The sequence below is a fragment of the Ctenopharyngodon idella genome, chromosome 16 (assembly GCF_019924925.1).
Source record: "Ctenopharyngodon idella isolate HZGC_01 chromosome 16, HZGC01, whole genome shotgun sequence".
In the NCBI taxonomy this organism is placed as follows: domain Eukaryota; kingdom Metazoa; phylum Chordata; class Actinopteri; order Cypriniformes; family Xenocyprididae; genus Ctenopharyngodon; species Ctenopharyngodon idella.
In genome coordinates, this window is record NC_067235.1 from 6740802 (window position 1) to 6884980 (window position 144179).

General features: G+C 37.9%; 3 protein-coding genes and 2 long non-coding RNA genes across 8 annotated transcripts; 2 read left to right on the forward strand and 3 right to left on the reverse strand.

The window, feature by feature from the left end:
* The first annotated feature begins 23523 nt into the window (after positions 1-23523).
* LOC127497964 (doublecortin domain-containing protein 2-like) lies at positions 23524-48302 on the forward strand. Its single transcript, XM_051866819.1, has 9 exons — positions 23524-24340; positions 26458-26509; positions 30475-30551; positions 31392-31526; positions 32364-32513; positions 32588-32642; positions 32720-32894; positions 46285-46337; positions 47097-48302. Exons 1-9 carry the CDS (start codon positions 24054-24056, stop codon positions 47517-47519), a joined length of 1407 nt encoding a protein of 468 aa, XP_051722779.1. The 5' UTR covers positions 23524-24053; the 3' UTR covers positions 47520-48302.
* A 5140-nt stretch (positions 48303-53442) lies between these two features.
* LOC127497978 (uncharacterized) lies at positions 53443-74188 on the reverse strand. Its single transcript, XR_007925732.1, has 4 exons — positions 70615-74188; positions 59255-59326; positions 58755-58813; positions 53443-53668 (listed from the first exon to the last, which is right to left on the reverse strand). It is a non-coding gene; the product is annotated as an uncharacterized LOC127497978 (long non-coding RNA).
* Positions 74189-75133: 945 nt separating this feature from the next.
* LOC127497977 (uncharacterized) lies at positions 75134-80145 on the forward strand. 3 transcript variants are annotated; one of them, XR_007925730.1, is made up of 6 exons: positions 75434-75448; positions 76237-76308; positions 76673-76725; positions 76878-76942; positions 78485-78551; positions 79764-80145. It is a non-coding gene; the product is annotated as an uncharacterized LOC127497977 (long non-coding RNA). The 3 variants fall into 3 exon arrangements; XR_007925731.1 differs by lacking the exons at positions 75434-75448; positions 76673-76725 and adding an exon at positions 75134-75199 and having other exon boundaries at positions 79764-80137; XR_007925729.1 differs by lacking the exon at positions 76673-76725 and having other exon boundaries at positions 75431-75448; positions 79764-80137.
* A 1330-nt stretch (positions 80146-81475) lies between these two features.
* nrsn1 (neurensin 1) lies at positions 81476-89784 on the reverse strand. Its single transcript, XM_051866828.1, has 3 exons — positions 89647-89784; positions 87057-87263; positions 81476-83511 (listed from the first exon to the last, which is right to left on the reverse strand). Exons 2-3 carry the CDS (start codon positions 87252-87254, stop codon positions 83113-83115), a joined length of 597 nt encoding a protein of 198 aa, XP_051722788.1. The 5' UTR covers positions 87255-87263; positions 89647-89784; the 3' UTR covers positions 81476-83112.
* Positions 89785-106605: 16821 nt separating this feature from the next.
* Positions 106606-121959, reverse strand: LOC127497959 (uncharacterized). 2 transcript variants are annotated; one of them, XM_051866810.1, is made up of 10 exons: positions 117592-121959; positions 115907-116009; positions 115441-115560; positions 115275-115364; positions 113358-113462; positions 109395-111378; positions 108984-109088; positions 108407-108484; positions 108247-108303; positions 106606-107674 (listed from the first exon to the last, which is right to left on the reverse strand). In XM_051866810.1, the coding sequence occupies exons 1-10, from the start codon at positions 117603-117605 to the stop codon at positions 107442-107444; spliced, it is 2889 nt and encodes a 962-aa protein (XP_051722770.1). In that variant the 5' UTR covers positions 117606-121959; the 3' UTR covers positions 106606-107441. The 2 variants fall into 2 exon arrangements, with proteins under 2 accessions (XP_051722770.1, XP_051722771.1); XM_051866811.1 differs by lacking the exon at positions 113358-113462.
* Between the last annotated feature and the right edge of the window lie 22220 nt (positions 121960-144179).

The window sequence follows — 144179 nt, forward strand, 5'->3', positions numbered from 1 at the left end:
ACCCTTTTTTTCTTAGTGTGAAGAAAATTTTAGTAATCTAAAGAATCTTTTTCCAATATAAAGGCCTTTTGTGGAGTGTACTATGGTTTGAATGGATGTTGCCATTTTTTATCCATTTTTGTGGGAGTTTTGTTTCATTCTACAATGAAAAAATGACCATTTATTACAAGTGCAAAAGTGCAAAGATTTACAAAACATGTCCACTGCAACAAAGACTGCTATCAATTAAAACAATATAATTTAAATACTCTCAGTGTGGGACGGTTGAATTGAATTGCTGGTTGTTGTGATTAGATGCATGTTTTTGTGCTGAAATACCAAATGCAAAAGTGCTGCAACTGTTAAGATACTGCATAACAGGAAAGAACTCTTCTGCTGTAGGGAAACTTAAGCACATTAAAGTCAGCACGGAATGGAATGGAAGTTGTCTTTTCTTCCCTATTGTGCACTGTTGGAGCCAGAGGGGTGTTTATATGTATGTGTGCGTTAAAAGTACCATTCCGGTAGCAAGATGCTGAACTAAATGAAGATAAATGTCTTGGCGTCTGGCATGTTTTTTGAACCAGTCAGATAAGAGTAAATTGAGAGTCAAAGAGAACTTCGTTTGATTCGCTACAAGAAGAAGGTAGACCCGCCTTCCTCATGTTTGCAAAACTCAGTGAGTGGGAGAATCGTGCCAAAACTGTAAGCACAGCTAGAGAAAGACAAACCAGTACGTATCAGGTTATTTCAGGAACTTCTTGCCCTACGTACTCAAGTCATTTAGACATTTGCAACAGTTTCTTTTTTTACACATACAGATTGGTTCTACGCAGTCAAACCATTGTGCAGTTCTTTAAACCAGGGGTTTTCAACCTTTTACGGCACGCGCCCCCCTACGTTTATCTAATTTCACTGGAGCCCATTTGAAGTATGTCAGAATTAGAACAGTTTACTGTCGGGGGTTTTGTGTGTTGCATCGCGCCGCTTGCGTCCGACAGGGTAGTTATGCTGCCTTCACATGCTATCGCACTAACACTAGGCGCTCTAAACCATGCCCAAGCGTTTGACCCCCATAGCCAGGTTCGTTTGACTAGTGTGACCGCTCTGTACCATGCCCGGTTCGTTTAGCCGTCCCTGGACCGATTGGAAAAGGTGGGCCAGAGCACTGTTCAGTTGGGCTTGAGCGCGGTAAGCATGCAGTGTATGCACTGACCATGCTGGAGCACGGAACAGCTACTACTTTTGTGCGCTACTGTCATCATTACGACGGCAAACATCTTTACTTGGATAGTACACTTTTCAATTAATGTAATTAATTCAAGTGTATCTGGGTTTATAACGCATCTGGTTCTCACCTTATTGATGAACAGGAATTGTAGTTTGCAAGTAAAGCTGCAAATTCCTCTATTAACCCTCTGGGCCCTGAGGTTTTTTCTGGGCTTTGGAGGTGTTTTGACATGCCCTGACATTTGTTCTTATTTCTGTTACTTTTAACATTTTCATGACTAAAGGCTGATTACACTGTATTCAGCAAAACTCTGCTTCAATAATATGTGAGCAGCATGTATGTAAAAGTTTGTAGTTTTGAGAAAATGACATTTATGCGTGATTTGTGAAAAAAAATTAAGTCACTGAAATAAGGCCATTAAACCCATACTGAATATTTGTTCACAAGATTTTTGAAAAATGTATGATGTAGGCTAGAATTTTTGCTTCAAAATGACATGAAAATCATCCTTCCCACTCATTCACATAAAACAATATATTGATTTAAAATTTGTAAGACATGTCTTGTGTCAGAAGGCTGTATGTGGGGGGCGTGAATAATGATGTGTTTCACACCTGATGATGTGTTGTGTTTCACACCTTAATGATGTGTTTCACAAGACAAAGACCCTCCCCTAATGGCCCTGTCAGCTGAATGGGACTGTTAGGGAACTAGAACAAAGAATGTGAGGAGATTTAAAAGAATTTTTTTTAATTGATTTTACTTTATTTACAACACAACATAATCCATATATATATATATAACGAAGGCCAAAAAGGCACATTATTGAGCACACTGATCTAAAGACAGAGACTTGAACAGTCATACACCTTTGTGCCATTCCTGAAACAGTTCCTGTTCAATATACCTGTCATTTCCAAGGTGTTTGGTTTTACATTTTACCATGTTCCTGTACAAGCTTGCTGATGTTGGTACAGCTCTCTCAGAGAAAAACAGTTTCAGCATGACAGTGGCATCTGGTTCCTGTAAAAAAAACAAAACAACTGTGAACATGCTGATATCAGAAGCAACTAGGGCTGCATCTAATTGTGATTTTTCTGGTTAAAATTGTGATTTAAAATTCACAAAAAAATTAAAGGACACCTGTAACGACTCGTCACTCGAAGTGGGATCCATAAGAATGCTTTATTAGTAATCGTGGTCAAACGGGCAGTGGTCAGATACCGGCAGATAGAGCAACAGAGGGCAGACAGGCAGGAGATCAGGGCAGGTGGAGAACAATCACAGATCAAAACACAAAGCAAATAGTCCAGAGGGCAGGCAGCAGAGAATCATAAATGGGGAATCAACAGGGTCACAACAGGAAGGCAAAACAATAAAGAACGCTCAGAAATGCAAACCATAGTAATACAAGACCTCGCAAAGAGGACTGGTGCAGCGACAGTTTATATAGGCCAGTCAACGAGCTGCAGCTGGGCAGCGTAATCAGTACCAGGTACGGGGCTGATGGGAAATGTAGTGTATGAGAGTGAGTGTCAGTATTCGGGTGAAGGCGCCCTCTGATGGCTAGAGGAGGGAATCACGGAATTTGTCTCTGTGACAACACCAGGTTTGTTGTGCCTACTTGTAGGGCTGCATAAAATAATAATAATAATAATGATAATAATTTTACTTTTAATATAATAACATAATAATAATAATAATAAACTATTAATTTTTGGGGAAAAAAGCAGGTGGCCTATAACTATTAATCATTATAATTGTTATGCATGTTTAATTCATACTGGAAGCTTTTCTTTCTTTTTTCTTCCATACAAAAAGTTGCATCATATTTGACGTAAGCGTGCTCCGGCCCGGAACGTTAATTGTAATGTGAGTGCAGGCCAGTGGAGGAGTGGGGAGGGGGGACAATCGCGCTTGGGTTCGGTTCAAGGCAACCGTGCCTAGTATGAATACACCCTTAGGTGGCCATCCAGCCCAAGGGGTATGGGAGGGTCATCAGCTTGATTGGCACATCAACTGCCTTGAGTTGATGGCTGTATTTCTTGCCCAGAAATACTTCGTCCAGCAGCTGAGAGGCTGCCATGTCCTAGTGCAGGTGGACAACATGGCAGCAGTCTCCTACATAAATTACCAGGGCGGTCTGCATTCATGCTGCTTAAACGGGGTAGCACAGCAGATTTTTCTTTGGGCTTAGGACAAATTCCTGTCACTCAAAACAGTTTATATCCCTGGATATCTGAATATGGGAGCATATTTACCATCCAGACAGAGAAAACCGACGGGGGAGTGGAGACTCTGCCTCGGGATAGTGAAACAAATATGTGAAAGATTTTATGAAGCAGAGGTGGACCTCTTCACCTCCCAACAGACAGTGCAATGTCCCATCTACTTCTCTTTGAGTCACCCAGCCCCCCTAGGTCTGAACGCAATGGCGCACACATGACCCAGAATGTGCCTGTATGCGTTTCCCCTGGTTTCTCTGCTCCCAGGAGTTCTAGCCAGAGTTCATCAACAAGGGTCTTGCTTCTTACTGATAGCACCTTGATGGCTCGCTCTGGGTGATACCAGAGAGGAGGGACATTCTGTCTCAAGTGCAGGGGACAATATTTCATCCCCGGCCCGAGATGTGGAACCTTCATGCTTGGCCCCTGAAGGGTACCAACTGAAGGACACTGGACTTTCACCCATAGTAACAGAAACCATTCTCAGTGCTAGGGCTCCCTCCACTAGAAGAATTTTATGCCAGTAAATGGGGTGTCTTTGAAAGCTGGTGCACTGCACATCATGCAGATCCAGTTATCTGCCAGATTGTTTGAGTTCTGGACTTTCTGCTGGAGAAGTTATCAGCAGGCACATACTACACCCTTCTCAGGGTTTATTTGACCGCTATATCGGCTTGCCATACCTTTAGTGACGGGGTACCACTCGAGAAGCCTCCTCTGCTCGCTTGCTTCATTCGTGAGGCGACTGAGGCCTCCCATTAGAACCAAGGTTCCTTTATGGGACTTAGCTATAGTCCTTGAGGGGCTGGTAGAGACCCTCTTTGAACTTCTAGAGCCAGTGCCTGTCAAGCTTCTGACTGTAAAAAAGGTTTTTCATATGACTATCATCTCACTAAAAAGAATTGGGGGTTTGCAGGCTCTGTCTACCTTCTATCTTCAGGCTTCTGTCTATCTTCGGTTCCTTCTTTATGGCATCATTTTACCTTCAAATAGCCTATGGCGCCTCATCCATAGCACACACACAGAGCACGCACGGATACTCATATTGCGCTTAGACGGACACATTTAGTTATGTCTTAACCGAATGCCAACAGTTGAGAAAGAAATCGGATGTGTGCCAATATATTGGATGCAATTTATTGCATTTGGTCTTAAAGTGACAGCAGCCTAATATAGTCTACCTGTTGGCGTCTGTCATTAAAGTTAATCAAAGAACAAAAGAAAAAAATCACTCACTGATCTTGACTGAATAACTTTTGTAGCTTTAACAAGGATTAATCTATATTTAACTTATACAGTGAAGACAATCAATGTTATTTTACATTTGATTATTCAATTTCTATACCTGAATTAACTGTTAGACCTGACAAACTTCAAGCACTTAATTTTTAGCACTGCTCTTATTTTATTAATGAATGTTCATTTGTCTTCAATGTTTTAAATTTATATTAGTTAGGCTTGTAGTTTTTGCTGTGGTATATAAGTTGGATTTGAGAATTATGAAATTTCACTGGTATCTACAATTTTGGTAGCATATCACTTATTAGAATACAATGTTACATGGGTCAAAACAATGAAAACAAGTAAGTATTACACATGATAATCTTTTACTGTCTATGGACCCCTTTGGCCATCCCCTGGCCACCCCATGTATAAAAGTCTAGTTCTGCCACTGCTATTGTGACATATACGACTTCTGGAACAAGAACAAATGTAGGGCAGGATTTGATTTTGTCTGTGGGTAATTGGTTGGATGGGTTTTGGTTTGCTATTAGATTGCTATCTCATGTGAGTGACAGGTTGTTCCGCAAGTCATCAGAGAAGAGAAAAGATGTCATTGCAAAAGGGAATGGAAGTTATTTTGATTAAAGATTACGAGGCACATAAAAAAAAAAAAAAAAAAAAAAAATGTTGTGCACAATGTACTGCAAGATACATAAATACTGTATATTGATTTCATGGTGACTTTAAGTTTCTCTGATTGTTGATAAACAGCCAGTTTCCATTTTTCTGGCTGGCATTTTTTCTGAGGCATTTTGGCAGTCAATAAACCATCAGAAGGAAAGGTCAGAATATTACATAACAAATCATCTAGCACTTAATAAAGGTAAAAGCAGAGGCCCCAGTGACCTTATGGGTAAATAATTGTTTTGGCCTTTATCGAGATGACTTGCGTGTTCCTGAATCCTGCTTGTTGATTATGTGTGACGGCCTCAATCTGAGGAAGATTTCCAGGCTGAGGACGAGCGTTGGTGAGCCGGCCGGAGACGAACGCAGACACTCACACCTGAGGACAGATGGGAAAATCTGATCGCTTCAGAGGTGTCAAGCAGGCAAAGCTTCATATTAGGCAAATAAATGAGCTGATTTAGACGTGCAAATGACACACTAACCGTCATTGATTGAAGCTGATCAGCAGCTGCTGACACTTATGAGACAAATTGGCACAAATGTGACCATCTGGAGCACAGAGCTGGTTATGATATACGGTTACACGTACAACACCTGTTGAACTCTGCTACTTAAAAATGAATACAGTATGGCTGTGTTTCGTTTAAGGAAGCATTTTAGAAATGTTTCCCGCTCTTCAACTAAATACAAATTACTATAAGTTAAAACTGGAAAATGAAAAAGATGTTGATAAAAAAGATGAAGTCATTGCTCACAGAGGGAATGACAAGATGTTAACCTGAAGATCATTTTCATATTTTTAACCATCTTCTGAAATTTTGATATTATCAAACCTATTTGATCTTAATAGGATGAATCATTTATAGAGACAGAAACCATCTAACACTGCAAAACAACACAGACTTTATCTGATCTACTGGTAATACCCTCAGTACTTCACTAAATAAAATGAGCTGATTTCACTCAAATATTAATAAAGTTTCATTGCACTTAATAGAAAAAGGTATATGAATGAACACAATATTTTCTCAGGTGGTAAAATTATTTAAATATCTTCAGATGACGCAAATGACATCTGTCCACAACAACTTTTTACAACAACCTGATCAATATTATTTATGAAACATTCTTGATGAGTCAGTTTCTTACTGAATGAATCTTAAAAGTCACTATAGTATGGCCCTTCCCATACAACAAACCTAAACCTACCCGTCACAGGAACCTATCCCTAAACCTACCCTTCACAGGAACCTAATGTAATTCCAGCATTCTTATATATATATATATATATATATATATATATATATATATATATATATATATATATATATATATATAAGAATGTTATATACACCAATCAGGCATAACATTTTGACCACTGACAGGTGAAGTAAATAACACTGATCCAATAGATTAGCTAATGTAGCTCAAATTGCTCAAGAAGTTAATGCTGGTTCTGATAGAAAAGTGTCAGAATACACAGTGCATCGCAGTTTGTTGCGTATGGGGCTGCATAGCCGCACATCAGTCGGGTGCCCATGCTGACTCCTGTCCACTGCCGAAAGCACCAAGAGCAGGCATGCATGGGCGTAGAATACGCGGGGCACTTTTAATAAAACGTGAATTCATCCCCCACACTTTTTGCATGACCTGTTGTTTTGTTCTTAACTAAAATGAGGCGATCTAAACATTATGGAGCGCTCACTCTCGTGTAATATATGTTTCATTCATACTGGAAGCCGGAGGGCACTCTCTCGCAGAAAGTCCAAAACGGTTTCGTAGAAGTAATTCAGCTATTCGCTCTAGTAGCAGCTGAATAAAATGTAGAAACGTATTGACTGAAACGTGAAGACAAACACACGATTGCGACAAGATATGGTTTATGTGTGTTTTTCAAGCCATCTCAAGGTATTTATTGACAATAAAGTATATGAATAATGCAGTGCTAATTGACAACCTTTTTAATGTTTTTGAAAGAAGTCTCTAATGTTGCATTTATTTAATCAAAAAAATACTGTAAAATCAGTAAGAAATTGCGAAATGTTATTACAAATAGTTGTTTTCTATGTGAATATACTTTAAAATGTAATTTATTCCTGTGATTCAAAGCTGAATTTTCAGCATCATTACTCCAGAGTCTTCAGTGTCACATGATTCTTTAGAAATCATTCTATGTTGATTTGCTTGTGGAAACCATGATACTTTTTTTTTTTTTTAATGTATTCTTTGATGAATAGAAAGTTCAATGAACAGCATTTATTTGCATTTATTGTCACTGTCACTTTGATAAATTTAATGCATCCTTAATGCATAAAAAGTATTGAGATATATATATATATATATATATATATATATATATATATATATATATATATACATATGTTTGAATGGTATCATGGTTTCCACAAAAATATGAAGCAGCACAACTGTTTTCAACATTTATAATAATCATAAATATTTCTTGAGCAGCAAATCAGCATATTAAAAATTATTTCTGAAGGATCATATGACACTGAAGACTGGAGTAATGATGCTGAAAATTTAGCTTTGATCACAGGAATAAATTACAGTTTACTATATATTCACATAGAAAACAGCTATTTTAAATTGTAATACTATTTCACAAGATTACTGTTTTTACTGCATTTTTTATTTATTAAATAAATCCAGCCTCGGTAAGCAGAAGATTGTAATGTTTTCTAACTTCTGATAGGTACTGTATTTTCTGCTTTATTCTGTGATCTTTTTTTTTTTTTACATTGTATAAAATCCATGAGGACTTAATGCACAAGTGTTTACATAAAACAATCATAAAATTGTCATAAAATTGTCATAAAATATACGGAGAAATATTAGATATTGGTTATTGTTCAGCAGTGTATTTGATTTCTTGTTAAAAGCAAATTGATTTCAAATTAAAACCAAGAGATGAGATTAAAAAAAAAAAAAAAAAAAATCTATCAATTAGAGAAAGGTCCGATAAAAACTGGTATTACATCCAACATTTCTGTCCCTTTCACTTCTAAAATGATGGCTACGCCTCTGGGTTCAGGAATGGTTTGAGGAGCACAACAATGAGTTTGAGGTGTTGACATAGCCTTCAAATTCCCCAGATCTCAATCCAATCGAGCATCTGTGTGATGTGCTGAACAAACAAGTCCAATCCATGGAGGCCCCACCTCGAAACTTACAGGACTTAAAGGATCTGCTGCTAACATCTTGATGCCAGATACCACAGCACACCTTCAGGGGTCTAGTGGAGTCTTATATATAAGAATGTTCCTGTGATGGGCAGGTTTAGGGATAGGTTCCTGTGACGAGTAGGTTTAGTGTAGGGAAGGACAATAGTAAATTTAGTCAACATTTAGTCTCATAGTAAAGATTTTATCTTTGTGGGGTCCAAGTAAAGGACCCCACAAAGTCAAAGATTCCATATCTTTCATACTTTGTGTGGTCAACTGGACCCCATAAAGTAATAAATAGAAGTACACACATGCATACAATCAGGGACATTCCATAGACATAATGATTTTTATACCAATAAAATTCAAACTTCATATAAATCATTTAGAAATATCCCCACAAGGACAAGGTTTTCGGATATTGCAATCTTTGTGTGGATATTTGTCCCTATAACATAGGGTTTAACTGAGCCACATACACACACATACACACCTCTAAATTAATGGCCAAACTACACACACTGTTGCATAATGAAAAATTTATGAAAAGTTAAGCACCTGCTATAAATATTATAGCATAAAAAGCAGAAATTAATTTTAAAAATATGCAATTGCACTGTAAAACAATGAATATTATTATTCAGTGACATGATAAACTGATCTTTGTGTTGTTTTCTCACTTCAATATGATCAAAAAAGATGAAAAAAAGATTAAATCTCTGCGCTCTAAGGGTGTGTATGTGAAAATTGGATCTTTGCACTTTGAATCTGTTTTACACAGTTTTACAGTGTCATTGTTTTACAGTTTAATTTAATTTAATTTTAAATTAATTCCTGTTCTTTATGCTGCCGAATAAGTTTATAGCAGGTGTGAGAGCAGTGTTGTGAACAGTGATTGACAGTCAGTAATCTGAAGTGGGGATTCCCTGGGGTTTTGCTATAAACCAAAAAGCTCATTTGATGAGAAAGAATAACCACCCCACCTGGTTATTTTTAGTGGAATCAAATGAAACAAGTTCACAGTACTAACATCATTTTCGTAAAGAAAGTGTTTGGAAGAATTATCTATTAACCTATCAGTAGTTTGAGCCTGGATCCTCTTACTCATTTCTATTACTTTTGGAAGTGTGGAGAACTTTCTCTTCAGTAAACTCTCATCTGATTGAAAATAGTTTCAAGACTCCTGGTCATCATTGTGCATACTAGGCTGTTTTCCCCATAGAGGGCACATGAAAAACTTCTAAATTGATTCAAGACAGAGGGGAAGTTATTTTGATTACAGATTACGAGGGGACAGGAATTTAAAAAAAAAAGTCCTTGGGTACATGGCATGAAATTATTTAAAAATCACCTCCATGTTCAATAAATTGTGAAATTGTGAATTTATTTACATTTTAAATTGAGATTATAATTTTGTACTGTATGTTAAGATATGTATAACAGGAGGACAGGCATGACTCTTACACTGGTGAACATTTACAGCAGAACTATGACTGTTTTTCTTATCTCTTATCAGCCTACACTGCAATTATCTGAATTTCATTTTAATCAGTTGTCTTCTTCACTGGTAAATCAGTTGACTAAATTGTCCTAATATCCAAAAAAGGAATATTTACTGAACGTTTAAATTAGAGAGAGGAATCATAAGTTGTTTCTAAAGAGTAAACATGATTGTAGGTGTATTGTATGGAAAGCAGTGTGTGCTGACAGTGTCCGCTCAGATAGTGTCGTCTCAGCGCTCGTGTTGTCAAAGAGCTCCAATTATGAAGCACTTTGGGCTACACAAGGACACGGTGTAAACGCAGCCATTACTACAGCCAATAAACAACAGCAATTACCCATAATTTCCTGTCATGTTGCAGTGGTTGAATCTAAAAGCATATTTGCAAAGGACAAAAACAAGTGCAAAGCCCCCCACATCAGTCTCTGTTCCTCTCATGAACACACACATACAACAGCTTTACATTAGCATACATAACTTTTAATTGACAAACTGAGCACATAAGTTGTTGTTTTTCTTTTGTATTCTGATTTGATTGTGTTCTCTAATGGTCTTACATCAGTAAAGAATGGTGTTGGATTTACTTTGAAAATTTCCTCTCTGACATTGTTAGTACATGTCATAAATAATTACATAATAATTATGATATTTAATAATTAATAATTATATATATATATATATATATATATATATATATATATATTTTTTTTTTTTTTTTTTGAGATAAAAAATGTGTGAGATATCCCTCAAAATATTGTCATTATGTTCCACAGAAGAAAGTAACTCGTACAGGTTTGGAACGACATAATGGCGAGTAAATGATGACAGAATTATTTATCATTTCTGTGTGATAAATAGGCCTTATACAGGTATCATGTCAGGGCTTTAGCCTATATTAAGCCAGCTAAATCCTGGTCAAAGGCTTTAAGTCATCTGATGTTGAGCTCATGGACAGCTCATCACCAAATATCATGGTTGACTATTAATCAAATTAACATGTAGCTTATTCAAAATTGCTAAACTTGACCAAATCGACCGGCCTTATCATTAGACTGAGCTACTTCAGTCAGCCATTCCATCTCTGTAGTTTGATATAGTGCGCCATCTTGTGGTCAATAATAATAATAATGCAGTGCTTACAAAGCTTTAAATTACAGGATGATCTACAATCGACATCATGACAACATATAGATGAAGTTATAAATATCGTAAATGTGTCATTAAATATTTCTTGATAAATGCAGAAAATAAAACAATATGTGGAGATGTGAATATGAAACATTAATGAACGTACAGCAAATACAGTAGCAGCCTCAACGGAAGAGAGTAGAGCGTAGTGAGCACTAGAGAGATGTTACAGGAGTCTGATGTTCCTCCACAGACCTGTTAGCAAGAACACTCTGTACAGATTAGCTGTACAGATCATTAGGTCAATGGGTCACGTTTAGCTTTATGCTAATAGTAAATGATTTAAACATCATTTGAGTGTGTGGCATTCAGGAGCAAGAAGGTTTCTGACTAGAGGATGACTTCTGAGAAGCATGAACATAGTTCACAGTGATTGACTGATTGATATTTTGCTTTTGTGCATGCTGTTATTTTAAAAAACAAAGTCTTCCAGTTCTGCAAAAACATTAGGCTATTAACATATTTTGCAAACATCCTAAAATGCCTATATACAATGTGAAATAGAAATAAAATAAAGTTAGCCTACTTTATGCAGTAAGAATAATATCAATGTACAGCAGTAGTAGTATACTTGTAAGTGTACTACTTGGAACTAATTGGCCAGTTTTCAGTGTATAAAAGTATATATCTGTTTTCTTTATAAATCAATATTTTCAAACAATGTAAGTTTATGAGTATGTAAAACTATGTGAAAAAAAAGTATTTAATAGGCTACTCAATCAAAAGAGTACAAACCAAATACACTTAGAATACTGAATTATACTTAAGTATATCTTGATCAAAAGAGTACAAGTACAGGCCAAATATAGGTTTCTGTCTGTATAAGTCAAGTATACTTTAATGTAATTTTAAGTATATTTCTGAGAAGGATATAAAAAGTAGACTGAAAGTAATTTTTTTATTTTTAGTTTAAAAGTAGGCTATACTAATATCACACTTCAACTACTTTTTTTTTTTTTTTTTCTGTAAGGGTTGTTATTTATTCTGACAAAAAAGCACTACAGCAGGGTATAACATGTTAAATAACAATAAGGTTTGCTTGTGTTGTTTTTGGTGCAATTTAATAACGTCCTAATACTTTAAGCACAACTTCATTTAACTTAACTACTGCACTGTCATAAATCAATGGCTTTGCTTTGCCTGCTGAACTTGAGCATTAAAGCACAGATGATGGTGCACAAACCACCTCCATCAGAACAGGAGATAAGGGCCCTTAATAAACCTGTGGGCTGATGTTATATTTACCAACTCAGACACGCTGGAAAAGGTGCCTAGCGACATTTTTCAAGGTGGATTAGGTTACTTGATCTTTCACTTTCAAAGTGAAATGTCCAGTGAGTGGTGCTAAAAGCTCATTCAGTTTTATCTGGAAAAAAAAAAAAAAAAATGAAGGGAATCTGGCAACGTTTTATTACGGTGACCGGGAGGGGACATTTAGTTCGGTTCACTTAGTTTAAACATATAAACTCGTGGGAACGTGATAATAGGTGCGTTCCATTCGACCGTAAGTGGACTGCGAAGTGGACTTCACAGGGTATTTCGCCATCTTAAGTGAGATTCCAATCCGAAGGGAGCGAACATGTTCAGTTCGAAGGGCACTGCGAACGGCATAGGGAATGAGGGAACATCGAGAGAGGTAAAATCACCCAACTGTCATTGCGCACCGTGTTACCAGTCAGAACTACGATGGCAGAGCCGTTGAAAGAGTTTTTAAACGGCTCTGCGATTAAGGAATTTACGTAGGCCATGCGTTTTGAGTATTCATACATTTTGTTATTCTTATACGAACGAAAGTATGAATGGTTATGAGTGTTGCATATTTATTGTATGAATAGGCATGACATAGTAAAAGTGTTGAAAAGCAGCTGAGGCTCTGTCATTTTTTATTTTACTTTATTTACCTCAGGAGTGTTTACTATGCGGCTGCGCGTGGAAAAGAACCCAAACCATGGATTAAGAACACATTTATACAGTTAACCAAATGAGAATTTATTTTCATATGGCATGACAGTTACAGCTTCAAATCTGTTAAGAGTCAATTTTAAATTCGAAAGTAAATTATAATATCTATTTATTTATGTTATCTTAATCTGCGCGACACCGTCGTTGACTTTCTTTGATGACGTTTGCAGGGCGTTCCAAATGAGCGATTATTGTCAGCGAAGTCCACTTCAACTGATATAGCATACCGTGCTCAGGAAGTAAGGAGCAGTGAACACTGCGTAGGGACCCTGTCGAATGGAACGCAGCTAATATGTCGTGGCCACGAGATATTAATTCGTGGGAACGTGATAATAAGTCAAGAAATCATTTTGCGTGGTAACGAAATCCTTATGTGGCCACGCAGTGTAAAGTCGTGGCCTCGAGATCATAGGTGAGGGAACAATATATTTTTTTCTCGTGACCACGACTTCATTATGTTGAGGGAACGACATCTATTTTTTTCATGGCCACGAGTTAAATGTGTAAACAACCTGCACGACTATAGCAACCTGGAATTATCAGAAACTGATGACTATAATAATATTTATTTTTAATTAAGAAAAAGCGCAGAATTAAGAAATTATTATATTAACATGCTGCATTTTGTATTGCGCGATGTTGCCTAGACAGCATGTCTGTCTTGCGAAGTGGACGTTTTTGCTCAATTATGAACAAAGTGTAGTCTTTGATTATGAATAATGAAGATTTTGGACACGAATAATTCCAAGGATTATAACAATAAGGCCCCGTGTCCACCAAAGCGTTTTTAGACAGCTGAAAACACTAGGCGCTCTGCTGTAAACGCCTGTCAGTGCTTAAAAACGCTTCTGCAGCGCACAATTTTTTTCAGTTGAGACGATTTGTTGCTATGATAAAGAATATCCGCGGCACTGTTGTAACTGATTTCGCAGATAGGCTAATTTGTTTCAGACAAGCGTGCCACACGAGTCCTGAAAAGTGAAGCCAAAGCGTCTCGATCGCCCGCAGGTGGCTGGAAGCAGTATAGGTCATAAACCCCACCCTCTCCATGAAATGTATTGGGACGTGAGACAAACTAAACAATCAAATTACACTTTAAACATTTTTTTTTTTTTTTTTTTTCCAAAGACGGTTTCTGTCATTTTAGGCAGTTTTATCACGCTGGTGTTAGTTCAAGTGTTCATTCTTTAAATAAGTTTGGTTTTACTTAGCTATTTGATGCTATAAAAATGGGGGTGTAATGTCATGATTGACAGCTGAGATTGACAGCTTCTCTGAGTGAAGTAGTCACTGAGGCGCCGACCGATTTTTTTTTTTTTTTTTTTTTTTGATCTTTGCGAGAAGATTGGAGCTTTAACTTTAATTTCTACATTTCCATAACTGTATTTCACACCGACATAATGAGTTGTTCTGAGTTTGGACGGAACATTGATATCGCAGCTCCACTTTGTGCTCACTACTGCACAGACTCAGACGCCATATTGACACACAGACGGCTTCACTTACTACAGTGGAAGAGTGGAAGACTTTGAAGCTCTGTAGAGGGACAAGGAGAGACGGATTCAGACCGGTAAAGAAATCACAACTTTAATCAATGCAGAACATTTGGAACGCAATAGATACTACTTGTCATAGTCAATAATCAATGACGTCGAGTTCCTTGCAGTGAACCAGCTATCTTTTAGAGGTGACCATGATGCTTTTGATTGAATGGCTGAAGATGGATGCGGATTATTTTTGTCCTTATTTGAATATACTTTGAGGAAAGATGCTGTGTTGGCCAAGATAGCGCAGACTATCCCACACAATGCTAGGTATACTAGCCATAACATTCAGCCAAAACAGTTTGATAATAGTAAAAGAGGTTGGCGGGTCATTTTATATGATAAAAGTGGGTGGAAGTCGAGACCCAACAGGAAGAGGAAATATTTCGATAGTTGTGTGTTTTGTGAATGAACTGAATGAGCCAACTGAACGTCTTCAAACAATTGTCACAGCTGACCAGGGAGACGCAAAAACTCTGACTGACAAGATCATTGAAGAATTCACAAAAGGACTGACAAACAGGACTGAAGTCTGGGAAAATCATCAGTCAGGTGTATACAAAAACTGCACCGAGACATACCCTATGTCCACTGTTTCATCCACCAGTTACATTTGGTGGCCACCCATGCTTTGGCAGCAGAGCAGGTGGACTTTTTCACTATGTGTAACATGCTCTACAAATTCTGCAGAAAGCCTACCGTTGCCACAAGGGAGAGACATTGAAGCGCCTCCCAGACCAACGCTGGACTGGTAATTTTGGTACGGTTTCAGTTATTCTGAGATCATTTGATGACCTAGCCAGACTGCTCTGAGAAATCAACAGCAGCGCAGCCTATGGAGCAGATGTGCGAGTTGAAGCAGCAGGTTTACTATGGGCATGTCTGAACCCAGCTTTAGGTTCATTGCCGAGATGGTGCACAAAATCTTATCGTATCTTGACCCCCCTAATATGATGCTACAGGCAGAAGACATGGATCTGTTAACAGGTGTGCAACTTGTAAATTCAGCATGTACGTGTATTGAAAATCTCCGCTCTGAGACGGAATTTGTGACACTTGAAGTGTTGCAAGGATGCAACAATAGACCCTGTGCCAAATAAGAGACGACGCACAATAAACGCATCCTTCACTATGTATGCAGTTGAGGAAAGAATTATATGAAGATCTCAGTGACGAAACAGAGCTACGCAGGATGTATTTCAGTTGTATCGAAGCAGTTTGTGGGGAAATGAAGGAGCGCTTTGGGGAACGCAATTGTGTGCTGATGGATGCACTCAGATTTCTGGACCCAGAGGATTCTACTTTCTTGGATGTGTCCAAAGTGAAACCTTTACTGGACCTGACTAATACACCCATTGTGGAATCTGAATACACAGTGGCTCACCAAATCCTAAGCGTGCAAATGAAGGACTCATTTCCAGCTGACGGGGGTAAATGGACAATGAAAAATGTTCTACAACACTTTCAGAAACCTCTCAAAGCAGTGCCAAGCATGATGACGGCGCTCAAACATGCTTTGAACTTTGGTACAAGCACTGCACTCTGTGAGAACTCTTTTTCCACATTAAAGAACGTCCTTACAGAGCATCACCTTAGCATGCTTTATCGACACAATGCCAATTTAATTAAGTTGGCATTTGAAAAGGACCTAACCAAAAAGCTCCAGGAGGAGTGGAAGGACAGCGTTTTAAGAAGATTCCACTCTGTCGCACAACGTTGCCTACCGCTCTACTAATGGTGATGAGTAAGCTAAGCCTATTTTATTTTAAGCAGGTCCTTGACTAGACATTGTGAAAAATGAAATAAAACATATGATATGGTTATATACAACAGAAAATAGCACTTTGAGTAGACCTAGTTTTATATTATTTTTTGTTTAAACTTGTTGGAGTGGCGAGTTGCTTATATTTGATTATTTTATAAGTCCCTGCCTTTTAAAAACCAAAATGTAACAAAAGATATAGGCTGTAACAACGAATACATAAATAAATAAAATGTGTCAGGGCTTGACATGGTGACAATTGTGTTGTATATAATTGATTATGAAGGAATACTCTCATCAGAGTTCAGTCAGCTTTGACATATTTAAATCTGCATATTTGTGATATTTTTACCTTTATAAAGGGTATTTCGCCCTAATCTTATTAAATATATGCTTCATCTTTCATTTTAAATTCTTAATTTTGATCAATAAATTAAATTAGAATAAGACACTATAGGGCTGTTACCAATCAAATTAAATAATTTACACTAAATTTACATTAAATAATGTTATGAGATTGTTGTAAATATTTTTTGAATATACAAATAAGAAATGTTGGAATATACAAATAAGAAATGTTGGAAAGAATGAAACTTTTAAACATGAAACTAAACTGCCAGTAGGTGGCGGTAGGTGATAAGAGGTCTTATTAAGCGAGTAATTGAGTCATTCATTCAAACGATTTGTTCAAACGGCTGATCCATCAAGAATGAGGCAGTTGTTTATGAATGGGTCATTGAATCTTTGACTCAACCGATTCGTTCAAAACGCTTAATCATTCAGTGATGAAAACATGGTTGAATGTTGCTGTGAGACTGACATGCTATGGTTCTGCTGTGATCTTTGTTTGAACAAAAACAGTCAATATTGCGTCTAAAATGTAAGTGACTTAACATTAATTACTTGTTTATTGAACTGTCATATGAAATCAGTGTCATATTTTCAATCGTGATGGTATTCAGCACTCTTGGTCGTGTAATGTTGCTTAACTCTATCATATGTTATAAATATAAAAACTCCACATTTTGAATTTTTACTGCAGTATGTTAACTGAGTTTAACTCACTTTGTTAACACACTGTTAACTCACTTTGTGTCTGCTGCGCTCATTTGTTTCGATTTCTCCTCAAGAGAGGTAGCGCGAGTGCCTCAACAGCTCATCCTTGTTAGCGTCAGTACATTATACATTATTTATTATTATGCACTATCAATCGCCACTTAGACTAAACCCAGGTAGCCAGCAATCGGGCCAATTGCGGCTGAGTGTCGGCTCACTCGGCTGTGTTCTGGCAGCTTTGGCCCAGTAATGGTTGCCAGATTTGGCTAGGCTATGGATGTGCAGATTTGGCCGGATTTGCACTGAGACACGGCACATTTAGCCACATTTGGCCCAATTACAGACCATAAGTGCTGGTCTGGTTTTGGCTGAGATATGGCCACACAGACCCGGACCAGTTTAGGTTGAATGCTGGGGGTGGGTCTCTTTTTACAATGTGGTAAATTGTATGTATCAGTGACCCTTAAACTTAAACATAATATCCTTTCCCTGTCAACGTTTTTTATTAGTGTTTTTTTTTTTATTTTTTATTTTTTTATTCCTATTTATGTAATACTTTTTTTTCCTTTTTTCCCCACATACTCTTTTTACTTAACTAACTAAATTTGGAAATTGATTATATGATTCATATAATGAAACAAGCTTAAAGTGGTGAAAGGGAACTTTAACATTATTTCTGCTATATGAGTTTCAAGACATGCTCTAGCTTTGACAATGACGACACCTGGCAGGCTTTTTGTGCTGCTAATTGCCAGAAGACCAGATGAACTTGCTACTGTGGTGAGTACACCTTTGATAATCTAACATATAATATAATTTTAATAAACCGTTCTACACATATAATATCAAAGTAATGTTTATTTATAATGAAGCTTTGTATTGGATAGTTATGAAGTACCCTGAACCCTTTGAGAGCTTGCTGGACTTCATCACTCGTAATCCTTAACTGGATAAAACAATAGCTCGGGTTTTCATGCGACAGGCTGTGCTGGCTGGCTGAAGTATGTAAGATTTTTTATATATAACTCAACATAGAGCGAGAGTTTGGGGCGTGGCTACTGTAGCAGGCGGAGCCATGGGAAAAGAAATTCAGCTTTACAGTGAAAGCTTTATAGCTTCAAAGATTAAACTGGTTAAACACATCAAAGTGAACAGAACATTGTGATGCTATGTGCTAAGAAGCATGCTTCAATACCATACAGCATCATCATGTACCCGTTCAGAAAGACACATTTTTATAAAGACAAATGCAACACAGCTAAAAGTATTCCTAATATGTTGGACCTAAAACATGCCTTCACAATAACCAGTAAGAGCTGAGTTTGTGATGTTGATGTTGGGGAAGACGCGATGCACGATAGGGGCCTTTGCGATTTTTTTTTTTTTTTTGAAAATGTGCTTTATTTTGTAATTTCACTGTGTGCCACTAGTGTTGCATAAACTACATACTTCACTTTTAAAGTAAAGATAAGGAACATTCTACATTATATTAATCATGTTTCAGATGCTGTTTTCATAGATGCCAAGTCACATGGTCATGACTAACCAGTTCTCTCCTTATTAAAATTTGTACAGAATGCAGTGATCTGATTAACCAGTGCCTAGCCCAGGGCCCAGTATATGTTAGAGCAGATGTTATAACATAAATGGATTAGAAATTATCTAGATTGGAGAAGTTCAGGAGATTCACTCGATCAGCGATTTCAGGTGTGACTGTGAGGAAGTGTAACAGACAGAGTAGGATTATTATCATTTGTCTTCAATTCTGGATTATTTGTAGTGAGATTTTCAAATTTGTGTTCATTATAATGTTCTTGTTTTAATCAAGTCAAGCCACCTTCATTTATATAGCTCTTTATACAATAAAGATGGTTTCAAAGCGGCTTCACAGTAATAAACAGGAAAATAACAGAACAAGTGATGGAAACAGAATTCAGTTCTGTTGTAAATCAGCTCTAAAAAATATTGCTAATATAATCATATATGTTCATATAATCTTTGTATTGGATCGGAAATAACATACTTGCTGTCCCTGATGGAGGGCTTGAGCTCGAGACTTGACCCGAAGCCTGAAGTCCAACCCCAACCTGACAGGGAACTCAGAGCCTGTCCACGTCTGAGCAGGAACATGAGACTGCAAGACTGGAAAGAAGTCATCAAGTCATCACAGCCACATTTGCTTTGTTTTAAAAGTCTTTTTTGCTTTGTTTTTGAAAGTCAAGTCAAGACAAGTCATCTTTATTTATATAAGCAGTGTTTTGAAATCGCCCATCACTAGATGCACTTTTTGTGCACTAGTGCACAAAAAGTATTCTTGTTGCTTCATATCATTAAGGTTGAACCACTGTAGTCACATGAACTGTTTTAAATATGTCTTTAGTAGCTTTCTGGGCATCTGAAAGTGTTAATTATCTTGCTGGCAATGGAGGCCTCACTGATCCATGTTTGGAACCTGTTTGGAACAACATGAGGGTGAGTAATTAATGACAGAATTTTCATTTTTGGGTGAACTAACCCTTTAAAAGGTTCCACATAGCTGTCACACACAGAAGAGGACAGACGAGGTAAGTAGTTTGTAACAGGTTTTATTTGTAGAGGTTCGAGCAGAGCAGAAATGCAACACGGGTAAGTCAGGATGATGTAGATAGTTTGATGTAGACTTAGCTGGCTGGTAATACAGGTTTCTCTGTGCAGGTGAAGGACAGGTGCTGGTGGCTGGTGAACACTCAGACGGATGGTCAGGGCAGACGACGGAGAACAGATGCCAGCAGACAGACAACGGATGACAGAAGACGTGTCACGATACGAAGGAAAGCACTCAGGTGAGTATAGAGGTAAGGGGTCTGACAAGCTTGTCCTAGATGAGACCAGACCCAAGGGGCAGACGGTTGATATAGGGTTTGTTGATGAGGGTGTGCAGGTGCAGGGAATCAAAACTCAGGCGACTGTGAACGAGTGGGTAGAGTGTGGTGATCTGGTGCTGATGGGTAGAACGTTGGCGTTGTTGACTCCGTGACAATAGCATGACCAAACTCAGTGTATTTACAGTACTAGTTGCCATATCAACACTATATAGAGAAAAAATGTGACAGAATTGAAAAATCTTTGTAAGATATCACCCCATATTTAACCATGGCAAAAGTAAATTTCTTACTGAAGTTAATGTTTCATCACAGTTTTTAGTGTTTATTTAAAATGAGACAAATTTGTATCAGTATCAGTTCGACACTACAGCTATTAACTGATACAATTAAAATACAACCAATAAGCCATGAGTTTGATTCATCATTGATTGAGTTAAAACAATAGATTGTAGATGAAAAATTATGAAATTCTGTCATCATTTACTCACCCTCAAGGCATTCCAAACCTGTGGGACCTTTTTTTCCTGTGGAACACCACAATTATTGGCTAAAATTATTAAAAGACTTCTTGTAATTCACTCTGGATATCAACTGCTAAAAAGCTTAAATGCAATATGAATTTTAGCATGTGTATAATGAATATCACTTGTTCTTCATAGAAAAATGCTGTTCCCAAACCTGTGCGGAGAGATGCACTAATTAACCAAATTTCCAAGGCTGCTTTCCCTTGGCACTAATCTTGCAAGTGGTCAAGGCATTTAACACACAGTTGTTATGCAACACACCAAACAAACATGTTTTTTGTTCCAAGATATAACTAGGTAAGAGCAACAGAGGGTTGTACTTGCACATGAATTCCTTGGTGTCCAATTAGGCTGAATGGAGACCGTTTTACTCTATTGAATGTGGTATACATCCACATCCAAAAGTGGTCATACATTAACATCTAGATGTAAAGTCTGTTTTAGTAGTAAAGGGTTATATGTGATAGTACATACTGTAAATCTACATTTACTAAAATACACTCAATATGGCAAACCAATGCTAGAACTAACTGAGCTTGCACATACTATGGCCTAACTTTGACCGTAACTATTCATTAGGTACTTAGGTATTCTGCTAACAACAAACACATTTTTTGTTTTTTTTTGTATTTTTCAAATAATTTCATGATATATTAAAGTTTTCCTAGCAACAAATGAAAAGACATTAATAAAATAAATGTCTATTTTTAGGCACTAGTATGTATTCCATATGTTTTCTTAGTCACATTTTTATCTTAAAGGGATAGTTCACCCAAAAATGAAAATTTGATGTTTATCTGCTTACCCCCATGGCATCCAAGATGTAGGTGACTTTGTTTCTTCAGTAGAACACAAATGATGATTTTTAAGTCCGACCGTTGCAGTCTGTCAGTCGTATAATGTCAATGGGAACTCAATCTATAAGAGTTAAAAAAACATGCACAGACAAATCCAGATTAAACCATGCGGCTCGTGACGACACATTGATGTCCTAAGACACGAAACGATCGGTTTGTGCGAGAAACCGAACAGTATTTATATCATTTTTTACCTCTAATACACCACCGTCCAACTGCCTTGCGCACGGCATCCAGTGCGTGAGGTGTGTACGCGCTCTGGCGTAGTTTAAAGGATTAGTCCACTTTCAAATAAAATTTTCCTGATAATTTACTCACCCCCATGTCATCCAAGATGTTCATGTCTTTCTTTCTTCGGTCGAAAAGAAATGAAGGTTTTTGATGAAAACATTCCAGGATTATTCTCCTTATAGTGGACTTCAATGGTCTCTCCAAACGGTTGAAGGTCAAAATTACAGTTTCAGAGCAGCTTCAAAGGGCTTTAAACGATACCGGACGAGGAATAAGGGTCTTATCTAGCAAAACGATCAGTCATTTTCTAAAAAGAAAATACAAATACAAACACAAATGATCGCATTGCACGTGCTTCCGCTTTCCGTATTCTTCAAAAAGCTTACGCTGTATGTCCTACGCCTTCCCTATTCAACCTACGGAACGAACGCGGTGCCAGTTCCGTTTTTTCCGTAAGTAGAATAGGGAAGACGTAGGTCATACAGCGTAAGCTTTTTGAAGAATACGGAAGTGCTGTTTTGGCGGAACCACTTTGAAGGCGATCATTTGTTTATACAAAGTATATACATTTAAATTTTTTTTAGAAAATGACCGATCGTTTCTCTAGATAAGACCCTTATTCTTCGTCTGGTATCATTTTAAGCCCTTTGAAGCTGCTCTGAAACTGTAATTTTGACCTTCAACCGTTTGGAGAGACCATTGAAGTCCACTATAAGGAGAATAATCCTGGAATGTTTTCATCAAAAACCTTCATTTCTTTTCGACCGAAGAAAGAAAGACATGAACATCTTGGATGACATGGGGGTGAGTAAATTATCAGGAAAATTTTATTTGAAAGTGGACTAATCCTTTAAACTACGCCAGAGCGCATACACGCCTCACACACCGGATGCCGTGCGCAAGGCAGTTAGACATAGTGGTGTATTAGAGGTAAAAAAAAAAATGATATAAATACTGTTTGGTTTCTCGCACAAACCGATCGTTTCGTGTCTTAGGACATCAATGTGTCGTCGTGAGCCGCAGGGTTTAATTTGGATTTGTCTGTGCGTGTTTTTTTGACTCTTATAGATTGAGTTCCCATTGACATGCATTATAAGACTGACAGACTGCAACGGTTGGAGTTAAAAATCATCATTTGTGTTCTACTGAACAAACAAGGTCACCTACATCTTGAAAGCCCTGGGGGTAAGCAGATAAACATCAAAATTTTCATTTTTGGGTGAACTATCCCTTTAATAAGATTTGAAATTAAATTATAAAATGGTAGACTAAGATAATAAATTTTACTAATATTTACAAATGTTTATTAGTGGGATTAATACGAGTGTCTCATTCATGGGCAGTATCTAATAAGTCTAAAAAGTACTATTAAATGGGATACCTGTGACTATTGGGATGGTTTTTAAGAAACTCACTAACTTTATTAAGTAGTTATATTAGTCAGAAGTGGTCAGATCCCCATATAATTCAATGGCAAAAATGTGCAGTTTGTAAAATATGAAACTTGTCTCTGACTACCAATTGAATAAATACTAGTGTCAGATAGCAAATTGTTTTATGGTAGATTGCTAAATGTTAAAACGGCTTGCCATATATAATGTCGAGTCTCTTGAGTTAGTGCAGTGTGGTATCAGCGGGCTTTAAGATTGTAATGTCACTATAGAAACCGCTGGAAAGAACACAAGAGTTACCATGACCATTGCGGACAGGCGTTTAGTGCGTGAGATGCCTGTGTGTCCGCTTCACGTGCGCTGCAACGCAGCTATTCAGCATCTTTCTGTTTAGCCTGCGCTTTGCATCTTTATAGCATCATGATATGAACATCCCGTTTTAAAGTTTTATTTGCGGAAATTCCACGAGATTTTTTTCCCAATTTTGTTTGTTGGCTTACTGTTGCGTAACAGAATGTTGATTTGTTGATCAAACATGCATGTCGCTTCGACCATGAGGATTATATGCACTGCGGCACTACACTGGAGATATAACAGCATTGCGCTCTAACTTCTTTACTTTGATAACTTTCACCTTTTGTGGCCATGAGTGTGGAGAAGCCAAACTTTCTGTCTCAACCTGAAGTGAAAAATATATATTTCTATCGGAATGGGGATCCGTATTACGAGCCCAGGCGTTTGGTGATCAACGCGAAGAGGGTTTCGACCTTCGACACGCTGCTGCGGGAGGTGACTGGTGGAGTCCGGGCTCCGTTTGGAGCTGTGAGGAACATCTACACGCCCAAAGCGGGACATCGGATAGACTCACTGGAGCACCTGAGGAGCGGAGAACAGTATGTGGCTGCTGGACGAGAGAAGTTCAAAAAGATAGAGTAAGACACCTTAAACCTATCTATCTATCTATCTATCTATCTATCTATCTATCTATCTATCTATCTATGAATGTTCTCAGAGCGTTCAAGGTTCTCTCATAGTTATAAACAAACGTTCTTCCAGTAACGGTTGGGAACTGTCTTTAATAATGTTCTCGAAACGTTAGGACAAATCTGGATGTTTTCAACGTTCCGAGAACACTCAGAAATAGCGTTTTCATAACTTATTAATATTAACATTAGTAAAACGTCCTTACAACATATTTTTGTTAGCTGGGCAGGTGGCCATAATCGCGATCACGGAGAGATCTAACAGTTATCAAGCAACGTTCTCAGAACTTTGACAAACGTTTTAGCAATGTTCTCTCAACGTTATGAGTAGGGCCCTATATGATTTCCGCGATGCAGAAAACGCGGACGGAATCGCGGAATCCAATCATAAAAATAAAATTCATTATATAACGCGGAATGTCACGGAATTTGTCAAATTTTTTGATGAATGAATAAAAAGCAGGTCAGTACACTTAATTTAAATCGCGATATAGACTAGTGTCTGTGAATATTAAACCGCAAAAAGACTATTTACATATGTATTCTACATGTCTGTGTGTCTCTGAAATTAATGGCGCAGAAGCGCAGTTTCATTTACCACACACACACACACTGAAGCACGTGTGACGCTCGCGGTGTTTTCACCCTCTGTCGCCTCACTATATGAGGACATGAACGCACAAAATTCATCTCCAGAGCTGCTCTGAGTCACTTCATCAGCATTTTACCGCTTTGTTTGAGAAAATCTATGGTCATACCATAAACACACAGAAACTCAAAGCTCTTGGCAACGTCAAAATAAAAGTTCAATTTAACTTTACAGAAACATATTACTGTTGTACAGTAGAATTTAGATACATTTCAATGTAATAATAATACTAACACTAATAGACGTAATAAATTATTAAAACTATATTTTTAAGGAACAATCTGAGTTTTTCTTCCATTCCACAGTAAAGGTCTGTTGTGCAGCACTTTGTTTGATAAAAAAAGTTTAATTTCATGATTAAAAGATAAATTAAATTAATGTTATCCATTCATTTGATTGCCAGAAAAATTAAAATACACAACAGAATTTCTGAAAAAAACAAAACAAAAAATTCTTAAAAATACATTTTTTAATTAATAAATTTGATGTTTTTAAGAATTCAATTAATTAGACGTTCTTTTTGATTATTAAAATTTCATTTAACCATTAAAATCGAGTCCAAAAAATTAAAATGGAAAAAACGGAATCTAGAAAAATTAAAACGGAAAAAACGGAATTTGGGAAAAAATAAAAACAGATTTCATAGGGCCCTATATGAGCAAACATTCTTCCAGTAATGTTAGTCTTTCATAATGTTCTCAAATGTTAGCATAAAAACACGTTTAGGCCTATACATCGCTCATGAAACGTTTCTTTCTGAAATGTTTTAGTTGGACATTGTCTAATGTTTTTTTTTTTTTTTTCTCTCTCTCGGATAGAGGTGTTTAAATGAAGCCTTTTCAATCCAGTTGAGCTATCCGAATGTATTACTTGTGTGCATGTAAATGTATATCTTAACCTTGCCTGATCAAACCTAAATATGCCATGAGGACATTTACACTACCAGTCACACATTTACACATACATCAACTGATTCTCAATTTTCCATATTTTACAATGGCAGCAAAGTTACGAAAACTCTGTAATAGCACAATTGAAAGTCTGGGAATGATGCAGTGATCAAAACGGGGCACAAATGAAAACTGCAGAGTCAGAGTCAACATTAATCAACCAACTTCATGAAGTGCATCCTGGGATGCACTTTTAGAATGAAAGTTGTATGGTGGACAAATGATGATGCTTTGCCTTCACTTTCTGATCCAATTTTAAAAAAAAATAAAATTTTAGTTTCATAAAGTTGTAATAAAAATATAGATAACTAATTTCACGTATTTAAGCATGAACTTTTAGATCAAACACATTTTAACTTTCATTAATTAAATGTTTTATGGCAACTAATAGGAGCTTCGCAAAATCTGCAAATAATCTTTTACTTTGCAATGTGAAAGGGGGGAAAGTAATTTATCTTGCTTTCTAGTTATTTACAGATAGGAACCAGGAAGAAAAGAACGCTTCAGCCCAATGGAGTGGTAAGGACAAATATTTACACTTTATTTGTACAGCTGAAATCTGTGTATGTGTCTATATGATGAATACAAACTCAACTCCTATATAAAACACTGCTGATCCCTTTAATTAAGAACAGAGCACAAACATTCAGTGTATAGCAGTCAGTCACTACACTAGGTTGGTTGTTAATGGGTTCAGCTGGGTATATATGTTCATCCACGTGTCCCAGAGGACTACTGTAGCTATGTACCAGAACACTAAAGACCCCTTTAGATTTAGACATTGCAAACAAAGCAAATGATTTAAGAACATGTTTTTTCTAAACACATTCTTTTTTTCAAGGTATATGTTTAAAGGAAAAGTATAGCATGCAGGTCCCTTCACATGTATGTCTAGTCCATTAGTGTGCTAGTTCAGCATATCGCACCTGCTTTTAGCATTCAAGAAAAACTACCTAAGCGAGGTGTAATGTTTAGACACACACACCGTCTGCGTTGTCGTCTGGGAAGAATCACTTTGTTGTCGGCTCATTTGGCAATGAATTATTAACCTGTGAATTATTATCCACCTCCTTGGATGCATATTTAAGTCAATGGCTCTGACCCAATGTGCAAACAAAGCTCTCCGGAGACTGAATGACACTTCATATACTCCCGCTGTACTCAAGACTAGTCAAAGAAGAGAAGAATGAAAAGAAAGAAAGAAAACGAGCACAGGGACTTTACAACAGTCTTAAAATTTTATGAACTCTCTGAAGCAAAGAGAGTGAGTATCGTCACACCTGCTCAGAGCCCACTTTGTTATTGCGGTGAACTAAATGACTGTTGCCTTGGTAATTGGTGATACAATGTCCTAATCATCATTAGGCAAGATTGAACAGGCCAGTTCATTTACGATGAGGGCCACACTTTGTTCCTAGCTACTGGCTCCTGATTGTCTCAATTAGAGCGGCTGCTTTGGCCTGGCAGCGTCCCAAAGACTCACCGTCCCTCTGCTATTTACACAAGCGCCTGTGGGGTTACCAGGGGATACGGCAGGGGCCCGAGAGACACTGAAACACTAGATGAGAGCAGTTGTCTGTCTGTGTTTGGGTTGAACTGAGCAAGGCCCTCACTTAAACACACTGGTTAATCGAACTCGCATCTGACCCTGACAGCAAGTGAGCAGCTCTCACATTTCATGTCTTGAGGCCGTGTTTTCTACTGTCTGCTCAATGCAGTTTCCTATTTATTTTCTTAGATTCAATTGTAAAGTGTAAAAAAAAAAACAGATTCAACATTACCTATCAGTTACAAAAGCTGATAAACTAATACAGTTGTGTTTCTGCTGTAGGGTAGTGGACTTATCATTTTTATTTTAACCACCCTATCCTCCTGGGACCCAGGAATAGACTTTTGTCCTCTGTAGTGGACATTATATTTTAGTGAATTTCTCTGACAACATACATGTCACAGTTTTAAGTCTAGATGTCTTGTAAAGAGCACATTCAGGGCTTTTCAGAGATACCAAATGTTTGGAAGTTTCACAGCGTCAACTGCCTCTCCTTGGTCTTTAAATATGACTTGCATTAATGTAGCGATCAAATTTAACACTCTTATGGAAAATGATAATATTTTGTAATTATCATTTAAATTTGACTAATTTTCAAATTATGTGATATAAATCAACATCCCAGGAAAACGTTATGGGGTTTCAAATCAAAATATGACTTTCTGTTACGAAACAGGACATCGATTTCATACATGTCCACTGTAGAAGACACCAGGACTTAAAGCATGTTCATTAGGCATTTTGAGAGACGCAACAAGTGAATAGGGAAAGAAATTATATTTCAATATTCCTATGAAATATTAGATATTATTATGAAAATCTTGCCAATTATTACCCCCATTATTACACTTCTTTTTTCATTACATGTTGCCCCAAGAACATATTAATATGCAAATTAGATACAATGTATAGCAGGGTTTTTCCTGGCTCAAAATGAGGCGGAGGTGGTAAAATCCTGACCACGACAGAAGAAAACACTTTTTACAAGCATGTATTTTAGGTATTTTAATATGAAGATAATAAGATTTTTATTTTGAGAACACTGCCATACAGTGTTTCCCACAGGATTCTGTTTTCTGTGGTGGGTGTACCTCTGTCCCTATAGGATTTATAAAAATTTTGTACATTTTAAAGATAAATTCATTAATCTGGTGCACTTTGAGAGATCAAAGCTCCAACCCATCTTCAGTGTGCAAATTGAACAAAGAAAAAGTCTTGTACCTGAACTTTAAAGGGCTCTATAGGGCTTGTGTGCTAGAGATGTGCGGATCAGCTCTAACATCATCCAAATCCAAACCTAAGATTTTCTCTGATTTAGATATCTGCACCTGATCAAACAATTATTCAAATTCTCAGTGTTAAGCATGATGGTATAATAACATATCACACTTAAGTAGACTGCTTTTAAATGAATATTTAAAATAAAAGTTCACGCTCTCGCAGAATGTCCTGAGCGGCTCCGTTCGAGGCCAGCAAGTTGTAGGGCCAGAGTGAAAGTGGTCTTTCCGGCCTGGAACCCCATTTTCTGCAGTGGTGGATGGGCGGGACGCTTCGAGAATGGACAAAGGCCGGGAAGCCACAATGGAACCATGGTAAAGGGGTATCTGAGCATGTGACTGCCTGTCTGAGTTTTGTCGACACTCGACAGCCAGAGGCAGCACAGAATTTAATGGAGCTGGCCGTCTCGTAATTCTCTATGCAGGAAAAACCCTGTATAGATTGAATATAATAGGAAAACACACTTGTGGCTGTTTTACACACATATTGCATAAAGCAAAATGGTATATCAAATCATTCCGTTATATCTTTCATAACATAGTTGAGAATCATCTTTATACAAAGGTTTGTATAAAAAATCCTGAAATCTAAAAATTGATTGGTGATGTAAAAAAAAATCCTATTGTTTTTGCCTATTTGTCTATTCACGTCTTTTTTTTTTTTTTTTTTTAAATTAGCCCTGGTGTCCACTACAGAGGACATAATTCAATAATTTTCAAACATGTTATTTTTCTATTTTTTCTCATGCTCTAAGCAATGTAATGACATGAAAAAATACTAAATTCACAAAAGGTTTTTTTTTTTTTTTTTCTGGTTCTCAGGAGGATACGAAACTTGTTAGTAAGTGTGCTTGAAGAAATACAATTCAGCATACCTTTTAACTATTGTTTTTTTTTTTTTTTTCATCTTCCTTTAGTGCATAATGTTGCTGTTTGAACATGAAAAAGGTCTACAAAGTTACAAAGCACAAAGTCACTCCAAAGGGAGTTATTCTCTTTATCAGTGCACAATGTTTCTGAATTGCCTGAAATGCCTCAATTGTTGTCTTGAGTTTTCTTCTGGGAATGTACACATCACAATATTCCTCATTTAAAAATTCCCGCCCAAGGCACATGCGAGGCCTGGTTGAGTTGCGTTAGTAGTGTGTTGAAACTCACAGTTATGGTAATGGGCGAGATGTTTCCGAACACGCTCAAAGTGGTTGACCAATCACAAAACATTTGGTCCAGCCGACCAATCAGAGCACATTGTGCTTTTTGGAAGGAGGGGCTTCACAGAGACTGGAACTAAAGTGAAAAAAGTGAAAGTGACATGTGAAGGCCAAGTATGGTATCCCACACTCAGAATTTGTCCTCTGCATTTAACCCATCCAAGTTAGCGCACACACACATTTGGAGTAGTGAGTAGTGAACACACAAAGTAAACCATGGACACACACACCCGGAGCAGTGGGCAGCCATTTTTGCTGTGGCGCCCAGGAAGTGAGTGGGGGTTAGGTGCCTTGCTCAATGGAATTCATTTCCATATTTAATTTTTAAAACCTTTAACTTTTGATTAACTTTTTAAAGGGAAACCAAACATGAGATTCAGAGTACCATGAGTAGATTAATACTGTTATTGTGTGTTACATACATTTAAATCTTTTTCCTATGTGCAGTTGAAACCTGTTCCTCAGAGTCGTGTGATAGTGTCTGCCAGATTCCTCAAACCCATCAAAGAACCCTGTGCAATATTGTAAGTACTGTTTATTTCTTTATTTTATAGTCCTGAAATTTAGACACACTTCAATCCATAATTGTTTAGTCAGCATTACTGCAAACCTTTGAACCTTAGGCCTGGTTTCACAGACAGGTCTTAGATTAAGACAGGATTAGTCCTTAGTTCAATTAGTACATTTAAGTAACTTTTACTTAAATGTGCCTTAGAAAAAAACATTACTGGTGTGTATCTTGAGACAAAACTATGGCACTGACATATTTTAAGATAAGCCAGTGCAAGTTGCTTTCCGTTAAATCAGCTCAAACATGCATTTTAGTCTGGCACTAGGCTCAAGCCTTGTCTGTGAAACTGGGGATTAGTGTCTAAAAGCAGCATTTGTGTTGTGGGTTTTGTTTTTCTTTTCTTTTTTTCAGATTTAATCAAATATCTCTGTGGGGCACTTAAAAGCCTAAGCAGTTCACTCAAAAATGAAAATTCTGCCATTATTTATACTCCCTCCTGTTGTTCCAAACCCATTATGCTGTTTTTTAAGTATATTTTTGGAGGAATTTTGCAGCTCTTTGCACACAGTGATAGCTTATAGTAACAACAGCAGTCAAGTTTTGAAAGGGAAAAAACACCTAAATAAATAAATAATCAAACAGGAAGTTGGATGTTTGGGAAGAATTTTCATTTTGATGAACTATTCTTTTAAGCAACTAATGAACCAGCGCTCTATGTGTATGTATGAACTGTATGTGTTTTCTATTTATGAATGGATGTACTGTATTCATTCATTTTGTTTCTTTGTACATCTACAATGTTACAAATATACATTTGTAATATAAATGTAAATTTGTTTTTCTGTGTACTCAGTGTTGTGGCAAATGGAGATGTCCTGAATCCAGCGGTGAGGCTTCTGATTCCCAGCCGTGTGATTGGCCAGTTTGAGCGGATTCTGGAGATGATCACAGAGAAAATGGGCCTGCGAATTGTGGGGGGTGTGCGGAGGTACATAAAAGTTAATTTAGTTTATATTAGTCAGAATTCATGTTCATGAATTGGCTTCTAAAGGATTTTTTTTTTTTTTTTTTTTTTTCCCAGAAGGGAAAAAAAGTACTAGCTGTTTTTTACCTAATGCTGCTGGCAGTTGCTCATTAAAATCAGAGGTTGACTCTTGTGCACTTGAGTTATTTATTTATTTATTTATTTATTTTTAAGAGCAATTTAAAAAATGACATCATTTCAGATATTTCGGAATTTAGACCATAATTTACTTTCATTATTGTGCTTCTCCAGGACACTCCCAGCATTCTCAGAACTATGGCTAACGCTCTGGCAAGGTTCTCTCAAAGTTATGAACAAACATTTTTCCAGGAACGTTAATAGAATGATCATTTGAAGTTATCTGGTCTTTAATAATGTTTTCAAAAAGTTAGCATAAAAAACATTATTTATACATCGTTCATGGAAAGGTTTTTTTTTTTTTTTTTTCTATAAAAATTTCTATTTTGATTGTAATAATGTAATGTAATGTTTGCAAAATGATAAAATGGAAACATTCCCTAAACATTTGCATGACCAAGAAATGTTTTTAAAACATTTAAAAAACTGGACATTTTGAATCTTCAGACAACATTCAGAAATTGTTTTCATAACTTAATGGGAGGGAACGTTAGCAAAACGTTCTTAAAACATATTTTTGTTAGATGGACTGTACAAGCCTGAAAAGCTTCATGAAAAGTCCTTTAGATGATAAGTGCCCTTTCCTCATTTGGGAAAAGACAGTATTAATGTGTCATCTAAGCAATATTTACTTAATTTAGCCTTTAACATCTTCTGTTGCAGCCTCTACACATTTGAAGGGACTCTTGTTATGGATGGAAAGGAGTTAGAAAATGGACAGTTTTATGTTGCTGTTGGCCGAGACAAATTTAAAAAGCTTCCTTACAGTGACCTCCTGTTCAGTAAACCCATAGGCATAAAGCGAATGAACGGGTAAGAGAAAGACACAGTATTTTCAATGCAGTGAAGCCTGTTTTTAAACAGATTGTAATTGAATGTGATTCTAGGTCAAAAGCAGCATCACTACCACCTATATACAAATACAGACGACAAAATGGAGATGTGAGTACAAAAACAAAAAATAAAAGATTTTGCGTTGGGTATTCATATGTTAAATTGTTGAATATTTCTGTTGTCAGGTAGGGAACCATCATCTCAGTAAGTCTGAGTATGGACAGGAGAAGAGCATTCCTCCGGACCAGAGCTCCAAAGAACAGCTGTCGTCTATGGTCAGAGAGATCTCTCAGGCCAGACTCATGAGCATACGCAAGAAGAGGAGCGAACTCACAGCGTCTAATGAGGCTCAGGACAATGGTAAGAGACACACGTTTGACCATCAGTAGAAAATCTGAAATCAATGAAGAAATTCATATTTAGACATTTGTCTGTCCAAAACAGGAACACAGCATGTACAACTACATACACTAGTTTTCTAAAGTTTTGGGTCTGTAAAATTTTTAAAAATGTTTTTGAAAGAAGTCTCTTATGCTCACCAGGGCTTCATTTTTAATAAAAAATACAGTAAAAACAGTCATTTTGTATGATATTATTACAAATTTACAACTGTTTTGTACAATTTATTTAAAAAAAAAAAAAAAAAAAATTCCTGTTATTGTAAAGTTGAATTTTCAGCATCATTACTCCAGTCTTCAGAGTCACATGATCCTTCAGAAATCATTCTAATATGCTGATTTGCGGCTTAAGAAACATTTCTCATTATTATCAATGTTGAAAACCGTTGTTCTTCTTCATTGATAAATAGAAAGAACAGCATTTATTTGAAATATAAATATTTTATAACTTTATAAAGGTCTTTTGTCATTTTTGATCAATTTAATGCATCTTTGTTGAATAAAAGTAATAATTTCTATTAAAAAATCTTACTGACCCTAAACTTTTGAACAGTAGTTTATGTACATTGTAAGAACAAAATGTACCTTTAGCTTGTCACTGTCTCATGACAAATGTTACTAACTGAATCAATATAAATAGGTTTAACACTGATTGATTTAACTGTAAAGATGCATAATCTATCACTATTACTATCTAGTTTTTGTTGTCTTTGACAGCTTTCATCATGTCTTTCTTTGCATGTGTGTCTGTACCCAAGTGTCTCAGCAGCCACTATTGTCTGGATTACGATGATGTAATTCAGTGATGCTTATATAATGCGCTTCCCTGTGTGTCCAAGAGGTGGCACTGGTGTTCTGTGAGTGTGTTGCTCATGCTCTTGCTGTGGCATGAGAGGGATTACATCATCATCATCATCATCATCATCATCATGTGTCCTCAGATTGCAGCCGGCAGTGTGCGATCAGCGCCATGCTTGACTGCACGTGTCTCTTTCCAGAACATCTCACCGAATGATGACATTTCAGTGCAAAGAGAGCCCTTTCAGAGATCGCCCGCAAATGCTATTAGTCACGCTCCAGATTATGAACGAAATTTGATTCATACTTAAATTGATGTGGTGAAAATAAAGCTCAGGAATAAGAGGCTTGGTAGTGAGGAGGTGTCACATATTGAGCAGTGTCTGTAGTTAGTGTAGAAGCGTCTCTCCCTCATTAGCACTCGAGGTCCTGCTGGTACCCAGGTGTCTGAAACAAGCCTATTAAATCTCCATGGCAATGAAGTCAACAAAAGCACATCTCTTCTGTTCTTCACGCTTTCAGGGGGAGCTTTCGTTTCTTGGGTCGAGCAGGATGTATTTCTATGTAAAAACGGTTCTTTCGTAATCTGTTGTGATTTTACACAGACATTTGTTCTGATTATTTTATGAATGAGGACTTAAGCCAGGAACATATTCACCAAGGTCATTTTAGGTGGTGATTTCAGTGTGTATGACAGAATCAAGCCAATAAACAAGTGGTAATAGTGAGTCAGTTTGACCATATCAAATTGTAAATTAATGAAGTTTCCAGTGTCGCAGGATAAATGTCTCTATTTGATTCCTTCATGCAGGATATAGGATTACAGAACCAGGGAGTTTAGTTGCCTGATGTAATCTTCTGCACTGACTAGTCCAATGTTTTACTGGAGCTGGTTGTTATTATTTGTCATCAGGAAGTGAAAATACAGATCTGTGCTCAAATTTAACACTGAATCTAATATTAAAGGATTAGTTCACTTCAGAATTAAAATTTCCTGATAATTTACTTACCCCCGTGCCATCCAAGATGCGTATGTCTTTCTTTCTTCAGTCGAAAAGAAATGAAGGTTTTTGAGGAAAGCATTCCAGGATTTTTCTCCATATAGTGTACTTCACTGGGGTACAATGGGTCCAAATTGCAGTTTCAATCCAGCTTCAGAGGGCTCTACACGATCCCAGACAAGGAATAAGGGTCTTGTCTAGCAAAATGATCGGTCATTTTCTAAAAAAAAAAAAAAAATTATATCCTTTTTAACCACAAATGCACTTGCACTGCTCTGCAATGTGCCACTTATTACGTAATCACATTGGAAAGGTCATGCGTGACGTAAGCGAAAGTACCGATCCAGTGTCTAAAAAGTAGAGCCCTTTTGAAGCTGCACTGAAACTGCAATTTTGACCTTCAACCCGTCATACCCCTGTGAAGTCAACTATATGGAGAAAAATGCTGGAATGTTTTCCTCAAAAACCTTAATTTCTTTTTAACTGAAGAAAGAAAGACATAAACATCTTGGATGACATGGGGTGAGTAAATTATAAGGAAATTTTAATTGTGTTGAAGTGAGCAGTAAAAATCCATTAATGTTAGAATTGTCTTGACACGGGTTCAAGACAAAATAATTTTAAACATAACGTCAGCATTGTTACAAATCTGTATGTGAAGTGTGAAACAAGTTCATTTGAATTAAAAGCCAAGAGAACAGAAACATCACATGCTGAATTTGTTACAACGGGCGGTAGAAGTCATTTAAAATCAACATAAAAAAATCAAAATGGACCCTATTTAATATTTACTTTCTTAATACATGTTCTAAACAAAATGTTCAAATATATAGTTTTATAATTTAAAATTCAATTTAAAGGTGTATCGTCATTTTTCTCAGTTAATATGTCTTATACTGTCTTATACTCTATCTCAAATAGTAATAGGAATAGCAATGTCAAGGCATATATAAACTGTGTACTATACCTTCAATGCAACACAAGTCGCTTTGGATAAAAGTGCCTGCCAAAAATTTTAACAATGTAACATTCAAAGGTAACGCTTTATTTTAAAGTGTCACATGTAGTGTCACAATGTTACATGTAGTTACTATAGTAATAACTATAAATTATGCCTAATTACATGCAGCTAACCCTAAACCAAACCCTAATCCTAACCCTATAGTAAGTACATGTAGTTACTTAATATTACTCAGTACTTAAATGTATAATTACAGTGTAACAAAGACACCTTAAAATAAAGTGTTACCCATTTAAATTATTAATTTCATACAATGCACTGATTGTGTGCATACATGTTTCTATGTGCTTATGTTTAAAAAAAAATACCTGCATGTAATTAATTAATTTCTGTAATTACATCTATAATTACATTGTTTACCCTTACCCTTTAACCCACCCTTAAACCTACCCATACCACCTGTTCTGTCCTTAACCTTACCCGTATTGCACCTCAATAGCAGCACAACACAATAAGTACATATTTTTTATGTAAGTCCATAATAGTTAAAGACACCTATAAAGTGGGACTTTTTTTTTAAAATGTACTTCAAAAGTACTGTAAATTTCTTTAGGTATAAAACTTTTAAATGATGAACAAATTACAGAGTACTCCTTGATTAGTTTTAAATTATTATTGTTATTATTAAACTGACGCATTCATTTAAAATGCCAATGAATCGTAAAGGCTGTTTTGTTCAGAGTAAAGCACAGTCTTAAAGCGCAGCTCTCAATGCAGGCAAAACATTTTGTATCTCTTACACTGATGAATATCCCTCTTTGATAAATAAACCGTGCATTAGAAGGCAGGAAACTATGTGCTGGAATATAACGCTATGTGCATACATTTGAATATCAATGATTTGCAGAAGATCTGACACCATTAACGAGGGAGTCTAACAGATGGCACAAGTGTTAAACGAATGTAGGGCAAATTCTCCAATCACATGGCGTAATGAAGTCAGAGAGGGTTCTGGAGTAGAGTGAGGATGTGTGGTTGTGTTTGAGAGAGGGAAGGAGGAATCAAGGGGAAATTGCTGTGGCTCCGTCCCACTCCAGTAATGACAGGGAGGGATCAGAAGAGCGTGGAGATGTACAAGAGCCGCTGATAGCTTTCACAGTTCAGTATCTCAGGGCTCCTCGTGACAATCCATCCACAATACTGTAATAATGCTGAAATAGGCCATTAAGGTGCCTCTCTCTGTGCCTCACTTCACTGATCAGAACGTGTGTGTGTGTGTGTGTGTGTGTGTGTGTGTGTGTGTGTGTGTGTGTGCGTGTGTGTGTGTCTGTGTCTGAGGTCTTTCAGCACCTCCGAACAGACTGAGATGTGACAAGTGCTAAAGTCTTGCTCGCTTCTAATTAGATCATGGCCTGCAGTGATGGCAGTAATGCAATATCTGAACCAGAGGCGAGAGACAAGAGAATAAAAGAGGATTTGGAAGAGGGAGTCAGATCCTTCTTTAAATGTAGAAATGTCATTTTCTTGTCACACAGTCTTTTCCTTGTGTCCTTACCAGCGCAATCTCATTAGTATTAAATGTACCAGAACGTAAACTGTAGCAGAGTAGTACCTATTTTTTTTTTTTTTTTTATGTGAATAATATGATATTAATCATTATTAATATCATATATAGACCGCTTCTAAAACATAACAGTATGAATGTGCAGCTTCTGAGATGAACAATTAATGGTGAAGTCTGTGAGGTTTTTTTAATTGTAAAATACTTTATCCTATCCTACCTTAATATTCAGAGACATCTATAAGCAAGAAATTAAAACTCTGTTTGATTGAGCATCCCAACCAGCCTGACATGGCAAATTGTCTGACCATGTTGTTGACAAGGAAAGTGTTCAGGAAAACCTGTTTTTAGAAATTACAGACATACACCTTTTTTGTTGTAAAAAATAAAATTTAAATTCTGTCATACAAATAGTTCATGTTTAAAAATGTTTAAACAATCTAAGCACTTGTTTCATTCTTGAATGAATCAGAATTTTTGAATGCTTCGGTTGAGTGAATCATTCAATGACTGAATGAAGCTTCTTTGGGGAATTAAAAAGTATATATATTTGTTTTGTTTTTTTTTTCCACCACCATGGTAGGATTTCCGTTCAGAAAATGCTAGTAATTTTCACGAATGTTTACAAAGAACAGGCAAGTGAAACATTATTTTTTTAAGCAGAAAAACTGAAATTGTATTTTCATGTAAAACATACTCTAATAATCTTTTTATTTATAACATTGAAAAATAATTTTCTACAGCGTATATGAATACTGTGATTTCGGACATACTACTCTTTTCACATACTGCTTTTCACCTACAATATAGTAGGGAATTATGCATATTTTGTATGCGGCTGCAGTCTTGAACGAATCGGTTGAATGAATGATTCAATGACTCACTCATAAAGACTCAAAGTCATTTGTTGCCACCCACTTGTGTAACTATGTACCTGCAAAAATGATCACTATAAAATCACCACCACTAACACAGAGACTGACAGTCCGTCTGGAACAAACACAGACAAGGGGAGTGATGATACAAATAGTGTAAAGTCAGTTACTGGTGAAATCAGTATATCCCTTACAGCAGTGGGTGACGGACTCACTCCTCACTGTCTGCTGACTAAATCAAATCATATTTTTCTTTAAATGATGTATGAAATATTCATGTTTACAATTAAGCTTAGGGCTGAGTTATTGTGTGGTTTTGAATCAGGCCCCTGAATGTATGATGTTTTGGAGGAAGTTTTTCAGAAATGGCTGTTGAAATTCTTCTGAAAGAGGCTGCTGTACATGATTGGCCAAGATGGAGGCCCGTGTAATAGTTGCTGGGCGGAGCTTGGACAATTGCCTTGGTGGGTTTGCTGCTCGCTGGTAACAGCGCTCTTATAGGAGTCTCCTGTCTGCCTCTGACAAATCAACAGGAATGCAAGAAAACACTCCGGCGAATGAAAGTCAGGACTGATTAACCCGCCCCCGGTTTTTGTATGCACTTAGACAAGGAGGAGGTGATAATCAGTGTGATTTTATACAGTCCTCCCACTAAAAACATGGTGATTTATTTTTGTCAGAAGTGGCAAATTGCTTTCCACCAAAACTGTGCCTTAAAATATTCCCAATTAAGCCCCATTGCAGAGTGATTCATACTGATTATGCAGTGTTAAGGCCATGAAAGACTCAAAATCCAGGCAATGACTTCTATTGTGAGTTATACCAGCTTCATGTCACTATTATAGGTGAATAAATTGATTAAACAGCTCTGCTGTCATCCAGATGGGATGTATGTTAAGACTATGTGCTGATGTATGAGGTTAGGGGTCTATTCTGCATTTGTTCTCAATGTTGAGATATACACAATATAATAGAGATATTGGCAGTTTTACTTTGGTATTAAGCGACTATCACTCACATTTTTTTTCAGAACAATGCAAATAATCACAGTGTAGTACAAATCTGGAAATGTTCGCACAAGAGCCACAGATCATCATGGTTACTTTGCCCTTGTGCTTTATAGAGGTGTAACAAAACACCTTATGTTGAATAGGTCTCTTTCACCGTGCACATTCCTATTCTGTAATAAGCCTGCCAATAGACTGAAGGTTACATTTGTCTTTTTAATGGCACCTTAGAAGCTTTAGTGGAAGTATATTGTTTGGCTTTTTAACGATTAGACATGATGTTTTTGAGAATGATAATACTGTCATTATGGTCATTGTTGCATTTCAAGGCTTTCACCTATTAAGAAATCATGTCTCTGTTGGTTTTCTCAGTTTTGCCTTCTTTATTCATCCTGTTTGCACAATCTTTATATAGTTTAACCTTGTAAGAGCAATTTTGTTGCCATCAACATCATGCAGCACAATGAAAAGCCCTTTTAGCTGGTAAATTTCATCTCCGCAAGGTCAGTCGCAGCTGAAGGTGGCCGTTTGGTTGATCTCTCATCTTCATTTATTGTAGAGGACAGCGTTACAGCCATGTGTTTATGACACTGCTGCAGCCTATGATTACAAGCTCACTCATTAATCTGGCTATCAGCGTGTTAAAAGCTGCTTTTATAAGCAAACAACATGATTTAATATTTTCCCCCGGGCCGGCTTGGATAGAAAAAGGTGACACTGCCAAAGCGAATTAGCCAATCAGTACGTCTTCTTAATGCTTCCCAGCAGTCTTCACTTATGAGGGAAAAACAAATGCTGGAACTGCACGTCTGAGCAGACAGGTCTATCTGTAAGCGAGCGTGTCTGAGCGCTGTGCTGTTTTCATGTCACTTCCTCATGAATTGCCATAAAAACATTACATCCTTATCCTGCATGCCAACCAGGCTGGAAAAAAAAAAAATAATTTTTTTGATCCTTTGAAGGAGGCTTATTGGATTAAGAGAAAGAAATAATATTCAGTCGTTTTAGTCTGTAGACTAAATGTGGAGCATGTTGAGAAAAATATTTTAGCACATTTATAGAGTTGCACTTGACCTGAGAGATTAATGGCTTTGAGGGACTGATGCGTCCAATATCATTATTTTTCAGTTTTTATTTCTGCTACTGTTCCTGCATTATAAACTCCATTAATGCCATTAGAACAAAAGTAGATCAAACTAGATTTGAACGTTTTTCTGAAGACAATGCTGTTGTGTTGTGGGTGATGCTGTGCTGTTGCTAAGGTGCTATGGGTGGATTCTAGGGTAATGCTAGGTGTTTTCTTCCAGTCTGGTGTAAAAAGGGTCTCTCTGATTGTTTGGTCTGTAGATATGGCTCAGATCTCTGCTTGAATGAAGGAACACACTTTACATTATCTGCAGTAGAATTCATTACGATTTAAATTCAAATGACTATTAAAATCAACATCACAGAAAAGCATCTAACTGTAATGTCACCAATGCTCGCGTTGCTAATATACCAATACTATTACTAATATACTAATAGTTGTTTTATAAGCACTGTAGCTCAGTGTAGCTCAGAAAACCAAAGAAAACTACTCAGGACAAACAGAGGCTCATGAACACTATCACAAAACATCACACATACCACGTTTCATCAGGTAATGACACAGAGTATTAAGAATTAAAGGTATGTAAACTTTTGAACAGGTTTTCTTTAATAAATTCAGCTATTGTTTTGTCTGTAAACATCTGTTATGTGAAACAGCTTTTTCAGGGCAAGACTAAATCAAAAAACAACATGCAATTTTTACCAAGTGCATAGCAACCTCAAATTGTAAAAGTGAAATTTTATCATCTGTGATTAAACTGTTTCTGTCATACATATTTCATACACTATCAGCTTTGATGAGGTTATGAATGTGATTGGTTGCCTCTGGAGCAGCACATGTTTTTGTCCTCGTTTGCATAAGAGCAAAATCATTCAACACATTTGATGCCAGGTGCATGCATACCAATCGCATTTGCACATTTTATTACCATGTTCTCATGTTTGGCTCAATCACTTCTGCTGTAATTGATTTGCATTGCATACATTATGCATCACGTGGTCTAAGAACGAAAGTAAAGCTTGTCATAAACAGTGATGTAAAGCAGAATTCATGACGGCGGAGTGGTTCTGATGCTCTGTCTCGTTGGTTGTGTAGTTTGCTTGGTAACATTATGTGGATGAGAGAAAGCTATAGCGAGCCTTAGGAGGTCTTTATTAAAATAATCCATAAATACCTCATCTATAGTGTGTAAACAGCAGGACTTGTTCTTCTCCGGCCCGCGGGAGTTAAAAAGATTGGCCGAGTGCCTAGCAACCAATGACTGCCTTAACAGCTTCACATGTGTGAGTTCTTCACATCACCGCTGGAGCTCTCGGTCTTTTGTGTAAAATCGGCCGAGAAGTGCTGAACACCTGACACGAGTCTTTCAAATACACATCTCACTTCATAAGTGCAGTGCTGCTTTGTTTACTTGTCACCACTTGTGTCTTTTGTGAAAGTGTTCATTTCTAGCTATGAATGGAGTAGATGATGTTCTTCAATCACTCTGCTCAGAGTTCGTTCTAAACCTCTAACACTAAGTGTTAAACTTGTGTGGTTGATTCTGCCTGAACTGCTAAGACTGTAGCCTAGATCATTTTGGTTATGGTTATGTATGCTTTAGATTGTTGTTTTTTGTAAACCTGGCTCCTTTTAGTACATTTAAGGCAAGACATTTTTTCAGCAACTGTTCAATTTTGAGATTTTGGCCTATATGTTTGGCTTTTCATAACGTGTTTCAGACTAGTGGAAAGAAAACATTATTTATCTATTTGTATCTGTAGATTTAAATTACAATACATACCTTTAAAGTCAGAAATCTCCACTTTAGCAGCACTTACATACATTTTATTTCTAAAAATGTGGTGAAAATGTGTCTTTCTGGCTGTTGACGTTTTTTTTTTTTTTTTTTTTTTTAAGTGAATAAAAAGATATGTCTTAAATTTCCTCTGTAAAAACCTGTCAACAAAACAAGATTTTTGAACCTGGCTTTGAGATATCTGTTTTGGAAATGTATGCAAATTAGTGCATATTTAATTAGATAATGCCTAATTTGCATATTTAAACATAACATTTCAGAAAACTAATATAAAAAATGTTTGCAGTTCTTAAGGCTGGGACACACCAAGCCGACAGTCGGTCAACGTCGGGCCATCTGCGAGCATCTGTCGGGCTAGTTTTTGCAGTGCATATGTTTCATACATCGGGTTCACGTTGGTGGCAGTTTGCCCGATTCAGCATGTTGAATCAGTGTCTGGGCCGTCGGTGACAGTGGGAACTCTGATTGGATGTTCAGTTTAGATTCACAATTAAAGTGAAAGTGATGAAAGAGAACAAGTAAGTCAAGACAGCACAGACAGAGGACTGGTCTAATGTTACATTATCCAACCCGAGCATGCCAAAACGTGAATATTTTCATAACAACATGAGCTGGTTAAAATGAAGAAAGTTATCAACATAACTGATATTCAAAATGGTAAGCAGGCACTGCTTTGTTTATGTTTCGTATATCTGTGCATATCTCATTTCCTTGTTTCAGTTTCTCCTTTTGAATGACAAATATAGACTATTGATAACTGCTGATATAGAAAGTTAATTCTTTACACGCACGTGCTAGTTTGCAGTCAGTTGTAATCTGTGCTGTGTTCAAGCGCAGATTTTTGGTCCAGATGCATCCAAAGCAAGGCAACAACACCATCGGTTTTCGTCACCACTAGTTTTTTGAAGTCGGCTTGGTGTGTCCTAGGCTTTAAAGGGACAGTGAAGGGGTACATATACTAGGGGAAATATACTCTTGTTCCATAGTTACAGGGTAAGTATTACATTTGCGGATTGTAAATTAAAGTGGTGCTTGTTACCCTCGTTTCATGTAGTTACAGGGTAAGTATGACATTGCGGGCTGTAAATTAAAGTGGTGCTTGTTACCCTCTTGTTTCATGTAGTTACAGGGTAAGTACAATAAAAATACACACAATCTGATATCCGAAATCCGAAACCTTTATTTAAAAAGCAACTTAATTCAAAACTGGTTTACAACATTTCTTATTCATTTATTTATTTATTTTTTTAAATCAACTTTTCATTTCAAATTATAAAGTCTTGACAGAAAGTAGCACGTTTTGTCCTTTTTTTCTCTCTTGCTTGGCTTCCTTCCTGCTCTTGTTCCTTTTCTTCTTTTTCAGTCTTTCCACTGATGAATCTTAATTAAAAAGGAATCCTATTTGCTATTCTGTATTATGTATTAAAAGAAAATACAGTACACCCAGAAATGTTCTCATGATTTACTCATCTTTTCACTTCCAACCAACGTTCACCAGCATGTGCATGAGAGTCGTCTTCATGTTTGATGAAGCACGTTGTAATAAGCAACGTAAAGCTTTAAGCTTTAATGGCGTTCTCGCGCGAGTTTCACATGAGTTCCATCTGTTTTTCTGTCTTGTCTGTTTCTCATTATTATTATCTGTTATTCTGTGTATTTTGTTTTGAGTAGTAATTAAAAAAAAAAAAAACGAATGGCATTCGATATTCGCGTGACTTTTTGCATAAGTTTCTCGGCGCACTTACTTGCCTCAAGTTTTGTCAAGCATGAACTCTCAACCCTCTCATGCACGTGCAGGTGACAGTTGTTCAGAAGCTTTAGTCTAGTTTAAAAATGTAAAATGTTTGGTATTTTTCTTGCAAACACTTATCGTTTCACTTCAGAAGACATTGATTCATCCTTTGGGGTCGTATGGATTACTGTAGTTATTACTATATGAGCTGTTTGATGCTTCGACTTTTAGGAACACATGAGCTTGCATTATAAAGCATTCCCAGAGATTATTTATTTTTCTAAAAAACCTTTGTGTTCATCTGAAGAAGGAAAGTCATATACATCTTGGATTGCATGAGGGTAAAAGATGAGTAAATGGTGAGGACATTTCTGGGTGTGCTGTATTTTCTTACAGGATAATACATACAGAATTTAAAGAAAGAAAAAGTAGAAGAGGAACAGAAGGAGGAGGAAGCCAATCAAGAGAAATGAATAAGTGCTGTAAATCTGTTTTGAAATAAGTTGTTTTTCAAATAAAGGTTTCCAAGTGATATCAGATTGTATGTATACATGTGTTTTTATTGTACTTACCCTGTAACTACATGAAACCAGAGTGTAACAAGCTCTACTTTAATTTACAGCCCGCAATGTCATACTTACTCTGTGACTACATCAAACAAGAGTATATTTCCCCAGTATTAAAAAAATTGCAATATTGTAGTTTTACTTGCCTTGAAACAACTCAATCAGTGCACTTTTGCAATAAAAACAAAATACTGTGTAAATGCACTGATATGTAGCCTACCCCGCAAGTTTAAAAAAAAGCCTTTATATATTATTACACTATTATTACAAAAAGGTGCACAGTGTATGTTCTCGCTAAATTGCTCCCAAACGTAAGATTGTTGTCTATCATAATAGTATAAGTACCCCTTAGTTCTAAAATACTTACAGTATAAATAATTTGTTATTTTCCTGGTTGTTACCCCTTTATTCCCAAGACTTTACATATTGTTCCCCTTTACTTACACATAGGCTACTTACTTTATAGGTACACTATAATTACTGGAAGTTACGCTGTCAGATTACCAACATTCTTTAAAATATCTTATTTCAGCAGAAGAAATAAACTCATACAGGTTTGGAACAACATGAGGTTGAGTAAATGATGACAGAATTTTTGGGTGAACTGTCCCTTTAATGTAACCCAATCAACTGCAAAAGTATGTTGATACCCTACTGGAGTATGTTGTCATAACATTAAAATTTGACTGTCTCCACATGTCGTAATATTTACTGATACTGAATTGTGATTGGTCTTTGCATTTCTTCAAAATTCGTAGCCGTCTTTACACTACACAGTGACTTACAGTAATTCTCATGCACAGTCGGCAGAAAGCAAGACTGAAGAGAAAGACGCATTTATTTGCAGAGAAATAAAACCTACTATCCAACAGCAGTTGTGCTGGAAATGAAGGCTTAAAAACAGGCGGCAAAAACTTGCGTCATTCGAGTCAGGATTTATACCCCCCCCCCATCCCCCATCCAACAGCCTTTAATGAAGGTTTTAAAATATTATTTAATTTGATTTAGCATTTTTATGAGACAAGCCCTTCTCTCAATCACATTTAACTGTTTATTGTTACATTAGCGGTCCTGCTTACAGTCTGGGTTTTGGACTACAGTTAATAAATGTGAGCGATTTCCATAAAATATTCAAAGAAGCCCATTATTGCTATGCCGGCTCATCTCCACTGCTAAACTTCAATCAGTTTTGCATTTGAAACGCATTAAATGCCTGGGTGAAATGCTATCATCTGCACAAGCAATATTTTTATAGCCACTATTGGGGAAAGCGTGAACTTATATGAGGTGCATTAATTCTGCTGTTTAATTATTTAGAGTATATTGATTTCACACACAATGTTTGGATTTATTGCTCATTAAGTATTTAAAACACTCGTGTAATTTTCTTGTTTACTAGAGAGTACAATGGTTTGACTGTAAATCTTGCAAAAATAATTACACAGAACCGTCAAAAGCTAATGGTCATTTAAAAATCGACTCTGTAATTAATTAATGAGAGATTTTAATAGGAGTGTGACATAGGCCTATTTCTGTACTTGCTTATTTGAGTTCTGAAGCTATATCCAAGTCTGTCATTTCAACCACTAGATCTGTAATGATGATCGTATTGATCATCGTTGCTTTCACCAATAAAATCACGAATTTTCATAAATATTATATATATATTTTTTATATATATAATTAGGCCTATATATGAATTTCTTTATTTCATTTTTTGGCCTTTTGCTAATTTTATTGATGCAGTTGAAAATGCAAACCATGAAGGCATGAAAGCCATTTTACTTTATCATCAAAGTTTTCATAGAAGCATCAAATTAGGATTTATATACATGATCAGATGTGTCCGTGTGTGAATGTGCAAAGTAGTTGTGACTATTGACCTGAAGCAATTACTTTGTAGTTTTAATCCTGACCATTGGATGGCGCTGCTGTTTTATCTTTTATGTCTGTGTTTGTGCAGATGATGGAGAGGACAGAAGTGCAGAGGATGACAAGTCTTCACCAGTCGAGCAGGTGAGGTGCACTAACCTCATCATGCTCTCTAATACTCTTACTAGACTGGCATAAACCCAATCTGCATACATATGATTCATTTCATAACAGAGTTACTCAGAAGTAACTCACCTTTCTGGCTAGTGTAAAGTAGCGTTTCTATATAATATATATATATATATATGCTGAACATATATGACACATATATGTTTCATAAATAAAAAAAAAAATTAGAAGGATGATTTATTTGATAAAAATATGGTAATATTAAAATACAATAATTTTACTTTATTTTAATATTACTGTTTTACTTTATTTTTATCAAATAAATGCAGCCTTGCATGCTGAGCAGAAGAGACTTATTACAAAAAAATAAAGAAAAATCTAACTTTTGAATGATGGTGTGTGTGCACACACACACACTGGTTTCCATGTTTTATGGGGGCATAGATGTAATGATTTTTATACTGTACAAACTTTATTGTATACTGTACAAACTTTATTCTATCCCCCTACACTAACCCTACCCCTAAACCTACTCATCACAGAAAACTTTATGCATTTTTAGATTTTTGAAACACTTTGGGACGTTTAGTATTTAGTGTGATTTATAAGCTGTTTTCCTCATGGGGACAAAAAATAAATGTCCCCATAAAGTCAAAATTTACTGGTATTACTATCCTTGTGGGGACATTTGGTCCCCATAAAGTAGGGAATACCAGGTACACACATACACACACCCACCCACACACACACTCAATTGAATGTTGTTTTATTAAGGAGGCAACAGAGGCCAGTCAAGATATAGACGACTCATCTAAAACAGAAATTGAACCAGCCCAAAACACAGAAGAATCACCATGTGACGGAGAAGAAGAAGAAGAAGAAGAAGAAGAAGAAGAAGAGAAGAAACAAGAGGATGAAAAAAAAGAAATAGAAGAGGAAGAAGAGGAAGAAGAGAAAGAAGAGGATAGAGAGATAGAGGATGAGGGACAGACATCTGAACAAGAGGCAAACGAAACCAGTGAAGAGACAAAGGACGGAGAAGCTGATAGAGAGGATGAAGAAGACAAACAAGTGGAAGGAGCAGAAGAGGAAAACCAAGAGAACACGGAGAATGAGGGAGATTCAGAAGAGAAGACAGAAGAGAAGACAGAAGAGAATCCAGATCTCAGTGAGGAAGGATCAGCAAACACTGAATGAAGGATGAGAAAACTTAAAGTAGTAGTTCACCGAGAAATGGTCATTCTGTTATTTACTCACCCTCATGCCGTTCCATACCTGACTTTTATGCGGAATATAAAAGGAGATTTTTTGTGGGCTGGGCTGTTGTTTCCAATATAATGAAAGTAAGATTATCAAAATGAAGATAATCAGTGAATAATTGCTTAAATATCTCCTCATTCACTTACATTGTATGGAAAAGAGAGATCAGCACATTCTTCAAAATATCATTTTTGTGTTCCAAAGACAGAAAGTCCTACAGGTTTGACTTGGCTGATGAGTAAATAATGACAGAATGATCTTTTCTCAGTTGACTATTCCTTTTAGAGTAATGATTAATGCTTTGATTACTACTAAATTATTCATATTATATTATTAATATTGTATTGAGATTATAACAATGTGAACTGATTTAATAACATAGCTTAGCCTGTCAGGATTTAAGAAAATATCTATTCTCCATTTAACATCATTACTCTACTAATATCTGCTAAGCTAGATGTAATGTTTGCTAAATATATTTATTTTAGATGCCTTTTTTAAACAAAGCTAAATATATAGATTTCTATTTCATGCCTCATGTTTTAGCATCTCCTCCATTGTTTATGACATGTGATGTCAAGTTATTTGTCATCAATATGATTATTATACTATCATTCTAACCGGTTTAACTGAGTTTGATTAACATCAGTCCTGAATGAAAAGCTAAAGTTAATTATTTAATACATATTTAAATACATCTAAATACAGACAAGTTTTACAGATCTGTCTGGATATCTCATTCATTAAGTGTGTCTTCTGTCATCAGAGTTTGTACTGTGTTGGTGTGTTTGTGTACGGTTAGTTTATTACACTAATGGTTAATGGCTGAAAGCAGGTCACTCGTTTTTGTCCATGGGGAACTAATTGGATGGTTGTGGTTTGCTATTGGCTGATCTCATGTGAGTGACAGGCTGTCCCGCCCTCGCACCAGTAAAAACACATCAGAGAAGAGATGTCGCTGCAAGAGGGAGGGGAAGTTATTTTGATTGAAAATTGTAAGGGCTCATGAATAAAAAGAAAAAATCAATAATAAATACTGCAATGATCCTTAAAATAATAATAATAATAAAAATAATTATTCATTTTGATTTCATGGTAATGTTAAAGGGATATTTCATCCTGAAAAAAGAAAATCTATCTATTACTCACTCTCATGTGTTCCAAACTTCCCAACATTATTTTTGGGGTAATATCCAGGCTGCTATTTTACTTACAGTGTCAGATTTGTTTCTCAATTTTTGTACCATAAAAGTCATTCATACATCTTGCACATACACCAGGTCTGTGCAAAACTAAAGTGATTTAATGTTTTCTATAATGAACTGAATGAAATTTATTTTGAGTCTGTTCCTCACACAAAGCCTTGTATGATTTCAGCAGTCATATCGAGTAACAGCATGAACGTTCTCCAAAAGTTTCACTTTTTTTCCATTATTAGGTGAACTATTCCTCTAATTTTACCATACTAGACCCCTTATGAATATTCAAATTGGGTTATATATATTTTGTATTATTATTATTATTATTTTTAATTATAAACCAGAGTAATTAGAGAGGTTTTCTGCAGTCTGAAAAAAAAAAAAGAAAAGGAATGACAGGTCACCCTATTATAGACATTTCCATAAGTGTTAAACTAACTGATTTGGTGGATTATATCGACTTTTTGTTGATAATCATATCTCAACATATCAATACCTTACCCACACATACAGCTGACAAGAAATCTAGTAGATGCTGCTGCATTTATGCTGCTTCCAGGTGAACAGTGTGAGTGAGTTATCTCCCCATCTGGGAGACAGCAGATCTTCAGCATGACTCACTGAAATCAACATCTATTTCTAGCCCACTGACTCACTCCTCACACACCGGAAAACAGCGAGACATCATTCACTGTAACACATTTAATACTATGGAAGCTTGTTTAAAAAACAAAAAAACAATTGTGACTTTTTATCTCACAATTGCAGTGTATAAACTCATAATTACGAATTTACATCTCACAATCCTTTGTTCCTCAGAACAGAGATTGTGAAGATGCATCATGCAGCTTTTCATGCTGGGACAGTTGCAACATATTGTGAGGATCACTCACCACTGCTGATACTGAAATGGATACCGATACCTGCTTCCTTTGTTTTGTTTGCTTAAATCATTGAAATCTCGAGAGAGCATTTTTTCCAATTCGTCTCAATGGTAAAAAGTGTCCCAATCACCCTGAATTCACCCTACTGATATATATAAATTCTCAATCTCAGCATATGCCCGACAACTTATTCTTAATAATTCTACAAGACCGCATGACTCACAAGCCCCTAGGCTCCCACTCTCCGACTTCCCTTGTCACAGCCACCACAGCAATCTGCAGAACAGGCAAACAGCGTCCATGTCTCACAGACCTGCCTTCACTTACAGTACAGCCAGGTAACAATCATGTTTGCCCTAAACTTCGACACTGTTTGTCACAGATGTGAAATTAAAACATCTCAATACAGCCAGCCCAACTTAGGCAATAGCCCTCCATTAAGCTTAACAACAACTTGAATATCAGCATGATTGCAAAATGTGAAATTCATTATTTATACAACAGTTTAATAAACACATATAAAGTTTTAGACGTAACATTATCAAATTTGACTTTTTTTTTTTTTCCTCTTTGGCCAACAAAAATAGTTCCAAACAAAGCAGAACAGAGAACTCTCAAGGCAGCGAAGTGGCCGTGTCTGATTGCTCATTTGGGCACAGTTGCTCTCCCCCGACCAAGCATATCATAGGCCCTGTTTACACTTGGTATTAAGATGCATTTTGGTCAATCAGATCATAAGTGGGTGACGCTAAATACAGGTGTAAATGGGGTCTAAAATGTTTTGTGCTTGTCCGCTTTTGACCACTTTCAGAGGTAGTCGAAAAACGCATTCGACCAGATTGCTTTTGTAGGCCCTGTTTTCCAGTTTCATAGGCCCAGGTGTGTCGTCCACTTGTGATCCGATTGACCAAAATACATCTTAATACCAGGTGGAAACAGGGCTGTAGTGTAGACACTCCTGTGGTCGAATGTGTTGGAACAGCCACAAAAGACTGCATACTCTCCGCTTACCGAATTAATGCGTAAACATTATGGGAAGCGTGCTAGCCAGATGGGATTTAAACTTTGTTAACTGAAGACCCAAGTTTGGTTTGAAGATGAAAAACATACCAAGCACAATGTTCTCTCACCATTCCTGATTTCTAACATGCACTCACAGCATTTGGTGTGGTCTTGCGGCTGTCAGAGCAAAAATGAAAGCTGATGCTGTCTGTGTGTTTTTGCGTTTCTCCGGTTGCGTTCATATGCACATTGCTCAAGCTTATTTTGTCCATTAGATTGAAAGATCTGAAAAAACCCACACATTTATCCGCCCGTAGACCCTCTCCTCAAAGAAATCAAGACAGAAGTGGTTGAAAGTGGACAAAAAGTTGGATTAAAACACCACGTGTAAATAGGTGTGTCCGTCTCGTCTACCTGTGATCCAATTGACCACCTTAATATCAGGTGTAAATAGGGTCAAAAGCATGATGGGAAACAGCTTGCTGATGACAGCTTAATGCTCACTGGTTTAAATAACCATGATGTATTGTTTGCTTTTAAAAAGTTTGATTTTAAAACTGATATAATTTTATGATGTGTGAATATTCCTAAACTCGATCTCTCTATGGGTTATGTGACTGTTGTCATATTTCTAAAACAAACAAACAAACAAAACATGTCTGTATTCAAGTAAAAACAGGTGAAAAACACGACTTTCAAATGTAATTAAATAACAAGTAGCCTACATTGGGTGTCTTGTTAATCATATTTATTTTCATATAAAAGCAACAAACCTAAATTTTCATGTTTATTGGCAACACAGTGCATGAGTGTAAATCAAGAGATATCCACCTTTGATCTTGTAGCTGTCTGGGGGGTATTCTTACCATCACATATACCCTGAACTCACAGTTGATTAACCCAAACCTTGCTTACTCGAGGTATGCTGGTTCCAAAAACACGTCCGGGAGTAAGTTCAGCCAACCCAGAGTATGTTCCCGATTAACACACAAGACATTCTCAACAGAGTAACGAATCCATTATTCACCATGGAAACAGACACTAAAAAAGTGCGCCATTCTGTTTCCTTACATAACCTACTTAGTGCACATCGCCACTTATTTGGTGGTTGTGCAATCTTTTTTTTTTTCAATCTTTTAATTTAATAAGTAATCTTTATTCACTGAGAACAAGAATGATATTGTTTCTTTGATGCTAATTATTTAATAAGATATCACATATCTAATTTATTTTAGAAATTATAGCACAGAAAACATCCTGTTATAAAATGGAAAAAGCAGATCCATGTGCGATAACAAAATAAATACATATATTAGAAGTGAATAAACATTACCACTTTATAATAGTGCTTTATACTATATATATATATATACATACATATATATATATATATACACGTTACCGGCAATGTGTGAAAAGCAGGTATTGTATAGAATGCCTAGGAAATATATAGAATGCGTGAAGCTTGTAGACAAAGTATGAAATGTCTGGTTTTTGTGATTATGTTGCATACTATACATTACCTAGGTATTATACAGAATGACAAGCCGGCTGGCCCTTTGGCATTGTATAGAATGTCTAGGAAATGTGTGAAATATAAACCATTTCATGCTTTGCATTCTATACAATGCTGGATTTCACACATTGCCAGAAACATATACACCGATCAGGCATAACATTATAACCAATGACAGGTGAAGTGAATAACTGATTATCTCTTCATCACAGCACCTGTTAGTGGGTGGGATATATTATGCAACAAGTGAGCATTTTGTCCTCAAATTTGATGTGTTAGAAGCAGGAAAAAATGGGCAAGCGTAAGGATTTGAGCGAGTTTGACAAGGGCCAAATTGTGATGGCTAGATGATTGGGTCAGAGCATCTCCAAAACTGCAGCTCTTGTGGAGTTTTCCTGGTCTGCAGTGGTCAGTATTTATCAAAAGTGGTCCAAGGAAGGAACAGTGGTGATGCACGTGGGGAGCGAAGGCTGGCCCGTGTGGTCCGATCCAACTGTAACGACTGGATCGATCAAACAAACACACAATTGTTAAAACTAATCTACACAACCCTCACCCATGCAGACTCTGTAATGTCTGGCTTCCCCACTGAGAACTATCACCCTTCTGCTTCACCCATACACTTCAAAAACACTTGGGACATTGATTGTTCTCAATACAAGAATCAGACATGCAGCCCATTGAAATGGCATCCTTTTCACTAATTCACTGACAAATTTGCTTAAATGAATAAACATGCATTTTCCCAGTACATTTTGTGTATTACTGTTTGTATATTGTTCTTTTGAATACTGTATAGCGTTATGCATGCCTGATGATAAAACTACTACATAACATAGCCCATCTAGGTGGTGTCGTATCAGAATACTCGTTGTTTAATGACTCACACTTTGGTGGACATCTCATAGAATGCATTTTATGTTTGTTATATTTATAATAGCGATTTATAGTAGCGATGCATTTGTATTTAAAAAAAAAAAAAAAATTAACAAGTAATTACTTCATAAGAAGAGACACTTTCCTCAGTTCATACTTGTTGATCCCGCTCACTGCCATTATAAAGCTTGGATGCGTCAGGATATTTATTAATATTTCTCAGATTGTGTTCATCCGAAAGAATAAAGTCATACAGGCCTACACCTAGGATAGCTTGAGGGTGAGTAAAGGGGGTTATTTTCATTTGAAAGTGAACTAATCCTTTAAATAGTACTGTCACGTGAAATAAACAGGATTCAATAGCAAATGCAGCAAATATCAGTTTATTAAGAAAAATAGCAGCAGGAAAGATAGCAAGGGTCAGACGTCGTGGTGCAGATGGCGAAGTATTTCTTGGTAGCGCAGAGACTGCAATGGGCAAACCAATCCTCCGACAAGAATCCAACAAGGTAATCCAAAACTGCCTCAAAGGGAAACATCCAGAACAGGAACGAGGCCAGAGAGACTCAAAAACGGCCAGGACTAACACTGCACGAACACACAAATGATCTGACAACACAGAGCAAAATACACAGTCATTAAATAGAAGCGCTGATCAGCTCATCAGCAGCAACACACACTCACAGAGACAGAGTGAACCTGCGAACCGTGAAAAGTACAATCAAGTACACTATCATTAGAGGAACTTTTTTCCCCACATTAAAATATATAAAACATAACACTAAGTACTTTATTCTAAAAGTATACTTACTGTTAAATTGTGAATTTTAGTACACATTTAACCTGCATATTTTATTGTTCATGAAAATCCATTGAAACAGAACTTTGTGACAGCATATATAAAAATCCACTAAAATTTTATGTAAAGTGTTCGTAGCACACTTTTAACTTATAAAACACTTCTGTATATTTGGTTTACTTTATCTGACTACACTTAAAATCATGCATTTATATTAAGTGTAATTAAGTACCACAGTTGGGAAAATGTAACTAGTACATTAGTAATACAGTGGGTACAGAAAGTATTCAGACCCCCTTAAATTTTCTCTCTCTTTGTTATATTGCAGCCATTTGCTAAAATCATTTAAGTTCATTTTTTTCCCTCATTAATGTACACACAGCACCCCATATTGACAGAAAAACACAGAATTGTTGACATTTTTGCAGATTTAGTAAAAAAGAAAAACTGAAATATCACATGGTCCTAAGTATTCAGACCCTTTGCTCAGTATTTAGTAGAAGCACCCTTTTGATCTAATACAGCCATGAGTCTTTTTGGGAAAGATGCAACAAGTTTTTCACACCTGGATTTGGGGATCCTCTGCCATTCCTCCTTGCAGATCCTTTCCAGTTCTGTCAGGTTGGATGGTAAACGTTGGTGGACAGCCATTTTTAGGTCTCTCCAGAGATGCTCAATTGGGTTTAAGTCAGGGCTCTGGCTGGGCCATTCAAGAACAGTCACGGAGTTGTTGTGAAGCCACTCCTTCGTTATTTTAGCTGTGTGCTTAGGGTCATTGTCTTGTTGGAAGGTAAACCTTTGGCCCAGTCTGAGGTCCTGAGCACTCTGGAGAAGGTTTTCGTCCAGGATATCCCTGTACTTGGCCGCATTCATCTTTCCCTTGATTACAACCAGTCGTCCTGTCCCTGCAGCTGAAAAACACCCCCACAGCATGATGCTGCCACCACCATGCTTCACTGTTGGGACTGTATTGGACAGGTGATGAGCAGTGCCTGGTTTTCTCTACACATACCGCTTAGAATTAAGGCCAAAAAGTTCTATCTTGGTCTCATCAGACCAAAGAATCTTATTTTTCACCATCTTGGAGTCCTTCAGGTGTTTTTTCATGTGTCTTGCACTGAGGAGAGGCTTCCGTTGGGCCACTCTGCCATAAAGCCCCGACTGGTGGAGGGCTGCAGTGATGGTTGACTTTCTACAACTTTCTCCCATCTCCCTAATGCACCTCTGGAGCTCAGCCACAGTGATCTTTGGGTTCTTCTTTACCTCTCTCACCAAGGCTCTTCTCCCCCGATAGCTCAGTTTGGACGGACGGCCAGCTCTAGGAAGGGTTCTGGTCGTCCCAAACGTCTTCCATTTAAGGATTATGGAGGCCACTGTGCTCTTAGGAACCTTAAGTGCAGCAGAAATTTTTTTGTAACCATGGCCAGATCTGTGCCTTGCCACAATTCTGTCTCTGAGCTCTTCAGGCAGTTCCTTTTGACCTCATGATTCTCATTTGCTCTGACATGCACTGTGAGCTGTAAGGTCTTATATAGACAGGTGTGTGGCTTTCCTAATCAAGTCCAATCAGTATAATCAAACACAGCTGGACTCAAATGAAGGTGTAGAACCATCTCAAGGATGATCAGAAGAAATGGACAGCACCTGAGTTAAATATATGAGTGTCACAGCAAAGGGTCTGAATACTTAGGACCATGTGATATTTCAGTTTTTCTTTTTTAATAAATCTGCAAAAATGTCAACAATTCTGTGTTTTTCTGTCAATATGGGGTGCTGTTTGTACATTGAGGAAAAAAAAAATGAACTTAAATGATTTTAGCAAATGGCTGCAATATAACAAAGAGTGAAAAATTTAAGGGGGTCTGAATACTTTCCGTACCCACTGTATATTATTAATAAAATAAATTTAAACTTAGAATTACTATGTAAAAGTCTACTAAGATTGAACTAATTTTTAAAGCATTCAAAGCACCCTTTTAAGAAATACTAAAAACTCCTATGCATATTTTTGTGATAATATACTTTTATACTTTGTTTCTGTCAGACCACTATCGTCAAAGACTTATTAATGATAAAGAATGTTAGCAATAAAACAATTTAAATGATAGCAATAAGCAATAGCAATAAGCAATAGCAACAGCGATAGCAATTTAAAGTTGGCGGTATGGAACTGTTCCGGGCAAAACTTCCTGCTCATTCAAGCAGCCACGCCTGGACAGAGCAGGGAGCGCAGCGATACATTTCCCCCAAAACAAACCATCCCCCAACCATATTAAATGATAAAGGTAAATGAGCAGCCTTAAGCGAGCACGATTAATATGGACTAGGGTTGCAAAGGGGCAGAAAGTTTCCGGTAAATTTCCAGAAACTTTCCACGGGAACTTAACCTTGGGAATTTTGGAAATATTCCAATTTGGAAACTTAAGACGAATTTATGGGAATTAATTGGAAATTTAGGGAAATTTATATACATTTATATTTATATAAAATTTATCATATACAAACAAATATAAACATTTTGTTTGGTCATAACATAAAATACCAGTTATTTTTCGCATTCATTTAATTCTAATTTAGTAAATACGTAAAATATATTTTTTTATTGCAGCAATTGTGTTATTTCAGTGTCACATGATCCTTCAGAAATCATTCTAATATGCTGATTTGTTGGAAACAGTTGTGCTGCTTAATATTTTTTTGGAACCTGTAATAATTTTTTTCAGGATTCAATGAGGAATAAAAAGGTTAAAAAGAACAGCATTTATTCAAAATAGAAATCTCTTCTAATATCACTTTAATATAACCTTTTATCAATTTCACACATCCTTGCTGAATAAAAGTATTAATTTCTTTCAAAAAAATAAAATAAATAAATAAAAATTACTGACCCCAAAATTTTGATCGTTTGTGTACTAGGGATGCACCGATACCATTTTTTAAAGGACCGAGTACCAATACTTTTTTTTTTCTAGTACTTGCCGATACCGATGCCTATACCTATACATTTATCAATTTCTCTCTCTTTTTTTTTTTTTGGTGATGTTGCAGTTTTCCAAGCACAACACAGTGAGACTAATGAATGTAGGACAGCTTCTTTATTATTACTCTAATGAAAAAAGTAATAATTTTTATGTGCTTGTCACAAATTTAAAGAACAAAAAATTTCAGTGTCCAATAACCTTCAAAGGGCATAATTACCAATATATATAATTATCTAAAAAGAAATTCACAAACAATACAAGAAATACTATAGAGATTAAACTTGTTTTTCAGATAGAGTAGGTTTATTTACCATGTATACATTTAACATATTTTGTTGTTTTATTAACATTAATGACAATGAATGAAATATAATGAAATATAGGTTACGTTCCCTTTAAGACCGAATCCATGGATACTGACACATATCCTGTTTTCACCCAAATGTTTACGTCTACTTAAGCCATAAGCGACTATTTACGTGAGATACTCCACACAACGGACATTTTGACAACTATGTGTGCATTTGACCATTCAGGCGCAAGGAGAACTGATTGCGCGCAAGAAAGAGAGAGAACGCGTGCGAGAGAGAGAATGCTTCTGGTCTGAGTCATTCAGTGCGATTCCGCCTATCCCACCTTCACTAATCGATAACGAATTGTGACTGAAAGTATGCAGTTCGCCATGTGTGGGTTGTCATTAATTTTGAAGTATTTCCACACCTCTGAGGCAGACATTGTTTCTGCTGCTGCCGTCGGTGTCTCAGTGCAAAATTCTGTCAGTTACGTCACGTGAGGTATCGGTCTTTGGTATCGGGGGTATTTTTACGAGTACAAGTACATGACCTTGGTATACAAAAGATTTCTATTTTAAATAAATGCTGTTCTTTAAACTGTTTCCAACGATGATAACTGAGTATCAAATTAGCATATTAGAATGATTTCTGAAGGATCATGTGACACTGAAGACTGGAGTAATGATGCTGAAAATTCAGCTTTGCATCACAGAAATAAGTTATATTTTAATGTATATTAAAATAGAAAACCATTTTAAATTGTGGTTATATTCCACAATATTACTTTTCTGTATTTTTGATTAAATGTGTAAATGTTATAGACTGGGGGAATGCACAGTGCATGCAGGGGGTGTGGCCTCAATAGCCCTGCAGTAAGCAGTGTGCTGCGTGAATGTGATTGAGGAGTGTGCAGGGTAAAAATTCAACTGAAATTGCATTAAATCTGGTTGTTTTAATCAAAATTATGCTGCAAGATGTTTTTTTTTCCAACTACATTTAAGTTATAGGATAACCTGCAATTTCCCTGTTTATTCCCATTAATTCCCATATATTTCCGTCAATCCTATGGAAAGTTTCCAGCTTTGAAAATTCCCGGAATTTTGCAACCCTAATATGGACAGCATCCTAAGTGAGCCAGCCAGAAGTGGTATGATTCTTGCAACAAGCATGTTGCTGAGCGCATAACAAGCGTGTTACCAAATGAATATTGTGCACCTTGGCAGCAAGCATGCTGCCAAAACACAAATCGGCGACAAGTAACAAGCATGTTACTGAGCCCAGATGAGCCTTATTGCAACAAGTATGCTGCAAACCTAAATTCGGATGAGCTTGCAACAGCATGAAATTGTACCTTAGTGAACTGTAATAATACATGGGAGTAATCTCAAATGCATTTAATTAGGAATACACACGAAAATGCGACATCACACATGTGAGTGGTCTTAAGTGATACTGAATTGAATAATACATGGAAAACTGATGCAGTCACATTTTTGTAGAGTCCATATTTCTCTGCGCATTTAAAATATCCTTAACTTTGTTGCTTTAAACAACTGAACGTGACCCAGCGCGCATCTGTCTCAATAGAACAGTTTTAACATTCAAGATTCAAATAAACATACCTGTAACACAAGGAGAAACATATCCTTTGGCGACAGTGGGCATTTACACTCATATGCATCTAAAAGAGCAAAAGAAATGAAAGATTCACTTGCGTTTGATTCAAAAAGATGGTGTCAGCCATGCAACGCACATGGTGAGCAAATTACATCTAAACTCTACAAAGTTCATCAAATACAATCACAGTCACTTAACATCTTGTTTCACAATATCACTAAACTTCAATCTTAATATTATTTGTGAAATTAACAAGTACTAAGCTGCAAAGAAATCTCATTTCACCAGAGCACATTTTACCTACCACCTCTCAGTGGGGGCGTGGTTTTACAAGTAAGACAAATGACCCACTAATTACTTAATGTCGCCACAAGGGTTCTCCAAACAATTAATAAATGAACAAAAACACAGTAATTTTGGTGAAAGTCATAACATTTTACAGTAACATTTTTAACCCTGTTACAGTTGCTGCTCCAATGCGGAAAGAGTGAGATGTATATGATACCGGAGGAGAGACCACAGAGCCGGCACATCATGCGAAGTCTTGCTGCAAACCAGGATCTTGACATGGCTTTCCCTTCGTCAGTGATGAATTGAGGTTCATGGAGTCGGGCATGAGGGCGAAGTTTCAGGAAAAAGGACAGAAAAGAGTGTTAGTGCGAGCTATGACCACAGAAACACCTTTATGTTCTCGATCACTTTTTGACTGCTTTAGAAATATGGAGTAAGACTCTCTTATCAAATGAAATGTCAGAGACAGTAAGATTATATGCAGGGTCAAATTTTGAGTAGTGAATTCCCCCACCCGGGGAAAGCCGTAAAAAGCAGAAAGAAAAACAGCCTTCAACAGTGCGTCCACAAAATGATTAAAATACCCTTGTCTTAATTCTTGCACCATTTTTTTTAACTAGAGAAAGTGTGAGAGGAAGACGTTTATTTTTGCCTTTTGGAGATTCCTTTTTGATGCCGTCTAAAAGGCAGCACACTGAGGGATTTCCCAATAGACTGCAGACTGATGGGTCTAGACATCATAGATTAAACTGAATTCCTGAAACTTGTCTTTTAATAGATGATTGCAGTTTTTGAGAAATGTGACAATGGGTTATGAGTGCACACACCATTTTAATGTTAACGGGCAAAACAGGGACTGAAAAAAACTGCAAAATGAAAGGAATTGTAGCCAGGCAGAATCATACATTTTTAAGGTGGATTTGGCTAGACCAGCTCGCATCAATCTGGAGGCTGAATTCAGATAGTTTTTCAGAGTGCCATTTAGTCAAGAACAGTCTGGTTGAAAGGCGGGCAATGCAGACATTGAAGTGTCCACTGAAACCTGTGCCTGGACATTGAAGTGTCCAGGCACAGGTTTTTGAACTCCTGAAATTTGAATCGAGACAAACAATCAGCAATTTTGTTGTCGAGACCCAGTATGTGGGTGGCGTGGAGTGTGAAATTGCGAGTGATGCTAGAAACCTCAGAAACCTATTAATAAAGGGGATTGAAGAGCGCCCTTTATTGATATACACAGTGGCCTCATTATCACAGTAGACCATAATATTTTTCTTTGACCATTGATTACCCCATAGCAAGCAGGCTACGATTACTGGATATAATTCTAGCAAAGCTGTTGATGAAATATTTTGAGGTAAATTGAGCAATTCGGAGAGCCAAACATTTGCAAACCATTTGTTATTTAAAAAAAAAAAAAAAAAAAAAAAAAAACGCTGTATCTGACAGAAGGCATGGCTTCTGTATAGAATTTGAGATCAACAGAAGTTTCGATGTAATCATTATAGAAAAAGGAAATGCTGTTCCACTTATCACAAAGAATGGACCAGAAGCGTAGTTTAGAGCGGCACCCGGCATCTAATTTAATGAGATCATGTAGTTTACCTGTTCAGAATTCAGCCATGGTTTTGCAGTCTGTGGTCATTGTCTTTTAACAGTACAGAAATGTCCCCGCATTCTACTGTTCGATTGTCATGAACATCAGAGCAAAGCAGAATTTTTACTAAATTGATATTGTTACCTGCAAGGATTTGAGCTCGCAGATGAGAAGAGATGGCAGCGGCAGGAGGGAAGAAAGACGGTCCGGTAGGAGGAGCAGGAATAGCAGTTGCCAGAGACCAAATGCCAGTTTCTTCAAACACCTTAAGGCTCTCAGCCATGGTACTAAACGATCCAGTGCTACACATGTTATCCAGGATAAACACCCTGCACTACATCTGCCTCAGAAACAAGAGACAGAGACCCTCCTCGACAAGCCAGAGTGAAATGTTTGGTGGATAGGACCTGGTGATTGTGTAGTTCCATCAAGAGAAGTGTGTGCCATCTGTAAAATGGAGACTGACAAGCCTTTGAGAAAAGAGATGTGTGGTAGACTCCCCTGAGGAGGACAGTCTTCCAGCTGGAACATCCATAACCCCCACTGCTCTTCAGCAGTGATCCTGGTCCATAATGAAACATGCAAGGATATCTCCATTTCTGTTGAAACGATGATTGCCAAAGTGTATCCCACTGACACACTTACCATAACTTCTGGGGAACAGAGCCCCAAGTAATCGATCCAAGCTCGTTTTAATTTCGGTAAGTCATCCATTCCTAAGGCCTGGGAACAGAGACTACGTCAGAAGTTGTAAACCAGAGGTCATGCCTTTTCTACCGGTGAATGGGATGTGGGATTAGCTCGAGGAATTGAGCATCGCATCAGACTGAAAGACTCCAAACCATTCAGTGAGCGCTCCAGACGCATCGCACCTGCGGACATCGAGGATATATGATGCCATATCAAAGACCTGTTAGCGGCCGGAATCATTAAAGAAAGTCAAGGAGTCCGTACGCATCGCCCATTGTAATAGCACTAAAGAAAAGCGGGAAAATCAGGATGTGCATCGATTACCGAACTCTGAATGCTCGTACCATCCCAGATCAGTACACCACTCCCAGGATTTATAACGCCCTGGACTGTTTGGCTGGTAGTAGATGGTTTTCCGTACTGGATTTCTGCAGTGGGTATTAGCAATGGGGGAGGAAAATAAAGAGAAGACAGTGTTTAACTGTCCCAAACCGGTTCTGGCTACAGCACAGCTAGAACAAAGAAATGCTCCACAAAAGAGACAATATCTATACTTATTGACTTGAAACCACAATAATGGACAGAAAAAAAAATAAAAAAAAATATAAGGAACATGTACAGTACATCTCCTTATTCACCCAGGGAACTATGCACATACAGTGGAAGCCATACCAATGTAATCTCACCCACTGACACAGAAGTGGACATCTGGGTGATTCATCAACCAATTTACATCAAGTTTGAACTATGAGTTCAGAACACTGTGACATGGACTTTGAGAAAAATTTGGAAAAAAAAAAATAAAGCACTTCCAAGGTTCTAAAGGCACTTTTTTTTCCGGCTGTGTATTTTGGGACAATGCAACAAGTTTCACAGGATGGAAAGGTGGGACGTAATGGACGGACACCTGGAATGCTACGACCCAATCACATCACCAAAGCAAGAAAGGCAGGAATTAGCAATCCCCTCCCCAACGGGAAGGAATTAAAGCTTTCCCAAGTGAAAAATCCTTGTTCTGAATTTCTGACCTGACGAGGGAAGAACAGCACAACCAAGGTTATACTCTTGCGAGTAAACCTTTCACTGCACGGACCTTCATGCAGCCCAACTGCTTCTGCAGAGGACTTTGGCTCCTGACCTAGATAACTCAAGTACCTCTAACCTACAGAAGATCCTGTGTATCGACCACCGTCTGACCTACATTTCTCTGGATTACACAAAGATCCCCAGCACTCAGTGCAGCTCTGCAACTGTTGGAAAGCCATCCAGTCACTCCCACTGCAAACAGAAGGATACCAGTGGAAGACGTTTCCTGTCAAAGGACTGATCAATCAACCAAGTGAAACGTAAATATAAGCTAACCAAACCTTTTCCCAAAGGCCTTAGCATTAGGTTGTTGCTGTATGAGATTGCTATTTGTGTAGAGACTTTATCTAGGGTCACTGTATACAGATAGATACACCAGTGAAGTTGGGGTTATATGGAGAAACAGGGCTCCTGCGAGAGCGGAAGAGATGGCACTGTGGTGGCAGTGGAAGTAGAGCCGAACTTGCTTTCAGCTTATATTTCCCAACTATCCAGTGGATGAATTGGACTTGGAGCTGGGCCACTGCTGTTACTGGAGAAAGTTTTACCGGAGAAACTGAGCTCCTGCAGGGAGCATGGGGACATAAATGCTGCGGCAGTGGAGAAATTTCCAAAAAAAAAAAAAAAAAAAAAACTGAGCTCTTGCGGGAGCAGAAGGAACGTCACTGCTGTGTTACTGGAGAAAGTTTTACCGGAGAACTGAGCTCCCGCAGGAATTTAAAGGAATAATCACTGCTGCGGCCATGGAGATAGTTTCTAGAGAAACTGCTCCTGCGGGAGCATGGGGGACATCACTGCTGCAGCAGTTGAGAAATTTTAAAGAACTGAGCCTCTGCGGGAGTCGTTGAGATGGTACTGCTGTGGCAGTGTCTGCATTTGAATGAAGAGGCGGAGCTTCTGTGGGAGGTAGTATTATGGCGGTTAGATAAAGAAGCTGGTTCTTGCGGGAGCTGCGAGGGTGGATACTGCTGTGGCAGTTTAGAATGGAGATATTTGCAATATTTATTGGAATAATGGTGTTAAAGTGGATAAGATGAGCCTGTAGATTAGGGTGTATGGGAACAGCTGGTGCTAAAAATTTATTTGAGCTACTTTGATGTAGGAGTTATTTGACTTAACTCCTGAAAGCCTCCGATGATTAGCATCCGAGTGCTTGGATCTGCTGCTGGTAAAGGTCTTTTTGGGCAGCTATGGTTGCTGCACCTATACGGAATGAATGGCTGGAAAAGTGCTCCGCTGAGATCCCGGATTGAATCAATATAGACTTGGTGTTTTTGGAACCAGAAACAGGTGACGGGGCGATTGGAATAGTCTGTGAAAAGTGGGTAGGATGGAAGTTTAGCCTCTGAGCTTCTGAAATGGAGGAAGGCTAGGAGGGATTGGTATGGTTGGATTGGAGATGGGAGATTGTGATGGTGAGTTCTGAGCATCTGAGGAAACCAAAAAAAGCCAAAATGAGCACTGCATCAAGTGTGTGGGTGGTGTTGATGGATTGGTAAACTCGGCAGAGGGTGGAGATACATTTAGTATTTCTAAAGTTACTGGTTGTCTAGCATCTGGGCGGGTGGGTTGAGTTCTTTGGATTCCTTTAATGAGCTTGGATGTCTGAATTGGCTATTTCTGAGGAGGGTGAACTGAAAATAACTTGGAAAAATTGGATTCCACTTAGATAACCCTTGATGGAGCTGACTTGGAGGTTCTTGGTGCCATTGAGATGAAAAATGAATGAAGGTGGGCAAAAAAAAAAAAAAAAAGGCAGGTTGTAGGTGGAGTGGAAAGACAAACCTCTTCCACACGGTTAGGTAGGATTGTAGGGTTCTAGGGGAAATGGCTTGGAGAATGGTATTGAGAGAGACATCGAGGAAGAGTTTCAGTGGATGGTTTATGGGAGTATCAGCTCTGAAAAGTGAGGTACTAGGGTTGGGAATGGGTCAGCCTCTGGTGCCAGCAGCCTGAATTTCTGAAAAGCGAAACGAGAAAGGGAGTCAGCCATTTGATTTTTTTTTTGACCCGGCGACGTGTTTTGCAATCATGATGAATTGGTCCCATGCTGATATCCAAATTAAGCGTCTCAGGAGACGTATTAGTGCAGCAGAATGTGAACGGCCTTTATTAATGCAATGCACGGTTGCTTCATTGTCACAATGCACTATAATGCTGTTGGTGGACCATTCTTTCCCCCACAGAAAGGCTGCTACTACAAGAAGGTACAGCTCAAACAGCACTGAGGATGTTAGTGACTACGATGAGTCCAACAGCTGGGGGGTGGGGGGGTGGGTATGTGGATGCGAACCAACGGCCTTGGTCAAATCCCCCGAAACCCCCGTTCAGATCCCCCGTTCCATTGTTTAAGGAAGATTATCCACAGACTGAGCTCATTGCAGCACAAACTAGTTAGGAGATTTGATCCTTTACTGTGTGAGCTGATGACGCAAGGGAGAGGAGATGCGAGATGAAAGGCCGGCCTTGCGGGATTATGCGCATCTATGTTTAAATGGCCGAGCAAAGACAGCAGCTCGTGTTTGGAACAATCTGGATGGTCTATGAGGACGGACGCAACTAGAATTATCCTGTCGATTTTCTCCTTGGGTAGTGAGGCTTGGTAATTGACTGTGTCTAAGTTGATGCCCAGGAATTTGACAGACGTGGCTGGACCCTTAGTTTTATCTTAAGCGATTGGGATCCCGAGCTTGGTGAAAACGTTTTGGGACTTGGAAAGATCTGCGGCTGGAATGGCATCGGGAGGCGAGATGATTAAGAAATCATCAAGCAGGTGAATAACAAAGAATTACATGATTATTAGAGAGAATCCAGCAAATAGCCTCTGATAACATGTCGAAAATCTTGGGGCTGCTTTTACAGCCGAACATTAGGCGGATGGCGAGGTAAAATTTTTCGTGCCAGCATACGCCGAATAAATGCCATGAATCTCAGGTCACAGCTTGATCGATGTTGTGGTAATGCAGAAAAAAAATTCTTCTTCGAGAGATGAAGCTGTTTATGCTTGGGAACGAAGAATTGTGCAGGGCTGAGAGATTGATTATCAACCGTTTTCTACCTGAAAATTTCCTGGTAGCCACTCTAATGGGGCTGATGCGGAAACACTCTAAAGGTGGAGTGTTAAACGGGCCATTCTTAAAGCCTGATTCGATTTCTTTTTTTAATTAGGTTGTCTACTGTGTGGGGCTCAGCTAGAGCGGACTTCTGAGGTCGGAATTGGTAGCTGAGCTGAGCCAGACGGTAATTGAAGTGCATAAGACGGATTCAATGATGGCAGAGTAGAACTGTTTCAGCAGTTCCTGTGGCAGGTTGAACTTCTTTAGTTGGCGGAGAAAGTACAGCCTCTGTTGGGCCTTTTCCACAATTGAGACTATGTGAATGTCCCACTTCAGGTCCTGAGATATGGTGTTGCCGAGGAACCTGAATGACTCCACTGATTTTACAGTGCTGTTCATGATGGTGAGTGGGGGGAGAGCAGGGGGGTTTCTTCTGAAGTCCACGATCATCTCCACTGTTTTGAGCGTGTTCAGCTCCAGGTTATTGTGACTGCACCAGACAGCCAGCTCTCTAACCGCCTGTCTGTAAGCAGACTCGTCTCCGTCCCGGATGAGGCTGATGACTGTGGTGTCGTCCACAAACTTCAGGAGCTTGACAGAGTGGTCTTTAGAGGTGCAGTCGTTGGTGTAGAGGGAGAAGAGCAGTGGGGAGAGGACACAACCCTGAGGGGCGCCAGTGCTGATGGTGCTAGTGTTGGATGAGAATTTTTCCAGCCTCACTAGCTGCTGCCTGTCTGTCAGGAAGCTGGTGATCCACTGACAGACAGAGGTGGGCACTGAGAGCTGAGTTAGTTTGGGCAGGAGGAGGTTTGGGATGGTGGTGTTAAAAGCCGAGCTGAAGTCCACAAACAGGATCCTTACATAAGTCCCTGATTTATCCAGATGCTGTAGGATGAAGTGCAGACCCATGTTTACTGCATCATCCACAGACCTGTTTGCTCAGTAAGCAAACTGCAGGGGGTCCAGTAAGGGCCTTCGTGTCTGACCCGTTCATGAAAATGTCTCGTGATCAGAAGGGCTATGTGCCTTTTCCCAGGAATGATAATGGGATGCTTTTCCCTTTGTTCACTAGGAGCATGTTTGAGTCTACCACCTACCCTCAGAGGCCCATCCTGGTCAATGAAGGGGTTCAAAATTTTCAGCCCACTCGTTTTTGGGATATCCTTCCCTACAGAAAGACAAGCAAACTCAACAGGGTAGCTCTCCCATTGGACACATTGTACTATCACAACTTCTGCCTGTGAAAGTCTCTCTGTGAGTGTTTTGTCACAAAGATGCCGTTTTTTACAGGCACTCGCTACCTCAATTTTGGATCTGAATGAATGTATGATGTGGATTAAGTTGGAAATAGCTCGTAAGAGACTTTTTTACTGTCAGAATAGAATTCTACAGCAGTTGGGGTGATATCCAATTCATTTTGAACGAGTTCTGCCACTTCTACTGCCAGGATGAGCTCCAAACAAGGTATGGTGTGAGCAGACAGCGGAGCCAGCTTAGCCTTGCCAACGAGAAACCCTACATCACAAGACCCATTGTCATCCATCACCCTAAGGTAGGCAACTGCAGCAATTGCCTTTGTGGAAGCATCTGAGAAAACAAATTTCTGTCCTTTGTGCCAAAGACAGTAACCTTTGAGTACACTCTGGGCATTTCAAACTGAGCCAAATCCTGCAAAGAGCCTGTTTCCAAGCCTCCCATTCAGCTTCCCTGTCTGTAGGTAGAGGAGCACATCCCAATCTTTTGTGTCAACTGTCAAATCACAAAGAAGGAACCTTCACTGGATTGTAACAGGTGCTGCCAGCCCAAGAGGGTCAAAAATACTGTTGACAGTTGCTAAGACACCTCTACGTGTGAAAGGCTTCTGTTCCGCATCAACACAAAGTGAAAGTGTCGGTTTTAAGATTCCAGCTCAGACCAAGGCTCCTCTGAATAGGTGGAGTATCCTTTTCTAAATCCAGGTCCTTAAGGTCCTTCACATGATCCTCTACAGGAAAAGCATTCATTAGAGCAGGACTGTTAGATGCTATTTTATGAAGCCTCAGGTTGGAACTTACCAACATCTCCTGAGTTCTCTTCAACAGATCAACTGCTTCCTCAACCGTGGGCACTGATTTCAGGCCATCATCCACATAAAAGTCACGCTCTACGAAGGCTCTTGCATCCTTCCCAAACTCAAGTTCTCCATGTTGAGCTGCACGATGAAGTCCATAGATTGCTACTGCGGGAGAGGGACTATTTCCAAAAACATGGACCTTCATTCTAAATTCTGTGACATCTTTGGAGGGGTCATTGCCCCCAAACCATAAGAAGTGGAGAAAGTTGCGATGATCCGCTCTCACCACAAAGCTATGGAACATCTGCTCAATATCAGCAGTAAATGTTACCGCCTCTTTTCTAAAACACAGCAAAACACCCAGCAAGGAGTTATTCAGATCAGATCCTGAGAGAAGCACTTGACTCAGCGAAAGACCTTTGTACTGGGCACTGGAGTCAAAAAACGACTCTGATATGTCCCGGCTTGCGAGGATGATAGACACCGAATATAGGCAGGTCCCACACTTCCTCATTTTCCTTCACAGGTGGAGCTGGTTCTGTATGACCTGCATCAAAAATTCTTTGCATGAATGTGACGAAATGTTCCTGCATTTGAGGCTTCCTCCTCAGTGTCTGATAGAGAGACAGGAGACATTTCATACTCTAGTCCCTATTGTTGGGCAGCCGTTGGCGTGGAATTCGAAAAGCAAGAGATGCCACCCAGCTGTTAGAGCCATCAATGAACATTTCCTTGTCATGAGTTTGATGAATGCTCGATCTTCAATGGAAGGGGCTACCTTTTCATCATCTTGTGTCCGTTTGAAGATAGTTACCCAACAAATACTCAGGACAAGTGGTTGGGTAGAAATGACAGCCTTGTAAAGAGATGGCATGATCTTTGCTGCTAAGCTTCTCTTTCACCTATATTTGATTAGGACATGGCTCACAAAGGCTTGGGCATCCATTATGAAGTATGTTTGTGCGAAACATATCAACTGTGCTAGGCTTGTGTGCTGACCCCAAGCAGACATTTCCAACAATCACACAGCCGAAATCGAGTTTTTGGGCATATGGTGCCTTGTTTGGACCATTGAGCCGTTTCCTTACTTTGTGGACTTGAATGATGTCTCTCCCTAAGAGTAGCAATATTTGAACACATGGATCGATCTCAGGTATTTCATGAGTGATAGACTTCAGGTGGGGCAACCAGTGTGCAATGGTGGGTGATGGAATCTCAGAGTGGTCATCAGGCATGTAATTACACTCAATGAGTGTTGGGAGTGAGACACGTACCTTTCCATCCATAGATATGGCTTGAAATCCAGTGGCTGTCCTTCCTGAAGTTTACATCACCCCAGTACAAGTTCAGAGAGTGTATGGAGGCTCTATTCCTTTTACTTTGAATGTGTCAAAAAACTCAGATCTTGCTAGAAATCTGTTACTTTACTGCGTACATATTCACCACAGCCTCTGGAGAGCCTTCAGGATATACTCTTATCAGACATATCTTAGAGCATGATGTGGGTATTGGATTGTCTCCACAAATTTCTGTGCATTGTGAAGTGACATTAGCAGAAGGGCTTCTAACCTTCTCCCCGCCATGATCTGAAGAGGGGTCTTTAATCTGGTTTACACCGGATGCACCAATACTAAAGCTTGGATAATTTCGAGCACATGCTTCCTGACAAAGTCTGGAAAATGGAGGAAAGGTAACGTTGTACTTCCTTTTGTACTCAGAACCTTGAACCTTTTAAGCCCAACGTCAGGATACCTTATGTACACTGTACTGATGCGTCTCACATACTCTGATGATTTACCGCCTAGCCACTTAATCAATAGATCCAACTGTTTGCTGGAAGTGAGTTTGAGGCCTCTGGTAGCATTTAAGAAAGAAGACTTCCAAGCCCAGTAGTCTTCTGGGTGGTCATCGAATTTTGTGAGCCCGGAATTAGTAAGCTTGCGAAGGGCAAGAAACCTTGCTAGATCACTCATTTCAACTTCTCTTTGAAAAGGTGACTGGACAGGAGTGCTGGCATTGTACGTCTGTGCAAGGGGCCAGTAATTAGTTGGGCTATATGTGGCAGACTGAGGTCTTTCAATCGTGACAGCGTTAGGCTTCGAGACTGAATCACTGACCATATTAACAGTCAGGTGGAGCACACCTTGGAGAGCTTTCTGATAACTGCCCGTTTTCACATTCATAGTGGTTTATGAATTCAGCATGTAGGGTAGCTAAACTTCTTTCCTCAGGAGAAACTACAATAGAGTGACTTGAGTGTTGCTCCACATAATCACTGGTGCGTTGCACAGGGTCTATAGGAGGAGCGATTTGGGTATCTGAATGGCAACTGCCTCCTGCCATGCTCTCTACAGCCTCCTCCAATACTCTTGCTTCAGCCATAGCAGCAGCCACCTTTTCATGTTCTAATGCTGTAAGACTGCCTTCATACAAACTCTCAATTTTCATTTCAGTTTCTTTGATGTGATATGCACATGTACTCTCAGCCTCAGCTCTAGCTCGTGCTTTTGCCACAGCCATGCTAGCCGATGTCCTACTAGACCTTTTAGATGTTGTTAAACGTGTAACAACAGATCTCGTTTCCAATATATTCTCAGTCTCCAATTTTCTCTCACTCTCCATGATGTGTGATGCACAAATCATTCCTCTTGGATGATGACTGGAACAATGCGGAAGAATGAGATGAGACTTTTTGTGAGAGCAGACTCTGTAGCTTAACTGAAGAGATTCCGTCTTTCCACTGAATTGAAGAGTCTGCGTCTTTTCACTATTCTGTCTCTGCTGCAAGTAGGTTGCACCTCGACAGATAGTTAAACAGGATGAGGGCTGAAGAAAAAGTCGAAACCAAAGGAGTTCTCTTTCAGTGTTTTACTTGAAATCTTCAGTTGCACAACATTGTTTATTTTAGTTTCACTAAAAATGAAGCATATATTAAGTATCAAGTATGAATAAATGTAACTTAAGAGAAAAACAAAATCCAGCGTTAATATATATGAAAGAGATGATCTTTGTTGAATGTTCAACAAATTATTTTAAATGGCATGAAATACTTTAATAAAAAATAAATAAATAAATCAACGAACAATTAAACTTACAGATGATGGCCTCTTTGGCATGAAATGACAAGAACATAGCTTTTATCAGGGAGACATCTGCTGCTGTGTCACTGCTATTGTGAAGTGAAAACTAAGATGGCTGCCGTGATCTCAAACCTAAGTCACATGATGTATCTTAGCCAATGAAATAAACCCAAAATTAAATGACTACTTTAATGGGCAGAACAGTCGATTTGATGAGATGGAAGGAAGCATAGTAAGGAGGATAAATCATTGTCTGCACCTGTGAGGATTTGTGCTCGGAAGTTGCTGGCAACAAGGTTGGTTCCAGGGCTGTAGCATTTGGTGGGATGGGTATCAGCATTGCAAAAAACAAAGTGAAAGTAGATTTTTGCTTGGGGGACAGTCTTAGGAGGAAAAGAAACCGGGGCTGAAGTCACTTAAGGAGGCAGCGTCGCGCTTGGGTTGACCCTGGAGCGGGACAAAAAGGGGGGGGGGATTTGGGGGCACAGCGCTGGGGAAAGATGCGGTCTGTAGCTCGGCAGTAAAAGGAGAAGATTGAGGCCTGGCAGCGGCTGAGTCTGGAGCACAGCCTAGACTAGCTGAAGGCCTGATGTTCGTGGAAGAACTGGTCCTGTGAGGGAGGAAGGAGGTGATTTTTGGGAACGTGGGTCCGGGGCTTTGCGATTCTTTCTCTCTTTGTTAGTGGCTTTGGAAGGTAGTCAATTTTACAGAGACGGAATATCTGACTGAAGTGAGACATACAGGTTGTATAGCTCAGCTTTGTTCATTCTTTGAAAAATGGACATCAGTGCTGATTAGCACTTGTCTTAATCCTAAAATTGTCCATTTCTTTATTGCAGGAATCGTGGGTTGTGCTGAGGTATAGGAGGATGGTGGTGAGTGTCTTGATGGAGGCAAATGCAAGCCTCGGTGTACAAGAAGCGGCGTGGCTAGGCCAACGACAGTGCAGTGTTGCTGGAGGTTCAGTTGCAGTGTCCTGCGGTATCAGTAGGGTGCCGAGAAGGCTCCTGGGCAACAAGGGATATATATATACACACACATATATATATATATACACACACACACACACACACACAGGCTTCCCTCTCATGCTGATAGGATAGACGTGGTAATTGCTGATGGCAGGTTGATTGGATAGGTCATTTGAATGTGCTCGTACCGAATTTTGTTAATGAAACATCATGAACGATTGATGTTTCACCAAGCATTCACCAAGCTGGTGAATGGGGTGACGTTGCTTGGGTGTAAGAAAGCATTCTTGGCGCTTAAATAGTAATGGAACTTGTCCACAACCTCCTATCTCGATGGTGCCCAATTTGTTATGAAGACCGACAACAATACACTTACCTATGTCTTATCAAGTGCCAAGCTGAGTGCGACAGGTCATCGTTGGTTAGCAGAAGACAACTTCAGCTTACGATACAAGTCAGGAAGTCACGACATCAACACGGATGTATTGTCGCGCTACACTTGTGAATCAACCGCCTGCTCTGAATGGAAGGAAATTCCCAAGTCAGGGGTAAAAGCCATTTGTCAGCTGGCTGGTGTTCCTGAAAGCGAGTCATCATCCAGACTTGTGGATCAGTAAGGTGTTTCACCTCAGCGTATACCAGATGCATTCTCTTGTCTGGGTCATATGGAACAGCTGACCAATGCAGAGTTGAGGAAAGTGCAAGGAGGACCCCGTAGTTGGTGTAGTGAAGCGAGAAGTGGAGTCTGGAAAAATACTTACAAGGACACAAGTTGAAGATCAAGGTACAATGCTGTACAGAGTCACCAAAAGTTCCTGTGGGAAAGAAAAGATACAACTAGTACTACCTGAAAAGTACTGGTCTCAAGTACTGCACTCCTTGACGATGACTCCAGTCATTTGGGAGAAGAGAGAACAACTGAACTCCTGAGAAATCACATTTATTGGCGCAGAATGTCCACATACGTAGAGCGGTATGTTAAAAAATGTGGCCGGTGTAACAAGAAAAACATTACCCAAGAAAGTTGCACCATTGAACCACCTGACCAGAAGTGGGCCAGTCGATCTAGTATGCTTCGACTTCTTGTAAATTGAGCCTTACAAACAGGGTCTTAGCAATGTTCTCATTGTAACAGACTACTTCAAACATTATACCCAGGCGTTCACAGCCAAGGACCAAAAAGCTTTGACTGTGGCCAAGATACTGTGTGACAAATTCTTTGTTAACTATGGCTTACCTTCCCATATCCACTCCGTCTCATCTGTGGTATTACTGCCCGGACAGAGTTGAGACACCGCAACGGCCGGAGTGTGTTGCACTGGAGGAATCTGCAATGCATGTGGGGACACATTCCCATGCTGACCCCTTCCACCGCCGAAAGTGCCAACAGTGGGCACATGAGCATCAGAACTGGACCACGGAGTAATGGAAGATGGTGACCTGGTCTGATGAATCACATTTTCTTTCAGATCACGTAGATAGCCGGGTCCGTGTGCATTAATTACCTGGGGAACACATGGCACCAGGATGCACTATGGGATGAAGGCAAGCCGGTGGATGCAGTGCGCTTTGGGCAATGTTCTGCTGGGAAACCCTGGGTCCTGCCATCCATGTGGATGTTACTTTGATGCATACCACCTACCTAAGCATTGTTGCAGACCATGTACACCCTTTCATGGAAACGGTATTCCCTGGTGGCTGTGGCCTCTTTCAGCAGGATAATGCGCTCTGCCACAAAGCAAAAATAGATAAGGAATGGTTTGAGGAGCACAACAACGAGTTTGAGGTGTTGGCTTGGCCTCCAAATTCCCCAGATCTCAATCCAATTGAGCATTTTTAGGATGTGCTGAACAAACCAGTCCGATCCATGGAGGCCCCAACTCGCAACTTACAGGACTTAAAGGATCTGCTGCTAATATCTTGGTGCCAGATACCACAGCACACTTTCAGGTGTCTAGTGGAGTCCATGCCTCGATGGGTCAGGGTTGTTTTGGCAGCAAAAGCGGGACCAACACAATATTAGGAAGATGGTCATAATGTTATAACTGATCTGTGTACATCTCAATATATTGATGCATAGCACTGTGTAGCGCCCCCTACCTGTCTTTCTTGTAATTAGCACCAGTGCACCAGATTCATTAACTATATGCCTACAGATGTTGAAGTTAGGCCCCTCTGACGTTCCCAAATTTACTATTTCTCTCTCAGAAAGTTATTGAGAAATAAGAACTATACTCAAATATATTTAAATAGTCATGAACAAACTCCTTTTGAAATAATAAAAATCTTAAGTAACAAAATAAAAAGAATTTAGTTAGAATAGAACTAGAGAATTGAAATAGTTCAAATAAATGAATTCCAGAATGTGAGGCATCCACACAATCACACTGACTTTGAATCTGCCACAATTTAACCCTCAAAAAGGCAGTATCTCAGGTGACAAAATGACAAAATGGGTCTCTGTATCAAAAACACTCAGAATCAATTTAACTCACCATGTACAGAATTACTCATTTTGGGTATCAAAATATCACTTTGAATGTTCAGTTTTTAAAGTGCACCAAATAACACAATATGAACCAATATTAAACACTGTGGGCCCACAGACAAAAGGGCAGGGCAACACAGTCATTCACCACCCACCCTGTTGCAGGCCTGGATCGTTGCTCGAGTTCGTGGTGGCCAGGGAAACTGAAAATTGGCCCCTTCACTCTCCTGTGCACAAATTAATCAAACAATGGTAACGTTACCTCAATTCCATATACAATGAAACAGCGATCCTGGAATCGTGTATTAGGCCTCCCGCAGCTCCTCGGTCGCACTCACCCTCGCCAGCCGACGAAACGCACCTCCCACGCAGCCAGAAGAACCTCAAATATAGCGGGTATTTGGGGCACTATCTGGTCCTCACGGTATCCGTCATAATGCAGGAAACAACAATGCTTACACTCGCTGTCTCTTGCTGTCTCGATTGACTGGCAAATTAACGACACCGGGATGTCGTATAAACGCTCGCAGCGAACTCAAAGAAACGTTAAACACAAATGAAAAAGCCTCGTGTGGTTCACACGCAATCTATTGCAATTTCGAGATTTTAAACTAGTAAATCATTAATCACTCTATTACTGCGTGCAGAGCGTCTCTCAAATTGCTGCGCGTATCACATTGCCGCCTTGTCAATCACCCCTCTCAAACAACAACTCACATTACACACAACACCGGTGAAGGCGGGATTTAACTCTCATAAACCAATAAATTAAAGAAAGACCTAGCTTGTAGGTTAAAACCACGTTTTTCACATGTGTATAACAATCAAACTTGACACTTGATCGCGTTCTTACTCACACAGCAGGAGTCTCCTAGGCGGATCCGCATTCAAGTCGCCAAACCCGCGTGACTGTCACATTCGGTTTGGCGCCGCCCAGAGGATCAGCTCCGCCTCCGGGCGGAGTAAATTCCGGGTAAATTCTACTGTCAATCAGCGGATCCTGAGCGGACCCAAGTCGGATCCGCGGACGCGCACGCGCCTTTACTGTAACGGTTGAACCACAGTACACCAAGAGCCGAGACGAGAGTCGTATCAGTGGAGACTTTCTTTGCTGGGACACGGTTGCGCTGAACCCTCTTGAGTAAGTTTATTGATATCATCATGTATATTAATCCCAGATAGCACACATACGTGTGGCCGACTTCGGCCTCATATCTGTAACATCTAAGAAGGATCGGCCAGGCATAGGCGCGTGTCTTCAGTCAGTGCTCTTTCCAGCTCGTCGGATCACAACTGCAGGCCGATGCCGCGCTTATCTGTTTGAGCGTGACCATTCATCTCTGCAACCCACGAGAGAAATGGCGACTCCGGCGAGATCTGTGGTTTTCAGGTAAGTTTTCACTTTAAGTAAATTAGAAAAATCTTTTGTTAATTCTGTGACACTTAAAACTTACTAAGGCACTCGGTTTACTACAGGCAGTTTGTAATCACAATTTATCTGAATTTGTATCCAAATTATCTGAACATATCTCGTCCTCTGCAAAATAAACGGATCAGGTCCTAAACTGGTAATGGTAAATGTTTATTTATGTAAATGCTGCGTAACTTTGACGTGTTTTAATGGGCGCGCGCTTTGAAAATTCAAACGCTGGAGAAGTTACCATGGTAACGCGGCAAGGCAGTAACGGACAAGCTGCAAAATCTCCGTCTCTCGCTGTTGCTTTCTCTGCTTTCGGGTGAGTTTAGTCCCTAAAATCACATAAATAATATAAAACTGTTCTGGATACGTTTCTTACCTGTAATTGACAGCTCCTGTCGAATATTTACTTTATTGAAATAGTTTATTTTCTTCGAAAAAGTCCGTTAGCATAACCGTTTTCAGAACTGTTTGGCTAATATACTGAGCTCTTATGAAAGTTTGCGTTTTTAATCACATCTTTATGTGCAGAAGAGAGGCTTTGATAGTTTTGTTAAGGTTTTGTTGGTAATCTGTCAATGGGTAATTGGAAGTGAGCTCATTTATTTAAACTGCTGTACTGACATCACTTACAGGAAGCGCGAAAATCGAATGAAACGAAATGAAATGATCTTTCATGGTAAACAAATTACCTCGATTACATTTAATGTTTAATAATTTAATACCAATCACATTGAAGAAAAAATGTTCTGTGATTTCAGGAGTGAAAAAATAATTCTACAACACCGGAGGGGAAAGAGCTGCTGACAGAGGAGAAACTTTATGAAACTCAGGTGAACTGAGAAAGCTTATTAAATAACTTAATACGCATTTTTCCACAAAGGGTAACACTTTAGTATGGGAAACAATTCTCACTTTAAACTAGTTGCTTATTAGCTGTTTATTATTACTTATAAAGCAGATATTAATGCCTTATTCTGCATGACCTTATTCTACAACATCCCTAAATCCTACCTGATATCCACCCTTAAACGCTATAACTACCTTACTGTCTATTAATAAGCAACATATTAAGAGTTTGAGGCAAAAGTTAATAGTAAATATGTTTCCCATACCAAAGTGTTACCCCACAAAATATTTTACCTATATCACCATGCATGTTATTTTCTTTTGCAAAATTATTTTTTAATATTACAGTTTGTAAGGTTCTGACATCCAAATGTAAGTAACACAGAGCAATATAAAATGAAGTAAGCCTAAAACAAATTCTGTTAATACATTTTTGTATATTCTGTATATTCTACTTTCTCTTACCTGCATTTCACCTCTGCTGTAGCTGGTTTGATTCTAATGAACCTGACATTAAATAGGCTCTGTGATAAACTGTTTGTTATGTTCCTAGATTCTTCCATGCTGATGGCCTGCACTCCTGTCGAAGAAAATCTCAGGCTAAAAACCATATAACCAGTAAGCAAATCCTCAAACATACACTACTGTTCAAAAGTTTGGGGTCTAAGATTTTTTTATGTTTTTGAAAAAAAAAGAAAAGAAAAAAAATCACATTTTAAAATCATTAAAGGGTTAGTAGTTCACCCAAAAATGAAAATTCTGTCATTTATTACTAACCCTCATGTCGTTCTACACCCATAAGACCTTTGTTCATCTTCAGAACACAAATTAAGATATTTTTGTTTAAATCCGATGGCTCAGTGAGGCCTGCATGACATTTCCTCTCTCAAGATTCATTAATGTACTAAAAACATATTTAAATCAGTTCATGTGAGTACAGTGATTCAATATTAATATTATAAGGCGACGAGAATATTTTTGGTGCGCCAAAAAAACAAAATAACGACTTATATAGTGATGGCCGATTTCAAAACACTGCTTCAGGAAGCTTCGGAGCGTTATGAATCAGTGTATCGCCAAACTGCTGAAATCACGTGACTTTGGCGCTCCGGACAGCTGATTCGACACGCCAATTCATTATGCTCCGAAGCTTCCTGAAGCAGTGTTTTGAAATCGGCCATCACTAAATAAGTCGTTATTTTTTTTAATTTTTTTTTTTTTGGCGCACCAAAAATATTCTTGCCGCTTTATAATATTAATATTGAACCACTGAACTCACATGAACTGATTTAAATATGTTTTTAGTACATTAATGGATCTTGACAGAGGAAATGTCATTGCTGGCTATGCAGGCCTCACTGAGCCATCGGATTTCAACAAAAATATCTCAATTTGTGTTCCGAAGGTTAATGAAGGTCTTACGGGTGTGGAACGGCATGAGGGTGAATAATAAATGACAGAATTTTCATTTTTGGGTGAACTAACCCTTTAACCCCTGGTTGTTTCAGGAGAGTGTCTGTGAAAAGCCTTTAGGGTAAAATAATCAGCGAAATGAGATGAGATGACAAATAATATTATATTGTTTGTATTTATGATAAACTATATGAAACTATATGATAAACAGGATGTTATGGTCATTAATATATTTTCTCTAGGTCTTTTTGAGTTATTTATGTATATGTATTTTTTACTAATACATTCTTAAATACGTTTTACTAAATATTTGGTAACACTTTACAAGAAGTTTCATTAGTTAATGTATTAACTAACATGAACTAACCACGAGCAATACATTTGTTGCTGTATTTACTAATCTTCGTTAATGTTAGTTAATGAAAATACAGTTGTTCATTATTTGTTCATGTTAGTTCACAGTGCATTAACTAATGTTAACAAGATTTTAATAATGTATTAGTATCTAATGTTAACTAATGAACCTAATTGTAAAGTGTTACCAAATACTTAAATACTTTAAATGCTGACTGGTTCAGGGGGTCGACAACTTTAGGCATTTAAGTTATTTTTCACATAAATCTGGTCAGCTTACACACTGCTCATACTCTTAGCCTCTAAAATGTTTGAATTGAATCACCAATACAATATCAGGGGGTAAAGATGTCATTAGAGTTCTTACAATTATGGCTGTGCTCTTGTTACTAGATGAGATGTGATCCCCAGCGTTTGGCGCTGAGATTCTTCAGGACAAGGCCTTGATGCCATGAAGATGGTGAGTTTCCCCAATAGCTGCCACTACCCAGATCAAGAGATTGAACACAACTTCAATCTGTATTAGTCTAATTTTGATAGGTATATATGTAGTGCTGGGCGGTATACCGGTTCATACCGAATGCCGGTATTTATTTTTGTTATGAAATGAATTTTGATGATACCGCAATACCGGTATGTGTCGCTTAACCAACGTTCGGAACGCGGCGCAGCCTGTCACTAATAAATACATTAATAAATACACTGACAATTCAAAGAAGAATGGGCAAAAATTTAACTGCTTTATTCTTTTTGTGTTAAACTTACATGTGTCATTTATTCAGAGACTGTAGTGCTCTTAAATGTACTGAAAATATCCTTAGACAGTTTAAATGTTCTTCCGTGTTTCTCCCTCGTTTTGGCAGTTTGTTGTTATATAGGGTTAGATTTTTTAAATGCTTAAGGTGCCCTCAACTCTTTTTTTTTTTTTTTTTCTATCCCTATGGTCATATTTTAATATTCATGTGTCTGTAATGAGTGTGTTGCAGGTCTGTGTTTTATTGGTTGTTGTCTCCCCACAGCATCATTTTGTGGGGCTTTGTAAACCTGTATTAACTCTAGTGTGGAATTTTTCTACAATATTCACTCATCATGACAGTAAAACAGGGCATTCTAGTCAATCTACTGCAGTTTTTCCTCTCTCAATCAGTAGAAAATGTGGTTAACGCCTGGTCATGCATAGGGGAAAAAAATACCGTCATATACTGTGAAACTGATATCATTTTGAAAAATACTGTGATATAAATTTTTGGTCATACTGCCCAGCACTAGTTAAGAGTTTATGTAATGTAATGTTAAGAGTTTGCCTCCAAATAGAATGTATGTAGGACCCTAACAAACTTAAAACATTACAAAACCACACTGATTTATCCACATACAATATGTGCTCTGATCAAGGAACCATTTAATACCACTGATATTGTTTGAACATTTTGGATGTCTTTTTTTAAACATCCGATAGCAAAAGGCGCAGCACACCTTACCCTGATCACGAATTCATAGTTTACCCACCTCTTATTTTAACCACCACAACCCTGTTTATGACTTTGTAAGTCATGTTTCTTTTTTAATTTAATCTCCTTAATGCCTATCTCATATATTGTATTGTGTAAGCATACTTGGCTTTGGATGCTACATTCCATAAACATAAACATATCTGTCTGTTTGATTACAGGTGCTGTGAGGAAAAACACGGTGACACAGTCAGCCACGGATGTGGAGGTCACCAAGCACGCAATCAGGTGGTTCAACCTGGCGGCGGATCGGGCAGCGAGGAGACGTGTCCCGCCTCCATCCACACAAATGGAAAAATAAGCAATAAATAACCTTTTTATTGAACTTCTTGTCGTTCGCCAGTTATTCATTTTCTGATATTTTAGCTGTGCATTTCATTGAAGGTGTAGCCTAATAGATAAAATATTTTATGTTTACACCGACCTAGGCCTATAAAGCACTAAATTAGGTTTTGACCACAAAATGAATGTAGAGTAGCCTCGCCAACGTAGGCTACTTAACAAAAACAGAATAGGCTATAACCAATAACTTAACATAAATATAAATATCAATTTTATATTTTCATTGAGTAGTGATTACTTTTGTACAGTAAATTCATGTCTTGTCTTGACTTGAACCTTTTCTGTTAGGCCTATTTACAATATTGTTAGGGTAAAAATACAAGGCAATGCAGATTTAAGCTTAGGCCTATATTGCTGTAGTAGCCTAGGCCTAGTGATAGTTTTAGTTTTATCCTATTTTATCCTACAGCAAGTACAGAAGGGATTTTGAAAATGAGATAAACGGGTCCAAAACGGACCCGGGCCTAATGAGCCAGGATTTTTATGAGTCCGCGGCGGATGTATGTATCAATTTGGAGGTAAGGTTTTAATCGCGGATGCGGAGCCACGGCGGGTCCGCGATCCGCCTTCGTTGCGGATCCGTCAGTGGACGCCGATACGGGTCCGTTTCGCGGATACGTTCCGGAAGCCGCGATACCTCCGCGGCTGATACTGAATTTGGGATTTTCCTTAGTTGTCAGATATAATCATCAAAATTAAAAGAAATAAACATTTGAAATATATCAGTCTGTGTGTAATGAATGAATATAATATACAAGTTTCACTGTTTGAATGGAATTAGTGAAATAAATCAACTTTTTGATGATATTCTAATTATATGACCAGCACCTGTATATCCCACTTTTGTTGTGGCATTTATGTATTTTATGGGCTGTCTGTCTTGCCATAAAACCAATTGCCACTTGGGGGACATAAATAAAGTTGAAATTGAAGAAGTTATCTCTTTGAAATACTGCAGAGGGCAATGTCAAAGTATATGAGTTACATTTAAAATAATAAGTTAAAAAGAATAATCAGTGCTATTATTTGAGTGTTATTATTTTTAGTAGCCTTATAGAGTGAGAATATTACTATAATTTTGCATTAATTTGATTGGTTATGAGACACATGAAATCCAATGGCAATCGGTTTCACTGATATTCTTATATTCAATTATTACATTCTCACACTTTTGTAAGTGTGGTCGTTATTGTACACTCACCTTTATCGTTGTTCAGCGAATTGTCGCAGACAAAATATAGTCATTTCAAATGGAATCCACACAATCTGGAATTTCTCCTGAGGGCGTGTATGAGGTCAGACTTAACAACCAGATGGATCTTTTTGCCCGCAACATTATGTTGAAATTTTCCTAATATGACCGAATCTTTATACTAATATGACAATGTGCTATAGTCAATATTATACAATTAAAGAATGCATTACATGAATAATGGAAACCTTTTATGTACTGTGATTATTTGATATCTCTTAAATGACAATTTCAATGTGCAAATTCAGATCAAAGAAGAAAAATGATCACTAACAGACATTGACGGTAACAAACAGTTATTTTTATTCTGTTTGCTGAAAAATAGACAGGTTCCAAGAGTAAGAACAGCTCCAATACCTTCTCCTTCCCAAAAGAAGATGGCACAAACCAAACCAGAAGCTTTGATAGTTTCTGCAAAGTCACAATGTCACATACAGTATGTCATTTTAAACAAGTATCAATTCTTGAAGCAGCTTAAATTATAAATGTTATATTTCAACTTCATTTAGGCCTGTCTCAGAGATTAGATTTTTAAATATCCTGTGATTGGTTTGAGTTCATTAGCAAGCCTTGTCATTTTCAAATTTCTGAATGTATATGCAATATGTTCAACGATAATTCATAATCAATAAATAACACAAAAGATTACACTCACAGAAGCGGCTATGGTTTTCATTCTTATCAACCTACTTGAAAGTAGTTTACAATGTTTAATCAAAGTGAATAATATATAAAAAATAAAAAAAAAACGAAAGAAAAAAAGAAAGAAAGAAATGAAATGAAATACCTGCACAAAATAATTGTGTTTTTAGGAATGAGTGTCACAAACACTTGAAATGAAACTTTGAAGCCATGAAGCCAAACAACAACACAAAAAGGAAAACCAGACAGAAAGAAAAAGTGGCATTATCTCTAGAACATTAGCAGAAGCACATGGAAAGTCCTAATGGGCTCCGCTCCAATGAGTGTAATTACCTACAGACAGTGACGGCGCTTAATGTCCTCTTGAGAAAACAGAAGCTGAAGCAAGAATGATGTGCTACACAATGAGAGGATATTACATAATCCCACAGGCGCATCTTGACGTTAATCTATTTTTGCCCCTTGATATCAAAAGCAATGATGTATTTGAGTAGAACGGATGCGTGGTATTAAGATGCTGCCGCATGATGTGAAATTGTGGCTTCAGCTCTCTGGAACGCATTGCGTTCTGTCAACTAACTATTGATTGACTGTAGCAATAGAGCATGAAGCGTTCGCTTGGAGAGATTTGGAGAAAAATTGCACCTTAGATGACGGCAATGAACCAATGTGAAGGTTTTTGAATGAGCAATAACAAATCATTGTAGTTTCCGTTGACAATGTTAGTAAGGCAGCAATGATAAATTAGCCAGTAAGACGCACAGCCTTCTTTCTGCTTGTTTATGAGTGACTCTGACTAGCTCCATCTCATATATCACAATAGAAATTGTGATTAAAGCAAGAGGCTGTGAAGTAGCGAAGACTGCGAGGATTATTCGCGTTCATTGCAAGATTTGAGTGTAATGGAGAAACTATTCTTACTTATTCGGTATTAATATGCACATGCCTTGACGCCGCTGAAGAATATGTTGCTCTTTGGAACAGCTGCCTAAAGGTGTTCTGATTCCTAGCCGTTGTTATCAGCATAGCACGCAAGTATATTTGTGCTGTTTGTCTATTCAGGAGCACCAGTGTTGTGGCATGATGATCTGTAGGGTACGCTTATGTTAATCTCCATAAATACTCTCTGTACTCTTGGTCAATATAGACGAATGATATGCGCCAGAGAAAGTGCAGTATTATCTATCTCTACTGTTCCTGGAACTGTTGTTTTGTTTTGCACGAAACCATTGGAATCTCGATTTGCTGACATTTAACTGTGGCGAGGGCTGAGGTCAGGTTTCTGCGCCGGGTTGGACGCTCTGTACCTTGGAGAGCGTGACGGGCACCTTGCCCTCTCCCGGGGTGGGTGCGCGGGTGACGGGCTGAACGGAGGCCTGGATTTCAGCGAGCCGCTCTTTGAAGCGCTGCTGTAAATGGAGCTCTTCCTTCGAGCTGCCCTGAGAGCAGGCAGCCAGCAGCAGCCCCACTGCCATCCCACTGCCGCCCACACAGAAGAGCACGGCTCCAGCCAGCTTACAGGCGTCCAGTGCCCGGTTAAAACGCACTGCGCGTCCGTCCACGAAGAGCAGCTCGTCTTCTCCAAATGCCTCGAGCCGAGGTGGCGTGGCATAGCCCACCAGCAGCACAGATAACCCTGCTACCAGAATCAGACATCCCAGCGCGAGACAGACCTGACAAAGGGTGACAGAACAACCATAGTACTATATTCAACAGCATTGGCTTTAGCAGGATGACAGTACTGGCATCTGCTGCATAGATTCATTTATGATTCAACCTCAAACTGACCATCTTATGACTGCACACATAAGAATGAACTAGTAGAAAACTAGGGTCACTTTTTATATTTGGTGGCCTTAAAGGCTTAGTTCCCAAAAATGAAAATTATCTCATAATTTACTCACCCTCAAGCCATCCTAGGTGTATATGAATTTCTTCTTTCAGCCAAACACAATCAGAGTTAAATATCTTGGCTCTTCCAAGCTTTATTATGGGAGTGAATGGTACCTTAGATTTTGAAACCCAAAAAGCACATGCATCCATCATATAAGTAATCCATACGGCTCCAGGGGGTTAATAAAGGCCTTCTGAAGTGAAGCGATGTGTTTTTGTAAAAAAAAAAAAAAAAAAAAATAAGTTCATATTTATAACTTTATAAACTATAATCGCTGGCTTCCAGTAACGGCCGTATGCAAGTTGAATTCCAGCGGAACGGTGACCTCTGACCTGACATAGGATGTAGGAGTAATGTAAGCTTAGGTGAGACTAGACGCCTCTCGCGGTACAAACAAATAGGCCTGGGCAACAAACTCAAGGTCCTCTTCTCTCTTCTCAATCCTCCAACATTTCTCTTTAAAAATTCTCATTTCAGACTTCTAATTCGTGAACGGTGTTTTGTTTTGCTCTATCCTCTGCGCTTCTGTGTTTGTCAATACATCATGCATCAGATCAGAGGTCACTCTTCTGCCGGAACTAGACTCGCATATGGCCGTTAGCAGAAACCAGTGATATTTTTACTTACAAAAACATATTGCTTCGCTTCAGAAGGCCTTTATTAACCCCTAGAGCTGTATGGGTTACTCTTATGATGGATGGATGCTTTTTTGGGCCTCAAAATCTAAGGTACCATTCACTCCCATTATAAAGTTAGGAAAAGCCAGAACATTTTTAATATAACTCCAATTGTGTTTGGCTGAAATAAGAAAGCCACATACACCTAGGATGGCTTGAGGGTGAGTAAATTATGTGATAATTTTCATTTTTGGGTGATCTAACCCTTTACCTACTATGTACTTAACCATTTGATACAATCGATTTATTATTTACATACATGTTGGTGCATTATAATATAAAATAATTGCATTTAATTAACATTTGTAGTTACACTGTTAACTTTACCTCTAAAAATAACCCAACAATTACCACAAAACTTAACTCTAACCCCATTAATCCTAACCCTAACCCTACATGTACTCCTAAATCTAACCATAACTCCAACTCATTAGCAATACATGTGGGAATTTTCCAGAATGACATGTAGTAGCTACACAGTAAATACATAGTCTTGTGGGTATTTAATGTTAGTTCATAGTAGTTAGGGCCACCTAATATAAAGTGTGACCAATGAATGCAGTTCTAATTTGATCATGGGGCTGCTTTGGACCAGCTGAAAAGGTGATGGAGGGAGATTTGTTTTCTAAAAAATTCTTGGAATCAGCAGTTGAAATAGTTTTGGGAAATTCTTATATTAGAATAGAACTACATGTAGTTTGTCTATGGCAACATCCTAAACTGTAAAATGACTGTAAAAGAACTACACTTTTACTTTACAGTACAAAAATAAATATTTAAAAAATTATAAACCTCACATTTTAACCTAATAAATTAACATGTTACAAGTATGTTATATATAATTGGTCTGAACAAAAATAGTAGATTTACTCTCTAATAGTAGGTGAAAAGCAGAAATACAGCAGTTAACCTGGTTACCCCAGTACACAAAGCAGCACTGCACTTATAAGCACTACTTTATTAGCCATCATATGGAGGTAAAATGCAGGTATGATAATCATGATTATTTTGGTCAATATTGAGATCATGATTATTAAATACAATTACTCAATTACTCTGGAAACATCGTCTTGCATTTATTAAACTTGAATAATATAAAAAATTAGTAAATAATCTTGGTTTGAGCTGAACTAAACATGTCGTAGCTTGGCAGAGAGTGTATTTTTTGGCTTTTATTAAGGGGCGAAAGTGCATTTCTGTAAAGAAATGTATGTGTTCTAAATGCTGGATTTAGAACACAACACAAAAATCCAGCGTTAGCGTCAGTTCTGGCAGGTCACGTCAGTCAAGCTCGCATCAGCTGATTCCCAGGTGACTCACGTCTACCTATAGGAATATGACGCCTATAACAACATCCATATTGTCACGATCACTGTCTGTTCCTGTCAGTTCCTGGACTCCATTTCCCATAATCCTCCTTGCCAATCACATGCACACTCCACACCAATCACCAGTTGCCACATACAGCTTAGCACACTACCTGGACTATAAAGGACTTACACACACACCACCTCATGGCGAAGTCTTGATTTGCTGTTGTGATCATTACTGAGCGTTTTCTTGTGGACTGTTTCCTGGTTTCCGGTTGGATTGTTTATTCTTTGTGATTCTCTGCTGCCTGCCCTGATCTTTGCCTGTTTCCTGGACTGTGATTGTTTGCTGCCTGCCCTGATCCTTGCCTGTACCCTGATTCTGTTTGTCTGCCGCCTGCCTTGACCATTGCCTGTCCTTGTTTATGTTCCTGCCTTTGCCCCTGTCTACCTGTGTAAATACTGTTCTTAATAAAGCTTGCAAATGGATCCCTGCTCTGCCGACCCATCGTTACACATATATAAGCTCTTCAGTATTATCAGCAGCTATTGCATTCTCAGGAGCTAATTACCCTCCTCCATCCCCAGCTCCTCCTCTCTTCAGTCAGGATTGGCCTTATGATTCCCCTGAATCAAACTAATTCTTGAAATATGTGTACATGTTAAATTATTGACATTAATTATATCTGCATATGTTGGTTCTGTTTACCCTAGGGAGGTTATTGCTGCTCTCCCTGCTCTTATCCATGCTAGGCTGCATGGATGCAAAGGGAGTCCCTGCCCAGAACCATACCGCCAATACATAATCTATGCAATTATCAATCATATTTGACGATAGCGGTCCTGACAGAACGAGAGCATCATTGCAAAACTGAATGCGGCACAACAATCTTTTAATCTCAATGATCTTGTTTTCATAATCGTTGGAAGCCAAAACTGTAATTAAACATCAAATTTGATTTCGCCCAGCCTTATCTGATCGTCTGTCTTCACATGACATCTGTGTGTCAGGGTGCACTGGGTTGATACAGCGAGAGCTTTGGAGGAAGAACCAGGTTTGTGATTGTCTTCTGTGTTTCACGAACTGAAACACAGTAATTGTTTGAATGTTATATATATATATGTGTATATATATATATATATATATTAGTCAGATAGACTCAAAGTGTCAGTGTCGGTTCATGGTAAGAATAAGTTGCAAAGTAAACCATATTTTATACTGACAGTCAGAAGTCTGGCTACATGTGGCTACATTCATGCAAACATAAAAACAGGCTTACAGCTGCTAATTTTTTTTGCAGAGAAATAGCACATGGCCACCCTTCACAAAAGCTCACCTTCCAGAGCACAGAGCTCCAGCGACTAGGCGATCTCTGTGTCTGAAAATCTTCATCGCGCTCCCAGATGGAAGCAGTGCACTCCTCGTAAAACTGATGCAGGTAGGAACGCACCCCGTAACCCTGGTAACCGCTGCTGAGTGCACCATGGCTCTTCTCAGCGTAATCCGACCCACAGATCTCTGAGCAAGAAGTCATCCTTCACATCTGCACGCGCACACAAATGAAACACTGTCATTTAGTTATGCAACATGGACATTTACAATATGCATTTTATGCTCAAATTAACAGTCGGGCAACAAACAATCTCAACAAACAGCGTTTAAATTACAAAACCAAGTAGTTTTAATAAATTAATTAATAAACAAATAATTTACTAACTGACAAATAATGATTGTCCTTTTGTTAAAGCTGAAGTTTTGTATTTGCAGACCCAAACAGAATTGCAAAAATAATCCTTTTTACACAGATTTCCTGAATCCTCCCTGTCTACCATTGGTCAGGCAAACCATTGTCCTGGATTGTCCTGCTCCAAACTATAAATCAGCCTATGAGAGGTGACTCTGCATATTAATGTGGGATAGAAGAACATTAAAAATGACATGCTTCAGCTTTAAAGTAGGGCTGCAACTGATGATTATTTTGATGATCTGTTAATCTATAGATTATTTTTATGGTTGGTCAAATAATCTATTTATTATTTTTAAGATTAATTTAATTATTTTCTGGTAAGTAGATTAATCCTTTAGTTAACTATTACCAATAAATAATAACCACAACTTCTGCCATTAATCTTTCAATGTTTTATACAAAAAAAAAAATTGAAAAAAAAAAAATGAAGGGAAAAAAACAACATAAAAAAGTGCCAACAGGCATCTGTCAGTAATACAAATGTCCATGATGGCTGCATTCATGGTTACTGTTTGGGTTTGACAGCAAGGTGTGATTCCTGAAATGTCAACGCATTCCACGCAAACCGACGTATATCTGCAATCGACGTATACGATTGCGTTTACCGGTGCGAAGGCGGGGCAACCTGTCACTCACATGAGACTGACCAATAGCAAACCACAACCATCCAATCAATTCCCCATGGACAAAATCAAGTCCTGCCCTACTTTTTAGTCTTTAGTTCCTGAAGCTGTTTCACTTGGATATACATTACAATAGGAAAGAAAAGATTACAAGTTCTGTTTCATGCCGACAGCCACACTGAATAACACCAGTGAGCTGAAAAACAGATCTGATCACTGTCTTCCTCCAGTGATGCTGGGTGTGTTCAAACACCATATGGTTTTCAGTTTGAGTTGTTGTTGCTGTTGAGGTTCAGATATTAGAATTTCTAAAAGATGGTTTGCGTGATGAGAGCACAAGGGGAAATAAGGCTGTTAGCTTCCAGCAGAGCGCTGTAATTAAATCATGGCTCAGTGTGTACCTGCTGAAACCCATGAGGAAATGACTCAGCTGCCCTTCAGCATAGCTCTCTTCTGACAATATCAGTTTGTTTCATTTGAATGTTTAGTCATATCTTTCAGAGATGTGAAAATGAAGCCACATTTACTCATCGTCAGCATAATTTCAATGTCATCACTTTATAACAACATATGCTAACACGTTAGTTTATAGAGGGCATCAGTCCCCGCCCACTTTTTCAGTGGTGTTGCTTCCAGCAAGTATTTTTTTTTTTTCTATTCATTTTTCCCATAGGGATTTAAAAAAAAGTATTTAAAGTATTTGAAAATAAGACAAAAAGACAAAGATACAAGACTGTGAACTTTACTGGGAGAAAGAACTGCAATTCCATAAAGCACTGTGAACGACAATTGAAATTAAAACTATGAAGAAATATAGAACTACTGATTTAAATATGTTGATTATGTATATAGAAACAATATATTTTACATTTATTGCAAATAAATGACATTTGCCATCCATTTGGTCTCTATAAATGTCTCTCCATTTGGAGGAAATTTACATAATCAAGTCTTCTTGATAAGACAATTGTATCCACCATCTATGGATGGATACATTTTCACAAATGAAAATGCTTACATTCTGGATTCTTTCTAAATATCATACATCTGATTCATTATAAAATATAGTATCAGTAACAAATAATAATAATAATAATTGACACAATTCTGTGAATGTCTTTACATTTGGTTTGAGAGCATCTGTGTAAAGCTGAAGGTTTTCCTGTGATGATAAAGCGGTAAACGTCACAGATTACGTCATCCCAAGCTCTTCATGTCATCTGATGTTCCTGAATAGCTGAGACACTCTGTACCCGAGAGTCCCCTCATAAGAGAACTGCAAATATATATTAATAGCTGCTGGCATGTCCGATGCACCGACGAATGTTTTAAAAAACGTGTCGTTCTTATCCAACAATAAAGCACAAAACAGCATTTTACACATTTGATGATCACTATATTAGTAGATTCATCCAGCAGTCACAGTCTTGCCCATCAAATGTGTCCTTCGTGACAGACATAACAACAATGATATCTGCTATAAGAGCTGTCGAATCGACTTCGACAGGCTTCGATAGATCAGTGTTTTGCGTATAAATGAATAAAAGTGAATATACCTGTCATTACCGGGCTGGAGCGCGATCCCTGCTCTTCTTCACTCTGCACAGCCGACGATGCGTTCGACTCACAGCGACGCACTGCGCATGCGTTACATTCACAGAGGTGGGAGTCTATCCTGATCAGATGCTTCTCTGAGTCACCTGAAAAAGAGTGTGATGCATTTTAATGAGGTTTAAATCCCTTATCAAATGAAAGAAGCTGCGTTGTCCTTCCTCATATGTTACTCGTCTTAATACTATATCATATCATTAATATTTCACTAAAGGTGGTGATTCACAATCATAGGCTATTAAATACCCAAAAGAACTAGCCTAATGTATTTTTGCATTGTGATTAAACGCATTTAAGCTTTTAAAAGTTTCTAAACACACATGCATCGTAAGAAATTTATGACATTTGCATTATTACACAAAAGTTATAGAAAACGCCATACCTTTTTTTATTTTTGTTGTTATAATACCATCAAACATTAGGCTTGTAATTGCAGGAACGTTTTTAAAGGTTGTTTATTTAATAAAATCACTTGCATGTCTTTTTTGTTTGTTTGTTTGTTTGTTTGTTTCCAAAATAAAATATCACATTTAGAAAATGCCATTTGTAAATGCCACCCAAAGCTGAGGCAATTGGTGATGAATTCATAAAACTACATAGCTGAAATATTGCAGAAAGTCAGAATTGTTCAAACTTACACGCACATAAATCAACATGATCACAGCTTCCTGTGGAGTTAGACTAGATGAATGACTAATTTTAGATCAGAACTGTGCAGTCTACAGATAATGGCACAGGCTGTTAATCAATATTCTCTAATTAAACATATAAATAAGAACTGGTTGGTTCATTTTCTTTTAGGCTGCTTAACGACTGCAGTATTCCCACAGACTGTTTTCTATTCCAACTGTAACTAGTGAATTATTTACATCCTGAGCACTAACTATTTATTGTGAGCTTTAGGCCAAACACCATCTAATGATTAATCAATAGTCCTTCTTTCAATCACATTGTACAATTCCATGTTTCACACTGTTCTCAGTCTCCGATTGAGCCCGGCTGTAATTAATGTGTCAAGCTGCTTGTCTATGCACTTTTCTCTTTTAAGTCTTCTTTTCTATGCCTTTTTCCTTAGACCAATAGTGACACTTTAGAATACTGTTCCATTATTAATGAATAAATACACAGGAACAAAAATGAGTAATGCAATAGCCTATTAACATTCTAGTAATTGCTATTAAACTAACATGAAACTCTGATTAACTAATTAGCAAGTAAAAGGTAACTATAGTAATGACTCAAGTGTTTTCTACATCCTTCTAAAGGAACTATAGGAATTAATTGGAACAGTATTCACATTGATTACTGGAGAGTTATCATGCATTATGTTGGTGTTTTAGGGTAGGCTAAAGGCCGTTCACACCAAGAACGATAACTATAGAGATAACTATAATGATAACTATGTTAGTGTCCACACCAACGCATGATATTGTTCTGTTCATTATAAGCGCGTGCAGCAGTTTTGTCGTCTGCCGCTTTAAATGCTCGAGCTCTTTAAAGCAGTATGGATTCTGATTGGCTGTCAATATTTTTATCATTCATCAGCTGGAAAAAATCATTCTGAACGTAATTCCAACAATATTGTTTCTCTGTGCAGTTATTGTTATATTTGTGGTGTGGATTCTGCTATTCTTTTATATTTAGAATGATTTTTAAAACTATATCTTAATCATTGTTGTCATAGTTATCGTCCTTGGTGTGAACAACTTTAGACTGCCAATGTTATATTTAAAGTTATATTTAGCTTGCTAGTGTGGAAACATGCCCAAATAACTTGATTGAATTGATTCAATCAAGTTATTTGGACATGTCTGGGTTTAGCTGAGTTTACTCATTCTACTTGAAGTATTTGAGTAGAGATAACATGAATCCATCATATGAAATGATGAATCATGATTGAATCAAGTTTATTCAAAGTTTTTTCATTTTGAGTTGTTTAGCAGATTTTTTTTTTATACTTTCTTTTATTTAAAGTGATTTACAGACAAGGAATTCATCATCAAAAATATATACAGTGGCAATTTACATGATTTTTTATTTTTTTAATTTTTATTTTGGCACCCAGTCAATTTTGTGGTCTGAAATGGTTTATGCACCAAATATTTCCAATTTCATGGCATCTGTACTGTCATGGCATGTTTCCTTGTCCCCCATGGGGACCTTGCATCGACATGCACACACAAGCCATTGACTCAGTACAGAGACTTGGAAACTGCCTGTAATGTTTTTATCATGGGAGCTTCTATAGCAACCACTTAACGATCTGTTGCTCCAGTGAATCTGCTCCATCGTAAACTACACAATGGATTTCTTGGAATAAGAGTCCTGCATTACCTTTTCAAAGCATTTTACAGCCGTTCTGACTTTTATATACAGTTGGGTACAAAAGCCTCATGAGCTTCATTTGACTAGATAATTTTTTTTTATGAACATGCAGATTTTTCTGTTTATAATAATAGGTTTTGCTGTGAACTAGTACCCGATTTGCATTACAGGGTGAATTTTCTTTTCTTTCTATTCTAACATGGGCATTTCTCTGTTGTTCTGCTTTCAATCTCATTATATTATAGTGTTTAACAGTGAATGAGCACCTGGCAAAGGGTCTGATTACAGTGTATGCACACTCTTCCCAGCATGCAAGATTAGTCACAGTGTATCTTTCCTGCATCTGTAAATAAGGAAATTTTTAAAAGTACATGCGTATAATACAGATCTGAAATTATTTCCTCAGTTTATAATCACTGTTTTTTTTTTTTTTTTTTTTTTTGTCTGCACAGGAGCAATCTCTCTTCTGCTCTATCTTTGTGTGGACAAGCTGTGCCTCTCTTCCCGTTTCTATGGTTACAATCACAGAAAGGTCACCTTCTGGAAGTTGCTTGCGAGCCGCATGCGCTGCATGATGACAGTTCCATAATCACACTTGCAATAACAGCTGATAAAAGCAGACTTCATTAGTGTGTGTGTGAATCACTTAGATGTGTTACAAGAGCCACTACACTTACACGTTAAAAAAGCACTTTTACTCACACAGTCAGTTATATATCTGCACTACATAATGATTTAAAAATACATACTAATCTGTTGATCATGTTATGAATCTCTGAGGATCATATGAGGAAATATGGATTTCCTCCATATTCACCTGCTGGATAAACAGCCATTTTTGCAAAATTCTCTAATGGTCTGTCATTGCATTACAGACAGTGGATGATATAGTTAAAAAAAAAAAAAAAAAAAAAAAAAATGCACATGCATCTCACAGTCCCTGTACACTGACTAGTTAAACGACAATAATATTGCTAAAATAATAATAAAAATAATAATAATAATAATAAAAATATCTGAATACACTGGAGTAACTGAGTGCCACCATCTGCCTCCTAGTGGTTTGTTTTGACATGCCAACAGATTTCAGATTTCATCACACTACATGAGTGAAGGAGCAACAACAGTGGAGCTCACACACATCTATAAATCAGCATATGTTTATTTACGCATTAATAAATCCATATAAAGTGATTCTTCATGAGTCCTGACCATTCCATCAATCAAGGACACAAACAAAAGGATCTTATGTAAATGTGACCATAAAACAAGCAGATCTCTTTGTAGCCAAAGGCTTTTTTTTTCTCCCACACTTCATACAACAAATGATAAGCTCCTTCACCTGAGCTGCTGTAATGGTTGGGTAATCATTTAATAACCAACCCCTGGTTGCTCAGTAATCAGGTTACCACCCCAGACAACCTCATCTTAATTTCAAAATCTCTAATGATAGTTTTGATTGGTCATCTGTCAGCTCTCCACGCTGATGTATGGAGTTTGCTTTCATTAGCCTTTGCCTCACAGGGAGAGCGTTACTGATGTGCCGACCGCTTAATTCATCATAACACGTCTCTTACCGAGCTGAGCGTCGGAGAGCAAATGAAGATTGTTTTTGAGTAGGAAGAGACAGAGGTCAGTGTTTGTCATGTGCAAGTATAGACACAGTGTGTTATAGGCCAAGAGGAAATCTAGTTACTGAATATACCAAGGTGTTACAAATGTCATATTTGTGTTAATGTTGATTTTTATACATTTGAAAAGCATTTAAATCATTGTAAACAAATAGTATTTGATGACTCTAAAATAATCCCTTGTGAAACAGAAGTACACTTTAGCATACTTTAGCATACTTGTTATGGAAATAATATACTTTATACTGAGAACTGAATGTAATGTTTTTGGACACTTAAGTGCATGTTAATTTCAATTTAATAAAATGTATTATAGTTGAAATTCATATTAAATGCACTTTCATGGACTTTACAGTGCTGTTTTTTATATTACTGGATCTTACCGCGGCCTTTGATACAATGGATCATAGTATCCTTCTTCGTCATTTAGAACACTGGGTCAGCATAAAGGGTAGGGCCTTAGAGTGTTTTTATTTCTTATCTTAAAATAGGACATTCTCTGTAGCGCTGGGTACGTTTTCTTCTTCCTCAGCTCCTATTATTAGTGGGGTACCTCAGTGTTCCATATTGGGCCTTTTTCTTTTTTTTTCAATTTATATTTGCTTCCCTTAGGGAGTATTATTAAGAAGCATAATATTTCTTTTCATTTTTATGTGGATGACACACAGCTCTACCTACCTTTGAAAGTTGGTGACTTTATTCAGCCTTTACTGGTCTGTCTTTATTACATAAAAAAGTGGTTGTTTAATAACTTCATCCAACTTAATAAAGACAAAACAGAAATAATTATTTTTGGTCACTGAAAATTTAGAGGTGGTCTTTTCAATGAGCTCAGTAAGCATTTTTCTTCACTTTCACCCCAGGTCCTGAAGAAATCTGGGTGTCATTCTTGACTCTGAACTTTGAATTCTGTTGTTAAGAATAGCTTTTATCAGCTATGAATTATCTCTAAATTTAAATCATTTTTGTCTTTTCAGGATTTGGAGAAAGCTATTCACACCTTAATTTCTTCACGATTCCACTATTGCAGCTCTGTATTCTTCCTCAGACTTTTCTTTCACACCTCCAGATGGTTCAGAATGCAGCTACAAGGCTGTTGACTTTGGCAAAGAAATGTGATCAAGTTACCCCAATTTTTTTTTTTTTTTTTGATATTGTGAAGAATGCTGGGAAGTTTTGGTGACAATGACTTCCACTGAGACATTTCTCTAAATATCTTCTTTTATGTTCCACAGCAGAAAGAAAGTCATACAGGTTTAAAACAACATGATGGAAAGACTTTTTTGCGAACTGTTCCTTTAATGGTACTGAATGTTTTTTTTTTGACTATTCTAAAGTATAAAAATACCATAAAATGTTTCAAATATTTATGAAACATGCTAAGTTCACATACTTGTTTCTCCGAAAAACAGTGCTAGTTATTATGCTTTAAAGTGTGCGTTTCGTGTCGGAATGTCTATTTTTGTTTTGGTCTGTGTGATCCCGCCCGCTGCCAGTTTACCCAATAGATTTCCGACAGCCCGGGTTGCCAGTTGGCATAAAATACACCGTATTGCAGCCTTGGAAGCCAGCAAATGAACTAGGTCAGAGATTGCGGCTTCTACCCAAGCTAAAAAGCCTCGGCATCCATCTAATAAGCTCTATGACCAGATGCATATGAAAACGCAGAAAAATCAACTCTTACACCTTACATTCTTCTCAAACTGGCAACCAGTGTGAGCGTCGAGTCTGAGGAGGACCCTCTCCAAAATTTTTAATTTGGACTGCAGTACCCATTGCAGTACTACCTGTCAATACTACATACTACACCTTTAAGTACACTTATGCAGCCTTTTTGCATTAACCTTTTATTATCTGCAAGTAGTTTAAAAATATAAGAGATTTTAGAGTACACTACAAGTTCTCATTCAACAATTGTGCACACTTTTTTTACACAAGGGATGGCAGGGTAGGAGATTTGTTGCAGAAACATTTTTTGTTATGCTGGTTGAAAGTCTCTTCACATCCTGATAGTAATCACTAAGTTAAGTGGTCTAAAAGTATTTATATATTTATATCATCTGTGGAAGGCGTAGGACCATAAAATGTTCGTCTAATCATTGCATTCGGTCCGAATGCAGAGTACAGACGTCAGCCACGGGCACCGCAACCAAAACAGCAGCCACCTTTTACGGTTCCTCGTGAACCAAAACAACGAGCTTATGCTGCGTTCACACCATAAATACCGTGATGTGGAAGAGATGGAAACCCGTGACGACGTCATACTCAGAGCAATTTGTGACTCGAATATATGTGTTTCAATTTCAACACTATCTACGCCGAAATGAATCTGCAGCATTCAGGTGGTACAGGTCAGTGCTCTTCAAGTTGTTTATGTTCATTATTATTGTGAAGTTATGTGCTTTGAGATATGAGGTAGTTTAACGTTGTCTCTCGTGACCCTTTTGTTTGCTCCTTGCTGTACTCGTTCATGTGTTTTGGAGGAGGCATGGCTTTGTAGAGCGCTCTGAAGGGAGGGTGGGATCTTAGCTTTCAAAGCTAGCTCGATATTGCTAGCCTCTCTGAAAATGACCTACCCTACCTTTAAATTATATAACTTTCAAATAAAAAGTGATAACATCAGTGTTTTCCTTTCACATCGAATACATGTTTGTAAGAAGTAGGCTAATAATAAAGTAATATGCTTAAGTTAGCTATTAGCCTTTTAACTGTAGTCATCACAATCATGAATTGTAATTCAGAAATGGAAAACATGTTAATCAAAAAGAGGTGCTATTGTCTACATGAACTGCATTTGTAATGTGTGTGTGTGTTTTAATAATCTAATAGATTGAACAAATAAATAACAGTGTTATGTCACTGATCCCACAATGGTATCTTAAATGTTGTTCATGGTCATTTAGAGTCACAGTAGCCTCGCTCGCTCTGCTCTCAGCAGGCTACAGTATTCCTGTGGTTCAATGCTGTTTTTTTCCAGATGAAAGATATATATATATATATATATAAAAAAAAAAAATTGCAGACAGACTTTGATAACTGATGTTTTCTAGTTTGAATATGTCTCTTCACTCCACTTATACAGGGAATCTAATTTGACCCATATCATTATTCTGTCTATACTGAGTTCAGTCAGTGCAATATTTCCATTAACACATAATATTGCCTTTTCAGTGAAAATCAGCTCAGTCAGTCTATGTCTGTATTCATTTCTTTCTATTCTAACCTTATCCCAGAGCTGCAATAACCTGCTCAGAGTTTCAGACGGTACATCATTTACCCAGTGACTCTCAGTGCGATCATGCCATGTTCATTTCCCCTGGCATTGTTAATATTAAAAATAAATGTATTGATGTGGGAAGCAGCAGTGTTTGGTGGGAAATACTTTGTGAGTGATGCAGATCCAGAGGCCATGCACCTGCTTCTGATTGGGCTTCTGCATGTACAGCCACACATCATTTATCATGCAAAACAGTTCACGCTGCTCCATCAAAAGAAGGCTATGCGTTGGGCCCGTCGCATGGCTGGGCAGGTGGGATTTTTCTTGTTAAGTCTCTTTATTTTTGTTTTGGATAAATCTTATTTTTGTGTTCTCCCTCTCTTTATTTCTTTGTCCTCCTTTCATTGTATCTCCTGTATCTTCCCCTCTCCCTCTCTCTCCATCTTTTTTTCCCCCTCTGCCACCTTTATGCCTTCTATAATTGCTCATTTGTTTGAAAAGGCCTCAGATTGGGGATTATGGAGGCCAGACGGCATCGTGATAAGAGAAAGGGACAGGCAACAGCGCACGGCTCCTCCACCTAACAAAAGGACACTGGCGCGAGTCACCGCAGCGTTACCTAGACAGCGGGTGCTCGGCGACAGCCACTCGTGGCTTTGGCTGAGCTCTGATTATGCTTGCGGCTGATGCTGCGGCCGAATGAATAGAAGCAGCTATTTGCTGCTGCGTGCCACTGTTTTCACAAAGCCAAAGTCTGCGTCCACAGACGAGTGCTTCTGCACCTGCCTCTCTCAGCAATCTGAAGCCCTTTTCTTACATGTGTGATCTTTGCGGGTCTAAAGCAGACCAGGAGCTTCTCTGGGGGGTGACAGGTAAAAAGGTTTGTTTTCATGGAAAAAGCGAGTCAAAATGTCAAAACAATATATATATATATATATATATATATATATATATATATATATCAGTGGCATGCAATGGTGTTCTGAAATGAGGAGGCAAATTTTTCATTTATTTATGAATCAATGTAAATTCATGTGCATTACTCTTAACGTTGACACATCTTCCTTGTTAAATGAACATTACTTTACATTACATCAAAAAAGAAAAAAAGAAACCAAATACATTTTTTTTTTAAATTTTACAATAACAATGTATTGTAATAAATGTTCTATCAAGTCAGTCTCATCAAGTTAGTGTTTTAAGCATTTCTACATTCATTCCAAAATAATAACTAAAGGCAATAATAATTTAAACAATATATTTTATTTGTGTATTGATGTTTTTCTTTTTAATAGTCAACTTAGGCTATTTTGGATCATCAGTCATGCTCCGTAAACACTATGGAGCTAGAATTATGACAATACTATTTGAATTTGAATTGTGTAAATTTGAATTATAGACAAGTGTAATTTAATAAAATTGAATATTATGTGGCATTTTACATAGTTCTGAATTCGATTTTTTAAAACTTGAATATTAAACATTTGAAATTGAACACAACTGAAATGTTTTCATGCCAGAATTTTATAGACATGCATTTTCAAACAACAGATTTTTCGTTCTGAAATTTTAGACAGCAAATATCCAGTTTTTAAAAATACAACTTCAAGTTTTCAAGATGAAGAAGAAATTCAGAACATCAAATTCAATATTGTAAATTCAAAACGCAGAAATTCAGATCGTACAGAAAGTAGGTCAGAGGCCATCCGCAGGGAAGAGTAGAGGCTCTCAGAAAAGTCGAACGGAGCATTTCGGCCAATTACAGAGCTGCAGTTGTTTTTCTGAGGCGAGTCTGTGCTTAAATATTTATGAGCTGTATTTATATGTTAGGCTGGACTTTTCAGCACTTGAAACATTTGTCTAAGTTTCTCTATTGTTTGTTTTAAAGTATATTTGGTGTGAAAGTGATTAGCATGCTACTGTGTCTACACAGGACGCGAGCGACGTGACAATAGAACCATTGATTATAATCAGTAATATAATGTCTACACTGGATGCAGGCGGCGTGGCGCAACACCGTCGTGTCTATGCCTGACGCGATGCGGTGCGTCACAACAGCTTGTAGTGACCACTGCAAAGAGCAAAGATTTCTAGGGGTCCTCCCCTAGAAATATATATATATATATATATATATATAAAGCTTATCGATCGTTGAGCAATGAGCGTGTCTCGTGCAAAAAACACAGAGGAAAAAAGAAGCAAATGCTTTTAATGTGATTCAAACTTGCATTAAAATAGAAACGATACAAAGTCCTTGAACATGGAAAGCAATGAAATTTAGTAGCCTATAAGTAGGGCCTAAGTCAGTTTAATACAATTATTTCATCAACAATTGTTTCACAAGATATTTCAGATTATTGGGAATGACAGATAAGTCATTCACAGTGGCCAGAGGGATTTTGAGCCGTTCCTCTTCCAGAACAGTGTTCAGGTCACTATGTGATGCTGGTGGAGGAAAACGTTTTCTGACTTGTTCCTCAAAAATATGTAGATCTAGTGACTATGCAGGCCATGGGAGATGTTCAACTTCACTTTCATGTTCTCATGTTCATCAAACCATTCAGTCTTGAACGTATTGGTAAACTATCATGCTGATACACAGAACCCCTTTCAGGGTACAATGTTTGAACCATCAGGTGCACATGGTCATGCAGAATGGTTCAGTAGTCCACTGATGAGCCCATCAAGCACAGTACGGAATGCCAGGATATTGCAGCCAAAACCATCACCGATGCTTCACTCTGGGCACACAACAGTCTGGGTGTTAAGCCTCTTGGGGCTTCTTCACTCCATAACTCCCACAGATATGTGAAAAACAGTGAAGGTGGACTCTATAATACATGTTTCACTGATATATCTCCCATTATGTTGTGTGGATCTCAATATTTTATATACAGCTGTGCTATTGCTCTGCTAATGCAACCTTCACACTCTGCTCTTACTGATGGAATGTAAAATCAGTGAATCGCATATAGGTGTGAAACCACCAACACTATATTAGCCAGTGTTTCAGTTTTATTGTCCAATCTCTGTATAAATAAAATAGTATTTTTCATTAAATTAATATTTCTGGACAAAATAAGCAACACATCATTGTCTCAGCTTCTCGAGCAGAATCAGAGAAGGGTCACTCGTCCAAATGCAAATCTGCTGACTATTTGGGAGAAAGTTGAGTGTTAAATGACCACATAACAAACAGGGAACGTTCTCAGAACTTAACATTTATTTGACCTAAAAAAAAAAGAAAAAAAAAAGTAAAACATTTAAAAATCTGGACTTTTTGAATATTCAGAGAACATTCTGAAATAACGTTTTCATAACTTAATAGGAACGTTCTTAGCAGGGCCGTAACTACCATAGACAAGTTCCCTCTAATAATTAGAAATGGCCAAATTGTCCAATATTTGAAATTCTTGGACTGCTCTGCAGCATTCCATGATGCAGCCCTCTGTATGTAGGGCCCTATGAAATCTGTTTTCCCAAATTCCATTTTATTTTACTTTTTTTCCAAATTCTGTTTTTTTCCATTTAAATTTTTTCTGGATTCTGTTTTTGTTTTTTTCAGTTTTAATTTTTTTGGACTCCATTTAAATGGTTAAATTCAATTTTAGTAATCAAAAAGCATATCCAATTAACTGAAATCATGAAACTTATACAATTTAACAACAATTTATTAAAAGTTTAACAAAAATTTAATTTTTTAGGCCTAAGAAATACTTTTTTTTTTTTTCTCTCAAATTCCGTTTTATTTTTACCAAATTCTGTAAAATAAAATTATAATAAAAACAACCATATATATATATATATATATATATATATATATATATATATATATATGTGATTATTCCTTAAAAAAATTTAATTTATTATTATTCTTGTTGTTGTTATTAGTGTTAGTATTATTATTCCATTGAGATGTAGCTAAATTCTATTGTACAACAGTAATATATTTCTGTCACAATTTCTTTAAGTTACACCAAACTTTTATTTTGACCTGTTGCCGTGAAGACCTTTGAGTTTCTGTGTGTTTATGATATGACAATAGTTTTTCTCAAATGAAACATTAAAATGTTCATTAAGTAACTCTCAAGTGGCTGTGGAGATGAAGTTCATGCATTCATGTCCTCATATAGTAAGGCGGCAGAGGCTGAAAACATGCGTACCTCAGTGTGTGTGTGGTAAATGAAACTGAAAACAATGTGACAAATTCTGTGACATTCCGCATTATACAGTAAGTTCTGTTTTTATGACTGAATTCTGCGATTCCGTCTGCGTTTTCTTCATTGCAGAAATCATGTATGTTGTTAGGATGACAAAAAGGTTTAAAAGTTACATTTTTAGTCTGCCTCAGTGGTCTAACAGCGCTCGTCAATGTCAAAATGATTGAGATGGCCAAATCAAAGTAGGCGGGTTAACGTTCACAGAAGCAGAGCGTGAATTCCAGCGTGAAGCATCAGTTTAACGTTGAAAGAGAGTGAGGTAAGATGTAAATTGAGAAACATACTGTAGCGTTAGGGGTGGCGCCATGCTCGGGGGCTCCAGTGCGTCATCGAGCCCCCGTTTTAAAAAAAATTCTGAACACAGAATTGGTGAAAAGCTGTTTAACGCTCTAACTTCACAATTCAGTACTACATAGTTCACAGTCTTTGTAATGTGTTTTTAGCAATACATTTGTAACATTTATAATGTGTTTAGAAACAGTTCTCAGAATTGACTTTACAGGGACTTTAAGGTCAACTGTTCTGCAATAGAAATTATAAATAACCGACAGTAACATCCAGTGATGCAAACTACTCAACTTTTTTTTCTCAGATATCGTTTTGAATTGAAAATATACATTTACTTGATTCACGTAATTCCTAACTGAGTGTGACGAGACAATAAACGTTTGACATTTTCGACATATTAAGTATATAAATAAAAGTAGCCTACATATTAGACCAAGAATTTCCTTCTATCTCTTTATGCTTTATAGAAGCATAAAGAAATAGATGTTCAAGACATGGTTACGGCCTTGGTTCTTAGAACATTTTTGTTCATTTTGTTCATTATGCCACCGTTTGTGTTGCTGGCACATGAAATGCTGACAGAGCGATGCTGATCGAAGGACTTTTATCAGTTTGTTGATGAATTGTTTACATGATGATCTTTGTGGTGCCATTCACATTTGATCTCACTCTTTATTTCCTCTTTCTCTCTCCTTTAACTGCCCCTCTACCAGCGAATGCATAAGGTATAGGTGAAACTGAATAGAAGAGCATCACTCTAATCTTTTGAAGATGTTTTTGAGCTGCAGGCCTTCTGTCAGATTGTTAGTGGAGGGGAGTGTGTGAGCGGTACGAGGGAGGAAACCGCAGATTGTGTGTTTCCGAGTGCAGAGCGTGATTGAGCCACACAGCTTTAGGCGGAGTGTGTTGGAGACTGCTAATAGATCTTTATTAATCCAGAGCAGCAAAGCTTGAAATAGCCTTTTAAAGGCCAATTTCGAAGCCTACTATGTGTAAAGAAAACTTTACCGCTGCTGCTGAACTTCAAAGGGTCCCGCTCGAGCGTGTTTAAAGCACGTGAACTGAGATCACTGATAACAAACGATCCCGTGTGTCACAGAGTGATTAGGTTGATAGTATGAGGCTTGGAAACAGCAGGTTACTGCTAGTTTAACCACACAATTATTCATCTGATTAGATACGCTGTGATATGTTACATGGGAGGATAGCTGATGTAGATCATCAGAGCGATCGGTGCTGGGCGAGATGAGCATGAATTTCCATCCAGGCTTGATGCTGGTTTAGTATAGTCTCAGCCTCAGATATCACACCCATGGAACGTCTGCTGCATATGGCACACAAAATTGGAAACACTTCGTAAAATTCGAAGTCATCATCTGATTGTTGATTATTGAATTCTACAGGATTTCTGCGAGATGTGTGTGTCGCGTTCTTTAACGGTCAGCCTCGAAACAGCCGTTGTGATGCCAAACCCTGTCATGGAAGAAAAAAGCTGTCGTGTTTACGACTGTAACAATGAACGTTTATCAGGATCAACAAAATGCTGGATTTTCAAAAGTATGTGAAGCGTGTGAAGCTCTTTAAAATATGTCCAAGAGTTTTACACGGCAGTCTGTTATTGTAGGGACATCAACTATACATTTTCACCCACCTAACCATGATGATGAACAAAACGAACTGTGATTGGATGCTTTACATTTCGTTAAGGCAGCCTCTTTGGTGGTCCTTGGCCAATGAAAGCTGTTATGGAGTCCAGTGCTTCTGCCATCAGTCTGAAGGTTTGGCTACACAAGGCTATACCGTAATTTATGACTATAAGGTCCTTAAAGGGGGGGGGGTATCACACACAGTTTCTGCCAATCTTATGTTAATCTTGAGCACATATAGAGTAACAATGCATCCTTCATATCTCCAAAAATTCTTTAGTTTTGTCTTATTTCTAAAAGATATATACGCTAAACCGAGTCTTTTTGAAAAAAGCAGAGATCCTGGAGGTGTGTCTGCCGTCAGTACTGTGGGCGGAGCTAAAGAGTCACGAGCGCGCGCAGCTTCTGCGTAGAGATCGCATCCTGCGACATCATTATAAATAAATAGGGAACAAAAACGCTTGTGTTGTTTACATTATATGCACTTGCGCGCCGATTGCCAAAAAAACACAGACATCTGATGCAGCTTTACTCACCGCCCCTGATCTGCAAATCCAGTGCCGAACTGTGACTTGTTTACAAAGTATTCACCACCGAATTCCCGGGAACAAACAAACATACATGCACAACTCCTTTGCTGCCTTGGAAAAACAAACTTCATCCTCTGTTCCCTTAATGCTGGGTTCTTTGGGAAGCTGAAAAAGGTAATCTTTCCCTCACAACCAAAAACACACTCCTTTGTTTACAGGAGCTGTGTCTCATTTCAGAGGCTGCATCCTCCGGAGATCGCATTTGAAGGCTGAATACTTCATAGAGGATGTCATATTTAAGAAAAGTAACCGTAATAAAATTGACTGATATTCATTGTGAGGTGTAAAATACTGTAATTTCTTTCTTACGTTGCAATCTAATGGTTATTTTTTAAAATGAGACTGCCTTGATGATGTATGCAGCCTTCAAAGGGTGCAGCCCCTGAATTGGGACACAGCCATTGTTGAAAAATCTCTCGGCTTCCGTATCCCTAACGAAACGCGTTGATGGGCGTGCTCTTACTCTGGGTGATGTGTGTGCGCACGCTTATCAGGGAGAAGTGCCTATACAAGGAATTCCGCTCTCTTTTGACGTCATACAGGGCACACTTGAAAAAATCTCTCTGAATCCTGTACCGAAACCGGAAGTAGTGGATTTGGCACAGAAATACTCCGTCATACATCCAACTCGTGTTTTGAAACTTTGGCCATGTTTAGCATGAGAATGCAACTCTTTAACAGTGTAAATAAGTCAGAATGCATGAAATAGCATTACCCCCCCATTTAAATTACCTTACATTTAAGGTTACATAGTTACACGTTAGGCTACACGTATTTAGCCTAAAGTATACTTTGTTTTTTTTTTTCCGCTCGCGTATGTGTACAATCGAACACACAGCTTTGCAAATTATACGCTACTTCATTTGATTCGTATGCATACACAGGCGTTCGACGCATGCACAGTTTTGAGCTATCCTTCGCCACGACTTACAACCCATGTAAATATATTTGTATTCTTTCGTACTAGAGTTGTAAAAATGAGGGTAATTTCTAACCATTTCACACAATCTCTCATCTATGTAGGGCTCCATTATCGCTGTAGCTTGCATTCGCTTCGGTCTGTAATGCAGTTTTTCTTTGACTACCTTGTGAATCGTCGCCCCCAGGGCACGGTTGCCACCTTATGGATAAACTAATTATTGCAAAAATAAATAAATAAATAAATAAATAGATAAATGCGCATGTGCGACCTGCGTGTACAGTGCGCATACTCTTCTGATGACGAAATTTGCGTCACGCGAAATGAAGTATACTTTGGGCTTTAACAGTAAATGTTCCCACTTTATATTAACTCTTTCCCCGCCAGTGTTTTTTTTTTTTTAATATATATATTATATATAAAAATGAGGAGACAATTTATATATATATATATATATATATATATATAAATTGTCTCCTCATTTCAGAACACCACTGCACACCACTGACAACTATGTACTAACATTTAAAGGTGGTTCTCTACAGAAACATTTTTGTTATACTGGTTGAAAGTCTTCTCATATCCTGATAGTAATCACTATGTTAAACGGTCTAAATTTATTTTTTATAGAAATATTTATAGTCTGTGGAAGGCGTAGGACCATAAAATGTAAATCCAATCATTATATTCAGTCAGAATGAAATAATACAATGTCCTACTTGTCTATCAACATATGTTTACATACCCTTGTGCACCCTTTTCGCACAGACATCATACGTCATCATGCTATGCAGTTTATGCAGACAGACCTCAGTCACGGAGCACTTCAAATGAACAACAGCCACCTTTTACAGTTCCTATCTAATCATAACAACAAGCTTATGCTGCATTCACGGCATAACTACCTTAATTAAGGGATGGCAACCCATGACATTCTAACCAGAGCTGTTTATTCAGACTCGGAATTATGTGTTTCCATGTCAATAGTATCAACACCAAAATGAATCTGCAGCAGTGAGGTACAAGCTCTCTGAGTTGTTTACGTTCATTTTTATGTGCTTTGAGACACGCCATCTCTTGTGACATTTTGCAGAGAGCAGCTGTGTGTGCGTTCATGTGTTTTGGAGGAGGCGTGGCTTTGGAAGGCAATTTGATCATATGCTGGGATCATATGGGATCATATGCTTTCAATGCTAGCAGGCTAACATTAGCATTTCCCAGATCACCTACTGCAGCTTTAAATAATCATTTGATACAGTGCACTTATTGTGTACTTGCATGTTTTTACATTGTACTTGTATTTTTAAAAAAATACCTGGATGTAATTACATCTGTAATTAATTTCTGTAATCTAACTGTTGACCCTTCCCTTACCTCTTAACCCACCATTAAACATACCCATACCAACAAAAATGTCCCTAGCCTTACCCATATCCCACCTCAGTAGCAGCAAGTGTTTTGCAATAAACATCAACACAAAATTGACCTAACAATTATTTTAATGTAAGTACATATTGAAAGACACCTAATAGACTGTGACTCTGTAAAATTATGCACAATTATGCAAATAACCCCAAACAAAACCCTAACCTTAACCTTATAGTAATGTATTTAATTCATATTAGTTTGCACCTATTTGTGTAATTACACAATAACAAAGTCACCTTACAATAAAGTGTAAAGTGAATTTGTTTCTTGTGCACTAAATGTAAAACTTAAAATGACTGTAGCTGAGCAATAACGCTTCAGCAGGTTCTGAGTCAATTCCTCCACATAATGATGAGATTAGAGCTGTCAATCTCTCCTGACAGAAACGGTTAGACCTGTGAGCACCTGACGGACACAACAGAAGGATGGGGGCGTTTTACAGCTTCGTATGTGAGAGTTTTGTCAATTTTGTGAGTTTAAAATCCCTTAAAATGCATTTCCAGGTCCAGGCTTAATGTATTCCTCAGCGGCAGAATGCAGGAATAACGTTATTCTTTTCTTTCTGAGTAATCTCAGTTTCTATGTGATATGGCATATAGTGCATAAAGAGATATCACAGGGATATGATGAAAAAGCAAGCAAACACACACACACACACACACACACACACACACACACACACACACACACACACACACACACACACACACACACACACACACACAGACACACACACACACACACACACACACATACCTGTTTATGCTACTGCGTGGGGACACATGACAACATGCAGCCTGGTGGGAACCACCCATTCTGAGTGGTCTACAGACAAGGCAGAAACTGATCCACACTCCATTAACAGCTGTTATAACAGCCATCACTTGTAAACTTGAGTCTGACCCCCAGAAGACTAACCTGACATTTTACCAACTGCTGGGGACCCGGTCAGGTAGAAGACCCTCCTGGGGACCTGTGATGTAATGTTTTGATATGCTAATTAATGACATCACTGTGTGTGTTTAAAAGGTTACCAATGGGGACCTCACCTCAAACTTCTTAAATCAGCATCTTCATACGGTCAACAGGTGCTCCCTGCTACCACTAAACACAACTATATTACAAATACATTCAAATTCAAATAAATTGCATTCAAATAAATTGTTCTTTGGCAAAAGTAGTTCCAACTGATTTTATTTGTCAATGCTTTTGGACAAACATTTTTGCTGTAAAGTGCAACAGTTGAAACGCTGAATCCCCTTGGACTAAACAAGTCCTTAATTTTTCCAAAATGAAAGGTTAACTCTCAATACCCTATATTGGGTAACAATGTTGATGAGGAACTTATTTTTTCCAACAGCAGAAGAGAAGAGTGTTTTAGAAGCGTACAAAAAGAGAAAAGGTGTACAAAAACAAGTGCAAAAACTTAGAAAGTGCTAAACTTCACTGACAAAGAAAAACTGAACTGAGCCATGATCACATTTTTCTTCTTTTCTCACACTCCCTCTTGAATGCTGTTATTCGGTTCTTGACATAAAACTTCACTGCTTCCCAGGTTCTCTGTTTAAGCAATACCGGCGCTGACCTGATGCAGTCTTCACACTGCCTTTTCCCCGGTACCCTGCCAGATGTGATGCAATCCAAAAGTTTGTTCTCGACTGCCTTCACTTCCTCTTCTGTCCATTTTCTTTTTGGGCATCTTGACGCACCTAAAAATGAAAATAATTTTAACTCCACTTTCAAGTGAGACAATCTTTCGCCTTACTTTAAAAAGGTGAGTGTAGAGTACACTACAGAGGTAATGTACACTAGGACATCGTCATTCAATACCAAATAGAGGAGTACCAGACCATTACTATTGAGACCTGATATCTTAATATTTCGTACATCTACAAAAAAAAAATACAATAAATAAATAAATAAATAAATAAATAACGGACTGCATTTAGAACCCCCAAACACTGTAGCTTGTTTGTGGATAACCAATCACAATAGACTAGGCCATCTGACCAATCAGAGCAGAGCAGTCTCTCGGAAAGGAGGGATTTAGAGAGACTGATTCATCCATCAAGTCGTTTGAGAAATATTGAACAATGTAGTGATCTGCAATGTATGAGAAAATAAGTGTTTTTTGACCTTGGATGCATGTAAACCTGTTGTAAGAGACCTCCAAAACAAAATTAGGAGCCTTTCAAATACCATAATAGGGGCACTTTAATTAAAGTCGCAATAACTATAACTAGACAAGTCAGTTCTTAGCAGTGCAGTCCTAACTCTTTACCTGAATTTGAAGGAGTCTCTCTCTCCTTTGCCGACTTGTGCCGAAACAAATCTTCTTCTGGAAGAACAAACAAACTCTTCAAAATTTGCCGCACTGTAACCAAAAGCTTCAATAATGATGAGCAGGCAAGTTCATTTTCAGAGCACAGGTTAGACTTTACCTGTAGATGTTGAAGGCGACTGACATTGCTTCTTTGGCATCGCACTCTCATTTAAAGACTTGCTGCCAGAAGATTCCTCTGAAGGACAGAAAATAAGACTTCAACTGAATACCATAACAGAAATACAAATGAAATACAGGTTGTACTAGGCAAGACAAGGCCAGGCCAGTCTATTCACACTACATATCATTTATATGTAGCTTACTCCAGCTTAGTGTAGAGAGAGAGACTCTGTGGGATCATTGACCTCTAGGTGAGGAAAATGTGTCAAGAGGTAGAGAGGAGGCGACCAGTGAACAGTGTGTGGGAGACAGGTTGCAGAGGTTGCAGTAGAAATAAACTAGTAGTGGTGGAACAGAGGACTATTCCAGGATTTCCTTACCTGCTTTGTGAGTCAAAGGGCTGCAAACCTGTTTTATGCCAAATTAGCTTATCAGGGACAGCCACAGAGATTTTTATAATACAAATACCCAAATCTAAATCTTTATTATTCTTTATTATTAAACCCAACCAAAACACACACATAATAGGTTACTTGTAAATGCAGGAATTCACATCAAATCACAGCTGACCATACCTGTAGATGTTGAAGAGGACTGACGGCGCTTTTTTGACTGTGGCATCTCACTCTCACTTTCTTCATCCTCACTTTCAGAAACATCAGGATCTGCATTCACTTTCTCTGCAGAAAAGTGTAGAAAAGCACTTGTTTCCATGCACCATATAAAGTTGCATAAAAGAGTTCCTTGTAACTGAACTAAATAGTGGCAATATATAATACAGGTTTTGTTAAATGTGAGCCAAAATCATCACAATTAAAAGAACCAAAGACTTAAAGTACTTCAGTCTGAGTGCATTGAGTTTATTTAATACACGAGTTTCACAATTTGAGTTGAATTACTGAAATAAATGAACTTTTCCACGACATTTTAATTAACTGAGATGCACCTATATGTATAAGAGCAAAAATTAAGTCATGTGTTCTTACCATAAGGATCAAGGTGAATTTCATCAAGGTTTTTCCCCTTGAATTCTGATACTCTTCCCTGTTCAAGGGCCATCAGCACCTTGCTGATCTTTGCTAGTTGTAACGTCCCTTCAGGCAACCGGTAAAACTTTCTATGGACTCTTATATCATGTCCCATAAAATCTGCCAACTGGTCCAACTCAGTATCTGTCAGATTTAGGACTTTAGATAGCGTTGCGATATGTTTCCGCAGCTTTGTGGATGACGAAGTCTTTGGATGTTTGGCTCCACACTGGTGGGCAACCTTCCTGATGCAATCCGTGCCTTTGTAGTATGATGTCTCAGTCATGGGCTTTGCGAAAAAAAAGATATTTTCATCCAGTACGCCACATGCTTGACGATTCTTTACAAGTAGCTCCATGGAGTCCAGCATACTTGGGGTCAGGAGTATTGGCACCTTTCGGTCTCGCTTGCCTCTAATTTCGACACGTTGGAAATGCTGACAGAGCTTCTGCTCAACTTCAGATAAAGCATCAGCAACATCGGAATGCAAGACAGATGTGTTTCGGAGAAGATATGAATTCAACCTCATTTTCGAAACTTCTCCTGCTCTCCTGCGATTAAACACAATTACATCACACAGAGTTATTTGTGCAAGATTTGACCAGTTCTTCTGACTTTTCTCACGTTTGAGCTTTTCTTGGTACAATTCAGTTTGATTGCTGAGATGCATGTGCATTTTTTTAACATCCTCAGTGAAAGGGAGAAGCTCTGGAGAGTTCCATTTCGCTTCATTAAGCGTCTTCAAGGCTGAGGAGGACACAAATTCATTCCATTTTGTGGTATACATTTGCTGAAACATTTTTATATTTTGGACATCTTTTTCCTCTCCTGCAATCATTGCTTCACATTCTGCAATGTCGGCCATTTTTTTAAGGTTGTGCCCCAGTTTTAATGCCAAAGATGGAATTGCGAACACCTCATCTTCTTCTCGGAATCCCGAGGTATCTTTAACGGCCTTGATGACATGATAGAAGTTTGTGGGTATGAAAAAGTCTTTAATACTCTGCAGCTTTCCCACTTTCCTAGCACACACCAACAGTCTTCCAGCCTCACGCATTTTAGTTCTGATGTATTCGTGCTTGGTTTTGTCGCTACCCATTTTGTTGCATAAGTGTTCCCCAAATTTGATGATGCATGCATCACTTTTAACTGCATATGTTACTTCATCTTGCTTCATGTCACTGATTAGTTTCCATAATTTGTTTGTTACTCCTTCAGGAACAGGCTGTGCATAAGCACAGAGTGCTTGAACTCTGGATCTACCTGGTTTTGTGACCTGGCACTTCTTGGCCAGGTTGCACCTTGACATATGCCTCCAAAGTGCTTTTCGTCGGAACAGCCCTTGGCAGTTCAAACAGTGCATGTAGTCCTTAAAATTCACACGTTTAGCAGTGGTTTGTTGACGTGGCACCAACACTCCTTTGCCACATTTTAGAACATTTGCGTTGTGTTCACGGTTCCCTTTATTTCTCAAAAGATCCAGATTAATCTTCCTTTCTTTAGATCCCTTTGGAAAAGAAAGAGCTTTTGCTACCTCCACCTCATTCTTATGAACTTGGGCCAAGTGTCTTGCCATTTTGCAGAATGGTTTGGAGCAGTAAAAGCAATATTGCTTTTTGTTGTACATTCTTTGGCCATATGCAGTCTTTTTCAGTTTCATTACGGAAACCTCACTACTGCAGTCATTGTCTGAATGAGTAGTTTTCTCCTTATCTTCAAGTGGGGAACATTCTTTGTCTGCATTCATGGAAGATGAGGAAGTATCAACATTCCCATCTAATGCCACATTGGGAGACGAGGGACTGGACAAAGGCTGTGGAAGGTTCTCTTCAGATTCTTCTGAACAGCTCTCCGATTCAGGCACATAATCATTTTCGCTGTTGTCAATGCTGCTTATCGAGTCATCTGAAGTGGAACTGAAGTTCAATGATTTCTTGGTAAGCTGTAAATAAATAACCTAGCTTTAGTTTAAAACCATAATCAAAGTGGATATCTGTACGAAGGGTCCATTGTGAGTTCAGAGTATATCTGCGATTCAAATAAAAGCCTACAAAATGTACAATAAAACACTTTGTACCACCTTCACTTTTACAAACCTAGGGCCCTATCATACACCCGGCACAATAATAGACTGTGCCAATGACCAACTAAAACCTGGTCTAAAGTCAATGCCACAATATATATATATTTGTTTTTATTTAGTAATATGCGACTATAGGCGTTAGTAATATGCGACCATAGGCGGGTGCACAACGTGCACACACTTTGCTTATTCGTAGGAGTGTTGGGATACTTAGCAGACTGTCGTCACTCAGTGGCTGGCTGTCTAAGTGGTGTCCGCAGATTAATCAATAATCAGTTCACAGTCAATTGGAAAAGTTTTTGGGGTACACCTGAACTGTTTATATAAAAAAAAAAAAAAAAAAAAAAAAAAAAAAAAAAAAAAAGTATTCATTAATGTTAATTTTGTCAGCTAATTTTTTTAATTAATCTTAGTCCTAGTCCTGTGTCAAATGTAACTTTTAGATTTTATTATATATTTAGTCAACCTTGCCCTGTTTTGGTTTAGTCAAGTTTTAGTCACCTAAATGTCTGAACAGTTTCGTCTAGTTTTAGTCAATGAAAACTTCTTCATTGTATAATAGTTAAAATGTATTGTTTTGCTCAATTTTAATTTCAATGATTGTTATCGTACATTTCATCAGAAATTGCTCTTTCACCAATAAGCACAAATCAACAGAATATTGATTCATAAGCATGGTTTGTTTTACCTCATCTATTGTACAGATTTATTAAAGGTTAACAATTATAAGCTAAATAAACACAAAAGACTTTAGATATACTTGCCCTGTCTACATTATGAAAACTGGTAACAAAAACTCTCAAATATTATAACAGGGAATTACTGGAATTACTATTAGGAATTTCTAAGTTGTATTAATGTTTTTCTAAACTGCAAATTGTCTGAATAACAGAAAAGCTTAAGAAAATTAAACAATACATTTAAGTTTGGCAAGTTGTTCAGGAAAAGCCCAACTAGTAAAATCCGTACAGGTGGTGTTACGGGGAGAACAGAGGAATCGTGCGGATCTATATGCAGAGCATATTTCGTTAACGAAATCTATGACGAAAATAACACTAGTATTCATGCCTCCTGGGGTGGTGCCGCTCTTCTCTCTAGTAATATGGGTATATGTCTTAGAGTTGAACCTTGACTAACGGTCTGTTCCCCGAATTAGTAAATACAAAAGAACAAAAATTCTCGAACCCATTTAAGGGTAAAAACGTAATTGATGTTCAACAAATAAAAATCAGATATTCAGATGAACAAATGATAAAGCTCAGTTTGCTGAATATTAGATCCTTTTCAACAAAAATCACTTTTTGTAACTGATATGATTACAGATCATAACCTAGATGTGCTGTGTTTGACAGAAACCTGGCCAAAACCAGACGATTACAATGAGTAATTTAAATGAGTCCACCCCCCAAGATTACGGTTATAAACACAAGCCTTGCCTGAAAGGAAAAGGGTAAGGTGTTGCTCTTTAACAATGCGCAGGAGCAGAACGGTTTCCTTGCTAGTGAAGTGTTCAGTTTTCCGCTTGCAAATTCCACCACGGTGCCATGCGCCGGGCACGCCGACCATTTTTTCCATCGTTAAACTACCAAAAGTGGAATCGGACATGCCCCAGGTGCACTTGTGCCGTGCGCTTTAGACCATGTGCTTAGATCATTAAAATAGGGCCCCTTAGCTCACACTGTCTAAGCTTTGACAAAAGGAGCTCATGTGTTTAATTGCTTATAGCCATGATAACAAATGAGACAGTTAACAAACAACCTCAGTAATACAACTGATACTGTAGACTAAATGTAGACTTAAGACAAAATGATCAGCACACACAAGTGTGAGAAACTTACAAATACACTGTCAGTCCTCTTTAGCTCTGGAATATCACAGGCTCTTGGTGATACAGAAGAACTGGGCAATTCTAGAATTACTGTATCTGTATCACTCTCCGTGTCCTGGACAAAGAGATAAATATAATCAAATATATTTTTTTTTCACATAGCAATGTGTCTTGCCTATTTTTTTCATAAGATCCGATGTTTCTCCTTTATGTTTGGTGCTGTCGCCTGAGTAGACACATTTCATTCTAAGTTTAATTTCCTTAACGTGTAGGGTTTTTTTTTTTTTTTTACTTGTTATTTGTCTAAAATTAGCAATTAAAAACTAATTGGTTCCTTCAGCATAACCAAAAATTTGCTGCATTTATTTTGAAAAATAAGTAATTACAAATTTTATTTGGTATTTTATGTTTCATTTATTTTTGATAATGAACAGGCTGCGATGTCAAGCCGTGCTAGAATTGACAAGTGTGCGCACACGAGGCGCGGACGTGCACTTGAATCACTTCCTTACATCAGTGAAAACAACTTAAAATACTCTGCAAATACATAAATTGTAAAGAATTTTATCTGTGTACACTCACAATAAAAACAAAACGTGAAAAAGTTTCCTTTTCCTTGAGCATGTTTATGAGGAGAGCGCGCATAAATTAATCCAAACGCAGCATATCCCTATAGGCTATTTAAATATGCAAATGAGGCATTATTTAATGAAATATGCGCCAAGTTGTTATTTAATTTCTGACATATTAGAGTCAAATGTTTATACAGAGGGAATTTTGGGTATCTCATTTGTGTCACTCAATTTAACACTTAGACAGAAAATACATTTTCACAATTTTGGGTGGAATAAAATGTATATAATCAAGCAAATTATATATGAACTAATCCCTCTGTAAAATCCTTCAAGATATAGACAGGAATAAAAATGTAAAGTTTGGTCTAAGTGCTACTGAAGTGGAGATTTATGACTCAGTGTAGGAGGAAAAACTCATTTAGAGAAAACATCCTTTAAAAATATGTATTGCAATTAAAATCTACTGACAAATAAATAAAGTGCTATAAAAGAAACACAGTGTATTTTGGTTATTTTCTTTCCACTAGTCTCAAAAAACACTTATGAAAAACCAAAAAGCCCAACATCTCAAACTTGATAGGTGCATGGAAAAAAAGATATTGCAATTTGATTTTAATTTAGCAAAGTCAAGCTTTTGCTTAATATTGTCAATAGCGCGAGTATAACCGAGCATTACGAGACAGGCTACATGTGTGCGGCTATCTCTTTTTGTGGTTTGTCCTGTCTGTTTAATCCCTTAAGACATAACTGGCTGTGTTTACATTAATTTTGCGCCATAAAACCATTTTGAGACGCAAGTGCATTAAACCACTTACACGGAGTCGTGCACAGCCGCATGCGAGCAGTCTTCACAAACAAGCGAGCGTCAGCATTTGAAATTGAAAGCAGCCTTCTGTTAGTGAGGTTCATATTTTAAATATAGAAGTCCACTGCATTCCAAACCACAAATTATGACTTTGTAGAGCATTTGTAAGGAAAATACCGACGGGCAAGACCGCACACTTTAAGTGTAAAGCATCCTGTGCAATGAAGCTCACGAATGTCCTTGTTATTCACTTCAACCTTTCTGAACTTTATGAAAGATTATTTTACGGAAGGTTCGAGTGGTGTACGTGTGTGAGGAATTGGAAGCAAGCATGGTATGGTGTTTCTAAAGCAAACTCAGCGTCATCACGCATCTGGTTAAAGACGAAGCTCAGAATCGATCCAGAATCGTTGGAGAGAGAATTAAATTGAGCTTACTGAATCGCAGGCTACTGTCAGATAAAGCGCAACCAAACTAATGTGTGTTTACTGTGCGTGTTGGCTATGATCCCCGGTGGGGCAGAAGGGTCATTATGACAAATACTTACCACCGATTTCTTTGTAGACAGTGACTGTTTGGCTAGGTGCTTGGTAACATCTGAAGGCATGGTAATGTCCATATTTGGCTTTGAATCCTCCTGTTCAGGTTGAAAGAAATAGTCTGTAGTCATAAATCATTGCAATACCTTTGAATTTTTAAAAACACACACTTACCAAGGATCGTTTTCTACATATCAGCTGTAAGTCAAGGATGTCCTTCTTGAGGGGAGATGGGACCTCATCATCTGAGACCTGGTGGGGCATAATGGGGCCAATATTTGATGTTTCCATTGCCTGAAATTGGCAAAGTTAATTTAATGCATAACTGTAGTCATTCAAATCCTTTAGTTTCACTTTACTTTGCAGCTTCGCAATATTTGATTTTATATGAATATTTAATTTTCTGCCTTGGCAAATATGTAGGCAATGTTTTTGTAAATATGTTCGTATAATCATAATAACAAAATATTTTACATTTAAACATAAAACATTTCTTAACACAATACAACAAACAATTTAACTGCGATTTTATACAGACTAATGTGTGCAATTATTTAGGGTACTTCAATTTCCATGCATGAAATAAATAAAAAAAAAAAAAAAAAATAATAATAATAATAAATAAATTAAAAAAAATCACCTTCTGTCTAGCTGATTGTCTCCTGGCGCATACATCATGATGCTTTCTCAGTTTTGTGATGCGACGTTCAAACCTGCTGATCCTTTTGTTGTGTTTATTTGGTCTGTTGGAAAGGTATAATAAACTCAATTAAGTACGGGCAACAGGCAACATAGTCTATTTTAGTTTGTTTTTAATAAAATAAGGCACCAATTGATTGATCAAACGTATCTCAGGAAGAACTTTACATTATATATCATCAAATGTTTTAGAGAAAATAACAAAAATCTGCGTGTTGCCTCAACATTGTACCATAATGGAATCGCATAAGGCCATACAGGCATAATAGGTTTGAATACAAATGTATTATATTTGTAAGGAAGAGAGTTAGAATTATCTAAATATATTTGCATTTTCACATGATTTTGTAATGCACTTATAAGAATAGTAATTCACATATTATATCTGCATATATTATGATCTGCACATTTTCTATAACACTTAAAAAAGGTATAAAACACAGGTAACACTGGCAGTTGATGAGGGTGAGGATGACGGGTCATACTGTGATGAGGAAGATGAAATCATAGTGACAATCCATCAGGGAGAGAGTGAGGGTGAGAGAGAAGATGGATATGATAACTTGATATAATAACATAATAATATGATGGTTTGGTAATACTTGTGTTCCACTATGGTACAATGTTGCCTGAGGGCAACAGCTGGATATAAAATGTTACTTTTTATTAAATATGAAACTTTTAATACATTAAAAACTGGATAAATTTGTTTGTTCAAGTGTCTCTAGTTAAAGAAATTTATGTTTTCAATAAATATATCTCTTTTTTCTACATGAAAATGCCAAATGTTTAAATTTTTCCATTGTGGTACAATGTTGCCTCGAGGCAACAAACTTATAAAAATTAAATAAATTAAAAAATTATAAAAATGTTTATTGATATTGTTAGAGTGTCCAATTTTAAGCAGGAAAAACACCACAAATTATTTTTTCCTCATTGATATCACATTGCGTACCATAGAGGGTTAACGTTAACTGTACACCTCGTGAACTCACCATTAGGCCACATGTGCGACACACACATAGAAGCGGCTATTTGCTATCAAATTAAGTAAAATGAAGTAATGTTACTCTGACAAAACGTGATTTATTGTGTTTTGGATCGCAAAATACGACGACTGACAAAATTAACAGTTAATAACCCCTTATAACGCGCTGATTCTGTAAAGCAGGCGTGAACTTGTGATTACCATTATTACCTCTAAATTTAAACTTTTCAATTATGAACAGGAGACGTGTAAAACTCATTAATTTGTATTATTTTCCATGCGCTTTGAGGTATCGTTAACGTTCAGAACGCACGTGCCTTTAGGTTAATGCCTTCAAATAGGCCTATTACAGTAACCTTAAACTAAGCTATATCCATTAAATATTTATGTGAAGTCGATGTACATTCCTGTCTAAACTATAATTAACGTTACATTACCAAGCAAATTCGTAACCGAGCGTTAATTACGACACAAACCAACACGCTTGATAATTAACCTTAACTAGCCAATTACCTAAAGCTACCTTAATTAGAAGCAGTAAGCTTAATCTGTTTAATTGATCTACCTCATCATAGTACGACTATTAATAGAATTCAAAATTTACCATGGTATTTATATTTCTATAACAACAATCTTACCTTATTTCCTCCATGACGCATCCATTAAAAAGGAATAGCTTGGAGAAGATGTTGCTCGTGTCGTTGTCATCTCAAACTGGCTGTAAGCGAGTACTCCAATTAGTCCGACCCAAACTTATTATTAACTAAATTGGCGGCCGCAGCTGCGTGAAAAGGGGGAGGGGGTGGTTGCGATGGGGACCTGATATGTCAGGTGAACACACAGATCTTGAACTTTCCATTGACCTCACCGGGCCATCTCACAGTTTACTGTCAGTGGTGTTTTGTTTAGACCCTTACATTAGCAAGTTGATTATGTTATGTCTGATGCAAAACGGAGACGATTAGATCCGTGTTCTTTTGCATCCATTCCTTTTTCCTTTTTTAACCATGGAAACAAAAACAGAAAAAGAAAGGTTGTTGTATTTTTAAATGCTTTGTTGAATACCAAAATTTAAATTAAAACTATAAACACAAATGTCATGTTCACAAAATGAAATGGACTTATTTTTTATATTTAATTAAGTTTTGCATCTTTATAAACCAAAATTCAAAATAAACCCATTAATGTAAAAAAAAAAAAAAAAAAAATTGAAAAGTTTTCGTTTGTTAAACTCCCACACTTTTGAGAGCCATTGTTCTGACACCATGACAAAACTGTTGATTTTAAAACTGAAACGGGCATTGCAGAACTACTATACCAACATGATGACGAGTGAGATTTCTCCCCTCTTGTTCCCGTTAAAAAGTCTCACTCATGAGGTGTCCGAAAGCTATACTGACAGCAGCAACATACCCGCAGCGACATTGGACGTTCTTAAAAGCACTTAATGTGAAAAACGCTTAATGTGGCTTAATGTACTAAGACAGGGATATCGGAGGCCCAAATTCAATACACACTTTATTGCTGTAATAAAGCATATGTAGCTGCATAAGCAGATAAGCCCATAATATGAAGGCAATTAATTAGCCTACAAGTTAAAGGATTAGTTCACTTTCAAATGAAAATTACCCCAAGCTTTACTCACCATCAAGCCATCCTAGGTGTATCTGACTTTCTCCTTTCTGATGAACACAATCTGAGTTATATTAATAAATATCCTGACACATCCAAGCTTTATAATGGCAGTGAACGGGACCAACGAGTATGAGCTGAAGAAAAAGTAGTTCTCAGACAAATGTTTTAGAATAGAGTTGATCTCATTCATTTCCACTGGTCAAATAGTATTTTTATTGTTTTAAACAATTCAAATTAAATTAAATTTAGCCTATGAAGTTTTGCTGATAAGGTGAACATCTTTTAGCTATTTTAGTGGAAACAGATAGGTCTATATTTTTTGCAGCGTTAATATAATTATTTAACTGTGCATCACTGACAAAGGGAAAAAGGAAATGTGCAAATCTTACCATTTTCAAGTTGTATCCTTCAAATACAGTGGTATTTTTCATAATGTTGTGGAGATGCCTTCACATAGCATTATTAACTCCGTGCAGCTGCAGTTGTACAGTAAGCTACAGCTGCATCTCAATAAATTAGAATGTCGTGGAAAAGTTCATTTATTTCAGTAATTCAACTCAAATTGTGGAACTCTTGTATTAAATAAACTCAATGCACATAGACTGAAGTACTTTAAGTCTTTGGTTCTTTTAATTGTGATGATTTTGGCTCACATTTAACGAAAACCCACAATTCACTATCTCAACAAATTAAAATACTTCATAAGATCAATAAAAAAAAAAAAGTGAATTGTTGGCGTTCTGGAAAGTATGTTCATTTACTGTACATGTACTCAATACTTGGTAGGGGCTCCTTTTGCTTTAATTACTGCCTCAATTCGGCGTGGCATGGAGGCGATTAGTCTGTGGCACTGCTGAGGTGGTATGGAAGCCCAGGTTTCTTTGACAGTGGCCTTCAGCTCATCTGCATTTTTTGGTCTCTTGTTTCTCATCTTCCTCTTGACGATAGCCCATAGATTCTCAATGGGGTTCAGGTCTGGTGAGTTTGCTGGCCAGTCAAGCACACCAACACCATGGTCATTTAACCAGCTTTTGGTGCTTTTGGCAGTGTGGGCAGGTGCCAAATCCTGCTGGAAAATGAAATCAGCATCTTCAAAAAGCTGGTCAGCAGAACGAAGCATGAAGTGCTCCAAAATTTCTTGGTAAGCGGGTGCAGTGACTTTGGTTTTCAAAAAACACAGTGGACCAACACCAGCAGGTGACATTGCACCCCAAATCATCACTGACTGTGGAAACTTAACACTGGACTTCAAGCAACTTGGGCTATGAGCTTCTCCATCCTTCCTCCAGACTGTAGGACCTTGGTTTCCAAATGAAATACAAAACTTGCTCTCATCTGAAAAGAGGACTTTGGACCACTGGGCAACAGTCCAGTTCTTCTCCTTAGCCCAGGTAAGACGCCTCTGACGTTGTCTGTGGTTCAGCAAATTCCTTGACACATCTGTGTGTGGTGGCTCTTGATGCCTTGACCCCAGCCTCAGTCCATTCCTTGTGAAGTTCCCTCAAATTCTTGAATCGATTTTGCTTGACAATCCTTATAAGGCTGCGGTTGGTTGTACATCTTTTTCTTCCACACTTTTTCCTTCCACTCAACTTTCTGTTAACATGCTTGGATACAGCACTCTGTGAACAGCCAGCTTCTTTGGCAATGAATGTTTGTGGCTTACCCTCCTTGTGAAAGGTGTCAATGACTGTCAGATCAGCATTCTTCCCCATGATTGTGTAGCTTAGTGAACCAAACTGAGAGACCATTTTGAAGGCTCAGGAAACCTTTGCAGGTGTTTTGAGTTGATTAGCTGATTGGCATGTCACCATATTCTAATTTGTTGAGAGAGTGAATTGGTGGGTTTTGTTAAATGTGAGCCAAAATCATCACAATTAAAAGAACCAAAGACTTAAAATACTTCAGTCTGTGTGCATTAAATTTATTTAATACACGACATTCTAATTTATTGAGATGCAGCTGTATTATAGCTTATGTACTTCAGACAGTGAGATACAGAAAACCATGGAATTTAATAGGATGTCCTAACTTTTTCACGTGACTGTATATGTTTGGGTAGGCTATTTTTAATTTGAACATCTAGTGTAGCCTAGCGACTCCTAAACCTTTACAATTTCTTGATATAAAACAATATAGGCTAAAACACCTAACAGCCAGACAAAAAAGTCACAGTAATTTAGAAGTCGTCTTTATTCATAAAACAGTTAAAAGCAAAGGGATGGGGAAAAAATTAAGCGAATTAGAATGTAAATTAATCAATGTCATCTGTTAAGGAGTTTTCAGAGCATTTATATATATAGTTCTGGCTGTTTTGATACAAGTATTTCCATTGATTCCAGAAGAAAAGCCATTAGTGGGCGCTGTGTATATTGACACAAAACACCTAGAAATTAAATTTAGCATATTTACATATTAAACAACAAGTTGTATATCATTTATACTATTTTTATTAAAATAGTAATATTGCATAAGGGAAATTAGCTTGTATCTGCAAATTCTATTAATCAGTGTTAAAATAAAAAAAGAAGAAACCACATTTTCCATATTTCATTTGTGGTTTAAAAAAGGAAAAAGGAATGGATGCAAAAGTACATGGACCCAATGATTAAGTCAGAGATCACAGAAGATTAAGATCACAGAAGAGACACCAAAGATATGACATTTGGGTATATTTAAACATATCAGAGCATATAGTAGAAAACAAATAAATGATTAAGGAAATCAATAACATGTAAAAGAATAATAATATGCAAGAATAATTAAATAAAAATAAATAATATGAATAAAGACATTATCATAAACATTGACCATTTTGGATTCAATGTCAGTTTTTTACTTAGGTTTACTAGGTTTCTTTTAATCTGTCTGAAGCAATCTTGTAATTTAAAAAAAAAAAAAAAAAAAAAAAAAAAAAAAACACACACACAGTTGTTCCAGTATTGACCATAGAGGGCGCACTCTGAAACACAGTTTATACACAAACACATTTTTTGTCTGGTAAAACCTACCCCGTAAGGACCAAGGGACATTTTCAGGGAAACACTGCCACACATGTTAAAATGGCTATTTCTATCAATTGCAATGGGTGTGCCTGTGGGGACCAAGAATCAGGTCCCCACCGCTCATGGGGTCCCCACGGGTTTGGTGTGCAATCAGGTCCAAGTCCACACCGGGATATAAAAACAAGTACACACACACACACACACACACACACACACACACACACACACACACACACAGTGTTGGGGGTAACACAATTACAAGTAACACAAGTTAGCCAATCAGATTACTTTTTTCAAGTAACTAGTAAAGTAATGCATTACTTTTAAATTTAAAACAAAATATCTGAGTTACTTTTTTCAAATAAGTAACGCAAGTTACTTTGTTTTCCCATGCATTGACTAACACCTCTCCTGTCCCCATGTTGCGAGAAATCAAGAGTAAGTGCAGCGGCGTTGTGTGCGTAACATGTGTAATCATGATGGTTATTATTGTAGTTCTAGGCTAATGTGTACATGCATTTACTTATCTCACTTGCACAAAAACATTTAATATTTCTCAAAATGAGTAAAAACAATGAAATGCAAACTCAGAATATTATGCAAAGCTGCAATAACTAAATATGTTAAATTACATAAGTATATTTTATGTATTTAATCTGACTTGAGCCTGGTTTCTCCCAAGGTTTTTTTTTCTTCTTCTCCATTCTGTCACCTGATGGAGTTTGGGTTCCTTGCCACTGTCGCCTTTGGCTTGCTTAGTTGGGGATACAGACACCTACTATTCTACTATGAATACATATAGATGAAATGCAATTAATAACTAATGAAGTTAATAACTCATGATTTTTTACAACAGAACTAAATCAACACTGAAATGACTCAAGCTAAACAATGACACAATTTTCTTCTAGAGCTGCTGTACAGCCGACGCAATCTTTGTTGCATAATTTTCCTGTTATCACTGTAAAGCTGCTTTGAAACAATAAACTGTATTGTAAAAAGTGCTATATAAATAAAGGTGACTTGACTATATTAACCAATGTCTTTGCTGTTGACCTTCGAAGATTCAGTTCAACCATACTAATAAGCAAAAATAACTTTAGATAAACCTCATATGTCTGTTTAATTTTTTGTTTCTATTGCTGAAGTAAGTGTGTTGAACTTTCTTCTCCTGAGTCATTTTGTTCTTCAATCCAGAATGGCAGCACGACTGAAAGGTTTGTTTGAGCTGTGCCCTCTACTATACAGGTGTGAATTTGCATTTCCTTCAGCCTGAGGCTTATTAATTTCAATTTTAGTATGAAATGGCCTTTACATTTTCCAAAAATATAACTTTTTTGTTATTAAAAAACAAGCAAGGCCAGCTCAGACAAGGAAAAGTAACACAAAAGTGACGTAACACATTGCTTTTCTTAAAAAGTAATGCTGGAAAAGTAATGTAATTAGTTACTTTTTTAGGGAGTAACGCAATATTGTAATGCATTACTTTTAACAGTGTTTTCCCAACACTGCACATACACGTTTTATGTTGACTGTCATATAATGATTTTTAAACAGTACAAACTGTATATTCTGTCCCCTAACCTATGTCCCTCAAAGTCAAAAATGACTGGTATTGCCATCCTCGTGGGGACAGTTGTTCCCCATAACAGAACAGGACCACACACACACACAGAGAAAGAGAGGGAGAGAGAGCGTCAGACTGGAAAAGGTTGTTGTTTGCTAGCCCGCAGCACAGGTGCTCACCGCAGTGAACACGCTGATGAGCGGACTGTAGTAATGGGGTGGCGCGCGTGATCACACTAGGTGGTCCACATTAAATACAGCGGTGAGAGCTGAGCCTGACACAAACCCTGCAGCACAGCTCCACTGACCGCTCATTTAGCCTGCTGATAGATTTTTGTGCACTTCCAGATAATAAGGAGCTTGTGAGCTTGTGGGCTTGTGAGCTTCATCTCCTCTAAATTTATCATACGCTAGTCACATTACAGGCCTCTACCAGTGGAAGGGTCTCCTTTAATTGTGAACCGGCCCCCTCCCATGTAACAAATCACCTGTCAAAGCAGCATTTCTCAGACCCGTAGAGGAGGCACAGAGAGAGAGAGAGAGAGAGAGAGAGAGAGAGAGAGAGAGAGAGATTTCACTAAAGAATGCTGCGACGCTGGGGAAGACATGTCAAGCCATCCACCATGGTGTCAGTGGACACACCAGGTAGGCAAGGTGGCCTGTCGGTTAGAAATATTCCCCAGGTAGGACTAATGGTATAATATCAGCATCAGCAGAGAGATAAGTTGATATGGAATAGTTACAGCATGTGACACTAGATGGCAGTATTGGTCCAGAGAGTGCTGTGTCTGCACAGCCTGCAGTGATGTAATCCACCATAGTAGAATGTAAATTATTAGAAGAAAAAAAAAATGCTGCTTGCCAATTTATTTATTTTTTGCAGTAACTATCAGCTCATAAGAAAAAAAAAATAAAAAATAGCCAGTGGCTAGCAATATTTGTGAGAGGTCAGGGCACGAGTAAATATAAATTACTGCTATATCAAATGCTAAATTGTAGGTTAATATGGATGAAATCCATTAACTTGGAATTCTGTATCTATTTAAAAAAAAAAAAAAAAAAAAAAAAAAAAAAAAAAATCAGAAAACATTGCCGTCTCTGAAAACGCAGCTTAACTGACTTGGTGACTTTGTTAGTAATGAATGGATTTTTGTGGTTATGAGACACATACTTTACATGACCCTGATTTATTTTATCAGTAGTCACCCACAAGATCAGTCAATTTATTTATCACATATTTTTATGTTCAATAAATTGAAGACAAATACTACATCCAAAAGTTTGAGGTTGGTAAGATTTTTTAAAATGTTTTTAAAAGTCTGATCTGCTCACCAAGTCTTCTGTCACACTTTCAAGGTGTGTGCGCGTAGCAAACAAACAGATGAGAAGTCAGACGGATAAAAATCCAATACGGAGTTTAATCCAAAGAGGCAAAGCAATCCAACAATGGCAGAGAAACACACCATAATGTAAACGTGACCAGACAAAGACTGACCGTGCATCTCAATCAGCTCCCTAGTTCAGAGTTGGCCACATTCATTTACACGATATACTGATTCATGACCTAGGAAGCTGATTGAGACGCAGGGTAAGTGAACAGGAACTTAAATACACATTGGTGATGAGCTAAATGACAAACAGCTCTGATGACAGTTAATGTCCATGGAAACAGACAAGTGGTGGGAAAAAAAAAACAAAAAACAAAACAAAACAAAGGAACTGTGAAATACAAACTAAGTCCATGAATAAAACTAAACTGAACATAATGGTGAACGCCTCCCTCTGGCAAGGCACGACCTTGTGCCGTAACTGATGAAAAACAGAGGGATAGATGGAGGTGGACGAAGGAGTGGGGAGGAGATGGTAACAGGGGACGTCAAAGAGATGGTGGTCAGTCAGAAGAGAGGTGACCGAGGAACAACGACGAAACCCAAAGATGTAGAATGTCTGATGGCACAGACCCAGAGCTTCCTACATTCCACAGCGGAGTCAAGGGAGGGAGGAGCCAAGATGTAGATGGCATGGCTGTTGACATCTGGGGGCTGACCGATGGAGACAAGGCTGATGGATCCACAGACGGAGGGTCGACGGAGCTGAGCGCAGGTTCCAGAGACCTGGGAGCAGTTGCGGCGACGAGCGTCGGAGGTGGAGCCAGAGCACCCGAGAACTGGGGCAATGCCGGTGTGACCGAGGACAGAGGCGAGACCGAAGGGAAGGAGGAACCCTTTGCAGCTGAAGGGGTGGAGGGTTGGAGCGCAGTGGACGACCCGTAGGTAAGTGGCGGAAGTGGAGTGACGACTGACCAAAAGGGAGCCAGTGGGACGAGGGAACCTGGTGGAGCCACTAAGTCGAGGGACTCCAGTGGAGCCGATGGTGGGAGGAGCCAATGCGGAACCGACAGGTCGATGGGCTGAGATGGAGTGAAGTGATCAGAGGCTGGAGGCAAAGCCATAGGATCCTTGGTGAATGTGATTTCACCAAGTACATCATGTTCCTGGGTCAACATTTTTGTTGATCCTGGAACAACATTCCAATCAACCAATCAGATCTGAGGGACATGTTTAGAGTTAATGTGAAGTTTAGGCTTACAACCAGGGTTAGGTTCTTCTACATCAGTGTTATTCACCTATGACTTCCCTCTGATTTTAGGGATAAGTTATGGGTAGGGGTAGGTTTAGGGGTAGGACTAAATTTTCAGTCCTCAAAGGTTAATGCAAAGTATAAAGTGCCCATTGAAGTTAATCAGTCAGTCCTCCGTCTTTGTTCCCTCAGCCGTTGGTGTCACAGGATCACTCCCCTGGTCAGATTCATGTTGGGGTTCCACATCCGGGGCGATGGGGAGTCCTGTCCTCTTCTTCTCGGGGTCTGCTCTCCAGACACCTAATGATGGTTTCCCTCCAGTCCAGTCCGGTTGAAGGTAGCCCCGATCCAGAACAAGGTCTTCAGGGTCTTGTTGTCGAGTGAGCTGGTGATGGCTAGATGGCAAAACTCCCTCATAAAAGAAAAAAAAATCTTGTCTCTCTTGAGCCAGGACGATAATTCTTGTCCTATTTTCCATTTTTGGGCAGTCTGGTCATCTGTCACACTTTCAGGATGTGTGCGTAGCAGACAAACAAGAGTCAGACAGATAAAAATACAATACGAAGTTTAATCCAAAAAGTAAAAAATATCCTACAAAGGCAGAGAACCATAACGTAAACGTGACCAGACACAGACTGAGTGAAAAGCAGGAACTTAAATACACATTGGTGATGAGCTGAATGACGAACAGCTGTGATGATTGTTAGTGTCCATGGAAACAGATTAGTGGCGGGAAAAATCAAACAAAGGAACACAGGAACTGAAGAATTACAAACTAGTCTATGAATAAAACTAAACTGAACATAATAGTGACAGCTGCATTTATTTGATCAAAAATACAGCAAAACAAGTAATATTAAGAAATATTATTCTAATTTAAAATGTTTTTTTTTTTTTTTTGGTAAATATAAATGTAATTTATTCCTATGATGGCAAAGCTGAATTTTCAGCATCATTACTCCAGTCATCAGTGTCACGAGATCCTTCAGAAATCATTCTAATATGCTGATTTGCTGATCAATAATTGGTTATTATTATTATCAATGTTTAAAACAGTTGAGCTGCTTCATATTTTTCTGGAAACCGCTATTCTTTGATGAATAGAAAGTTTAAATGAACAACATTTACTTAAAGGATTAGTCCACTTTCAAATAAAAATTTCCTGATAATTTACTTACCCCCATGTCATCCAAGATGTCCATGTCCTTCTTTCTTCAGTTGAAAAGAAATTAAGGTTTTTGATGAAAACATTCCAGGATTATTCTCCTTATAGTGGAACAACATACAATATGCTAGTGCAAGTATATAACAATTAGTTCAAACTTTGAACTGGGGAGGGCAGTAATACACTTAGGAGCATCTACACTGACAGAATTCTAATAGAGAAGAAGAAGAAGAGAGCTAGTTCAAAACGAGTGTCTATGGTTAAAACGTATATAATTTTTTTTTTTTTTTTTTTTTTAGAAAATGACCGATTGTTTCGCCAGATAAGACCCTTATTCTTTGTCTGGTATCGTTTAAAGCCCTTTGAAGCTGCACTGAAACTGTAATTTTGACCTTCAACCGTTTGGGGCCAATTGAAGTCCACTATAAGGAGAACAATCCTGGAATGTTTTCATCAAAAACCTTAATTTCTTTTCGACTGAAGAAAGAAGGACATGGACATCTTGGATGACATGGGGGTGAGTAAATTATCAGGAAATTTTTATTTGAAAGTGGACTAATCCTTTAAGACAGAAATAATTTTTTACATTATAAATGTCTTTTCTGTCACTTTTGATCAATTTAATGTGCCCTTGCTGACAAAACAAAAAACAAAACACAAAACAAAACAAAAAAACCTTACTGACCTCAAACTTTTGAATGTTATTGTTTATGTACAATCCAATGATGCAATATCTAAAAGAAACAACTTTTCCAAATGTGGTCAGAGCAGATTTCTTTAGGCCAAATAGTTTTCAGAGGCACATTTTTCCCACATTTGGAGACGTACCATCTACTTCCAGCATGGGGGGCTACAGTACATAGCCAATTTACAGAGTAACATGAACTGGGACAAGAAAATCATTACCTCAAGATTCATATCGATAGCTGTTTCTTTAATGCTCAGAGACCAAAGTTTAGCTTTAAAGTCCTGCAGCGAAAGACTCAAGGATAGATCAATGTCAACAAACCGGGAATGGCAATCCAACCCTCTCAACGAGCAGAGCTTCAGGCATGGAAAGTCATATTGTGATGTCTGGCTGGTATGGTTTCATTTCATGAATTCTTTAATGTGCTAAGTCCAAATGGTCCCAAATGTCCCCTATTGCTTGGCAGTCTAAAATAATTGAGGAGTTTTCCATCAGGTTTCTCTCAAAATTACATCCTCTCTTTCTGGGCTCTCATAGCTTTCAGGCCAAAAAGCTAGGGTCCGATGATGGAGCTGCGTATGGCCGTAATCTACAGATGTAGCGGAAAATGGCCCCCCGGAGAAAACAGCCCCTGCCTTCAACATCATTTATCCTGCTGTCCAATCACCATGCTCATAGATCAATATTACAACCTAACAGAATGAGAAAGTAGAAAAAGTCAATGTGTTAAATGTGTGCTAAAAGAAAGCTGTCTTTAGGCCGGTGTTGAAGTTTGTTTGGGTTCATGATCTGATCTGAAGATACAAATGCTGGAATAAAGTTTAGCTATGTGTTGAGCTAAAAAAAAAAAAAGTGTTCTAAGAATGTTTTGCTAAAATTCCCATTAAGTTATGAAAATGTTATTTCTGACCGTTCTCAGTAGGGGTGTGCAGCGGAGCTAATATCTGTAACAATCTCAAAGTTATTTGTATCAGCAGGGCTTTAACCCTGTTTTAAATGTAATTTTTCATTTTAAAAATATGCCTTGTATAGCTCATTACATAATTATTTTTATTAGAATTAGAAAAATGATTGAAACATCTAATTAAAACAATAATACTAAATCTTAAATGCGTCTCAAACATTTTTTTAAATCTTTTTTTTTTTTTTTTTTTTTTTAATTTCCAGAGAAACTTTGTGTAAAGAGTTACTGTATCTTAGGACAATCATCCATAACCTCAAATAAGAGGACTGTACCTGTATAAAATAGATGATTAGAGATCATGGAAGTTGAACGAAAATATTCAGTGGTTGAAAATTGCTAAAACATCTTTTACTATGCAACAAATGCAAATCTGAACAAGTTATAAAGAATGCACACAATGAAATACTCGTGAGGTTCGTGAAGTTGAATTACCAGAAATTACTGTACTGTACACGGAATATTCATCTTGTACTCCCAGCATTACAATCACAGTGACTTGTATACTTCTCACAGACTTATGTGATGGATTTGGTGGTTGACAGTGGGTCTTCCGTATCTATCCTGCCCTACAGCACTTATGCATGCCATTTCAGTAATGGTCGCAACCCACAGCCAAGCTTGTGATGTATTCAAAAGCCCAAATTCCAATGGTTGGATGTTTGTCAGAGGACGTTTCCCTACATGACCACTCAGTTCCTGCTACGTTCTTCATTGTGGACAAAGGGACACCACTCATGGGGAGGGACCTAATGTCTGCACTGCATGTGAGGATTGAAAATAAGTCCTGCCTCCTAATGCCCTTCCTGTACTTGCTTCTCCTATGCCAATCTTTCAGTGCACTGTTGCTGAGTCAGCTGAGTTTGGATTTGCTAAAAACTTTATACACCACGTAAAGCTGGATAACACTGTCGCACTGTGTGGCAAAAACTTTGCCGTCCTGCCACTCTTTGTTCATAGTGCTCTGTCAGAGGATTTAAATCGCAAGCAGCTTTGGTGATAGAAGGCATCGACGCCTCTGCATGGTTGTCACCAACTGTTGTTACGCAGAAAAAGTCAGGTAAAATTCGGATGTGCGTTGACCTCAGAGAGCCAAACAAAGCAAAACTGTTACGTTTCCCAGCAACACCGAAATCGAATACTTTCTTACTATATAGTATGCAAAAAGCAGTCTGCCAAAAGACTATATGTCAGAATACATAGTATCTCAAAAACAGTAGGCAAAGAGTACACGGATAACCTACTACTTCCACCAAGATTCTGGAGTGCGCATTTGATAAACACTTTACTATCCCATGAGGCCACGGGAGAGGATTTATAAATGGCAGTGAAGCGACGTAACTGACTCTGGTAAGTCACATGACAGTGACAACATTGCAGATATAGTATTCTGCCGATTTTCATTCACACTGCCCATATTCATAAAACCCGAATTCCGGAAATGTTGGGACGTTTTTTAAATTTGAATAAAATGAAAACTAAAAGACTTTCAAATCACATGAGCCAATATTTTATTCACAATAGAACATAGATAACAAAACAAATGTTTAAACAGAGAAATTTTACAATTTTATGCACAAAATGAGCTCATTTCAAATTTGATGCCTGCTACAGGTCTCAAAATAGTTGGGACGGGGGCATGTTTACCATGGTGTAGCATCTCCTCTTCTTTTCAAAACAGTGTGAAGACGTCTGGGCATCAAGGTTATGAGTTTCTGGAGTTTTGGTCTTGAAATTTGGTCCCATTCTTGCCTGATATAGGTTTCCAGCTGCTGAAGAGTTTGTGGTTGTCTTTGACGTATTTTTCTTTATAATTGAAAGATCTGGACTGCAGGCAGGCCAATTCAGCACCCGGACTCTTCTACGATGAAGCCATGCTGTTGTAATAGCTGCAGTATGTGGTTTTGCATTGTCCTGCTGAAATACACAAGGCCTTCCCTGAAATAGAAGTCATCTGGAGGGGAGCATATGTTGCTCTAAAACCTTTTTATACCTTTCAGCATTCATAGTGCCTTCCAAAACATGCAAGCTGCCCATACCGTATGCACTTATGCATGCCCATATCATCAGAGATGCTGGCTTTTGAACTGAACGCTGATAACACGCTGGAAGGTCTCCCTCCTCTTTAGCCCAAAGGACACGGCGTCCGGCAAAAATTTGGACTCGTCTGACCATAGAACACTTTGAAACAGTCCATTTTAAATGAGCCTTGGCCCACAGGACACGACGGCGCTTCTAGACCATGTTCACATATGGCTTCCTTTTTTCATGATAGAGCTTTAGTTGGCATCTGCAGATGGCACGGTGGATTGTGTTTACTGACAGTGGTTTCTGGAAATATTCCTGGGCCCATTTAGTAATGTCATTGACACAATCATGCCGATGAGTGATGCAGCGTCGTCTGAGGGCCCGAAGACCACGGGCATCCAATAAAGGTCTTCGGCCTTGCCCCTTACGCATTTCTCCAATTTCTCTGAATCTTTTGATGATGTTATGCACTGTAGATGATGAGATTTGCAAAGCCTTTGCAATTTGACGTTGAGGAACATTGTTTTTAAAGTATTCCACAATCTTTTTACACACTCTTTCACAGCTCTGCCCATCTTTACATCTTTATCAGTTAACTTACTTAGTTGCTAGATGTTCTCCCAGCTGAATCTTTTCAAAATTTCTTGCTTTTTCAGCCATTTGTTGCCCCTGTGCCAACTTTTTTAAAACCTGTAGCAGGCATCAAATTTAAAATGAGCTCATTTAGTGGATAAAAGTGTATAATTTCTCAGTTTTAACATTTGTTATGTTATCTATGTTCTACTGTGAATAAAACATTGGCTTATGTGATTTGAAAGTCTTTTAGCTTTCATTTTATTCAAATAAAAAAAAAAAAAAAACGTCCCAACATTTCAGGAATTCGGGTTGTACTATACAGAAAATACTTTTGTTTAAATTAAATTAAATTAAAAATTAAATTAGAATGGTGTACCGAATCAATATGTAATTTTGAATGCACCAGAGTGTCTCGTGTTTTTTTTTTTTTTTTTTTTTTTCTTGAATGATTTAGCATTTTTGAATGAATCGGGTTAGTCAATGACTCATTAATAAAGACAGCTGTCACTTGCTTCGTTCATGAATGAATCAGCCAGTATGAACAAATCGGTGGAATGAATGATTCTGTGAATAAATTATTAAGACTTTCTGTCAGTTACTGGCAGTTTTAGTTTCATATAGGCTATAGCCTAATAGTAACATTTAAATTTTCCAACATTTCTGTATTCAACATGTATAAACTTATAAATACAAAAATATATAAACTTTAATCTCATAAAATTATTTAAGCAATTGTAATTGCGGGATTTTAATAATTAGTAAGATGGATTTTGTTGATACTGATTTCATTTGATTGGTAACCCTATTATCAAGTGCAGGAGAGGCGAAGGCAAAGAAGAGGTGAAGTGGATATAATAAGGGTGTACTCACACTAGGCACGGTTGCCTTGAACCGAGCCCGAGCGCGATTGTCCCCTCTCCCCACTCCCCCGCTGGCCCGCACTCACATTGCACTTGACGTTCCGGGCCAGAGCACGCTTACTTCATATACGATGCAACTTTTTGAATGAAAGAAAACAGGAAGAAATGCACTTTTGCTAAGATACTGCCTAATAGATTTATCATTTATGCCGTGCAGCGATTTTCACTTGCACATATCAGAGGATTATTACGAAGGCAGCTGACATTAATGGAGGAATTTACAGCTTTACTCGCAAAATGCAATTCCTGTTTATCAATAAGGTGAGAATCAGACCCATTATAAACCCAAATACACTCGAATTAAGTACATGAATTGATAAATGTACTTTCAAAGTAGTAATAAAGATGTTTGCCGTCATAATGATGACAGTAGTGCATACAAAAGTAGTAGCTGTTCCGTGCTCTGGCACGGTTAGCTCTCACACTGCATGCGAACCGCGCTCAAGCTCAACCGAACCATGCTCTGGACCACCTCTTCCAAGCAGGCCAGGGACGGCTAAACGAATCGCGCCCGGGCACGTGAACAGAGTGATCACACTTGTCAAACGTGCTCGGGCATGGTTCAGAGAGCCTAGTGTGAGTACACCCTAACAGTCATCATAACTTTATTAATTACTTTATTAATAACCTATTAACAAAAACAAAGAAGGCAGTCCAACATGAAAACAGTCCAAAGGAGAAAAACAATGAAACAGCTTTACCAAAGCAAAGATAATACTGGACAGTAAGTAGAATTAAACCGAGGGCTTAAATATACAGGAGATAACAAACTGAACAAGAAACAGGTGCACAAAGAAATCAGTTACCATGACAACAAAGGGCATAGTCAGTAATCTAGGAAAAAGAAACGAAGCACAAGAACCAAACGGAAGCAGAAAAGCAAATAAACAGCCCACAGAACAGAATGTAAGCCTTACACCTATAGTGTATAGTGTTAATTAGTTTAAATAATTAAAAGATGTTCATCAGTATGCAACTTTATTTTTTATAAATAATTATGATAGGGGTGCCCTTTTTTCACTTAAGCACCACCTCCCAAATTGTCTGTGCATGGCCCTGGATACAGTAGTTTGTTATTAAATATTAAATTGTTAATTAATTCATTACACAAACCTTAGGTAAAATATTCTTAATTAGTTTAATCTATTTTATTAACCCTTTTCCATACTAATTAAATTAAACTGAAATATTATTAACTATTTCGCTTGCTCTGGATTTTGAATTGGTTGTTTTCTCTGAGCTTGTTGCATTATGTGCAACAAATATTAGAAAGCACCTTATGCAACGGCCTTAACGTCAGAAGCTTTAAGTCAGCTCTTTAAAATGCTGCCGATGTAGGCAGCTCATTATGTTTTGGAACGGAGCCCACAGTGTAAAAGTTTCACAAAATCTGTAAAACAATGAAGGATCTTTTATTTGTGCATATAACACAATGTAGAATTTACAACTTGAATTTAAATCCACAATACCTTTTATTTTATGACAAAAGATTTGACAGTCACAAGATTACAAATTTGGCAGAATATTGGCTTCCTTTGAAAACCAAATACATTAAAAAAAAATAAAGGTAATTCTCCAATCATATTCCAGAATAACTAATCATTACGATGACAGACATAATGGGTTTTAAACAAATAATCATGGCCACATTCCTCATCACTGATGGAAAAAGAAACAGCTGAATGTAAATCACAGTGGAGCCCAGTCGCGTATGTGTGTGTGTGTGTGTATGAACGTTTTTTTAGGCCCTGCTATGAAGTTATTCGTGGCCAATGTGTTCTGGAGGACAGGATGAATGAGCGAGACAGCCACGATGCCCACAAGGGCTGAGAGATGGTGTTATTTTCAAGACGAATGGGCATCAGAGCTTTTAGGTACACAACAGAAATCCAATGAAAGGGAACATCGCATCATTTGATGAGGCATTCGGGGCGTCCCTGGGGAAATCGAGCCCCATGGCTATATGACAAATGTGTGTGAGCTGCAGTGATTTTAGAGTGACGCAAATCGCCTGCGGTCCTGCACTCTTTGTCCTTGAAGATGGCTTTTCTGAAGTCCACTACTTCACTATTACTCCGCTTTACCCTTTGGTCACGTTTTGAGGTATGCAGCGTTTAGGAACTGACATCATACAGCATGTGTCTATTATGTTTCCTTCAATAGCAAATTATTCTGTGATGGTATAATGCACCATCATTATGTGAAGATTAGTGCTGAATGTCAACAAGTGCATTGCCGTCTACATATCTATAGGTAATAATTTCCCTGTTATCCCAGGCCAGCAGAACTGTGGTTGTATTTATTTTATCCGTAACACTTTACAAAAATGTAAATTGTATTATTTTACAATAAAACACTTTACATTTTACTAATCTCAGTTAAATGTAAATTAGGTAACACTTTACAATAAGGTTCATTAGTTAAACATTAGTTAATGTATTAACTAACATGAACTAACTATGAGCAATACATTTGTTACTGTATTTACTAATCTTTGTTAATGTTAGTTAATGAAAATAGTTGTTCATTGTTTGTTCATGTTAGTTCACAGTGCATTAACTAATGTTAACAAGATTTTAATAATGTATTAGTTAATGTTGAAATCAACATTAACAAAGATTAATAAATGCTGTAGAAGTGCAGTTCATTATTAGTTCATGTTAGCTAATGTAGTTAACTAATGTTAACTAATGAACCTTATTGTAAAGTGTTACCGTAAATTTCAACATTTACACATTGCCAAAATTAAACGTTGCATCTGTTTATATAATTTGGACCTGAGCTAACATGAACTACCAATGAACATTTGTATTTTTTAACAAATGTAAAAAAAGATGAATGAATACTGGAACAAATTAATCGCTCATTGTTTATTTTAGTTAATACATTAACTAACATTAACTAATGGGACCTTTTTGTAAAGTGTTACCGTTTTATCTTGAGAAAACCTCCATGTTTGAATCATGTAAGTAGTTTCAGGAGCCACACATATCCTGTACTCAATAAACCTCAACACTTTAAATTCTCACTCTCTTGAGTTGTTTTGCAGTTTGGTCCAGTGCACTGCTGCAGCTTACAGTGTCAGTCTATTTCATTTCTGAGGCAGGTTTTCAACCATTTACGAGAGACTGACACCACATCCATTTTAACTGACAGCCAGCAAATAGCCCTCCAGTCTCCATTTACTTCCACTGGGACGTCAACTGAAAATAACAGCACAGCCTCCATGCTGGACTTTCTTTTGGCTGAAGTTTGAATAATGCTTGTTTAAATGAGTTTACCCTTCTGTTTGAAACTCAGAAAGTTTTACCAGTACAACCAGAATCTCTGCAGTGTTAAACTGTGCATTATGGATGAAGGCTGGGAAATTTTCAAATCTGTGTTTTCTGAGATGTCTGTGTCAGCTCTGATAGTTTGTTGATCTGTAAATCAAATGCACTTTGTTTTTTATGAGACTAAGGGAAGTAATATGGCCAACATTCTAGCCTTGGTTGGTTCATATCAAATTTATAGACCGTATGAGTGAGAGCTTGCATGATATTCAATGCTTTTCCTGAAGGACGCAAGTAACATCACTTTTTTTTTTTGGCCTCTTTGTCCTGAACACTCTGCTGGTTCCCCCTTTCATCTGTATAGTACTGTCATGCTTCAATGTTTTTATGGTTTGCTCTTTAATATATAACTGCATGTGGCATATATACATGTACAAACATGCATACTTTCATAATAACTTGTCTTTAATATCAAAGAATGACCTTAAAGTACAGTCCTTCTCAAAACATATGAGTACACTGATGAGATTACCATTCGACAAGTCAGGATTTACTTAGACTTCCATTATGAAGAGCATCTGCTGAAGTCTTTGTGGTGCCCCAGTGGCTCAGAAATCCAACTTTACAGTGAACAGGTGTCAGAATTTTAAACAGATTGTCGTTTTGTTCCTTTTTCTGAGCACATTCCATTTAATTCCAGGAAGATTTCGTCACCTCGGCCTGTGTCCTGCCCCTCATTTGAAATAAACCAAATCCAGTGTCTATTTGAATGCATAGCACTGATTCAACAGCTTAACGGGAACAGTACTATATGTGCAAAAATGACAATTTTGTCATCAACACACTCATGTTGTCCAGCAGGAGAATGTATGAGCTGCTCTCTTCCATATAATGAAAGTGAATCAAAATATAAAGGACAAAAAAAGAAAAGAATAAAACATCATAAAAAGGAATTCATACGACTCATATGCTGAAGTCAATAGCATTGTGTGAGGATCTGAGGAACAGATCAAAATTTAAATTGTTATTCAAATCCTGCCTTGAAAATGTTGCATGGCACCCGTAGTCCACATTTACTTTTATAGTGTGGAAAAAAAGCCAGCTGGGTCATTGGTAAACGTGATTTCACCAAGCACAACATGTTCATGGATCAACATTTTTGTTGATCCTAGAACAACATTCCAATCAACCAATCAGATTTGAGGGACAAGTTTACCATTTATGTCAAGTTTAGGCTTACAACCTGGGTTAGGTGCTTCCACAACAGTGTTATTCAACTATCATTTCCCTCTGAGTTTAGGGATAAATTATGGGTAGGGTTAGGTTTAGGGGTTGGGAAAAGGTTAGGACTAAATTTTCAAATAGGAATGTTGTTCCAGGATCAACAAATTATGTTGATGCAGGAACATGTCTTACTTGGCAAAATCACGGTGACCCTGGGTCATTCTACTTTTATATTCACATGGAAGAAAGAAAGAAAGTCATAAAAATTAACATTTACATTTACGCATTTAGCAGACACTTTTATCCAAAGTGACTTACAAAAGAGGTACAAAAGCAGTTTGTCAAAGAGCCAACAATATTCGTAATACTAGATTAGGAAGGAAGCTAGAGAAAAAAAAAAATCTAGGTGAGTAAATGACAGAAATCATGTTCAGTTTCATACAGGAATTATTGTAAACTGTTCAAGAAAAAGTTTTAATGTCTCAAATATGCATCTCAACAGACATGGTAATGGATGTCATATTGAACCCTTTTCAATGGCAATATCTCCTACAAGGCCTGCGTTGGTCCACTATAGAAATCTTTATGAAGTATCATGCAGAATGACTGAACACTGTTCAACTGGACAATAACTCAAGAAGTATTCATAATTCATTCTGACTCCTGCATCTAAGATTAACATCTAAAAGTTTTATAAATCTTGTTGCAATACACAAACAAGTATATCAAAAACAACTGGAGTGAAGCATGGTGGTGTGCTGCAGGACAAGCATTGCTGTCCACTCATTACGAGGGCTTGAATGAGCTTTTTTCTTGTGCTTAGTGCTTCAATCATTGTCAAATCAAACCTAAATGTAAACACTCATTTCAAACAGAAGCATATGAGAGTGTGTGGAATATTTCTTACTTTAATGGCAATTTGATCAAATCTGGTGCATCGATACAGCTGAGTTCTCTGAGAGGGAAATTGGATCGGTCTGTGTGAGTTATGCTGTGTGGATGACGTGCGTGATTCCATTTGCACTTACAGCATCGGGAAATACTTCCATCTATCATCACGTAAAACAATAAAGGCTGCCAAAGCCAACACGCTGGCTCATAGATCATATCCCGACTGTCACCGAACCTGGCAGGATCTCGTTCCGCTCTCAGCAATCGTCCAAATATTTGCATTTCTACATAACCAGCTAGTTTCAAAATAAATGTGTTGTAATTGTTTTCACAGAGTCTCCTTGTGTTTTCGGTACTGCTGGTCTGCAATAAGCTTGATTTACATGACACATTTGTGGAGCTGATGTTTGAAATCCATACATTTTACACAGCCTTCTGTTTATAGGGATATTAATGGCAACACTCGTCTACAGTCGTGTGGTTCTTTAACATAATCAGGAACTGAATGCACAACAGGTCAAAAGGAAGAAGGAGGACATGGAGCTGGTCGTTATCTAGGACATTCTAGCTAAAAGTGATTGGATAATCCATGTGCACAAGTGAGAATATCAGACATAAAGCATAGTTCACTTGAAACTGAAAACTGACTCATCATTTATTGGCCCTCATTTGGTTCCAAACCTGTATGACTGTAAGAGATTTTCAACTGAATCTTCAAAACAATAAAAGCAGACATTGACCAGTGGCTGTCAAGATCTAAAAATCACTATCAAAGTATCAGTAAAAATAGTTTTATAGTGCTTCTTGTCCATTTTGGAACTTGGCAGCTCCTGATCACTGTCTTCTTTATATGGAAATGAGCTGCTTGGACATTCTACAGAATAACTCCTTTTTGTTTTACAGGGTTTGGAACAACATAAGGGAGAGTAAATGATGATATTCTTGGGGTGAAAGTCTATAAGAGAGAACACATTCATTTTTGTTCCCATTACCTCTATAAGTGAGCAACAGTTCTTTTTCACAATTTTGTTTGTCAACATTACAGACTCAACAATGCCTTATACAAGCATTAGATGGCAGTACTTCACAATACAGATGCCAATATGTTACTGTTCCAGCCACTAACATTATATCACTGGATGTTTCCTTTATTACTGTGAAGCTGCTTTGAGACAATCTGTTTAGCACTATAGAAATAAAGGTGACTTGAACATCATAAGCTAATGCTGTACTGTTTAAAAGTTTGGGCTTGGTAAGAAAATCAAAAATACAGTAAAACTGTAATATTGTGTATTATTATTACAATTTAAAATAATAACGGTTTTCTATTGTAATTTATTCCTGTGATTGTAAAGCTGAATCAGCATCATTCACAGTTTTCAGTGTCACATGATCCTTCGTTTTAATCTAATCGTTCTAATATGCTGATTTGCTGCTCAAGAAACATTTCCTATTATTATCAATGTAAATAAAAAAAAAGTTCAGAAGAATCCTTTGTAACATTATAAATGTCTTTACTGTCACTTTTGATCAATTTAATGCATCTTTGCTGAATAAAAATCGTAAAAAAAAAAGAAGCACCCGTTGAATCCAAGGGAATATCACTAGACGGCACAGTCCAAACCCTCTCCCAAACATTAGCTGTAAGTCTCAAGCCCATCTGCTTCGCTTCCATGCTGGGTGTCTTTCTCTCATATTCAGCCCTGGAGCCATTAGCGGTAGACTCGGCATCTGCCGGCCCCACCTGCAGTGGCGATACAGGCCTGCGCGCTCAGGTTGTGGATGGCTGATGCCAATGGCAGTGTCTCCCACCACAGGACTCATTGCTCATATGGTTGCATGGAATGGGGTGACCTTCACTGGAGCCTCTCCAAAGGGTGTGTGGTTATTGTGACTCTGGGCATCATTAAGAGAACAGAGAAGAAAAATAGACGTGGGAACGCTCAATAAATCAAACCATTACGATATTTGTGAGTTAATGCATACATTATTTTAATTATCCCTCCTGGGTTTGGTGCTTGCATATTTTAAATGAGAGGGAAATAAGAGCAGCTTTCATGGATGTCATTTGATAAGATCAATGTGTGGTTTGTGGGCAGTTTCTTCTGGAGAGCGAGGTGTGCTTTATCAGACCCGCACATGCTTAGTTTGTGACGGCCATTTGCAAATTGATCATACCAACTGTACTATATAATTACATTCAGTAGTGATCAGTCACACATAGAACGACCAATGCAATTTGATCAACATGTTCTGCAATATCACTTTTCATGTTCATTTGTCTTAATCGTTACTGATTTCCTCACACATAATTCAATTCCAGTTCATTGTTTTAACGTTGTTACAATTCAGTGAAAGAGATGACAGAATGACAATGAGATTCAAGCGGCCTGGAAAGTTGCTGCCAGAAATGAATTGGAGCGCTGTATGTGTCAGCTCTCTGACAGAATCCCATATGACGCTCATTTCACTCTCCTTGCAGAATGACGAATCAGAATCCGGCCTGTTAGGGTCTCCAGAGAGCCCAGAGCCAATCGAAATCAAATAACCAGAGATTGAATTATTTCACTGCTTTTATTGCATTGTATTTCTCTACTGAGATGAAGCCCTGAGTTTTGCTCTAATATCAACACAAATTTGAAGGAACTGAGCTGCTGAGAGAGATTTTTCCAAAGATATTCCCGAGCAAAGTCACTCTGAACGACCACAGCTTGAGCCGTTTTTGGCCGGTGTCTTAAATAAACAACACCTTCTCACACAAAGGTTTGTCTTAAACTGAGAAAAGGCTCCCTTAGAGCTTCCAACAGATCGGCATTTATCACATTAACATTTGCAGACTATCATTTAATGAAATGCGGCTCTTAAATAGAACTCTTGAGATTCAGCACAGACAGAAGCAAAACACAAGGTGTACAGCAATGTGCGGTGCGGGGCCGTCTTTAGAGCGTTAGCTTATGGTCGTTAGCGTCCACAGTACAACTCCAGGGAAATATGATGGATTCAGGAGGGCATTTGCCCTTCAAGTCTCTGCTATTTGCTGCAGGCTTACCCCTGGTTAGCGTTTAATCTAATGCCAACTGTCTACGGCCCAGAAAAAAAATAAAATATTGCTGGTGAAAAATGAGTATTCCCTTATCAGAAAAATGCTTGGCTACATTTATTGGGCCTCAGAGGATCCCATATTTGCCCTCCTAGGAAAAGTAAACAGAGCCAATTATGCCAGAGTAATTTAACAAAGCCATATATATTCCTCACTTAGTGACTTGTTGGAGCACAGGTTTCAGGTATTCTGAGCTTAGGCACTTTTACTTTACAAACAATTATATCAAATAATACAATATAAAAATGTATAGGAGTGATGATGTCATTAAGGTGAAGGTTACATAGAATTAAGTTAGAATGCAGTTGGAATACAGGGAATTCAGAACAGCGGATTAAATTTTAAGATAAGGTACATATAAAAAGACAACACTGTTGTCATATGTGATCTCAACACTCTCTCTAATAGTTCTTAATTATTTTTATTTAACAACTTAAGGTGTGTCCCAACTTGTGTACTTACGCACTATTTTATGTCATTTTTAAGTAGACTTTTCGCACTGAAAGTTCTAATTAGAAAAAGTGCACCAGCACCACATTTAAGCACACCATCCACACTCTCACATTATCTGGTCTCATCACTCTCTATCTGGTGTATGGACTTACCTATCTGCCTTGTGGATACTTACCCTTTGCGATCATAATCCTCTTCATTCAACCTTTATTCATCCATACCTGCAAAAGACAAAGAGATTTCAAGCTCAAGTTAAGTGGTGACTCAGTTTTCTTGATGCTGTTCAACCCTTGTGTTTGCACGTGTCAGTAAAGAACTATATATATATATATATATATATATATACATATATACATACAGGTGCTGGTCATATAATTAGAATATCATCAAAAAGTTGATTTATTTCTCTAATTCCATTCAAAAAGTGAAACTTATATATTATATTCATTCATTACACACAGACTGATATATTTCAAATGTTTATTTCTTTTAATTTTGATGATTATAACTGACAACTAAGGAAAATCCCAAATTCAGTATCTCAGAAAATTAGAATATTACTTAAGACCAATACAAAGAAAGGATTTTTATAAATCTTTGCCAACTGAAAAGTATGAACATGAAAAGTATGAGCATGTACAGCACTCAATACTTAGTTGGGGCTCCTTTTGCCTGAATTACTGCAGCAATGCGGCGTGGCATGGAGTCAATCAGTCTGTGGCACTGCTCAGGTGTTATAAGAGCCCAGGTTGCTCTGATAGTGGCCTTCAGCTCTTCTGCATTGTTGGGTCTGGCATATCGCATCTTCCTCTTCACAATACCCCATAGATTTTCTATGCGGGGTTAAGGTCAGGCGAGTTTGCTGGCCAATTAAGAACAGGGATACCATGGTCCTTAAACCAGGTACTGGTAGCTTTGGCACTGTGTGCAGGTGCCAAGTCCTGTTGGAAAATGAAATCTGCATCTCCATAAAGTTGGTCAGCAGCAGGAAGAATGAAGTGCTCTAAAACTTCCTGGTATACGGCTGCGTTGACCTTGGACCTCAGAAAACACAGTGGACCAACACCAGCAGATGACATGGCACCCCAAACCATCACTGACTGTGGAAACTTTACACTGGACCTCAAGCAACGTGGATTGTGTGCCTCTCCTCTCTTCCTCCAGACTCTGGGACCCTGATTTCCAAAGGAAATGCAAAATTTACTTTCATCAGAGAACATAACTTTGGACCACTCAGCAGCAGTCCAGTCCTTTTTGTCTTTAGCCCAGGCGAGACGCTTCTGACGCTGTCTGTTGTTCAAGAGTGGCTTGACATAAGGAATGCGACAGCTGAAACCCATGTCTTGCATACGTCTGTGCGTAGTGGTTCTTGAAGCACTGACTCCAGCTGCAGTCCACTCTTTGTGAATCTCCCCCACATTTTTGAATGGGTTTTGTTTCACAATCCTCTCCAGGGTGCGGTTATCCCTATTGCTTGTACACTTTTTTCTACCACATCTTTTCCTTCCCCATCGCCTCTCTATTAATGTGCTTGGACACAGAGCTCTGTGAACAGCCAGCCTCCTTTGCAATGACCTTTTGTGTCTTGCCCTCCTTGTGCAAGGTGTCAGTGGTCCCCTTTTGGACAACTGTCAAGTCAGCATGATTGTGTAGCCTACAGAACTAGACTGAGAGACCATTTAAAGGCCTTTGCAGGTGTTTTGAGTTAATTAGCTGATTAGAGTGTGGCACCAGGTGTCTTCAATATTGAACCTTTTCACAATATTCAAATTTTCTGAGATACTGAATTTGGGATTTTCCTTAGTTGTCAGTTATAATCATCAAAATTAAAAGAAATAAACATTTGAAATATATCAGTCTGTGTGTAATGAATGAATATAATATACAAGTTTCACTTTTTGAATGGAATTAGTGAAATAAATCAACTTTTTGATGATATTCTAATTATATGACCAGCACCTGTATAATACACACAGTGCCCTCCACTTGGCACCCTTGGTAAATATGAAAATAAATCTGCATTGTTTATCCTTTTGATCTTTTATTTAAAAAAAAAAAATCACAAAATTCTAATCTTTCATTGAAGGACAACAATTGAAAGTGGGGGGAAACTCACATTATAAAATAAATGTATTTCTCTAGTTCACGTTGGCCACAATTATTGGCACCCTTTTACTGCAACGTCCTTTTCCCAAGATAGCAGCTCTGAGTCGCCTTCTATAATGCCTGATGAGTTTGGAGAACACCTGACAAGAGATCAGAGACCATTCCTTCATGCAGAATCTCTACAGATCCTTCAGATTCCCAGCTCCATGTTGGTGCTTCTTCTCTTCAGTTCACTCCACTCATTTTCTTTACGGTTCATGTCAGGGGACTGGGACGGCCATGGCAGAAGCTTCATTTTGTGCTCAGTGACACATTTTTGTGTTGGTTTTGATGTTTGTTTTGGATCATTGTCCTGATGGACGATCCAACCACGGCCCATTATTAGATTTCTAGCAGAAGCGGTCAGGTTTTGATTTTTATCTGTTGGTATTTGATACAATCCATGAGACCATGTATCTGAACAAGATGTCCAGGACCTCCAGCAGAAAAATAGAATAACCGTGGGCATGGGTTACTTTTTATCCATGTGTGCACCAAACCCATCTGGTGGGTTTGCTGCCAAAAAGCAAAGCCATCTGACCATAGAAGCCGGTCGCGTTTTAAGTTCCAGTCGTGTCTGACAATTGAATATGCTGGAGTTTGTTTTTGGATGAGCGAGGAGGATTTTTCTTGAAATCCTCCCGAACAACTTGTGGGGATTTAGGTGCTGTTTGATAATTTTTTTTTTGGCTTTCTGAGGCGAGAGAGTCTTTGGAGAATCTTTGGCCACTCAAACTTTCCTCGGTGGCGCATTAGGACGATTTCTTCCAGGCAAATTTGTAACATCATTAGTTGATTGGAACTTCTTAATTATTGCCCTGATAGTGGAAATGGGGATTTTCAATGCTTTAGCTATTTTCTTACAGACACTTTCTATTTTGTGAAGCTCAACAGTCTTTTGCTGCACGTCAGAGCTATATTCTTTGGTTTAACTCATTGTGATGAATGATTAAGGGAATTTGGCCTTTGTGTTTCCTCATGTTTATACTCCTGTGGAATAGGAAGTCATGGCTGGAC

Excerpts from the sequence above, each read along its gene's own strand:
- LOC127497964 (XM_051866819.1), top strand. The coding sequence starts at position 24,054 with ATGAGTGTGGAGAAGCCAAACTTTCTGTCTCAACCTGAAGTGAAAAAT. Across the intron at positions 26,510-30,474 it reads CGCTTCAGCCCAATGGAGTG|TTGAAACCTGTTCCTCAGAG; the intron begins GTAAGGACAAAT and ends TCCTATGTGCAG. Across the intron at positions 32,514-32,587 it reads GGCATAAAGCGAATGAACGG|GTCAAAAGCAGCATCACTAC; the intron begins GTAAGAGAAAGA and ends ATGTGATTCTAG.
- nrsn1 (XM_051866828.1), bottom strand. The coding sequence starts at position 87,254 with ATGACTTCTTGCTCAGAGATCTGTGGGTCGGATTACGCTGAGAAGAGC. Across the intron at positions 83,512-87,056 it reads GGAGCTCTGTGCTCTGGAAG|GTCTGTCTCGCGCTGGGATG; the intron begins GTGAGCTTTTGT and ends ACCCTTTGTCAG.
- LOC127497959 (XM_051866810.1), bottom strand. Across the intron at positions 108,304-108,406 it reads GTCGCCTTCAACATCTACAG|AAGAAGATTTGTTTCGGCAC; the intron begins GTAAAGTCTAAC and ends TTGTTCTTCCAG. Across the intron at positions 107,675-108,246 it reads AGAGACTCCTTCAAATTCAG|GTGCGTCAAGATGCCCAAAA; the intron begins GTAAAGAGTTAG and ends TTTCATTTTTAG.